Source organism: Marmota monax, unplaced genomic scaffold (genome assembly GCF_021218885.2).
Source record: "Marmota monax isolate L192 unplaced genomic scaffold, Marmota_monax_Labrador192_F-V1.1 WCK01_AAM20220418_F8-fsc00080, whole genome shotgun sequence".
Taxonomy (NCBI): Eukaryota; Metazoa; Chordata; class Mammalia; order Rodentia; family Sciuridae; genus Marmota; species Marmota monax.
In genome coordinates, this window is record NW_026694750.1 from 756,306 (window position 1) to 876,200 (window position 119,895).

Genomic DNA, 119,895 nt, shown 5'->3' on the forward strand with positions numbered 1-119,895 from the left:
TCTGGGTCCGACCTGGCTCTGTTGATGTAGGAGGTGACTCTGGTTCTACACAAAGCCTTCCCCTCCCTAGTAAAATAAGATCATAAAAGAAACTCGACAAATGGCACTCACGTCCCACTCCAGTTTCACTCTGGAAGAAGAAAATGGATTTTGATAAAAGGAGATGGGCAAATTCTGAAATTCTCTTTCCAAAAGCTTGGAGGGGGACTTCTGCTCTCCTGGGGCCACCTGTGAACCTCAGACCTGGCTCAGGAAAGGGGCAGCCTTGTCCCTCTGAGGTCAAGCTACTGCCATAATGCCTTTCTGGAAGACTCTGCCTGCATCAAAGGCCTGTCTCAAAGACCATCTCCAGGAAATGCGCTGTGTGGTACGTGCAGCAAGGAGCCGGTCCCCAGTGTGGCTGTATGCTGAATCCCTTTTGCTATTAATAACCCTGCAGCCGAGTAATTAAGCAGTGAGTACATTCCAGAGACTCATCAGGATGGATTTTTGGCTCAGATCTTCTACTTGCACCAATTTCAGATTTCAAGATGCTCAAACCCTCAAGATGGCTGAAGAGGGTCCCCATTTCCTTCCATCTTAGAATACAATCACCTCAGGCTCCTCTTGTGACCTTTGGCCATTTGCTGCCCTGATTTGCTGTCTTGTGGCTATCTAACAGCTTCTCCATCCGGACAACCAAGGGGTCAGCACAGCTGGGATGGACCTGGCCAGGATATCCTGAGCCTCCCAGCGGTCTAAATCACAGTGGGAGCAGACACAGGTCATGGAGATCAGAAGTGGCCCTTTCCCTGTGATGGTCAGAGAGGGGAGAGCCACCAAGTGCACAGCTACAGCCGCAGGGCAGGGAAAGGTGGGAGCTGCTCATGGCACCAGAGAGGTGTCTCGTTGGGGAGTTCACCCCTAGGGCAGAGAGGCAGCAGTGTGCGCGAAATGGCTTGAGAATGTGAGCAGTGTCACCCCTGGGCTTCCACCCTGGGATTTGTCTCTCTGAAAATGGGACCCTAGCACCCACCTCCTAGGGGTTGAAATGAGATGGTCACATATGGCCGTCAACACAGGGCCTAGCACATCCTGAGTGACCAATAAGGGTGACCATCACGATCACCCCACTGTTCCAGAGCAGCTCCTCTGAGCTCCAACACTGCTCTGAGAGGTGGGTGGGGGTGGCTTTTACATTTTTTTCTACTTCACAGATGAAAAAAAAAATAAGGCCCCAAAGATGTAGGGGACTGGTTTGTTGGAGGCCAAGATACAGGTCTTTCAACCCTTCAAATTCACCTCCCTCTGCCATGCACGCCCTGTTGAGCAGGTCCAGTGTGGTGTTCAGCAACTGGAGGCCACTCTCTGGAGCCTCACTGCCAGTCCTTTCTCCTGTGGGATTCAGGGAATTGAGGCCTCTGTGGCGTAGTCACTTGCCTGGCCTCCGAGAGGAACGGCTTGAAGGGGAACAGCGTAGGCCACTTGCCAACTCGCCCTGGCTGCTCTCCTGGAGTGGTGAAGGCGATCCCCCACTCACTGTCTTGCAGGGTCACAGTGAGAAAAAGTGCTGGCCAAGCCGCTCTCCCACTGTCTTGACAGGGTCACAGTGAGGATGAATGCTGGCAAAGCCACGCTGGTTGGTGGGAAACCGAAACCATGAGACCCTTTTTTTATGTAACTGGGACTTTTCATTTTCATGCTTATGTTCCTGACAGGAGGCATGAGCACGTTAAATGCCAAACAAATTAAATTTCAAATGGCTAGAACATAACAGGTAGTTCATGCCTTGAACGCTGTTCTACTACCCCTCAGCACATCAAGGACAAAGTAGAAGGCTGTTCTTCTATCTCAGTACAATGAGGACAAATCTGATAATGGACAACAATCATCCTCTGAAAGGTCATGAGAATTTTAGGCACCACATTGATTATATCAACTAGAACCCAAGCCCGTATTTCAGGCCTCTTAGAAAACCTAATCATTATGCTTATTTTACAAAGTTCACCCCATGTAGTCTCATTTTTGATTAAGGAAAGTTATATTATACACTTAGGAAAGTTAAAACATATAAAGATATATTCTTATCTTTTTATAAACCCTTTTTTACTTTACATAGGGATATATGATGAGCATAATTAATATTGGTGGAAAGTGGATTGATGTTTAGAACTTACTTTCTATTGATAAAGATTATAAAGATATGAGAACTAGTGCACCTTGACTGAGAATCAAAGAAACTCTTTGAGAAATCAGCTCAACCAGTTTTATGAGAATAAATTTAGGAATTAATTAAAATAGCTTTATAAGACACAGTTTTAGAATAATGTTAGAAATATTATTTTATTTAGATTCTTAAGTTTAGAAATTCTTAAGTTTTTAGTTGTATGGGTTTCTGATATGTTTTAAGAATGATTTATAAACTTTAGGATGTTTTAAGTATAAGATTTAAGGGGAGTTTTTTAGATGGGAATTTTAGATTAGAAATAAAGTACAAGTGTACTTTAAACTTAAAGGTTAATGATTGGTTAGGAGACTTAGAGTCTGGTAGTTTGGCATTAGTTAATAAGAAAATAGCATATCTTGGGGAAAATAGTAAATCTTGGGAAAATCTGAAAAATGTAAATTAGTGACGTATTTTATTAATGATTCTGTACTTCTATTTTTTATTTTTATTTTTTTAAAATATTTTATTTTTTAGTTGTGGTTGGACACAATACTTTATTTTTATGTGGTGGTGAGGATCGAACCCAGGGTCTCACACGTGCTAGGCAAGTGCTCTACCACTGAGCCACATCCCCAGCCCCTGATTCTGTACTTTTAATAATTAAATAACTAAAGGTCATATCCTGGAAAAATGTAAATTAATGTTACATTTTTTTGTACCCCCAATCATGGTTAAGGAAATGTCATGTCTTGGCAAAGTTTTAAATCAATGACGTTTTCTGAATCTATAATGATGAGAAAAATTGTAATAAAAGATGACCCAGACAAAGCTGCATTAGAGCCTCTCTCTCTGGAGATTGCTCCAATGGAACGATCCTGTCCCATCTTTTCGCCGATGCCACTCATCCTTCAGGACTCCCTGGACCCGCTAGGGCAGGACCCCGGCACTGGAGAGGACGGGGCCGCCGCAAGCTCCCAGCAGTCTACAAGCAGCAAGGTGGGGAGATGAAGAGGCGCCTCCTCCAGGCCTGTCCCCTGCACACCTGGGGGGGGCCGGGGGACGTGAAGGAGGAGCAGCTCTGGAGAGGAGTGCGTCCCCCCACTCCTCTGCCAGCGGAATTCTTGGAACCTTCATCGCATTTGTTCCCAGCTGACTCAATACTCTAAAAAATGACTCCCTTTCACCTGACGGCTGAGAAGGACGCCCAGGGGTGAGGGCAGCGGTCTGCAGCCAGAGGTCCGCCCCCAGCCGATGAATCAGGTGTGAAGGCAGCCGAGCGCCCGCCTGCACTTCCTGGGCCCCAGCCCCTGGCCGCCTGCCATCCCCTCCTCTCCCACCCTTATTTGGAGCCCCTGACACTGAGCCACCAGCAGACAGGGGCAGTTGGGCCCCGGGCCAGCGGCCACCCTCTGCTTCCCGCGTGGGTCCCCGTTGCTGAGGAGAAAGAATCCCGGGGCGCGGCGGGGAGATAACCAAGGACTCTTTTTTGCTCTTCTCACACCTTTGAAGTGGGGGCCTCTTGAGGCAAATCAGCAAGAATGTGGCTCGTGCAGCGGAGGATCTGGGGGGCTGCGGGAGCCGCTCGAGGCGCAGGGGCTGTGACAGCGCTGCTGGCTGATAACTTTAAAAGGGCATCTTCGGCGGGCTCCTCACTCTGCCGCTTTATCGCTGCAAGTGACAGAATGGGGAGGTTCTGGCCCTGCTGCATGCTCAGACGGCAGGGGCTATAAAAACGGGAGGCGCTGGGCAGCGGAGACAGTGACGGATGCAGGCCAAGGAAGGGGAGCCAGAGAGGAGGGAGAAGAGGCAGCAAACACCCCACCGTCCCTCGACCGCCGCCGGCATGGGCTCCTTCTCCGCCGTCGCCGTGAGCCTCCTCCTCTTCCTGATGTTCCAGCTTCCAGGCCAAGCAGGAGCCAAGCCCGTGTACAGCGCCGTGTCCAGCGCAGACCTGGCGGATTTCAAGGTAGGGCCAGGAAGGAGGTACAGCCTGGCACCAGGGGGTTTTGCAGTGCTGGGCTGGTTCTTTTCGATTCTCTCCAAGTCAACGAGACCCCTCCCTTCCCCCTGTATTTTCCTTTTGTGAAGAATTTGCTAGACCGTTTGGAGGAGAAGATGCCTTTAGAAAATGAGGTTCCCTCACGAGTCCTAGGCGAGCAGAATGACGAAGCAGGGCCAGCTCTCCCTGATGAGACTTCCTGGACCGGGGAGGTCAGCCCAGACCAGGGAGATGGGGCTGGCCCCGGGCGGGACCCCTGGGACTCTGCTGATCGCTCTGCCCTCTTGAGAAACAAGCCGACGGCCCCTCGGAGCCTGCCGAGATCCAGCTGTTTCGGGGGAAGGATGGACAGGATTGGAGCCCACAGTGGCCTGGGCTGTAACAGCTTCCGGGTAAGAGGATCTGGAGTTGGGAACAGGATGGGAAGAAGATGGGGTCGCATTGCCATAGCAGTACCAGCAGGGGACTCCTACAGGAAGGGGACCAGTGTAGAAGATAACTCCTTCTGAGTTTCTACCCTGACTTGGGGGGTGCCCCACAAGTCTCAGAACAATGTCATCACACTCAGCTGTAGCCTGCTGGAAAAAATGCTTAAAAAAAAAAAGTTACTACCACAGCATTGAACAATTAAAATACAGGGTCAAGTCCCCTTTGCTCTGCTAATTAGCAATTCGTGTTCTTCCCAGAACTGCAAGATCCTGCGGGAGCTAGGTGACATTGACAAGGATTGCTCCTCTGAGCTCAATGGAACTCAGAGATCACTAAGCTGGAGGGGGCACGGGGGCGGGGGAGTAGCTGCCCGAAGGTCAAGTAAAAGGTTTGACACTGTCCTTTGATGCTGACTCTCCAGTAGAGCCAGATCGCCAAGCCGAATGTCTTTCTCTTTGTAGTACGGAAGATAACAGCCTGGCCGGGCAGACTGCAGGAGACCCTCGACCCGGGGTCTCACCAAGTTTGGTCTCATCGCATTGCCACTGAGTCGGGATGAGCACACTGTTGGAGCTTCAACTTCCTGTCAACATTTCTCACATCTGATGCTAAATGTAGATCAAGTGGCTTAGCTGTGGCTCCTCTGCCGCTCCCACCCCATGCGTCACTGTCAACCCCACCTACTACTGAAAGCCTTGCAAAACCAATAAACTTCAGCACCTCGGACAGAAGCCGAGCCCCCGGTGTAGTTTTTTTTTCTTTCCCAGTTTCCAAGGGAGAACAATGGAGCCCAGTAGGCCGTTGTCTGAGAATGCTGTTTCTTTCTTCCTCTTTCACCGCCCCCCTTTATTTTTGGTGGGAGGTGGGGACCTCAAATTGCAGCCTCCAACCTGCTCCACCTCCTCAACAGCCTCAGCCCCAGAACCCGGAAAGGCCCTGAGACTGAAAGGGCACTTCCTTTACTCTTCTCCAGACTTGCTCACATTCAGGGCATTGTTGATTGAAAATAAAACTCACATACCTCTCCATTTCATCTCCTGGTTACAGCTACCGCAGCTGCACTCAACAGACAACACTTGCATCCCTACTGCTTATGGGTTACAGTATTTGTTTTGTTTAGGGCACATTTAGAAAATGAGGCTATTAGCTACGTTTTATCTGATTCATTTAAGAGAGTTCACTGCAGCAGCCAAGCCAATCACACTTCTAGCTTGGTTCAGAGCTGGCTGTGCACTGGGTTCAACGGCTGAGCAAAGTGAAGAAAGGTTTGCTGTGCCGAGGGGCCGCGAGGGGCCACCAGGGCCACCAGGGGCCATGAGGGGCCACCAGGGGCAGTGAGTTCCCCGTGCCTTTTGTGAACTACCTACCAGAGCATAGTCTTTTCTCTTCAGGCCCAAGGGGCCTGGACTTGTGGATGGCACCATGCAAGCTGCTGGGGAGGAGGCAGTGTTGTTGTGTCTACATCTGGAAAGGGTCTTATCCTAAGCAGGAAACTCCACCTTAACCAGGGCGCGATATTCCACCGGCCCCCTACCTGTCGCCCCAGCCACCAGCCCTTCTCTGCAGGTTCTGGTACTCCAGCGAGCCCCTTACCCACACACCCGCCCCTTGAGGCCTTATTTCTGCTGCTCCCTCCAGCCAAGGCCTGTTACCTGGGCCCCCCAAAGACATGCTCCTCACCCCGAGGCTCGTTGAGATGCCACTTCTTCCCTGACACCATGTGCCCAGTAGCCCCAAGTCTTTTTACAGAAAACCTTTTGTGACTATTATGCCGGGGTTTGGCGTGTGACTGTGAGTGCCAGGAGGGGGAACACTCTGCAGTCCTCGAATCTTGGACACTCGTGACTGCTGGCCACGTTGTCTTGGTCTGGTACAAACTGGGAAGAGGAAACCAAGTAAATGTGCCCCTGCCAGAGGGAAGAGGAGGCCCAGAGTGAACGGTGGTAAGAGGCGGGGGTGAGGGAAGAGCTCGAATCATGTCCCAGATGCTCCTTATTTGGCCTTCAACTACAGGAGGGCAGAGAACCAAGCAGCACAGAGTGACTCAGGAGGACAAGCATAGAGCGGCACAGTATCACTCCACGCCTGGCTCTGAGGCCGGGCACCAGGAGTCGGGTTGCTAGGAGGGAAAGGGAGGCAGTCGGGCACCCTCCAGAGGTGTCACCTGGCGAGGGAGCACTGGCTGACTGGAACTGACCCAAAATGGCAAACACACAAGCAGAAAGTCCCTGAACTTGGAGAAGGCAGGGGTGAGGGGTGGGTGCAGGCGCCAGACTGGGCTGTCACTGGTGGCAGGGCGGCTTGGGGCAGGACGTGGAGACAGTTCTTGCAAAACAAAAAGCAAGTGAACCAAGAGTAGTGACAGATGGCAGTGCCAGATGCCACCCGGGGTGGTGACATCCACAGATGCTGAGCTGGCTTGGTTCTTCTGGGCAGAGTTCTGAGGAGTCCTTCTGTGGCAAGTCCCTAAACACAACACTGGCAGGAAAAGATGAGCACCTGGGGTGGACTGGTGTTCCTGTGAGAGAAGGACCAGAGGTGACCTGGTGACGAATGCAGGACCTAGGTGCTTACAGAGGCAGTGGGTGGCCTGATCCAGCTGAGCCCACCATGGGGGTGAAGAGGCGGCCGGGCAGCCACAGGAGCTGAGGCTGAGACACCTCCCAGCACCCGAACACTTGCCTTTCAGAAAGAGAGGGAACAGCTAAAAGCCAGCACCCTCGAAAGAAAGAGAGCGGGAGTCAGGCTACCGGAGACAGGCAGACGTTTTACTCTGACATGTTACAGTTACCATGAGAACTTCCAAGTTCCAAAAATTCAAATAAAAATAGAATTTTACAAATTAAAAAAAATACGATTTATATACACAGTGGAATTAGCTCACGTTACCTTGTAAACAAACAGTGCAAACAGAAAGGAGGCGGCTGCGGAGGAGGGACGCCCAAGGTCAGCAGGGCTGAGGGCGGCACTGCATGTCAATACTGAGGGCCAAGTGGCCTTTCCTGAAGCCTCCTTGTTACCAGGGGCCCAGTCAGCACACAATCCTGCATCAGAACTGTCACGTGGTTGTCTGGGCAAGCAAGATTCCATTCCCATCAGGGCAAACGAGGTCGTGCGTGAGCAGAGATCCCCCAAAGGGCAAAATTCCGCCAGGACTGGAGACCTGTCACCCCACTGCCTCAGCTAGGGAGCCCCAAACACCAGGCCAGAGGTGGAGCAAAGAAGAGCCCCTCTGGTGACCTGATTCCCCCCTGCAGATGCCTTATCCAGGTGCCAGCTCTGGGCGAGGCGGCTGCAGGGCTGTTAACAAGTGAGACTCTGTGGGCGCTGGTTTCTACTGCACAGAAATCCAAGGAGCAAGGCTTCCGATGTCTGGTCACAAGTGGAGAAGTTGTCATCTTTGGGCTTTTCTGAGAGGGGCAGGTGCAGACAGGAGGAGTCCAGGAATCCACACACCTTTAGGGGGCCTGGGCTGGGGGCCTCCTCGGTGGCCAGTGACTGCCTCAGGGCGAGGGAGGCGTCTGCACTCTACTATCTATTTCTGGGTTAAACTTATCAACAGAACAACTCGATGTGCTCAAGGGATGAAGTCCAACAGTGGCATCCAGACAGCCTCAGTGAGGCAGATGGCTGGCGGCTCAGCCCTTGAGGCCTAGGGTCCCCACACTGGGCGGGGCGAGGGGGTGAGGGTCCTCTGACAGGCGGTGACTTGGTTCTCCTGCCTTGGGCAACTGGCTTAATAAAACCAGTTCTCAGTAAAAGGAAAAAACAGGGTCAAGCTCTGAGCAGCACAGTACAAAGCTGAAACCAGATGAACGCACCCCCTGAAAAGTGCTCTGAGCTCCTGAACTAGTCACTGGGAGCGTCACCCCAATGCACAAGCCTGCGTCCAGAGATGCTGCAAACAGAGAAGTCAACATCATTTCGGTCAAAAGGATAAACAAATGGGCGACTGGAGGGCCACAGGCCTTGGTCAGTTGGAAAAGGCCCTGAAGCCCACCTGCACACATAGAATGATTCTCTAGAATGGACGGGGCATGAGGCCGGCCAAGCCGGGAGTGACACCATGCCCAGGCTGCAAGAAGCCAGGCCCAGGGCACCGATGCCATGGGGCAATTTCATGGTTTAAAAAACACTAAATGCAAATGAACGCCATCTCGAGTCCCAAAGAACAGCTGCTAGAGGGACACCTGATGGGACCAAGATGCCAAAAGACATGTAGAAGTTGGAGAAAGATGGGTGCCAACGTCCCACCCAGATCTTCACTCTGGGTCCTGGAAGAGCAGGCAGGGTGCTTCCTCTGGTCACCACTAAAGCCTTCAGGCACCTGCAGGTGGGAAGCACCTCCCCTGCCCCACCCCTGCAGCACAGCAGACCCTGCTGAGCCCCTGTCCCTGAGCCCCTCAGGAGGATGGCGAGGTTGGCAGCAGGAGAGTGAGATGACCGTGAAGGGGAGACACCTCCTCCTGCAAGCAGCCCCTGCTTCCCCCTACAGGAGCCTCTGAGGGACTGCCCTCTCAGGTGGACTTCTTGCCAGCTCCAGGAATAACCTACTCCCCGGGGCTCCAGGAAGAGGGTTAGTCTGGGGGGCTCTGGTTTTGATTAACTTTGAAGGTGAGTCAAGACTGAGATGGGGCCCTCTCATCAGGGAGATGGAGAAAAAAAACTTAGAAAATCTAATAAATGGTGGAGATGAAAGGATAGGTGACTGTTAGGGGACAAATGTGGCCTGGAAGACCTGGAGCAATCTGCAAATGGAGAGACAGGGTGGGGTCAATCTGACCCTGTGACTGGACTCTTCATCTCCAGCTGCAGTGTTCCCAGAGGGCAGGTTCTAAGGAGAGAGCAGAGTACCTGCGCATTCCCGAGGAGCACACAGGTTCCCTTAGATGAACCAGAAGACATCAAGTGAACAGTCCCAAGGGAGGAGGATCGAGTGAAGAGACCCAACAAAGTGGCCCCTGAACACGGGGAATCTTCCGGGTGCCCGATTCCTAAACTTAGTAATGAACCTGATTTTGCAAATGGCATCCCCCGGGGGCGCCTCGACCCACGCTCTTCCCAGAGGACTAAGGCAGCAGCTGGGCTGTCCAGGAAAGCAATGTGGGGCAAGAAACTGCTCCACGCGTCCCCTGGGGATCCAACCTGACTTCCCCCTCCAGTCCTGGATCTCTTGGGGCCGAGGCAGGCCTGTGCCAACATGGGCAGGAACACAGGGAGCAGGAAAAAGGAAGGTACTTGCTGAGGAAGTTGGGAAAGTCCACACTCTGACGGTTCAATGTCATCCCCAGGACCTCTGACCAGCAAAGCGTTCCACGAGACCCGGTTCTGAGCAGGTGGGTGGCCGGGAACCCCGTGCCCTAGAACAGCCCCAGCCGGCTGCAGCAGCCAGAGTGTGAGCGGGGGGCTGGCGGTGGCAGCAAGGCAGGCTATCAGAGGGTCTGGTAGTGCTGCCGCAGGCGGGCCTGCAGGAACTCGGACGTCAGGTTGTGCCGCGTGATGATGCCAACGATCTAGGACAAAGGGAAAAGACCCAGGTCACCTGCAGAAGAAAACCCAGGGCAAGGACAGCTGGCCCAGTGTGTCTGTCACCAGATGTGGAAGGAGACAGAATCGGGGCCTGATCAGTGCAGGGCCAGGCATGAGAGGAACGGAACAGCCATTTCACAGGCTTCCTACGTAAGAGAACTACAGCAGGTAACTAGGGCTCACAGGCTCAGGGGGCAAGAGTAGCTCTTTTTAAAAAGGGTCTCAGTTGGGCAGCCGACACCTGAATTGGCCTGTCTTCATTTCCTGTATTTGTTTCTTTTGGGGTTGGGGTTTAAACCCAGGGCCTCTGCCATCTTTACAATCGAGTGACAGCCCCAGCCCTGGCATGTCCTAAACAGGGCCTGTGCTGTAGCACTGTCCCTTCCCGCCATGCCTGCCTGCTTCACTGGTATGTGCAAGAGCCAGGGACCCAGAGGCTCCTGAGCCCAAGGCCCCTGCTACATCCACCTGTAACCACCACCTTGCAGAGCCACCGACAAGAGCCATTTGTTCACAATTCCTTAGAGTGGTTCCCGATGTCACTGATGGTGGGTGCCCCAAAGTCACACTGCAAACTGTGTTTGAACTGGTTAATGGAGTTAGCAGTTACCTTTCAAGAAACACAGTTCATCCTCTGTAAATAAACTCACATAAGAATGTGCCTCCGGACTGCTCAGAGGATGCTTCCTCTAGCATCATTCTCCAGAGGGCAGCTGGCCACATGTACTGAAAGCCTCCAAAAGGGAGGTCTGCTGTAGGGTGCCTTAACTGAATATCCAGCAGAGAGGACGTGGAATGGGACAGCCATGCTACAGTGCCATCAAGACACCATGGAAGCTGTACTCGCAGTGACCCAGGAGGCTGAGGTGGGAGAATCACAAGTTCAAGGCCAGCCTGGACAATTTAGTGAGACCCTGTCTCAAGCAAAATAAAGAAGGCTGGGGATGTGGCCCAGTGATAGAGTGCTTGCCTAGCATGTGTGGGGCCCTGGATTTGATCCTCAGTTCTGCCAAACAAAGTAACACCATACACAGGTGGATACTAGGTGAAAAATCAGGCTCCTGTACAGAATGAACAGCAATTCTCTTTCACCAAAACTTAACATATGGTCAATCTCTGGTCTTGCAAAAAGACTGAAGGGCGGGATGTTGCCATGGTGATGCTGCAGCAGGGATGAGGGCTTGGTTTTGTTTGATCACCTGTTTTTCTTATTCTTCTAAAAGGAAATAACAATAATTGTGTAACAATAATAATAAACTTGTGGCAATAATTACTAGGTGTGGTAGCTTTAAAACTCTCCAAGTATTCTGCTTGAAAGTCTCTCATTTAATGCTACACAGTGCCATCCCGGGTGGGGACTTGAGGAGCACAAATGGGGTCAGGATTGAAGAGAAACTGGAATGAAGAAGCACCCCCTCCCAAGGGTCTGGCCAGCAGACAGGCTACAGCATGTTGGCGCCACCTGGTGGCCATGCGGGGCCGAGGCTCATCTGCACTAGAGGGAGGGGAAAGGGTTCCCAGGCCACAGGCTTCCGCCAGTCCTCCCCTCTGCCAGCCTTTCCCTCCACTGGAGGCTGAGGCAGGAGGCTGTGGCAAGTTCAAGGCCAGCCTGGACAACCTAGGGAGCCCATGTCTCAAAAATAAAATAAAGAGGGCTGGAAATGTGGCTGAGCAGTAGAGCACTTGCCTAGCACATGTGAGGCTCTAGGTTCAATCCTCAGTTAAAACAAACAAACAAAAAAAAGTACCACACACAGGGGAACGTTTATCTTCCAATGGATTGAACAAAAACCTATGGCTTTCCTTTTGGGTTCTTTGGGGTCCCCGGGAGAGCTGCTGAGGTTTGAGAAACCTCCCTGTGATCAGCCACCAGCCTGCAGGGCCACAGAGGCAGGGCCCCCGGGTCCCCTCACCAGGACTCACCTCTCCCACGGCATTCACCACTGGTAAGTGGCGCAGCCCCATTGTCCTGAACAGGTTGAAGACTTGAGAGACGTGGGTGTTGGGGGACACGGTGAAGGGCGAAGGGTTCATGTATGGAGTGACATCCTGCAGAAGAGAACGCAAAAGTTCACCCACAGCCTGGACAAAGAGTCACCCTACACAGGGCAGGCCCAGAGGGATAGTCCCCTCACCACGATCATCCGGGGGTTCAGCAGTGTCAGGTCCAGGTCATGGATGTCAGGGTACCGCGGGTAGTCCTCGGCCATCTCGGCGTAGGAGAGGCGCGGCTGGCTGGCACTCTGCAATTCCAACCAGGACAGTATCCTTGCACCAGGGTTGGCAGGTCACATTACAGCCCCTCCCCCTTCACATCCACATCGACAGACAGGCCCCCTGCCCAGGGGTGGGTGCAGAGCCCAGGCAGCAGCGGGCACTCTGGAGGGACACGGTCTTATCCAGAGTCAGTTCTCGCTGGCCCTGACTGAGTCACCCTGGGCAAGGCCCCTAACCTCTCTGGATATCCTTTTCTTTAGCTACAAGATACAAATGGGTTATTTTGAAGTTTAATTGAAAAAGGTGCTAATAAGTAGCAGTTGTGGATTAAACTATGGCCCCTCAAAAGATGTGGCCAAGTTCTAAGCCCTAGGTCTATGAAGTAACCTTACTGGAAACAGGGTCTCTGCAGATGTAATCAAGTTAAGGTGAGGTCATTTTGGCCAGGCATGGTAGTGCACACCTGCAATCCCAGCGACTCAGAAGGCTAAGGCAGGAGATTCTAAGTTCAAATCCAGCCTCCGCAATTTAGCGAGACCCTGTCTCAAAATAAACAATAAAAAGACCTGGGGACATGGCTCAGTGGTTAAGCACCCCTGGTTCAATCACTGGTACAAAAAAAAAGACGTCATTCTGTCATTTTGGATTAGGGTGAGCCCTAAATCCAAAAGTTGTCCTCACAAACTGGGGAGAGGACAGACAAAGGATGCCATGTGACTATAGAGGTAGGACCAGAGCAGTATGTTCACAGCCAAGACACACCAAGGATGGCTGGCAGCCATCAGGAGCTGGGAAGGGCAAGGACAGGTCCTCTCCTGGCCTTCAGAGACAGCACGGGCTGACTAGACCTGGATTTTGTACTTCTGGCCTCGTCCTCTGAAAGAATAAACCTGCTATTTTCAGGAACTGGGTTTATGGCAGTTTGACACAACAGCCACAAGATAGTGACACAGGCCATCTGTTCCCTCCGGGCCTTCCCTTAATTCTCAGTCACTGCACAGGGGCCACAAGCCTTGGTCACTGCTCTCCCCAGCTGTGATCCTGCTCCCCTGAACCCTCTCTGAGCAACTGCATCTTGCACAGCTGTCCCCACAGAGCGGTCGGCTGCCCTCTGGGCACCACTGATCCCCTCTGGGCACCTCTGATCCTGCACTTTCTCCAGCTGGGCCAGACCAGGCCCCGCGGGACGCAGTGTGTGCCGCCCCTGCCATCTTCCTTGCCAGGCTGGTCCTCGACTCCACCAGGGCCCTTGCTGCTCTGCCCCACAGGAAAGAGAGCCTCAGTCTGGCCCCTCGTGGCCAAAGCCCACCCAGGAGAGTCACCCTGGAAACCAGGTCTCTCGGCGACTTTCTCGGTCTTCTCCACAAAGAAAGTGTGCGATGGGGTGGCCTCAGGTGGCACAGGGGCCACATCAAACAATACGGCTCCTCCCCAAAATGAAAAGAAAACAGCAGACGAGCAGTGAGAATGGCGTTTCTTCTGATGACACGTGTAAGAGAGTTCCCTCCCGGCTGGGCGTGTGGCGCACACCTGCAATCCCAGCAACTCAGGAGCCTGAGGCAGGAGGATCACAATTTCGAGGCCAGCCTTAGCAACTTCGTGAGGCCCTCAGAAACTAAAGGAAACCCCATCTCAAAATAAAAAATAAAAAGGGCTGGGGATGTGGCCCAGTGGTAGAGCACCCTGGGTTCAGCATTAGCAGCCTCCGCGCTGAGAGGAAGGCGCTGGATAAGCATTTGGCCGGAGGGCAGTGGAGGGCGGAGGGCAGTGGAGGGTGGGTGTCCTGACCCAGGAGGCAGCTGCGGGGGCCTGGGCTCAGCTGCTCAGGGGTGTGAAGGCGGGACTCAGCCCTGCTCTCCCCAGCTCAGGCCCGTGCTCCTCCCCGCCTGCCTCCAAATCCCGGGGCTAAGCCGACACCTACCGACTGACTCTCAGAGTAACACACTCCTCGGACGAGCAAGGTGACGAGCTGGGAGCGCAGGATGAGGCCGTGGAAGGTGAGTGGGCGGAAGCGCTCCTCCATGGTCCAGTCTTCGCTCGGGGACTGGTCAGGGTATAGGTTGGGGTAGGGGGTGTATCTGTTACACAAAAACCAGACGCTGCCTAGCACACCCTCAGCAAGGCCGCTCCTCCCGAGCGCCGCGGCGGGCACGGCGGGCCTCACCTCCGCTCCAGCATCTGCTGCAGGAGGTCCTCTTTCTCGCTGGGCTCCTCGGAGGCCACGTGCTCGTCACACATGTTGCGCAGCTCACTGGACGGGTAGGACTTCATGGACTGGCTGCGCTTGCGCTGCTCGCCGGCCCGGGTGAGGATGCTGGATTTCTGTGGATGGAGAGCAGGGACCATGCAGGCTCACACAGGGAGGCCACCCCTGCACTCAGAGGCCAAGCACCCGGGAACAATGAGGGTCAAGACACATCCTGACGCGGGACCGCAGGGGCCCCGATGGACCACAGGGGACTCGCTGACTTGTGGGCTTGATTCTCGGGCCAGAGTCCCAGGACTGGGCCGTGGACCCCGCAGCAGTCCAGGAGGCTTTTGGTTTTCCTTTGTGGTGCTGGGCACCACACCTGGGCACTGGGCTAGGCGTGCTGGCGAGTGCTCTACCACTGAGCCACAGCCCAGTCCCTGACCCGTGATTTCTGCTGCCCCGACATCCCTACCCTTTGAGTCAGGAAGAACACCTCAGTTTTCCAGAGGGGACCAACGCCCTCCCACGTCCTGTCTTGGTGGGACTGTTAATATCTGTGCTACCCTCCTGAAACCACCAAAGCCAAGGAGGGGCACACAGACCAAGTGAGGCAGTGGGACTTGCCCTCTTCTTGGAGTCTGGGTCGGGAAGAACCCACAGGGAGAGCAGCAGCACCCATTCCTCCTGGGGCATCGTGAGGCTCTGTGCTTCTGTCCCCAGAGCACACGGCTGTTCAGCCCTCCTGTCAGTCCTGATGCTTCCATGAGATTCCCTTCTCTGCTTTAGGTAGGTCAGAGTCCCTTCTGGCTGGGCATGGTGGCACAAGCCTGTAATCTCAGTGATTCAAGAGGCTGAGGCACGTGGACCACAAGTTCAAGGCTAGTCTCAGCAGCCTAGCAAGACCCTAAGTAACTCAGTGAGACCCTGTCTCAATGTAAAAAATAAAAAAGGGCTGGGGATGTGGCTCCGTGATAAAGTGCCCCTGAGCTTAATCCCCAGCACCAAAAAAAAAAGAAGGAAGAATGGATACACACCTGTGGTCTGGTGGGTGCACCTGTGCGGCCCAGCCTCCTCTCTGCCACAGAGTGAAGACCGTCAGGTTGTCCCTCAAGTCCATCCCAGCTAGGAGGTGGCAGCACCACAGTGTGGACACCAAGGACCCTTCTCCTCTTGGCCCTTTCCCTTACCTTGAACTTGATGTTGTTGCTGATGAGCTGGTTGCCCTTCATGAACTCCTTCTCGTTGCCCCTGTTCTCTGTGACCACAGGGAAGGCGTGGTGGACTGTGGTACGCAGGATGCTAACCAGAGACTGGATGCGGGTGTGCGGGTAGACGTAGGTCAGGTTGGGCTCCATGATGTCACTGGCTCGCAACCTGGGGGGGAGGAGCAGTCCAGCCTGATGAGAGCCCATGGGCCCCTGGAGCACGCAGTGACGGGCTGCACTGTTCTCCATGGCTGCCTGCGTCACTCGGAGCCCCTCTCCTGAGCCATCCCCAACAGCTCCTTGAACCCAAACCATTCTGCCCGTTACACACGCTGTTCCCCACGTGTCCCCATGCCTGGAATGAACTCTGGCTTTGTCACACGGGTGAGCCTTTGTTCAACCCTTGCTTCAACACTAATGTCCCCTTAACACAAACCTGCTAGCTCACCCAGGGACTGGCCATCCCTGCCCGGTACTCCACGGCATATTCCACATGTTGCCAGTGAGTTGCTAACTGCTAGTACTGGAACTTGAAAAGCCATCTTTGGGCCAGGCACAATGATTCATGCCTGTGATCCCAGCTACTCGGGAGGCTCAGTGGTAGAACACCCCTGGTCTCCCTAGATTCAATCCTCGGGGATGGGGTGAGGGAGGAGCTACCCTTGATAGCCTTTAGATCAGGGGTGGTCTAAAGGTCAGATCAGCCCACAGCTCAAATCCAATCTTGCTCACTCATTTACATGGTATCTGCAGCTGTTTCCTGCTGTAACAGAAGAGCTGGGGGTTGTGACAGAGATGCATAAAGCTGAAAGTATCTACTACATGGCCTGTTACAGAAATGGCCTGCAGACCCCTGCATTAGCCCATCAGGTCCTTGCCTGTTATTCAGACAGGAGGCCCAAAGTATTTGTGGATCATCAGGTGGGCTTTGGGCTGACTACGCCCAAGACAATGTCTCCTGACCATACATTCTGCTGGGTGCACGCGGAGCCCTGCTGGAGCGAGCTCTACCTTAATGTGAACGTCCAACCACACTGCACACTCCATCCAGAGACCCCACTTCAAATGTAACCAGGTGCTGCAGGAGTCAAACGAGCAGGAATGGCCCTGCCTCCACGACTCCACTGTTCCTGGCCCCTGCCCTGTCCCCTGGGCTCTGCCGCCCCAAGCTGTTCAACATTCCCAAACATGCTGGGAGAACAAATGTGCTCATTCTTCCAACCCAAGAAACCTGTTACTATTTCCCACCCGCAGACCAGCCTTCCCTAGGCCCGGGAGGTGGAAGTTCTGCAGCGAGGCTGGGAGAGGAACCACGGCCTTACTTGTCCATCTCCATCTCTGTCTCCCACTCCAGAAGTGGCACACCTCGCAGGCCCACGTGGATGTCATAAATGCCCTTATTGAAAAAGTCTCCTGTCCATTTGGCCACCTGAAACACAAAGTAGAGACCTGAAAATGGGCCCTTCAGGGTGAACTTGGCCCTGACCTGAAAAGGGCCTGGAAGGGACGTGCTCACCATCAGAGTGACCATAATGGGAAGTCCGTAAGTGATCTCATTGGTGGACTCTATCAGGATGACTGTGAGACTGATGGTCATCCGGACGACCCCACCCAAGAAAGCCGAGGCACCAATCAGGGCAAAGGTCCCTGAATATATGTGGCCCAATCCGATGTAGCTGGTGAAGAAGGAAACCGAGAACATGGCTTAGAATGCCGCCAGTGTGGGAGGGCGGTGCGGGGCCAGCCTCCACACCCTGCACGAGGACCTCCGTGCATGCGCACACTCACACCATACCTTTTCAAGACATTGGCGACTAAACGTCCAAAAGCAGCTCCACACAGCAGGGAAGGCACAAACAGGCCACTTGGCACAGAAATGCCGTAAGTCCAACACGCAAGCAGGAAGTAGAGGACGAAGAACAAGCCCAGGGTGATGGGGCTGAAAGTCCCTGTGATGCAGGAACCATCTGAGTCCTGCAGCCGGGCGCCTGCTGAGGCCCAGCGACAGCCCCGGCTCCTGCCAACCCCTTAGCCCTCACCCCATGCACCTGCCAGCGCTGGAGGCAGAACTCTTACCTGGTTGCCATTTTTTACAAAGGAAAAGCCCTGTCCTTGCTCTGAATGAAGGGCAAGGCTGCAACGCAGGGAAGGGGCAGCGGACACTCACCATCCTGGTGGAAGAGCTGGAGGATGGCAGACTCTTGGGGATTGAAGAAGAGGGTAGCCATGTCATTGTAGGTATCATTGGGACAAAAAAATGTCTTGATACTTGAATTCACATCTTCTGATGTGACCTACAAAGAAGGAACCCAAGAGTCACCACTAGGGCACCACAGGGCACCCCTAATAGGTCAGTCTGGGAACAGTTTTGCCTGCAGGTGAAATAGCAGCAAAACCTGACAGACATCCAAAAGCCACTGACTGCCATGTTGAATCCTCTGGGTTCTGCAAGGGTCAGGATGAGGGCCTTCATCCAACCATACTCCAAACCAGCAACCATGGCTCACCGTGGGCTCAGCCCTGCTTCCTCCCTGGAGCTGATTTTGTAAGTGACAGTGCTAGAAGCCAGGCTGAGAGCCTCAAGGACTGTGGGAAGATGAGGCTGGTGAGAAGCAAGTGGCTGGGAGCTGACGGGTCAGGGGAGTCACCCGACCAAAAGTCCCAACTTTGGTTCCGAATGAAAAAAGCCTTTGTGATGGATTTTCTGCAAAAGAAACCCAGCTTGACACCAGGGCGGAGAGCAGAAACCGTGCTCCTGGCTGCCTCTCCCCTGACCCCACCTGGAGAACAGAACCCAGTGGGAAAAGGGTTGTTTCTCCGCATTCAAGCCTCTTGTGCTCACCTTCATTCTGTGTGGGAAGATGAAATTCTGGCACCACCTGATTTACTGGGGGGGGGGGGGGCGCATCTGTAGAACAATGTTTCTGGTTTTTTAACTGATGACTTCAGGGGATGTGCCTCACCCCATCGCTGTCCACCTGACAGGGCCCTGTCACAAGGATTGATAAGAATATGGGTTCTCCTGGATTCAGTTCTATCAATGAGGCTACCCAGAGGCCCTTGTGCAGAAGTTAACACAATGCTAGGGACAGTCTGTACCATCCCACCAGGTGCAAGCACAGCTGGAGGCAGGCTGCAGGAGGAAGAGCACAGCGCCTACTACTGGCAGAGCCTGGCATAGGAGAAATGCCTGCAGAGCCCACCATGGCAGCAGAGCACAGTACACAGTGGACAAGCCAACAGCTTACAAGTGACACATGCAGGGCTTCCCAAGTTGTGTCTGGAGGAACATGGGTCCTGAAGGCTTTCCGGAGAAAGTTCTGTGATCAACTGCACTGAGAAGCACCACAGCACTTCTTAGAAACCAGCGTGTCTGCTAAGCAAGGTAGACTCCAAACCAGACAGCTCTGAGTAACTCTGCCACTCCAGTGACCTTAGGAAGGTATTTCATTTTGTGAAACTTCACCTTCCTCATCCATAGCAAGGGAATATTAACTACTCTCATGTTACGTGTTACTAGCCAAAGTCAAAACCTCATATGGCCTCAGTTTTCCAGTCCGTGAAATGGGGAGGATATTATCAGCATGGTAGTGGTGAGGATGTGATCAGGCTTGGAAAACGGTGTGGAACATCTGGCACACAGTTACAGTGCTGAGCTTCTACAACACTTGTTAGAATGCCACAGGCCCTAAGAAGTCCTGTATGTCCTATGATGTCCCATCATCTTACACATATGACCTATGAAAACCTGTAGATTTTAATAAGACACCTATACAATTGCTCAGTTTAAGTTTTTATAGGTGCCCTATATATAGGATGATGGGACATAATGGCTTAAAGAAACTTATTTAATTCTGGTTAGCCCATTTGATTACTATGCTCTCTTATTTTTGAATCATATATCAATGTTACAGAACCACATTTTGGAAACCACTGTCGGGAAATGAGGCAGCCCTGGGGTTAACTAGTGACAGGAGCCAGCCAGTGTCTCCCTCCATAAGGTCCAGCGTTTTACACTCTGCAGGTCACATGCAGTCTCCGTGGCACCTTCTTCTTTTCTTACCCTCAACCTGGGCTGCACAGACAAGCAGTTCCAAGGGTCAGTTGTGGCCCAGGGGCCTTGGCTGTTGGCCTTCATGACTGTTCCAGGGGAAACTCCCAGGTACCCCCATCTGAAACCAGGGACCTGAGGGGCTCTCAGAGATCTGAGTGGCTGCTCGGGAGCAGCGAGAAGGTGGACTGAAGAGCAGGCTCACCAGGGTCCAGCACAGAGGCCAGACACGTGGCTGCTCCCAGACCCACTAGAGTGGACCAAAAGCAGGGGAAGAGTAAAGTCCCCGCCCAACTCCTCAGGGAAGGGTTCTGGAAAACACCATCCCTCAAGGAGGGAAAAGAGAAACGCAGGAAGGGACATGCCAGTGAGTGAACCCAACCCTGCAGGACCCGAGGAGCTAGAAGAGCTGGGATAGCACAAGCCTCCAGAGGCTTGAGAGGCTCCAGAGGCTGAGGCAGGAGGATTGCAAGTTCAAAGCCAGCCTCTGCAAAAGTGAAGTGCTAAGCAACTCAGTGAGACCCTGTCTCTAAGTAAAACACAAAATAGGGCTGGGGATGGAGCTCAGTGATTGAGTGCCCCTGAGTTCAATCCATAATACCACCCCCTCAAAAAGAGTTAGGATCAGGGTTCACTCTGACAGACACCCCTCTGTCCCTATGCCAGAAGGACTCACAACCATGAGGGTGAGGCAGTGGGGAGGAGGCCCTGGACGGGGTCCCTGCAGGCAAGGAGAGGAGCAGTGTGGGGGGGGGGCTCTGGAGGCTGCACAGCCAGCCTCCTGCCCTTGTGTCCTAGAGAGCAGCTCCCTCTGTGGCCTCCAGGGTCACTGGCGCAGGTGAGGACAGAGGCGTCTGGTGCACAACCTCTCTCAGGTAAGACGACATTCCCATGTCTCCCAGAGACCTGCCACAGGTGTCGAGCGGCCAGCCTCCACACCATGAGCTCTAAACAGGCATGTTTCTCGGTTCTCCTTTGTGTACACAGGACAAAGGCAGCAGGAGCACTGGTTACCTGGAGCTGGAATGAGCCGTTACCCACTTGACTCGAAGAGGACATCTGTCGGCATTCTCCTAACACCATTGAGGCCACAAACACCACCACGGTGGTTACCAGGGACACCAAGAGGCTCTCCAAGACCCTAGGAGGCAGAGCACTGCTGTCACAATACAGTAAACAGCCTGGCCTGCAGAGCCCACCCTACGCCCACCCACCCTCCCCGCTGTCCCCAGAGGAAATGCACAGCAGCCCCTGGTCCATCCACACATGCGTGCGAGTACACACACACGCGCATGCCAAGTTTATTCCAGACACGCGAGCAAATGGTACATAAAAAGTGGGTGTTCGAGACAGTGGGCTGTCCACCATCCCCTCTCTTTGAAGAACTAAACAGTTTTCCATGCTAAGTCCTGGGGCAAGAGCATCTCGTGACAACCAGCCCCTCAGCAGGGCCACACTGACCCTGTTGACTGGTGTCCTGTGTGCTAGTGATGGGTCAAGAGAGGGTGGAGTCAGTGAGCACCCTGGAAATAACTAAGCCCAGACACAGCCGTTTGGCCTGAGGAGAGGGCAGGTTCACGACCTTGTTCACATTCTCGGTCTTAGATGAAGAACCAAAGCTGGTGCGGGAGCAGGGTGTGGGCATGTGACGTTCCCCTAGGACAGTGCCCGGCCCACAAGAGCTCAGGGAGCCGTGACGGGGAGGCAACTGCAGATACCTGACCAGCTTGGGTTTCGGGTGCACGTTTCGCATGCGGTACTTGGCAAGCCTCTTGTTCAGGCAGTTGAACGTGGCCCCCAGGAGGCCCCCGATGACCCCCATCACGACGAAGAAACCCAGGTCCATAGCTGTCCAGAGATGACATTTTTTATCAGAGTCAGAGCACTGAGAGAAGGGGAGAGGGAGGGAGAGAGAAACCAGAGCAGCCATGAGAACAGGAGGGGAGAGGAGGAGAAGACAGAGCAGAGCCAGCTGGAAGCCTCTGCACGGTGGGCACAAGTGTGCCCAGAGGCTCAGGGGCGAGGTGGCCCCGCTAAAGCCGTACTTCTCTCTGGTCCTTTACTTAAGAGCATGTTTCATGGGTCCAGTAAGAAACCCTGGGAGCAAGGACAAGACCTACCTTAAACTCGCCAAAGTTCAGCAATCCAGGGAGCTGGAAGGAACCCCAACTTCCAAACTGAATCCCAGAACGAAAGAAGTTGAGGGTGAAGGTGGCAGACATGGAACAGAAGAGCTAGGGAACAGGGACAAAAACCAGGAACTCAATGGCGCCAGGTCCTGCTTTCTCCCCGATGGTTCCTCCTGAAACCCAGGGCGCTAACAGGGACCTCAAAACCTGGGCTGCACCCAGGGAGCTGCAAACCACTGTCCACCTCAAGGTGGAACAATCAAAATCGGGTTCTAAGACCTTGTCACTCGGCCAGCCTATTGTGGGAGACCATGTGTTTAGAGCCTCCTGGGAGCAGGTCCTGGGCCAATAGGGAAGGTAGACGCGGGGGACGAACACTCCACCTGCAGCAGGAGATGGGCTCAAGTGACGCCCGAGACCTCCCGCTTCATGTAACCGCCATTTCCCCTGCAGGGTCAGAGGGCTCGTGAGGAGGGTTAGCAGCATCTGACGTGGGCTGTTCGGGGGTGGGAAATACTGACAAGGGAGGTGCAAGAGCCCAGTTTGGAGGTCATGACTGCTGCAACAGAGGACGCTCAGCCCATCCAAAGCACGGTACTGAGGCCCAGCGTGATGGGGCGTGCTTGGGCCTGGGTGGGGATTTCAGGGACAGCCTCCTCACCACTTTCCATGTGAGCCCCTGGTTCCAGAAGGACGAGCCCTCCTCCAGGCTGAACAAGGTGCCCCCAATTGGGGCCCCGAAAGCTGCAGCGACCCCAGCAGCCGCCCCTGCTGACACAAAGTCTCGCTTGTCTCTGAGGAGAGGAGAGAGAGAGAGAGAGACGTTTTATTCAAGAAAGAGCCCACAGGCCCAAAGCACTCTTCCTGCCCATCTGTGAACGCTTCCTCTCATTTCCCTCATGTCCACCTTCCTTGGCCACCACCAGCCAGGACTATGGGAAGGGCAGGTCTCTGGCTGCAGTTCACCTGTGAGACGAGCACTCCCTGCATCAGACTTCCCTCAGGGCAGCGCCCCTCCACCTGGGAACAGGAGCTGCCGACATCTGTGTGTTCCACAAACTCGAGTCACAGCCCAGTTTAGGGAGCAAAGGCTGCCAGCGCTGAGCCACCTTCCCCCCAGAGCTTCATTCCAGAAAACCACAGCACCACAGAACAGCCCAGCCTCATGGGCCACGTGTGGGGGAGCAGGTGGACGATGACTGGATGTACCACGAGGAGAAGGTGGTCCGTGTGCGGAGCGGGGGCTTCTGATTCCAAGGCCCTCCGAGGTGTGCAGGTGGGTGGCACGATCCACAGCAGGACAGTCTCCCCAGAAGGACAGCTTATAACTCAGGAAGGCGGCAGAAGCTTAACTTTACCTCTTCTTTCCTGTGTTGGCTATGCGGGCCTTGAAATCCTGGGCTCAAGCAATCCTCCTGCCTCAGCCCCCTGACAAGCTGGGACTACAGGCATGTGCCATCATGCCTGGTCAGTAAGTCACTGGGAATACGTGACATCTTGAATACATGCCCGCCTGTGCCCTTCCTTGGTTGGGTTTTCAATCATGAACCATCTTCATTGGCTGAGATGCCTCTAGGCCAGGTGGGATGGCAGACCAAACCCACGATGCTAATTCAGTCCTTTTGTTTCTTATTTTCAGAAAAAAATGCAAAGCCCCCTGGTCTATTCTGACAGTTGGGTTTCACGTGCAGCCTGCCTGGCACAAGTAACCGAGCCAGGCTACAGCAGGCGTTGGGTCTGACGGGCAGGTCATTAACATGAACTCCCACGTAGGCCTCCACGTGCCAAGCCCAAGTTCTAGCCCCTGACCCCAACAATTTTGTTTTTTCATAAACAGGACTCCTGGGGCTGGGGCTGGGGCTCACCTAGCATGCACAGTGCCCTGGCTCAACCCCAGGTTGGCGAACAACAAAACAAAACAAATGAATTCCTGCTATCTCCATACCTGTCGCTTCGGAAATAGGGGAAGTTAAACTGGATCTTCCGTAAGGAGATGCTCTGAAACTAAAACAAGAGAAGGTGAGTCAGAGAGGGACCCACGGGCACCGACGCTGCAGGGATCCAGGAGGCCCTTGGCCTGAGCACACCTGGGCAGGTGTGTTGCAAGAAGGAAGTGTCCAAAGAAGGAAGTTACCTCACTTGGGAGCAGCTTAGTTTTCCTGCCTCAAAGTTTCTAGGCCCTTCAGAAAGCCCCCTGTGCAGAGTCAGAAAGTCAGAAACTGAGCAAAAAGACTGGGAGGAACCGAAAGTGCCCCGAGCCTGCGCAGGACGCCAGCAAGGGAAGGCCAAGGGCCCATCCCTAGTCGCTCCACAATCCTCACACCAGCGCCTGCGCCCCCTGGCCTCCTCCTCAGCTCATTTCTGGGGACCTGGCTCTCGAGGCAGGAGCAAGAGAGATGAAAAGATGAGCCTGAGGGAGAATCTTCCTTCTTTTGCCTCAAAGAGTCACCCACAGCGCCCTGAGCTCTCAGAGCAGGGAGGGCGAGGTCCCGGAGGTGCAGCCCCCAGGAATCGAGACTTCTCAGCTGCAGCCCAGGAATGTGGAGCGGCCCTTGAGAATGGCAAGTCTGAGTCCTGAGCTGGCCCCTCAGCCTAAGCCCGGGTTTCCTCTGAGGGCAGGAATAACAAGGAAACACACAGTGGCTGGAGGCACAGGGGGGCTGGTGCACAGGGGTCTAGCACATGCCACACGTCGCTGGCAGCCACCCCTGTGCTGCACTAGTGGACTCCTCAGAGCTGGGCCCGAGGCCACCACGGCCGGCACGCCCAGCCCCTCTTGCGGGGACACAGAGGCAAGCTGCCGGGGCTGCCCTCGAGGAGGCGCTTGGCACTGGCCTGGAGGGGCCAGGTGACTTGCAGTTGCCTCTCCTAGTTTCCCTCCAGGTCCCGGCTCTCTCCTAGGAGGCGGCAGGACATCGTCAAAACTCTGAGGTCTAAGTTACATGCTCTGCTGGGAGACGGGCCACCTCGTTTTCTTAACCCCAAATGGCACCAGGTTCCAGGTCACATTAGGGTGATTCTAATGGCTTTTTCCAAAGCCAACCAGAGGCACAGCACTGAGCCTATCCAGGAAGCCCACCGACCCTTACCTGAGGGAGGCCAGCTCCCACCACGGCCCCGCTGTGGATCATAGGGCCTTCCTTCCCCACAAAGAGCCCTGGGAACGGTGACAAAGAAGATCATTAGTCAGCACAAAGGAGACCTCTGCTACACAACCCTTTCTCTCTCTGACTAGAAAGTGGAAAAGAGCATTCCCACGGGGATCATACCCAGGGCCTTGCACATACTAGGCCAGCACCACCAGAGCCACTCCCCGGGCCCAAAGTCTTGCTCTTTACATTCTAAACATGGGTTCAGCAAACCGTGGCCTGTGGGCCCAGACCTGCTCTCTGCCTCCCTGCACAATTTGAAAGCTGAGAATGGTTTTTATATTCTTTTTTAAAAAATATTTGTTTTAGTTGTGGGTGGACACAATAACTTTTATTTTATTTTTATATGGTGCTGAGGATCGAACCCAGCGTGCCGGGCGAGCGCTCTATCACTGAGCCCCAGCCCCAGCCCCTTTATATTCTTAAATGGAGACATTCTCATCAGTTACACAAGTACTTACACTATATCCTCAATTTTGCCTCACAGCTCACAAAACCTATCTGTACATTTACACAAAAAGCTTACTGATTTTTATAAAAACAACTCCACATACAACTAGATGGTCATTCTAGTTCAAAACAGAATGGTATGTCTGTCAGATAAGGCTGAAAGGTCACAGACCAAACAGTATCCACATTTAACCATACACAGAAAGTGCAGACATCTTGATTAGGGGCAGGGCCTTCAGTCCAAACCAAATGAATTTACGAGTCTAGTCATCTTTGCCAATTACACTTGAAGAGGAAAGCAGAAATGCCCTCCTCACCTCCAGCCACACTGAACAGCACTCCAAAGACTTTACAGAGCAGGGTTCGGAGCCGGACGATTCCTGGCACCTTCACGCCATTCAAGTAGCATTTGATCTCAGGTATCCCAGAACCCGCTGCCACTGGCTGGTGGGGGACAAGAGGCACACCCATAATTTTTTTTTTTTAAAGAGAGAGAGAGAGAGAGAGAGAGAGAGAGAGAGAGAGATTTTTTTTAATATTTTTTTTTTTTTTTTAGTTTTCGGCGGGCACAACATCTTTGTTTGTATGTGGTGCTGAGGATCGAACCCAGGCCGCACGCATGCCAGGCTAGCGCGCTACTGCTTGAGCCACATCCCCAGCCCACACACCCATAAATTTAAAATCCACTGCTTCTTCAGCTAACCAGTAGCAACAGGCTTCTTAACCATCGGTGCTCACCTTGCCTAGATTCCCAACTCCGTAGGTCTTAAGGAGAACAGGAGCATTTGCTTTTTTTTTTGTTACCGGGGATTAAACCCAGGGATTCTTAACCACTAAGCCACACCCCCAGCCCTTTTTATTTTTTATTTTGAGACGGGGTCTTGCTATGTTGCTCAGAGCCTTGCTAAGTTGCCGAGGCTGGCTTTGAACTTGAGATCCTCCTGCCTAAGCCTCCCCAGTCACTGGGATCACAGGCACCCAACTGAGCATCTGCGTTTCTGACAAGTTCCCTTAAGTCCCATGAGTCTGCAGCACCTGGGAGTCTTTCAACAACCAAAGCGGAGCCCACTTCCAGAGGTTCTGATCTATGCATTTTTAAAAAGCTCTCCCATTGATGCCAATGTGCCACCAAGGTTGGAACTGTCATCTTATCTAGATTTTTCCTCTTTTCTCACCAGAGACTTAAGCCCTAACTTCCTGCATAAGTGATCAAGAGGACCCTTGTGCAGGGACCTATCAGCCACGCTGTGTGATGTCCCGATGTGCTGGGAACGGAGATGAAGCAAATAGGCTCAGAAGTGAAAACCTCGAGGACAAAGGGGCCATTTCCAAAGCAGCTCACCTCGATGAGGACAAGGAGGCTCGCCAAGAAGACGAAGGTCAGGTTAAAGCCCAGGAGCTCCAGGAGGGACAGGGCGAGGTAGCCCTTCTGGCTGTACTCCTCCACCGCTGCAGGGGCCGGTCAAGGAGCACGCGTTCTGGCACACACCTTCCTGTCCTCCAGGGGTGACATTTGGGAATACCGCCTGGGTCATTGTGTTAACTTCTGCATGAGGTGACATCCTGTGAACACACTGCTGTCTTCCATGCTCACACCTGGTGACCCCCTTCCTATTGTCGCACAGCAGCAGACCACCCTGGACATGTCCAGGTGCTGGTCTAGGAGAGGAACTTCTGAGGCAGGAGACTGGGCACCTTCCTGTCTATTCCTTGGGCTCACCAGACATCCAGGTTTCCTCCTCTGAGAACTGTCGCTCCTCATTCTCCGCCCAGTTTCTACTGCACCTTGGGGTTTTTCCTAAGCGGCTGGCGGTCTGTCTAGTCTAGAGACTATCTGCCCCTTCAATGCCTAGAAAATGTCTTCCAGGCTTGGATTTTCTTACTGTATTTATAGGGTTTCATTGCTGTTTCTGGGTTTTATGTCTGTCTTTTTATCAAACCCAGGGCCTCACACGTGCTAGGTGAGTGCCTACCGCTGAGCCACAGCCCCCGCCCAGGAATTTTACTCTGATAGGAAAAGATCAGTAAACTTGACCCTAACAGCCTGTGCCTTCTAGAGTTTTAAGAAATTATTCCCTCTTGACATCATCTTGTCTCTTACACAGTTTTGTTTTGCTTATTTACATCTTCAATCCATATGGAATTGAGTTTTATTTACGGTATGAGGAGGAATCTAATTTTATACTTTTCCATAGGGACAGCTAAAGTCCCAGCATCTTTTATTAAATAATCCTTCACTCTCTCACTGATTGCTAAATTAACCGTCATTCATCAGATTTCTCAATGAATGGGCCAGTTCCCGCTCCTCTATTATTTTCCCCATTGGTCTAACTGGGTATTACTGCGTCAATATGACACTGTTTCAATTACTACATCTTAAATTTTCTAAGTCTTGACATCTAGTAGGGCAAACCCACCAGTCTGTTGTTCAAAACCATCTCAATTACTTTTGGCCCTTTACTCCTCTATACAACTTTAGAAAGAGAGTTTTTGAGTTCCATGATAGATTCTGTTGGAATTTTTTAAAGTATCTTTTTAGTTGTTGGTGAACACAATATTTATTCACTGATTTTTTTATGTGGTGCTGAGGATCAAACCCAGTGCCTCACACATGCTAGGCAAGCACTCTACCACTGGAATTTTGATGGAAACACTGAATTTACAGACTGGGGAGAACAGCCATATTTGTGACACTGGTGTTTAACTAACCACAAACATGTAGTATATCTACTGAAGTCTTTTCCCCCTTTGTGTCCCTTGATGACACTTAAAACCTTAGAGCCGAATGGCTGGTAAGGGCCCTTCAAATGTTGTGTTTACTGTTTGGCCCATTTCTAGGTAAGGAGGCAGCTCGGGGACCACTGAAGTCTGGAAGAATCAGGAACCACGTAAAGGATACACGTCTGAACCACTCCAAACTTGAGCTGGGTGAAGAGTCGGACAAAAAAGTCCACAAGGAGACCCACCTGCAGAGAGCAGAGACCCGGTCAGACTCTTCCTGGGGTAGCGCCTTCCCTCGCTGCATGGATGTGGCTGATCAAGTCAGCACCAGCAAGGTACAACTGAACTTGGTCAGTCACTCTGGCTCTGAGGACAGCTCTGCCCCAGCCTGGCCCCACTGCCCCAGCAGAGAATAGAGAAGGGGTGCAGCTAAGTGGAGAGAAGCAGAGCAAAACAAAGTGGAGAAAGGACACAGAAAAAGATGGGAGAGCCAGGAAGACACCCCAAGGTTAATGAGTAGTAACACTGAGCTGCACGGGGACCCCTCAGCTCTTTCCAAAGGCAGTTTCAAAAGAGGAATGGCCAAAATGTCTGGGGCTGCTTGGCTGGGTAGGCAGGCGGCTGAGGATGCTACTTTAAAAGAAAACATTTTCGTGGGCATATAAAGTTTCTCTTTCGTTGGCCATTCTTTTGACTGAGAACTATCCTACAGCCCTGGTTACCTGAGTAGAGGAAACAACCTCGGCTCCACTATTCCACTCGCATTGCTTAAAGGAGACTCAGAAAGCCTGACAGTGTGGAGGCAGGATCAAAGGCTCCGCGCCTCCAACTCTGGCCTTCCCTAAAGTCAGTGCCTGAAAGCTTCTGAATACTGGAGCAGGAAGCAGTGACAGATCAAAGGAGCAGAGCCAGAGCCACAGCGGCTGGGTGCTACTCTATAAGGTCTGCCTTCCCAGCATCTAAGAGTGTGAGGAGAAGCTGCCAGTAGTGACAACTGGAAGTTCAAAGGAGTTTGTATTAAAGGAGCAGAAAGAAGAGAAACTCTATGGCTAATGACTGAGCTTATTACTGGGAGATCTAGACCCAGAAATGCATACAGCAAAACAGATACTTGGACCTCAATAAGACCAATCAACCCGCGTTTCCCCCATGATGGTGTCCAGCAGAATGTTAGCAAAGAGGGTTCTGAATACCATTAGTCTTACCTAGATGTTCCCTGCGAATTTACTACAGTAAAAATCTGATGAGTGTCATGAAAATAGAAACTGTGGTAGTCCTTGGAGCTGTATTCTATTCAATACAGGTTTACGCTTCACAGGTCTATCATGGAGAGTTAGGCACGAGACTTGTGGCCAATTCTAGAGAAAGGAGATAAACAGGCTGCTGCTCAGGCCCAGGCACACCCCTGCTCACACTGCACTCATGAAAAACCAAGATCTGACGTGTGTCTTTTTGGCTGGCTACTGACATTTCCGACTTCTCTTTTCCAGATTTGCCAACGTTAAGTCAGCAGTTCCGGTCCCAGACCTTTGGCTGGTCTGCAGTCTTTGGCAAGGCTTTCCCACCGTCCTTGTATGGTCTGCCTGTGAACATGCGGAGCCCAGGAACCAAGTTCACTGAGGCGCACCTCCACGCACAACTGCCAGCTCTACCCTCCAGACCAGATCATCAACGTGCAGGGAGAAGCGCAGGGCAGCATGACCTCAGCACCCACAGCGTGCTGGCTCCACCTGCTAGGTCACCTACTACCCACCACAGGTATGCCGTCCAGCTTATCAAGTAGATTAGGGGCTAGGCCCTGTAATCGTATCATAAAAGGGATGTTTTGGCCAAACCTTTGAGTGCTTAAAGAGCCCTGAGTTGTGTAAATTTCACTTTCATTTCACAATGCAATAGCAAGCGAAGCAGGAAAACCTGGGCAACATTATTATTAAAAAAAAAAAAAAAAAAAAAAAGCAGGCTTGGTTATCATGACAACCGCTACAGTAACAAATGAAAGAAGTCAGTAGCCAGGCCAGGCCTTTCCTGTGACCCGCCAACCCCTCTGCCCATCATCTGCCCCCGGCCTGCTGCTTACCAGCCCAGTGCAGACTCCAATGGCGAACACCATCATCCACTTCACCGCTTCGTACCTTCGGCCTTTCTGTTTACGTGGAAAAAGAATGATTCCCTGTTACAGGATCACACTGCCGGCGGGAAAGGAACACACCTTGACCAACCAGTTCCAGACTCAACTCCAGGGGTACAGCGAGCATGTGAGGGGAGGCTTGGCGTCTCAGCTGCTTCACGATGCAAGAATGACGACCCCTAGGGGCTGGGCCAGGTGCCCTGGCTGTGAGTGTGCTAGCTGGCACCAGGAAGGTTAGAGAATCAAATGCCAATATCTCATGAAAAAGTCAAAAGACTAGGAGGGGTAAAGACATTTCCTGGAGCATTTGGAAGAAAAGGCAAATTGTCCAAAGACCCACTTGGTCCGAAGAGACCAAGAACCATGGGACTCACCTTATTATCCATCGTCTCCAAAACCTCCAGGTAAGGGTCATTGATGCAACGGTCATAGTCCAAACTCTGGAAGAAGGACATGTGAACAAGAAAGTCACATCCAAGTAGGAAGAATTACCAAGACCTAAAGAGGGATAAAACTTCAGGTTCCCACTATGTGACCCAGGGGTGGGCAGGAGGGCTGTCCTGTGGCAACGCAGGACCTCAGACCCCAGACTTGTGCTCAATCTGTGCTTTCAGGAGCCCTGCAGGCGCAGGAGGATTGGGCAGCGCTGCTCCAGGTTAACGCTTCACGCTCTGGAGGAATCCGGAGGCACGTTCTTCTTCTTTTTTTTTTTTAACTTTTTTTTTTAGTTTTGGTGGACACAGTACCTTTATTTTACTTACTTATTTTTATGTGGTGCTGAGGATCGAACCCAGTGCCTCACACATGTGAGGCAAGCGCTCTGCCACTGAGCCACAATCCCAGCCCTGGAGTCACGTACTTCTAACCTTTCAGTTTCTATGAAATAAGGACCTCAGCACTCATCAGCCCCATTGTCTCCATGTGATGTGAACAAAAGCTTCAATTAACCAGAATCAAGTTACTCCAAAAAGTCAATCCATTTTAATCATATTTTACAAGTAGTTTCTATGAAAATGAGGTTGGTCACAAGACAAATTGACAGGGAGACTATTTTTAGAAGGAAATTCCAGTTTATGTTCAGAAGAGGCACAGATTCAGGCCAGCTACAGCTTCTACATCCAAGGCAGTGTTCCTGAAGCCACGCTCTACAGACACGATTTGCAGGTGAGCCTCAGACATTCCAAGAAACAATTCAGAAGAAATTATTTTGTTTTTATGTCTTATCAAAGTGGCAGCAGTTTGTCAACAAAGAAAAACAGTCTGCCATGTGCTCTCTCCTGCCCATCACCTGTTCCTGCAGCCACATCAGCAAATGAACAAGCTGGACATTGGCCTAGTGGCCACAGTACCAGGCAATACTCTTTTTTTTTTTTTTTTAAACGGATGCAGTACCTTTGTTATTCTTTTTTATATGGTGCTGATGATCAAACCCAGTGCCTCACATGTGCAAGGCAAGCGCTCTGCCACTGAGCCACAACCCCAGCCCTTAATTCTTTATTTTTATTTTTTTACTTGCTGATAGACTTTTATTTTATTTATTTATATGTGATGCTGAGAAACAGTGCCTCACACGTTCTAGGCAAGGGCACTATTGCTGAGCCCCAGCCACAGCCCCCAGGCAATACTCTTGAGTCAGCCAAACGCAGGTATGATGTGTGATGATTTATTCCATGTATATGACTATCTGGAGTAAGTCCAAATTCCTTTTTTATAAGAGCTCTGGAGTAGCAACAGGTGATTGGTTAATTAATTATCATACATCTAAATGTAGAAAACTATATAGCAATTAAATACTTACAGTAACTCCATAAGACAGATATGGGAAATATCCAAAACTTATTAAGCAAATAAAGCAAGTAGCAATAAAAAATAAAAATAAAGCAAGAGGTAGAAGAAAATGTATAATATAATCCCATTTTGATAGACAAAATTAGGATTTATATGTCAGCATGAATAATGGAAAACATCTGTAAGATGACATTTTAAATATTCACATTTCGGTATCATTTGAAATTCTCACATCTCATATGGTGTGCTTTTATATTAAAAAAAAAAACACAACTTTTTCTTCTTCTTTCTACAAATCAACCATGTGACATCGCATTTTAGGAACAAACAGAAAACTTATAATGGGAACATCCTTCCGTGACACTGTCAAGTAAATATGTGGTCTTTGTCCTGTTACTAGCATCCAGGACCTAAAACCCCTGGCATCTCCGAGTGCAAAGTGTCTTTTACATGCTGATGAAAGGGTGGCTGCGGCCCTAGGTGGCTTTAGGACGAGGCTGAGCACTGGAAAGGGTGACCTATGATTAGAAGGTTGGAACTGCGACTCCCCCCACCAGTCTCCAGGAAGCTGAGGGACTGGAGGTTATGCTGGTCACCAGAGCCACTGATGTGGTCAGTCCGCCTGCGTGATGCAGCCTCCACTGGGCCCGGGGAGCTTCCTGACTGCTGCGGCTCACCCAGAGCACGGGAGCCCCACCGCCCTTCCCCCCAGCCTTACGCTGCACATCTTCTCCATCTGCTGTTCATCTGGACCCTTTGTTATATTCTTTATTAATAAGCTGGTGAGCAGTAAATAAACAGTGTTTCTCTGACTTTTGTGAGCAGTTCTGGCAAATTAATCAAACTCAAGGAAGGAGTGGCAAGACTTTCTACTTAACACCAGCATCTGGAGGAGGTACAGTCTTTGGGCGCCTCCAGCCTGTGTCTGGTGCCGTCTCTATCCAGGGAGACAGCGCCAGAACAGAATTAGAGGACACCCTGGAGCAGGTGTCTGCTGGACAATTTTTACTCACTTGGTGTATGGGGAAACAACCCACACGCAGATGGTGTCAGAAATGTGTGCTGAAGTCTAGTACTTACATCCCAGCCAGGCAGGAGTCTGAGACACGAGGATCACAAATTCAAGGCTAGCCTGGGCAACTTAGCAAGGCCCTGTTTCAAATAAAATGAAAAGCGCTGGGGTGATGCCCAGTGATGGAACACTTGCCTAGCATGCCCCAACAGCTGGCTTCAACCCCCAGCACAATAAACAAACAAACAAATGTATGTGTTGAGTTGGGTCTGAGTAAAAGGAAGAGCACTATTTTTTTTATATATCTCATCTTTATACCCAAATTTAGAATTTATCGGTCAATTAATTATTTGCTTAATAGGTTTATCTAACAATGTGTTGGGGCCACTTTGGACTTTGACCGACCGGAGAGCACTTGTGGAGTGGAATGAGCAGCAGTGCTGAAAAGCACCTCCTCTGAACTCTCCCTTAGTTCCCTAAAGGCTAAATTCTCTGGGTGACAGTCAAACACTGTCAATTCCTTCTGGATATCTCACCAGTGGGGGAGACTGCTGAAGTCTCACTCACACAACAGGAAGAATACCAGAGTGGACACTGCACAGAGCCCAGACAAACTCTGTCCCAGGCTACTGCTTCATCTATGGGCTCATACACCTTCCCTAAAAACCACTGACTTTTTCTCTGAAACATCTACACCCCCTCTCCTCTCCCGGACTCACAGGGTAACTGACACTCACTCTCCTGCGATGCCCGGACACTTAATAAATCTGTACACCTGGTCTCCCACTCATTGTCTACCACCAGTATATTTCTCAGACTCAGGATATCAAACCTCCAGCAGGAAAAGAGCAGGATCTTCCGCTCCTACACTAAAACTCCATGAGCATTTACAAGGGCTTTCTTTGTCCAGAACAGGCCAGTCTTTTACGACAGAAAGTGGATTAGTGATTGGAGAGTTGGAAGCAAGGAGAATGGGCCCCAACCAATAAATGGATACAGGGTTTCTTTCTGGAGTGATGAAAACACTCTAAAATAGACTGTGGGGATAGCTGCCCAACTCCGAAAATACTGAGAAAAACCAATTGAATTACACATTTTAAATGGATGTATTGTACTTAGTGCATTATAGCCCAATGGTGCTGCTGAAAACAGCATTTAGAAGCAACGGCAGCCCAGAACACCAGTATCTTTTCTCTTTTAAAAATAAATTAGTTGCGTGTGACACTGTAAGTATGTATCAGTGGAATATATGATCTAGTAAAACCAGATCTTCCTTCTCCTTTGCTACAATTAACATCCTTTTATTTCTGCTATACGTGTTGTTCATTGGTTTGAGAAACTAACAACTTTTATTAATAAAATTTTTGTAGGTGTCCTGTAGGGCTACTGCTTATGGCTATGAGCAAAACAATACCCAACCACAGGAACAAGTGGGGCTGAGATGCAGCCCAAATCCAATCAGGAAGGGCTACTTTCGTCTTATACAAAAGCACCTTCAGCAGGCCTGAGCTAGGGCCGTGGCCATGTCTGAGAGGAGGAGGCATTGACATCCAAACCTGCTCTGAAAAGAGCCTTTTTCTAACTCAGAAGAGCAAGACAGACTCAATGACCTGCATGAAAACAGAAAATAGCACCATTCATGACAGGAAATTATTATCAAACCACCCATGAGAATGGATGTCAAAATGGGATTCTTAACATCTTGTAAGACACCCAATTTACAAACAAAAGAGTCAAGTACACATTACAAGCTCCCCCAAAGCAGAAGGGAAAAGAGTACACTCTAGAAAGACCTTGAACACAAGGTTTCTAGTTGACCCTGAAGTAAAATCTGAGCACTTTCCTGATTAAGTGCCTAAGTGAATTTGCTCTTACACAAAGCAAATGCTCTCAGGAAGCTCATATGCAGAGACAGCTAACTGGGAAACACTAATAATCCACACGAAAGAACATCAACCCATGACATTCGCATGCTGGCACCTCCACTCAGGGCGAGCGCATCACTAATACAAGTGCAGTCTAGTGGAAAGAGAGAGAGAGCCTCAGAAAAGGCAGGGTGGGTGGAGGAGGCTGGCCCAGCTCCCAGATGTGGGAGAAGGCAGTAAGACGTCTTCGATGCTTGAGGGGCTCAGCAAGAGGGCAAGGTGACAGCACAACATGGAGCATCTTCTGATGATTTCTCAAAAATCTCAACTACATACAAGGAACTAAATACTTAAGAAGTATGAGGAAATACACCAATGGATACAGTGCTTTTGGATTTATTAAAAATTGTCCCATCAGAGTTGAGTATTAAACTGTACCATGGTGGCACAACAGGCAAAATCTAGAGGGCAGAAAATTCCAGAGTCCTAATGATATTGTAAAACAAATGACAAGGGGGAAAAAATGTAAAGGAAGAAAGCATAAATGAAAAGAGACTTAAGAGGGCTGGGGATATAGCTCAGAGGTAGAGGGCTTGCCTAGGATGCACAAGGCCCTGGCCTTGATCTCCTGCACGTGTGCCCCTTTCCCAGAAGGACATCATTTCTTACCCACTCACTCCTTAGGACAGAAGGTCAAAGAGCATCTCACACAAAAAAAGAAAAAAAAAAAAGAAGAAAGAAAGGGATTTAAAAGATTTCAAACAAATGTAACGTGAGGACCTTATTTGGAACCTGTTTCAAACAGAAAAATACATATAACTATCATATGAAAACTGGGAAATTCATATACTGGATATTTGATACCATCTTTTAGATGGAATAATTGCATTATGCTTTTTTAAAAAAGTCCTTATCCTCTGGAGATGCACAAATTATTTTCAGGTGATGTGATATGATGTATAGAATTTCCTTCAAAATAATATGGGAAGGGAGAAGTGGAGAAAACAGAGATCAAACAAGGTTAAGCTTGAGCTGACGGCTGTTGAAGCTGTGTGAGAGGACAGGGTCTTCGATACACAGTCCTGGCCATTTTTGTGCATGTTCAAAATTCTCTATAATAAATGTTTACAAAATTCTGTGCCATACTACAAATCCTAATGTTTACACTCTATAGCAAATGTGCAGTATTTAAAGTAGTCAAGTATGTTACTGTCCTCACATATGGGATCTTTAGTCTACATGACATTTAAAAAAGTGCTGAACACACACATGATTAATTCCATTTCTCAGAAGTGATCCCTAGGGAGCAGCTAAGGATGGGCAAGAAAAGACAGACGTTCCCCACCATGCAGTTCATTATAGAGAAGGTGGGAAAATCAAAGATGGATTAAATAAATCACGGCAATAAAAAATTGTTTCCCTATTTAAAAAGATATTATAGAAAAGCACCAGTACAAAAACTGTTATCAAGTTGGGCTGGGGAGAACAGGCTAAGATAGCATATTATTAGAATTAGGATTTTATCTTCTTTTTGTAAATTGTTTAAGGATTTTCTACACAATCATAGTTTGCTTTTTTCATTTCAAAATTCATACGAAAACTCATCATGAACTGATTAAATGATAAAAAGTCAATTTCACTCTAGCAGCATGATCTTACAAAAAACACATACTCATAAGAATCCCATACATGAAACTGGAAACTATAATCAAGAACATTTCAGAGAGAAGCTGCTTGGGCAAGAAACTATCATTTGAAAACTAAGTTCTCTCAGAAGAGAAGCAAGGATTCCTTAACAGGGTATGAACACAAGCCTGTTATGAGTGTACATTGCAAGTAGCTTTGGCTATGGGTCTCTGTAGGTTGTAAAGGCAGTTTAAAGGCAAATGCATACTCTGGGTAAAGGTACTATAGGTCCATAAAAGCACAGACACAAGATATTGGGGGTTAAGGTGAAAAAAGGGATTGTTAAATAGCCTCTTTCCCAGAGGACATCATTTCTTACCCACTCACTCCCTAGGACAGAAGGTCAAAAAGTATCTCAGGTTCGAATCATCACTTTGGTCTGAAGTAAGCAGCCCACTCACTACTTTAGTTACCCAACACAGAATCTAAGAATCTCACCTCATAGTCTTTCCTTGGAAGGATCTCATCCTCCTCTTCCTGTGTCTCTCCAAGGATGGTCTAGAAAAACAGATCCACATTAGGGAGACATTTTTAGTGGTTAAGAGTGGAAGGAAGCAAGCTGGGCACCATGGCGCACCTGTAATCCCAGAGGTTTGGGAGGCTGAAACAGGAGGATTGGGAGTTCAACGCCAGCCTCAGTAACAGCGAGGAGCTAAGCAACTCAGTGGGACCCTGTCTCTAAATAAAATACAAAAAAAGGGCTGGGGATGTGGCTCAGTGGGGGAGTGCCCCTGAGTTCAATCTCTGGTACAAAAAAAAAAAAAAAAAAAACAGAGAGAGAGCGGGGGAGAGAGAGAGAGAGAGAGAGAGAAGAAGGAGGCAGAAATATTTACTGAAATCTGATCAGTTGCTAGTTCTAAATCAGCTGGAGCCACCATTAAAGTGGAACAAGACCTCAAAAAAACCTTTTAGGATGAGGAGTCATGTGGGTAGAGAGCTAGTCATCCAGCTGAGTTCTTCATTTCTATTGATACATTCTCCAAATAACCACTGGCATTTTTAGGACACCTCAAAGATGTCCACTGCCAGCTTAGAGGTGGGGGCGGAGGATTCAGGCTCCATCTGACAATGCACTGAACCTGAAATCAGAAGGACCTCTCCAAGTAGCCAGGATACTACAATTGGGAAAATGTTAGACTAAAGAAGTAACCTGTCAACTCTGGGGACACGACAACTCAAGTTTCACCTGGTTGCTTTGCAGGGGGAATCTGGATGTACTGTGACCCAGAAAGGGTGAGAGAGAATAAAAAAGGGCTGGAGAAACTAAACCGGCTGTATGATGCGCACAAAGTCCTGTGGAAGGGGCTCATTCTGAACAGGCCTGTTTCATTAAAAAATACTTTCAGATGACAATAAAAGAAAATACACATGAGATAATTGGAGTTGGCCTGGATTCTCCTTCAGATTCCAAAGAAGGGTTATGAGAAAAGCTCTGCACATTAAGCAGGGCAGATGCTTCCCGAGCTCAGGCTGCGGTCCCTAGGCCCCACCCGCTGCCACCTGCGGGCCCATTTCGGCTCGGCCCCACCCCCGGCAACGCCTCTCGGCATCCCTTAGCAACCGCCCCCTCCCCAGCCCGGCCCCTCCCGCTTCTTACCAGCTCCTCGGGAGTGCGGGTCTCACGCTCTCCGCAGCAGCAGCACCACCTGCAGCAGCAGCACAGGGACCCCCTGCACCCCGCCATCTTCCTCCTTCGCTGCCACTCCGGACCACTCTGCCAACCCCCCTCCCACCCAGGATCCACGCCTCACGTGACTGGCCCCGGGAGGGTCACGTGGCCTTCTCGAGCTTGGGGACGGAGACTGGGAGTGGCTGCAGACGGGTGGGGCGAGAGCCCGCGTCACATGACGGTAAAGGGACGGCTTCCAGCAAGACCTCTAGGCGCGGCCATCTTGGAGGCGGAGCTTCCGGTCGCTGGCGCCAGCGGTTCCGCCCTCGCGTCCCTCCTCCTTGGCAACCGACGCCCGCGCCCCGCCTCCTCCACGAGCAGCGCCGCGGCTGCCAAGCTACTGCGGGTCGACGTTCCAAGACACCAGAGACCCGCGGGTGAGTGACGGCGCGGCCGGGGTCGCCCGGGAGGGGAGGCCCCGGAGCCCGAGACACCCCCGGGACCTGCGTGGAGGCAAGGAGCGCTGGAGGCCGCCCGTCCCTTCCGCGCGCCCCCTCCGCGGGACTCGTGGGATCCCCGGTGGCTCCCAGCGCAGCGACCCTAGCTCTGAGGCGAAGACTTGCTTTCAGGGGGGACCCTGGGATGGAGGGACCCGGAGCCAGGAGACATCCAGGTTCCTGGGACCGGCCTGGCCCCGCACCCCCGCCAGTGACCCGGTGACTCTATTCCCGTCACTCAGGCCACTCGGCACCTAGGCGGCTTCCAGTCCTGCGGACACCTGCAGAAGCAAGGGACTAGCGCCGCAGTCTGGGGCCCACTGCGTCCTGCTGCGCAGGGACGTCCACCGCCACCCTCTGGAGTAGTGGGTTTCGTATCCTGCTGCTGGGCACAGTCTGAATGCTCAGTAAGTGGCAGAGGGGTGTTTTGAGAATGGAGGGAGGACCTGGTCCGTTGGTGTGGCTTGTGACTACTGTGCGCCAGTCCCTGGGGATGCCATAGGCAAGATACCTGGTCCTGATCTCAGGGAGCTAGGGGTGTGTCAGTGATACCGCCAGTTATCGGTGACGAAGCAGGCCGAGGCAAGCACAGAAGCAGGGTTTATTAAAAAGGGGGTAATATAGGCTTCTCCCGGGAGGGAGAAGGGGGCCAAAGCTGGTATCCCAAGAAGTGAAGTGTTCTGCCCTTTTTATATGTCCTAGGATTCCTTTGTTCTCCTGTCTTTCCCCCCCTTATCTTTCTTCTTCCTGACTATGTGACTAGGCCCAGGAACTGTTCGGTGGGATGGCCAAAAGGTGGGAAATAGGAGGGATGAAGGGGGAAGGGCAGGATGGAGTAGACAACAGCCTTGTAGCTCCCTGTAGGGAGGGGAAACTCCTGGGACAGGTTACTTGGCAACTGGTTGGAGCAGGGGCAGGTTCTTGATAAGATCCCTCAGGGGACAGTCTCCAACTTCCCAGACTCACTCAAAATTGGCCTCCTAGATCTGACCTGACTCGATTTACCTATCTACACTGACTGCCTGTCTAATTCTGGCTTCTTCAGTCAGCTTTTTCACTGTTGTGACCGAAAGACCTGACAAGAACAATTAGAGGAATTTTGGCCTCACAGTTTCAGAGGTCTCAGTCCAAAGTCAGCTGGCTTCATTCCTCCGGGCTCCAGGTGAGGCAGAACAAGGTAGTGGAACAGAACAGAACAGAACAGAAAGGTATGGTGACGAAAAGCCACCCAGGACGTGATCAGGAAGCAGAGACTCCACTCACTGTATATAAAATACATACCACAAATGCAGGCCCCCAGTGGCCCACCTCTTCCCATCACACCCCTACCTGCCTTCCTTACCCTCCAGTTATCCCTATCAGGGGCTTAATGCACTGATTGGGTCAAGGTTCTCATGACCCAATCATTTCGCCTCTAAGCCTACTTGCTTGTCTCACACATGAGCTCTTGGGGGACACCTAGTACTCAAGCATAACAAGGATGAAGGACGGAGACAAACCTGTTACCTAGGTGCTACAGTGGGAGTTGGCTGAAGGAGAGCATCCCATGGCATGTGCCTGGCATATACTAGGAATGCAGTTAGTGTAAAGAGCAGATCGGGGCTGGGGATGTGGCTCAAGCGGTAGCGCGCTCGCCTGGCATGCGTGCGGCCTGGGATCGATCCTCAGCACCACATACAAACAAAGATGTTGTGTCTGCCGAAAACTAAAGAATAAATTTAATAAAAATTAAAAAAAAAAAAGAGCAGATCATTTGCAAATACTCCAGCTTCCTCCCTCCTCTCCAGGTTGGGTTCCAGCAGCAGTAGATAAGGCCCTCCCTCCCGTGACTGCCAGCCGGCTGCTCTGCCATCCCCCCTTCCTCACTCCCCACTGAGAATCTGGAGATTCAGGTCGGAATCAGAATGAGCATGTCGGTGGGGGGACGGGACAACATTCCCTAGAGTGACCTGTGTGTGTGTGTGTGTCCCATGCTCATGTGTCTCAGGAGCAGAGCAGTGATTTCACCAGGTTCTCCAGTCCAGGATCCAAAATGGTTGAGTACACCAGCTTAGGGGTAGGCATTCCTGAAACCTGGTCATTCGTGTCGCTCCATGTCACAACATACCAGTGTCACCATTGGGTGTTTATCCATTGCTATGCAAGAGTAATGTTTTGTTTCATTTTAAAATATTTGTCTCATTTCCCCCATTCACCTGCCATATGGCACGGTGCCCTGTTGGCCTGCCTGTGGTTGCCCTGGCCGTGGCTTTGAATGTGGTGGCTCTGCAGTCACCGATTGCTTGGACTTCAGTAGTGTGCAGGCAGGCATACAGCCTTTGTTCTGAGTTGGAAATAAATTCGTGTCCTTATTGAACCTGGGTCAGGCTCCTTTTAGAATAAAGCCAATGTCAGGTTCTAACCCACAACACAGTTTTGAAGTAACATGAACTCGGGAAATCCAGCTGCCTCAGCCCCGGCTCCTTCCATCTTGCCCACAAACTGAAACTGTAACAGGAGATGTTCCAGGCAGGGCCAGCCCAGCCAGCCAAGCTGTTCCTTCTTTGGAGGGGGATCCCGTGACCCTGAAGGTCTGGGGCCTCAACGCCGCCACCCCCAGCCTTCTCCAGCCTGAGCACTCTCCTTCCGAGGTCCCCCTCCTCCATCCGCCTTCTCACTGGCGCCTCAGCTCTCCCTGGAGCCTGGAAACCTTGCCCCCGCCCCTTGAAGGCCCAGCTTAGCGCAGGGCTCTTCCTTTGTCACAGCTCCGCCCAGCTGGGCATACCCGCTAAGGGAAGGTTCCTCTGTTCCTGTCCCTCCTCACTCTGGGTCTAAGCTGACAGAAATGAAACATTGAAAAGCCAGAGTCCTCCCAGCTCGGCTCCGCTGCCGCTCGCTAGAAATGTGGGCATCAGAGGCTGGCAGCATGAGGTGGTCTGTGCCACCCTCCATCAGGTAGCTGTCACCAAGGGTTTCAGTGTGGGGTGGGGGTTGTCATGCCGGGAGCCAGGCAGGAGCAGAGAGCAGAGCTCTGAGTGGGTCAGCGCAGACAGTGACTGTGGAGCCTGGAGTCACAGGGCAGGGGCAGGGGCAGGAGCAGTGGCAGGGGCAGCCTTACCCGCCTTCCTTCCTCCCTCGCTTGAACCTGCACTCAGGTGCCTGGATGTGCCTGGCGCTTGGCTGCCCGCCTTCTGAGACCCCCTGCCCCACCCTGTGCAGCAGGAGACGGGCCATGGAGACCCGAGGACTTGGTGGCCCCACCCCCCCCTCAGAGGGCAGCAGCAGTGGCAGCGAGAGCTCCAGAGATGGTTCGAGGTGCTCCACCCCCGGCCTGGATCCCGAGCGGCATGAGAGACTCCGGGAGAAGATGAGGCGGAGGATGGAATCTGGTGACAAGTGGTTCTCCCTGGAATTCTTCCCTCCTCGAACAGCCGAGGGAGCTGCCAACCTCATCGCCAGGTGAGCTGCTGGGAGGCTGGGCTGAGCGGGAGCTGTCAGCCCGGCTGTCTGGGCTGCACTTTAACCCGGCAGGAAAAGGCAGCCAGAGGGGGCAGAAGAGAGCAGCGGCCAGAGAGGCTGTTTTGATCTCTGACTTCTCAGCTGTCTGAATGTCCCTCCCCAGCCTCAAATAATTTTAGACACACTCCCCAATGGGTTAAAAAAGTTGATTCTCTCAGACTACATGTTTTGGCAGATTTTGGGGCTGGATCATGAGTGCTTTAGGAAGTCACAAAGCAGCAATTTAGAGAATGTTTTCAGCAAATTGGAAATTGGGATTATGTTTCTCAAGCTAGCAATGCCAACTTAATTATGCTAGCACTTTATGAATTCAGTTCCTTTTGTAAATGTGTGGCTTTTACTGTTTGCACTTCACATGTGTTGCTCCAAGGTTATGAGGTTTAGAGATAGAAAGATGTTTAATTACACTGTCATAGGTTGTGACACGGGTGCCCGTGCAGGCTTCTAGTCTGCTTTGGGCACTCGGCCTTGCTCTCCAGGACTGCTGGCTGCTGTCCTGTGGCCAGAGAGGCAGCACAAAAGCATCTTGTGCCTGCTGACCCTCTTTTTCCTGTTCCTAGAATGAGGCTTTGCTTGCCACTGAGAGCCTCCTTACTCCTGACCATCCAAACGCCTAGAGTCCCCAAGATGGCTAGGGTGGCTGCGTGGCACACAGTGCTGACGCTTGCTGAGGGCTTGCTGTGCACTCCAGGCTCCCACTGAGAGCTATGGAGCTGTTTGCCATGTTTCTCAGGGGGCTGTTATGAGTAGGTAATGTCACCTGCAACATCTAAAAAGTGAGGAAACTGAGGCTCAAAGAGATCATGTCATTTGCCCAGGATCATATGGCTTTAAGTGACTATGGGGGAGGTGAATGCAGGCTGCTCTGACTCCCAACTTGCATGCTGTGCCTCCTCAGCTCCCAGGCCCCATGGGGAGGTGGTAAAGGGTGTGCTCCCCCAGGAACACCTTTTTAGAAAGAAATCCCCTACAGGTTTGACCAGATGGCAGCAGGTGGTCCCCTCTTCATTGATGTGACCTGGCACCCAGCAGGGGACCCTGGATCAGACAAGGAGACCTCCTCCATGATGATTGCCAGTACCGCTGTGAACTACTGTGGCCTGGAAACCATTCTGCACATGACCTGCTGCCGGCAGCGCCGGGAGGAGATCACGGGCCATCTGCACAAAGCCAAGCAGCTGGGCCTGAAGAACATCTTGGCGCTAAGGGGAGGTGTGGAGCCAGCATTCCCCTCCTCTCTGGGTTCTTGCTTTCCCAAAGGCCTCACCTGTCCCTGGAGCAATCCTTTATTTTCCCTGGGGCCCATCCTGAGCATCTCAGGGCTCCTCCTTGCCCACAGCCTCTGGGCATTGTGGGCAGTGAGTTCACATGGGCACTGCACAAACATGGCTGCCTCTTGCATCTCCCAGCTGGTTATAGGAATCCAGGCGGGAGAGCCGCTGGTGCCTGATAACACTCTGTCCTGCTGCACAATTCTGTCAATCGCTGGCTGCACCTGGTCCAGTCACAGAACACAGTCCTGGCATTTGGCCAGGAGCACCTACTGTCATCAGGTCACCCAAGAACAGGAGGAGGGACCCTGATGGTTGGGAGGAATCTTGTGGCCTCATGCTCCCCATCACAGGACCACTTCTCACTTGAGATAGACAGGAAACAGAGCTTCAAGAGAGCAGGAGGCACAGGAGAGGATGCTCATGCACACTGGGCAGCAGGGCCAGGCAAGGGACCACTGTCCTCTGTGCTCAGTGGAGAGCGGCATGCAAAACTCACAGGAAGTCGGCACTTGGCAGACATTGACAGCTGGCTGCTTTCCTCCTCCACCACGCGCCAGGAGCTAGGCACTGCGCAGCCTCTGCCTTTGGGAGCTCACAGCCCTGGGTGTCAGGGTAGTTAGAGGGAGCAAAAGGCTCTTTGGAAGTCAGGCAAGAGCTGCTGACCATGACCTCTACCAACCCTGCAGACCCCATAGGTGACCAGTGGGAAACTGAGGAGGGGGGCTTCAGCTATGCTGCAGACCTCGTGAAGCACATCCGAAGTGAGTTTGGGGACTACTTTGACATCTGTGTGGCAGGTGAGTGGCTGGAGCATCCAGGTGGGTGGGGAAAGAGAGGGAGGCTAGAGAGCCCGGGTTCAGGACAGCACTGGTTGAAGGACGTGCAGAGGTGAATTCCATGGCGTATTTAGCTTATCCTGTTACCTGCTGCCCTCCCAGGCCTGCCACTACCCCTGAGCTTTTGTCCCTCTACTTTGCATGCTCCCAGCCTGCTCCCCAGCCCTCTACTCTACAGTGAAAGAGATTTATTATGAAGACTCCAGGGGGACAAGGACTCCTAGAACCCAAGTTGAGGAAGTGGCGCCAGAATTCACAAGGCACTGGAACCTGGTCAGGAACCAGCTCTTCAGGGGAAGCTGCAGGGCTCCCATCTCTGCTTCCTCCCGTAGATCTGGGGGTTATGCATATGACCTGATTCTGAATGTATGAGGTGTCATTTCCAACCAGTGTCCCAGACTGATTCGCAGGTCTCAGGGTCGATTCCAAAATCCCAGGAGAGGGAGTGGGATTGGTTCAACGGAGGACAAATACCATGGCCCCTCCACCCCTACTTGCTGGAATTGGGCCTTCAGCTTCTCAAACAGGGATCAGGTATGGTGAGGCCATTTTGGCCAGGGACACAAGAGGTCCCTGGATTGATTTGGGATGTCTCAAATTTTTTTTGGAAAATAATGCTTTTTTGGGGGGGGGAGGGGTATATTGAGGATTGAACACAGGGTGCTCTACCACTGAGCTCTATCCCCAGCCCTTTTTATTTTTGGAGACAGGATCTTCCCAAGTTTCTGAGGGTGGCCTTGGACTTTTAATCCTCCTGTCTCAACCTTCCAAATTGCTAGGTTTACAGGCGTGAGCCACCACACCTGGCTAAATCAAACCATACTTATATTATTAACCTAAGCATGGCTGTGCTATGGAGTAACATCTCAAATAATCTGAATTTTTAAAAAATAGGCTATGTGGCTTTAAGAAAATTATTTGTTGCAGGTGACTTGGGCTTTTCTCTGGTCGCCCACATGAGTCCCTAGGGGGTCCCTAGGCAGGCATGACTGGGAAGCCCTGATAAGGAGTTAAGAAGAGAAGAGGCATCTCCAGCTGTTCCTGGTCACCGCTCCCCAGCTCTAATGCTGACAGTGACTGGGCCCGCGCTTGCGCACTGTCGCTCTGTCGTGGGTGCTGGCTGATCATGGTGGAACTACAAAGCCGCAAGTGTACAGCCGCCGAGTGGCTTTGTGCTTTGCTGATCATCAAGCGGGTGACAGGAAGACCACTGGGTCAAACAGCCCCAAGCTGCTCACAGTAGAGAGAGAATGTGGTAAAGTGAGCAAAATCCCAGTGTCCCCAAGTGCTGGGTTTGGTTGGTGATACACTGCTTTATAGCCATGTGGTTTTTAAATTTCCTACTGGAAAAGTAGCTTTGCTATTGAAAGTATCCTCTTGCCCCTTTACTCCTTAAGACAACAACTTTTCTTTGGCTTTTTCCTTTGGTTTTGTGTTTTTCAGTTCTGAGGGTTGAACAGGCATGCTCTGCCCCTGAGCCACTTCCCCGCGCTTCCTATTTTTTATTTTGAGGCAGGGCCTTACTAAGTTGTAGGGGCTGGCTTCAAACTTGTGATCCTCCTGCCTCAGCCTTCCAAGTAGCTGGGATTACAGATGTGCGCCACCGTGCCCAGGTTTTATGTCCATTTTTGATGACTCTGGGTTGCTTCAGAAACAGGACTGCTTATCACAGCAGAGCAGTGTGGCTTCCCAACAGCCCAGGTCCCTGATCTGCTCCCGGCTTGGCTCAGAGTCCTGCCTTCTGGTTGTAGGCTGCTAGCCAGTGCAGTCATGTGGGGAAGGGGTCAGTTCACAGAACTAGTAGGGATCCCAGAGGGCATCTGGTCCCACCTCACAGGCAATTCAGAACCCCACCTTTTGCACACTCAGCATGTGGCCTTCCTGCTGTCCCAATATGTTCAGACCCAGGAGCTAGTTGCAGGGCTGACATGGGTACTGGTTCTGCCATCAGAAGCAATCAGGATGATACAGAGCTCCACTCAGGTGAATCCTTTTCCCCACAATGGACTTTAGACATGTGAAAGTCACTACTGTGTTCTCTCTTCACTTCCTAAAGTGAAACTGGTCTACTTTTTTAAAATTCTTCATTAGGTTTTCGTTGCTGTGACCAAAATACCTGACAATAACAGTTTGGAGAAGGAACAGTTTACTTGGGCTCATGGTTTTAGAGGTTGCTCTGGCTCAAGGTCATGGCAGAACATTATTTAGAGACAGGGTCTCACTGAGTTGCTTAGCGCCTCTCTTTTTGCTGAGGCTGGCATTGAACTTTCGATCCTCCTGCCTCAGCCTCCCAAGCTGCTGGGATTTTAGGCGTTTGCCACCCTGCCTGGCAAAAACAATATTTTTTACAAAAGTCAAGCCCAGAACCCCAGAAGCTGCTCAGCCAGTGCTGAATGTGACACCTGTGCTCCGTGGCCACAGTGCAGGCTGATTTGCTTGGCTGGTTGAGGCATCCGGAGCAATCCACCCCACGCCTTGGACACAGTGACTGCAGGCTGCCTCCCATGAGAGTCATCTCCAGGGTTGGGGGCACATCATTCGTGACCCAGCTGCCCACATCACCTGTCCACACTGTGCTGTTGGAAGGTGCCAGTGCAGAACGAGGCCAGGGACTCTGCTCCCAGGGGCTGTGGTGTCTCCACCATGCACCTTGAGCAGGTACAGGCCAGTCCCTTCCTACACTTGTCCCTTTTGGCAGGTTACCCCAAAGGCCACCCAGACGCAGAGAGTTTTGAGGACGACCTGAAGCACTTGAAAGAGAAATTCTCGGCAGGCGCCGACTTCATCATCACCCAGCTCTTCTTCGAGGCCGACACCTTCTTCCACTTTGTCAAGGCCTGCGCTGCAACGGGCATCACCTGCCCCATCCTCCCCGGGATCTTCCCCATTCAGGTGAGGGTCCAGGGAGCTGTCCCCCGGCACCCACCGTCCCAGCACAGGCCAGGGCTCTGGGGAGGGCGCTGGCTTCATGCTCTAGTTTCTCCGTGCTGCTCCTGGGCTTCCCATCAGACAGCCTGCCTGCCTTGCCCAGGGGTGTCTGGCTGCCTGGTTTTGGTTGCCTCTGACCCCACGCCCCCTGCAACAGTGCCTGTCAAGGGTCCTGCTGTGTTGTGACCTACTGACAAAAGGGATTATAAGTCATAAATTTTGCTAAAGTCCGTGTTCCCCAGAGTCGGCTGTCTTCGGATCCATCGGATAAGCTTTTCCCACAGCCAGGTCCTAGGCCCGCTCAGGAGTTCTGATGTCACAAACTTGGTGTGGGCCTGGGAATCTGCCCTTTATTTCTTGGGAGTGGCTGGGTTCGATGGCCACTGTGTTATCACGTCTTGAGCTCAAGGGCTGGCCAGGCTGGTGGCAGGAATGCTGTGGGCAGCTGCTGAACTCTGCAGAGAGTGGAGGAAGCGGGGCAGGCACACCCTGCCGTCCCTCAGCATGACGCTGCAGTTGTCGGAGGCCTGGTGGGGGCTGGGAAAGGGGAGAGGGGTATCGGAGGGGTGGGCTGGGAACTGACCCCACAGCCCCGTGTGTCTTGGACAGGGCTACTCCTCCCTCCGCCAGCTCATGAAGCTGTCCAAGCTGGAGGTGCCGCAGGAGATCAAGGATGTGATCGAGCCCATCAAAGACAACGATGCTGCCATCCGCAACTACGGTATCGAGCTGGCCGTGAGCCTGTGCCGGGAGCTTCTGGCCAGTGGCCTGGTGCCTGGCCTCCACTTCTACACTCTCAACCGCGAGGTGGCCACCACAGAGGTGCTGAAGCGCCTGGGCCTGTGGACTGAGGACCCCAGGTGAGGGTGGAGGCTTGGGGAGACCCAGGGAGAGTCAGAGCGGTATCAGGGCAGAGCGGCCCGTGGTGGCGCAGAAGCCTTCCTGCACCACGGCTGCCCTGGCTCACACTCCTCAGAGAGCACCCTGTGTAGCTCAAGGTTCATTTTCTTATATTTTTGTGGTACTGGGGACTGAACCAGGGGTGCTCTACTGCTGAGTTAGACCCCCAGCCCTTTTTATTTTTGTTTTGAGACAGGGTCTCACTAAGTTGCCCAGGCTGGCCTGGAACTTGTGATCCTCCTGAGTCAGCCTCCCGAGTAGCTGGGATTACAGGTGTGTACCACCATGCCTGGCCTCACTTTTAGTTTCTAATACAGTAAATATGGATAGATTGAAAAGAGCCACATAACCATAGGCTCTTCAAGTCTTCAAGAATTTTTGAGTACAGGGTGATAACACCACACCAGTTTGGTAACTCTGACACATTGGTTGCATAAATTCAACTACACTCCTCAAAGGGGTTATTTGACACTCCATGCCTGGTACAAATGGTTTTTTTGATTTGAGACCAGGTCTCACTATTGCTGTTGCCCACACTGGCCTCAGAACTCCTGGGCTCAGATGAGCCTCTGCCTCAGCCTCTGAGTGCTGGGACGCCTGCAGCTGCCCTGGCTAGAGGTCTAGAGCCAGGTCTGAGAAGCCAGGTTCAGTGCTGCGCAACCTCCTCCTGCTCCTTACGCCTGTTCCTTGTCCTGTCTGTGTCTATCCTCACCAGGCGTCCCCTGCCCTGGGCTATCAGCGCCCACCCCAAGCGCCGGGAAGAAGATGTGCGTCCCATCTTTTGGGCTTCCAGACCAAAGAGCTACATCTACCGCACCCAGGACTGGGATGAGTTTCCCAATGGCCGCTGGTGAGCCCCTGCAGACGCTCCTGCGGGAGATCCTGTGCCCGGGAGGAGCCGGGCAGGACTCACAGGAGTGTCCTCCTGGGCACGTGGTGGCACCTTCCCTGCCAGGAGCCCGGGGCAGGGGGGTGCCCTGACCTTGGGGCACCTCCCTGCCAGGGGCAACTCCTCCTCGCCAGCCTTCGGGGAGCTGAGGGACTACTACCTCTTCTACCTGAAAAGCAAGTCCCCCCGGGAGGAGCTGCTGAAGATGTGGGGGGAGGAGCTGTGCAGCGAGGAGAGCGTCTTCGAGGTCTTCGCACATTACCTCTCCGGGGAGCCAAACCGGCACGGCCACAAGGTGAGCAGAGGTGGGGGGGGCCCTGTCCCCAGCCGTAGGCCAGATCATGGACTTGGACTGCTCCGACCTATGCCAGCCCCTGTCCACACGGTGGGCACGGAGCCTCAGCAGGGGGAGGAGGGCGAGTTGGGGAGGGGCTGCCAGCCCAGCTCACCCTCCCTGCCAGGTGACCTGCCTGCCCTGGAACGACGAGCCCCTGGCCGCTGAGACCAGCCTGATGAGGGAGGAGCTGCTGCGTGTGAACCAGCGGGGCGTCCTCACCATCAACTCCCAGCCCAACATCAACGGGAGGCCGTCCTCTGACCCCGTCGTGGGCTGGGGCCCCAGCGGGGGCTATGTCTTCCAAAAGGTACAGTGGAGATGCCCAGGCTGCCCCACTCGGCCAGCACCCCCAGGTTCCCTGGAGGTTGGGCACAGCTCTGGTCTTTCTCTCCTGGGCCTTTCGTTTTGAAAGACAGTGGACAGAGTGGCCAGGTGCTGACACTTCCAATCAGCCAGCCCTGGGCAGCCGGACCCCTGGCCTCTCAGCCTTCACTTCTGTCTTCTGTAATGGGATGTATTTCATGTTTTGGGTCAGAACTCGATAAGCATGGAAAGGAAGGAACATGGGAATGGCCACTCACAGGGAGCTGCTGCCCCGAGGCCGGGTGGGCAGCTGCTAGAGTTAAACTGCATTCTGAGCTGCAGCCCGTGGGCCCTGGCCCTGGCCCTGGGCACCAGCTCTGCTGTTCGCTGTCAGTGTAGGCAGCCCAGCCAACTTCCCCAACACTAACTAGCTCCTTGGGGTGAAGTGCCCACCTGACAGTGTTACGAACTTTTTAGCTCAGTGACTGGGAAGGGCGAGATGGATCAGGCCTCTGCCACCCCTTAGCTTGGTAGTGGGTAAACCTCTGTTCATCTCCAGATATGCTTCTCCCCAGTGGCTGGACAGGTGGCAGATGACCCTGGATCTTCCCCAACTGAAGCCTCGTGTGCTAGTCCCCTCCACCTCCAGCTTCACCAGCTCCGCATTTCACACTCAGTTACGGGGCCACCTCCAGCCCTGATGCCCTCAGTGTCTTGTGCACATGTTGTGGGGCCCCTCTCCAGATGGGCAGGGCAGGCTGCAGACACGGAGCATGCCTAGCAGCACCGGCCAAGGGTGCCTGGCGAGAGGGGGTTTGCATGATGGGCGCCCACCTCCCACAGGCCTACCTGGAGTTCTTCACTTCCCGCGAGACCGTGGAGGCCCTTCTGCAGGTGCTGAAGAAGTACGAGCTCCGGGTCCACTACCATATCGTGGACGTGAAGGTAGGCCTGCCCACCTGGAGCAGTGCATATCACTAGCGTGGCCAGGCACCCTGCGCAGGGCAAGACACAGGCAGACCTTGGTGCAGGGCGCCCATCCTGGGAGGGAGACAGACACATGGTGATGACAACTCAGTGCAAGGGAGAGAGTGAAGCTCTGTAGGAGGCTGAGGACAGAGGAGGACGTCAGAGCTAGGAGGCCAAGGAAGGAGTCCGGGAGAGGTCTGTGGCCCAGGTCCTTCAAGACAGAGGACTTGGCCAACAGGGAGTAAGTGTCCAGGGAAAGCGCAGAGGATGTCAGAGGTCAAGCTGCACCATCTTGGGAGATGCTGGGCACAGGGCAAGGGAGGTGCAGCAGAGTCAAGTAATCCCAGGGGTACTGATGGTCCTGCCTGGAATCTGGGGTTCCCTAAAGGCAGGTGGGGGTCTTCCTCCAGTGGTGGAGTGGCTTGGCTGAGCCCCCCGTACCACTTCAGGCAGGTCACGGTGGACAGCTGTGTGGCTAACGGGCAGGAGGCCAGAGCCAGGGGTGCTCACCAAGGCCTCTGTGGTGGTCCCAGGTGGGAAACAGACCGCGTGGCATTCAGAAGTGGCACACAGCGCGAGCGGTCAGGCAGCTGGGCACAGAGGCTGCCTGGAGCAGTGAGGAGAGGAAACTGCCCAGGACAACTCTGGGTTTCGGGTTGGCAGGGACAGCAGTGCCACTCAGCTGCGGGCAGGAGGGGCAGGTGGAGGCGCGGTGGGGTGCTAAGCCCAGAGCAGTCCCAGGAGCTCGAAAGCCTCGTGCAGTAAAGGGCTGCAGATGCCCAGATCTGCCTCCCTGACTCAGTGCCCCTTCAGGGTGAGAATGTCACCAACGCCCCTGAACTTCGGCCCAACGCCGTCACATGGGGCATCTTCCCTGGGCGGGAGATCATCCAGCCTACGGTGGTGGATCCTGTCAGCTTCATGTTCTGGAAGGTAAAGGAGTGGGGGACGGGGGCGGGCCTGCCTTGCCCTCCTTGAGGACCCTGGGCAGGTGGTATTCCCTATCCCAAGTGTGGGGCTGAAGGCCACACCCCCAGGGCCAGCCGACTTGGCCTTCAAGGCCACATGCTCACACATGTTTACTTCTGAGCCAGGCGGGAAGGATGCCCTTGGAGTGCTGCGCAGGGGTCCCTGACCCAAGGGCAGCCCTGTTGACCTTGCCTGTGTGTGCGTGTATGTGTGTGTGTGTGCGCGCGCGCGCACACACCCTCATGTGCATGTGTAGGATGAGGCCTTCGCCCTGTGGATCGAGAGGTGGGGCAAGCTATATGACGAGGAGTCCCCGTCCCGCATGATCATCCAGTACATCCACGACAACTACTTCCTGGTCAACCTGGTGGACAATGAGTTCCCGCTGGACAACTGCCTGTGGCAGGTGGTAGAAGACACATTCGAGCTGCTCAACAGGCCTGCGCAGAGTGAGAGGGAGTCAGAAGCTCTATGACCTTGCGTCCTGACAGCCATGGATTGGCTTGGCCACTGGTATCCAGCCATCCCCCCGCATCCTGGTTCTCCTTTATCCAAAGCCTGGGCCTCTTCACCCCCCTGATGATGGCGACTAGGCTGATGTGAGGCTTCCAGGCTCTGGCTGGATCTGAGGCAGTGGCACAGGGGAGCCTGGTGCTCCCTGGTCTAGCCAGGGTCAGGGTCAGGGTCAGTCTCTGGTGAGAGCACTGCCATCCTGCAGGGGAGCACGGTGGTGCACACCATCTCCCTGAGGAAGCGGGAGACTGGTGGTTGCATCTGAGCCCTCACACCAGGAGAGCCTGTGGATCCAGCTGGGACTCCAGTGAACTTGTACTTGGGCCTGTGTAAGATGGGCAGAGAGACCACGGGTGACAGGTACTGTGGCATTGAGGACACTTGGCTAAGTGAAGGGGCTGCACCCTTGCACCTCTAGATGCTAGCAGCAGCCCCACCTGTGATTATAGGGGAAGACCTCGCACATGGCAGGCCACGCCAGGCCCTGGACAGCCTTGGCCGATCCCTGACGACCAGGCACTGCCGCTCTTGACCTCCTACTGTTTGAAACCCTTGTCTGTGTTCTGAGGGCTTGAGAAACAGTGCCCTTGAAGGGTTCAAGTCTGTCCTAACCCTTGTGCTTTCTGGGCCCGTTGCCTTCTCTCCTGTCCCACTAACTGTCAGAGGCAAAGATGAGACGCCTGAGCAGGCCACGGTCTCCCTGGCTTATTTTTAGGCAAGTGCTTCTCCTGCCAGCTGCCCGCCCTCTGCTCACCCTGGCCCAGAAGCCACACTGGCACTCCTGCCCAGCAGCCAGCCCTGGGGCCACATTCCCTGGGGCAGTGCCTGGCAGGCGCAGATGGGCTGCCCCCTCCATCCTGGGCTTCCAGGCTCAGCAGGGGGATCCCTGCACCCAGGTGCTGGTGTCTGCAGAGCAGCTGAGGGCAGAGGACGGGCTTCCCCTTCCTGCTCAGCCCAGCTGACGGGAATGAGGGGGGACAGCCTTTTAGAAAGGCTGAGCAAGAGAAGCATCGGAGACCGTGGAGGCCTTTATTGTACTTCAGCGCTCCCTGAGCTGTCGACATTCCGGGGGGGGGGGGGGGGGGCACGGCCCCTCCCTGGGAAGGCCAGGCTCTCCTCTGCTTTTTATTCTGTGGGAATGCCTCGCAGCAGGTTGGACCCCTGTTCTGCTCCAAGCCCGCCACACCAGGGAGTGGGCAGCTTCCAGCACGCTCTCAAGGCCCTGGTGCCTGGCCTGTCAGGGGACTCAGGCTGCTGGTGGTGCCCCTCCTTTGGCGTCTGGCCACCAAGCACTGATGCCACTTCTCAAAGGCCTGGAATCAGAGTAGAGGAAGGACTATTTGTCTCAGACTCCTCTGGGGCCTGTGCTATGCCTGCCAGAGTGACACCTGTACTGGCTCTTTCTGTCCCCATCAATGTCCCCTGCATCTGCCTCAGGCAGCCAGCCCATCCTGCCCCAGGCCAAATGCACAGGCTCAGAATAGACTGGACAATGACCTGGAAGCCCTCAGACAGCAGCAAGTGAGGAGGCGGGTGCCCCAGACCCAGACCCGACAGGCTGATAGGAGCAGCCAGAGTGCCACAGGCCAAGCCTCACTGTTCCCAAGTGAATGACCTCAACACAGCTGAGCTTGTGGCCACTAGTCAAATCTCAGGCTCTAGCCTCTGGGCTGTATGTTCTACACTCAACCCCACCCCTCTCCCCTGCAAATGAAGGGGCCCCCGGGCGTGGCAAGCAGGGAAGACCCTCAGCCCAGCCATGACCAGAGCTGGTACTGGTTTGGGGAGGGCTGGTTGGGTGAAGTGAGGTGGCCCTGGCTGGTACCTGGGAGAGGACCCAGCCACCTTCTTGCTGCTGTAGCCTCACAGCTACCTGCAGCTGCAGGACCCGACGCCGCCATATCCTCCAGGCCTGTCCCAGGTGCCACTGCCTGAGCTGTGGGGAGAGGTAACGGGGAAGCCCCGCCCTTCTGCCTCCCGCCAACTCCCATACCCCAGTGAAAGGCATGTGCCAAGGCTGTCATCTTAGGCCTGTTAGTAACTGCAGCTTCCTTGTCCCAAGTCCCATGCTTTCAAACTCTGAGGGTCCAGAGCCCAGCCCTGGGGGGCATTGCTTCTAGGCTTAGCTGAGGGCAGGGTGGGCAGAGAGGTGTGCCCCAGGGCCCAGGAGGAGCCTACAGTGTGAGGTGGGGCCAGGGGAGGGGGGGCCAACCACTCACCAGGGCCTGAGACGGCTGCTGCCCCCTTCGAGCATCTGCCCAGCTCCTCCAAATCACTGCCAGGCGCCTGGCATTCTGGGAAGCTTGGAACCCTCGAAGCCGAGCCTTGAGGCGCCAGCACCGCAGGTACTTCCTCCTTATGACCAGGAGCATCAGCACCTCTCCATGACCATGGAGGAGCGCAGAGCCATGGGACTGGGGCTGCTCTTCCAGGATCCTACAGGAATGAGCACTGGCCAGAGTGCCCAGCTGAGCCGGGGTGCAGGCTGGCCCCTTCTCCCACCCTCGCCCACGTGCACAGCTGTTCATACCCCGGCCTCCTGGGAGGGGCCTTCCCTTGGCTTTGGAGGGCTCTGAGCCCCCCACCTCTCAGTCCCGAAGGCAGCCAGCTAGAAGCCCAGCTGCCTTGTCCAGGCCACTGCAACCAGAACCGGGAGGTGGGGCAGAGGGGATACTCTCTGTCACCTGGAAAAGGAAGTTGGGCAGAGAAGACACTGGCTCAGACTGGTAGGTGCTCCCTCTATGCCACCTGCAAGTGGAGAGTACTGCAGAGGGCCAGGGGGTGCTGAGTGAGCACGGCCCTCCTACCCCATGTCTCCAGGCTCAGGGAAAGAACAGGGGTGAGCCAGGACAAGGGGATTGTTTTCTCAAACTGGCTGAGACATTTGGGAAGAGGAAGTGAGTGGGAAAACACAAAAGGGATTGGCCAAGGAGGTCATTTCCAGGTCCCTGAGGACTGGTGACCACCCAGGGGCAGGGTCTCCTTACTCTGAGCCCAGGTGGTTTCTTTCTGTGTCCTCTCTGCACCGTGGCTGTGCTCCCATGTTGGCCGGGGCAGCACAGGCCCTGTGGCCCATGTCCAGCAGCTGCGGGTCTACAGGAGCAGCCAGAGAGGAAAACCTGAATCCAGGGGGCTTTGAGCTCTTGGGGCAGCTGACCAGGTGGGAGTCCCTGCCCTCAGCATTAGGGCCAGGGCCTCTCGCTTGCATGTTTACAAATGGATCACTCACCTCACGTTCTCTCATAAGCCCCGAGGCCCCTGGAGGAGACAAGTTTCCCAAGAGCAGAGTGGCTGTCAGGACAGGCCGCTGCCTCTCCCTCTGCCCAGCCTCCCACTTGGCCACAGACATCCTAGCAGAGGATGGGCCAGTAATACCTACCTCTTGGTGGGTCCCCATGCCAGGCCCAGCCCCGGGGGTGCCAAGGGGAGCCACTTGTCTGCAGAGGTCCAGCCCGGAGCCCCAGGTGGTACAGCAGACAGACCGGGGGCTCCACAGGACTGCACCACATGAGGTGGCTCACGGCTGCGTGTGTCATGGGGCGAGGGCTGCGCCGGTGTGTACTCCCATGGGGGAGGGGGAGGGGAGGGACTGGGATGGAGCGCCTGGTGCCGAGTCTGCCAGCATTGACTTTGTTCTTTTTTTTTTTTTTTTTTGCTATCAGGGATTGAACCCAGGGGTGCTTAATCACTGATAATCACTGAGCCACATTCCAGCCCTTTATATTCTTTATCTGAGACAGGTTCTCACTAAGTTATTTAGGGCCTCTCTTAGTTGCTGACGCTGGCCTACTTGTGTTCCTCCTGCCTCAGCCTCCTGAAATAATGGGATCACAGGCGTGCGCCACTGCACCTAGCTTCTACTTTGTTCTCTAAGCCCAAGTTTCTCCGTCAGTGATGGGAGGTCTTACCTTGCTGACAGGAAAGCAGTGAAGGTATAAATAATCTGAATAAAAATTTGTCCTGTAACACATCCAGAAATACCCTGAGACGCCAGATCTGCTATTGCTGTAGTCTCATGTGTGCAAACTACCAAAGCCACTCACAATACATTTAAAAATATATATTTTTTGTAGTTATAGATGAACAGAATGCCTTTATTTATTTTTATGCGGTGCTGATAATCGAACCCAGTGCCTCACACATGCTAGGCAAGCGCTCTAGTTGAGCCACAACCCCAGTCCCCTCAATTACATTTTAAAAAGCAAAAAACACGGGTTGGGGTTGTGGCTCAGCGGTAGAGCATTCGCCTAGCACATGCGAGGCCCTGGGTTCGATCCTCAGCACCACATAAAAATAAGTTACTGTGTCCAACTACAACTAAAAAATATTTTTAAAAAGCAAAAAACACTTTAATGTTTTTCTTAGAATCTCTAAAATTGGTCATGTTCTTCCTGGAATTTTGACTCCTGGTGATGGCCAGAGATCTTCAGAAACACCAGTTGACCTACCAGTATATCTGGGCTGTGTCCCTCAAGGACATGTCCCCAGACTGCTATGCAGTGTCACATCTTGTGTTTTGTAGTGGCCCCTGCCCTCCTGCTAGGCCATCAGCCTCTTATCACCATTTGCTGTGTCAGAACTAACAGTTTCTGGTCTGGAGAAAACTGACAGTTCCCTTCGGGTGGTAAAAATTAGGACAGAACTTTTTTTACTGTGTTTTCCAGTTTTTCTGTAATGGGCATATTTATTTTTTCCAATAAAAAAACTTCACAAAAATTACTACTGTCCCCATGTACCTTCTTGATCCTAAGCTGCACATGATACGTAATTTAAGTGTCCGCCTCCCTGACAGACGGAGACCCCAGCAGGTTTAACTCTATAACCAGGTCTGCACTGAGCAGATCCAGAGGTGCTCAGTGAATGTCTGCAGAGGGACCCAGAGTTGCCTGCCATCCTGAGCCTGGAGGGCACCTAGGAACCAGGTAGGAGAGCTGTCCATGAGGGTGTTGGGCCTTTAGAGGAGCATCTAGCCAGCTGTCACCATGGACTGGTGATTCTAAAATCAGTGATCAGAGGGTCACTTCTATACCTCCCACCCTGCCTGCACCCCACCCGACCTGCTTCCAAGGGGCTGGAGTGTCCATCAGCACGAGGCACCCTCTGCTGGCCAGCCTGGGCCAGTGCTCAAGGTCCATCCTCTGGGCCTGGGTCCATGGTTTCAGCCGCACTCTGAGCAGCGCCATCTGCCACTGGGCCCAGTGGGTCCAAAGGAGGCGCCTAAGCCCAGCCTGCTGAAGCTGGGTGATGGCAGCTTGCTGGACGTGGCCCTGGGCCGCTAACTGAGCCCAGGCCTTTAGGACCCTAGAGGAGAAAGAGAGGGGCTATACCAGAGGCCACGGGGCCAGGATTCTAAGGCAGGTGGGGCAGGAGCCCTCCCCAGTGCCCTCTGGGAAGGGCCTCCAGGGAAGGGCCCCAGCCCGTGTCCTCCCCCATGCCTTTTGTGACGAATTGGGTTAAAATGAGTGTGGAGAGGGCCCTGGACAGGGACTAGCTTCCTGTTTATGTGGCAGAGAGGACGGTCCTGTCAGCTCTCCTCTGCTGCATCTGACCCATACTGAGCGCCTGCACTCTGGCCAGGCTGCAGGAACTGTCAGGCACTTCCCCAAGGAAGGTCCCCCTGCTAGAGTGGCAGACCTGTACTTTTGCCCCTGGGCTTGGCCCTGTGGTGGCCAAGATGGCCTCTCCCCATCGTTCTCCTGCACCCCACTCCTGCCCAATATGCCTTGCTGCTGGGAAAAACAAGCCCCCGGCCTGAGCCGGAGTTTGCTGGGGGCTGCCCTCGGGCTGCACCACTCCCAGGCACTCGGCGGGCACTCAGCTTCCAGGCCGTGTGGACCTGTGTACCCACGGGGTCCTGCCCAGAGCCGCCTGGCCTGGGGCCTGGGCCTGTGCTCTCACTTCTATCTGCTGCTGGGCCTCACAGCACCATCCAAGATCACTTGCCATGCCACCAAGGCCTGCTGGGCCTGGGCCCTCTGCTGCCTGTGCCCAGGCTTGCTCCACATGGCTTCTCCAGCAACGGTGCAGGCCTAGGCAACTTGCTGCTCCTGTGCCCAGGCGGCCACTCCGGGCCTCCTGCCAGGTGGCAAATGAGGCCCCACTGCCCTTCTTCTCTGGCTGGACTCTGAGCCCAGGCCACCCCTGCCTCTCACAGGCTCACCCCAGTGCCAGGCCTAGAGGTAACTGCAGAACAGGAGTGGAAAGGGGCCCAGCTGGCTCAGAGTCAAAAGTCACATTTACTTAAAATGACACCTGCTCGTCACCCAAAATGTCACATAGGTTCACATGACTTGGCGTACATAGCCCTGTGCCTTAAAAACATCTTGGCTAACAAACAACAGAGAAAGCACTGCTATCCTTCAGGGACCTCGACGCACATGGACCCCATGTTTGAATCTTGGCCTTGGGGGGCAGATGCCACCCCGGGAGGGGGCTGACCCAGCAGTGTGGGTTCGTGGCCACTGCCAGCTTGCCCTCGCCTGCCCCGGCAGCTGGCAGGAAGGGGAAAGATGATCCCCCACCCAAGGGTCCAAGAGCCAGCCCAGGTTGCTCAGAGGTGAGAGCAGAGACAGCAGTCGCTGAGTGGCCAGCCCACTGGGACCCTGGAGACGACTGCAAATCAGGGCCGAACAGGGGAGGAGACATTGTCCTCGCGGCTTAATTTCAGGGTATCGAGTCCCCCAAAACGTTTCTTTTTACTATTTTTGTGAGGTCTTTTGTTCCATGCCCAGCACCGAAAAGAAAAAAATCATGGTCTCCCTCTCTGGCAATCGTGGGTTTGATCAGGGCTGCGGCTGCCCACCCAGCCCCCCGTATGGTAGACATCTGAGGCATTCATCTTCCATCCAATGGCACCTCTGAAACCTCAGCACCGACCTGGCCCAGTGAACTGCTGGGTGTGTCGGGCCGTGGGGAGCGCAGGGGCTTGCCACACCCCCCAAACACAAAACAAGAGGTTGGTGGTCGCAGCCTCATGTCCGGGGTGCCCTCTTCATTCTCCAGCCTGGGCCACCCGAGCTTCCCAGCCCCCGGCTCGCTCCCTGCTTCCCCTGGGGTAGGATGAGCAGCTTCCCCGCCCCAGGCCCACCCACCTCTGCTTGTGCCTCCTTCGAGCCGCTGCCTGCCACCAGCCCTGGAACATGGTCCTCCGCAGGCCCCGGAGGTGGCCCTGCACCCACCTCTGGTACTTCTCATGCAGGACCTGCTGCCCTGGGACAGAGAGAGGCTGCAGTGCCATTGAGCTCATCCGGCCCCTCCCCGGCCCAGCCCTCTGCCCTCCACCCACATGGGAGCCGAGGCGGCCGCCCAGACTGACTGGGTTAGAGCGCTTCTGCAGCAGCTGACCATCCTCTGGTCACTAGGCCAACCCGACTCAGGGAGCCGTTGAGTGGTTCTGGTCTTAATTCCAGTACTGGGAATGGAACCCGGGGCGGCACCTCACTGAGCACACACTCGGCCACTGAGCTGCACCCCCAGCCCCTGCCTTTCCAAAAAAATTTTTGACAATGTTCAGGCATTGTTAGAATTCAGATTTTAAATCCAGATGTCTAGTTTTTCTTTAAAACCAAGGAGGTCCTGCATCAAACATTGGTCAGCATTCCGGATGGGCAGGAATCGGGCTGGAGAAGCAGCTGTCTCCAGAGACAGATCAGGTGCTTCTCTGCCCATCAGCCTATTCACATAAGTCAGCCCCAAGATCCCTCCTGCTGTCCATGTCCTGTGCAATGCCCCCTCCCACACCTGAAGTGCAGCCTGGACTAACTGACCTGAGGTGCAGGGGTGCTGACCAGGTCATAAATGACCAGCTCCTGGCGGGCACCCTCACTGCCTCTTGGATCACTCACCTGCAGGGTGGGGGCAGCTGCCACTCATGCAGGGACCCTGCTGAGAGGCCCACCTTCAGATGGCACTGCAGCCTCGGTGCCTGGCCAAGCCACCCTGGACCCAGCACATGGACACTGAGATACTAAGTGTCTGTGGCTCATGACTGGTCAACAGGGCGGGGCGCAGCCGGGGTACAGCACTTGCCTGGCACGCCTGAGGCCCTGTGCTCCGTCCCTGCCACTAAACACTTACTAAAAACTAGTTCTGGAGTCATTTGTTACACAGCGGGGATCACAGAGGCTCTAGCAGCCCGATGATGGCTGGGCTCAGACAGGGCACAGGACACAGCCCCTCCCTCCAAGGAGCCAGTCTGTCTTGGGACCACGCCCTTCCTTCCCTGGCCACATCCCGTCCCACCCGCTGCCCTGGCATGTGCAGACAAACCCCCTGCCTCCACTGCTGAGCCACCCACCCACCCCGTTGGGGACCCGCCACCTGGGAGCTCCCACCAGTGACTCTGGGAGGCCAGGCTGGGGTGACAGGAGGAAGATGAAGGTGATCACAGTGTAACTGGGTAGGAACTGGGCTGTGGGCCGAGCTGTGGGGGGGGTCCCTAGGTCCCCACGATCACCCCGTGAGCTGCATGCTGCGTCATACCCCTTTTACAGATGAGTAAGCTGAGGCTCAGAGGCCAAGTGGCTCCGTCAAGGTCCCTCCAGCCAGGGGAGGGAAGGCAGGGCCCCAGCCATGACTCGAGTTCCAACCCCCATCCTGCTCCGCCACCCGGTCTGTCCTGGGTGTGCCCTGCCGCAGGTGTGGAACCCTGGGCCTCACCGATGACCCAAGCCCACGCCCAACTCACTCTGCCAGCGGGAGTGCCAGCAGCGCAGCGCCTCCCGCGCCAGTCCCCGGCCCCGCTCCTGGGCCCGCTGCTCGGCCTCCTGCCACTGCGCCAGCCGCTGCCGCCACAGCCCCAGCGCAGTCCTGCAGCTCCGCTCCCAGGCCCGCTGGGCAGCCAACTCCCTCCGGGCACCTTGGGCTGTGCTCCAGTGGCTCCAGCTGAGGAGGACACTGGGAAGGGGCATGTCCACCCCAGGGACAGTCACTGTTACTGCCACCCTGGGCCAGGAGTCCCCTCTCTCCTCCCTTCAGCAGCAGGGAGGGCTTGGGTGACCCTCCCTGCTTCCATCAAGGGGTGGGTGGGCCGCTGGGGACTGGAGGGGGTCATGCGGCAGGTGATAGCGATAGGAAGGGCCCCACCCTCAGTACCAAGTCCCAAGCTCAGGCAGAATCAAACACAGCTGTGGCCCGAGCGCCCTCCTGTGCCGGGGATGGACACGCCCACTGGAGTGGGCACTGCCACCGCCCCATCTTACGGAGCGTTTCAGCCACTCGCCCAGGTCACGCAGCCCGTGAGGTGCAAGTCTGGGCTATGCCCCGGGCAGACCACTCCTGGGCACTGGGCTATGAATGGATGCATGAATGCGCCTCAGCTGTGACTCCTGAGAGACACGAGGACCCTGCAGAGTGCCCCCCCCCCTCGGGAGGCAGGGCAGGAGGACGGGCGTGGGAGGACCTGAATCAGGGTCCAAGCTGACGGGACATGAGAGAGAGCCCGAGGGAAGGCTGCCGTGAGGCCCAGGACTGCGGGGAGAAGGGCCAGGGAACAGCCAGTCTCCCGGGTGGTGGGCAGCACAGCCCTGACGGGGGAGGGGCCCTACCGCCTCTGCAGGCTGCGCTGGCACCACCTCGCTGCGCCCCGGGACTGCTGGGCCCGTGCCCACCAGAGCAGAAGGCTTTGCCTCTGCCGTCGCCGCCCAGCTGCCCACAGGAAGCTCACCCGGAGAGGCTCCAGGAGGACGGGGGTCCTGGGAGCCTGGGGAGGGACCCAGGCGCTGAGTCCTGGGTGCCTCTCCCCCCACTCCTCCCCCTGCCCATCCCCCACCCTGCCCTCACCTGCTCCAGGGAACCCGGGGGTCACTGCAGCCCAGCCAGGCCTCTCTCGGGCCACTGCCCCATGGCCCCAGGGCCAAAGGGGTCTCGCTGCCGCCTGACAGGGTGCCTTGAGCCCATGCCCTCAAGCGCCACCAGCTCAGGATGTGCCGCAGGGTCCTCTCCCGCAGGCCCTGAGAGAAGGAGCTGCAGAAGAGGTGGCAAGTCAGGGGCCCCGCCTCCTCTCTGGCCAGAGCAGGGTGACGTGCTGCAGGAAGGGGACTCACCGTGGGCAGACACGGGGCTAGAGCCCTGCCCCATCCTCTAACCTGGCCGCACGCTAGGGTCATGAGGGGCTTCAAGAAACAGCAGTGCCCAGTGGGGTGCCCCCCCGACATCCACCTAATGGCCAGGGTTTCCAGACCTTTCCACCTCCCCCCTGGCACTCTGCTTGCATCACCGACTCCCAGGGGAGGGTGGGGATCGTGGCACTGGTCAGGGGTGAGCTAGGCCCCAGGCCCCCCCGCTCCAGAGCCCGCACACGGCCACAGGATGCCTGCCCGCGCCTGGCCACAGAGAGAGGAAAACCAAGGCCGGGGGTCATTTCCCAGCTGCAAGAACAGCAGGCCTGGGACGCACTGCAGGCCACAGGGCAGCACCATGCCGAAGGCCAGACGATGGCCCAATGGATGGCCGTGGGGAGGGAGGTGACATTCTGAGAGTCATGAGGACTGAGTCCCAGGGAGGCACTGAGACAGACTCAGGGAGGCAGGTGCAGCCCAGGAGGAGAGCATGCCCTGCCCGGCTCCGTCCCCAGCACCACACACACCAAAAGTGGATTTTTGAATTGGGGCACTATAATTATACATTTGGGCTTATTTTGACAAAATCATTTGATTTCAATCTCCATCTCCCCTTTCCCCCCCTCCTCCCCCTGCCCCCTTCTCCACTCGGCTAGACTCCCTTTCTATCTTCGGTATACACATAAAAATGGAATTCCCTGTGGTACCTTTTTATATGAATATAACATGATTTTGTCAAATTCATTCCATTTATCTCCTCCCTCCCTCCCTCCCCCACTCCAGTTCCTCTCCCCTGATCTTTTCTGGAGCTTTATGAAACCTGATCCCTCCCCCACCTCTTCCCTTTGTTTTGCTCTAGTTTTTGCAGGAGAGAAAACATTCCACCTTGATTTTGAGTCTGACTTGTTTCACTAGCATGATTTTCCCCATTTCCATTTCATCCCTAGCACCAAAAACAAACAAACAAAAAATCTTAAAAAATTAAATTAAAAAAAGACTGAGGGTCCAAATGGGCCAAGTGTATGGGGGGATGATTGATACCAGGTGTGGCTTTCAAGAACAGATTTTTTTTTTTTTTTGAGATGGAGTCTCTCAAGTTGCCCAGTTCATGATTCTCTTGCCTCAACTTCCTGAATAGTTGGGATCATAGGCAGGTGCCACTGTGCCCAGTTAAACTGGGCATATAGCCCAGGTCCTTGCACAGGCTAGGAGAGAGCTCTTCAGCTGAGCTGCACCCCCAGGCCCGGGAGGGAATTCTTGATCCTGCAGTTCCGGGTTTATCTTCTCTGACATCCCTGTGGGCAGCACGGTCCCTCCTGATCACCTTCCCCTCACTCTCAAATGTCAGTCTGGGACCTGAACCCTGGCACCTGCTGTCCTGGGAAGGCATCTCCACCACCCTGGCAGCTCCCTGCTCAGGGTCACCTGGCCACCTCCCAGGGCCTAGGACCCCCTGTGCCCACCCCTTGATGGGGCCACAGGGAGGAGCCATGTGGCCTGTGGGACACTGCGCTCCTGTGCCCACCCTGTGCTCCCATGCCCACCCTGTGCCCAGGCCAACCTTAGGCCACGCTCCTGGGCACCTACGTAGCCTGCTGGTGCTGACAGAGCCGTGTCCTCCACAGCCGCAGTGCCTGGGTCAGGGTCAGTCTCCGGCAGGCCTCCTGGAGGGAGCCCTGGCCTGGCCCCTGGGGTGGCCCCTGGGCCTGGGCCACTATCTGAAGGCGGCGGGCTGTGGTGGCTCCAGGGCTTGAGCTACCTGAGAGGCAGGGAGCTGGGTGAGCCCCTCCCCGCAGGCCTCCCCCTCTGCCTCAGGGCCCAGGGCCTCTCCCTAGGGGCATGGCCCTCCCACTCCCTTCCAGGGCACCTCCAAGGCCAGGAGCTTCCTGACACCAGGCACCAGTCCCTTCAGGCAGGACGTGGGACAGCCTGGCACTAAGTGAGTTGTGGGAGGAAGTGGGAGAAAGTCCCTCTCACACCAGGTCAGCTCATGTAGGGGACCAGGAATGTGGCCCACGCTGGGGACACCCTCACCCAGAGCACCCCCAGGCCAGCAGGTTGCGCCCCCAGAAGCCCCCACTTCTATCACCTCCCGTCGTAAGAGTTCACACATCCCACTGGGGCCCACAGAGAGGGAGATGGAGTGACAGAGTGGCCAGGGGACCCTTGCTCTTGTCCGTTACTCGCTCACCCGCCTTCTTCAGGCAGAGGGACAGCCGGGTCACCTTGGTGCCCTCTGAGGCTCGGAGTTGCTTCATCTGCACCCACTGTGCCAGGCACACTCTCAGGGTCTCCAGCCTGGGGTCAGCAGGGTGGTTCTGGACCTGGGCTCCTCTTGGTGCCAGCTGTTGCCAGGCCCCTGAGCACCTACAAGAGCCCCTGCCCCACGGAGACACGCCCCTGAGTGTGGGGGGTGGAGGGCCAGCACCTTGGCCCTTCCGAGCTTCCGCTTTCTCATCTATGAAACAGTTCTTGAGTTATCCCAAAAAAAGGGGGGCAGTAGAACACCGTGTCTCTGAATGCCCCTTCCTGTTCCCCAAACACCCAGCCACACTGAGGGAACAGCCAGGGCAGGCCTGGGCTGGGAAGTCCAGACCCAGGGACCAGGCCATCTTGAAGGACGCTGGCTCCTCTGAGGCACCTGGGAGCCAGGCGAGTTCCTTGCTCGTGCACAGGGACAGCTCCCTGGGTGCTGGTCAGACCAGCCAACAGCACGCTCAGGGTGGCCACGTCACTGCCTCTGTGGCCTGAGGTACAAACACCTCCTGGGATAGACGTGGAACTGAAAGGTGTCATTCACTCAGCCACCGCTGGACAGGAGGTGGCCCAGGGAGAGGAGGCGCTGCTCAGGCAAGCAAGGTGGGGCTGGAGGTGCCGTCCCTCGGCCTGTCACCACGGACAGACGGGGCAGCCGCACACCTGCTGTGAGCTCTCCCGGGAACTCGCGGCTCCCGCTATCTCCAGCCCTTTCTTTGGCTCTCTGGCCACCTGCCCATTGTCCCTGACAACTGCTGTGAGGACCGGAGCCTGCCCTGCTCAGCCACGGCACTGTCACCTCTGGGAGCCCAAGTGGCTGCTTCCGCCCGCGCCAGTCAGTCTCTCCCTCCAGTGGCCACTACCTTGCCCTTAGGGTAAAATGTCAATTTCTTCCCGTGGCCGACCTGCCCCACAGGCCTTTCCAACCTCTCCTCCACAACCCCGGGTCCCACCCGCCAAGGCCTTGCGAGACGCTGTTCTTGAGCTTCTGAGCCTCCTGAGCCTCCTGAGCCCCCCGAGCCGCCGCGCCTGGGCGGCTCTGTGCACTCGCTTCCCTTTGCCTGGCCAAGGCCCCACTCTCTCCTTTCCACCTTCACAGCCCTGCTGGACCCTGGTTTAGGTCACTTCCTGTGTTAAAAGTTCTCAGGGAAGTCCCCACGGGGGAATCACAGATTCAAACGACTGCAACAGCGCGACCGTTCCCCAGATCAGAGGCACACAACGTGTGTCGACTTCAAACTGAGCATCGGGAGCCCGGCACCCACCAAGGTTTGTTAGTGATCGGGTCATTGCTCCTGTTTTTACGTGGGGGATGGTATTGCGAGATGCTCCGCAGGCTGGGGGCGGTGGTGGCACCTACAGTCCCAGCTATTCAGGAGGCTGAGGCAGGAGGACTGCTTGAGCCCAGGAGTTCAAGACCAGCCTGGGCAACAGAGCAGATGCTCCCCACCAAAAAGAAACATACAGCTCTGTGATCCTCCTCCTCAACCTGGTGGTGTTCACATACACCTGCGACGGCTCAGTCCCCATCTGCCCACAGCAGCCGGGGTCCTGCTGGGGTGTGGGTGCAGTGGGGCCAGGAGCGCCCTGGCTGGGCTGGCCCATCTCAGGCCTGCTGGTCAGTGGCGGCTGTTTTCATTTTGGAAGCGCTTCCTGTCTCTCAGTGTCAGGAGTTGACTTAGAGGCAAGTGTCCCCACTCCCACCCTCCTCCACGTCCCCTACCTGGGCAGCCAAGCTCTCTGCGGCTGAGAGGTCACTGAGGCACCTGCAGCATTTGGGTGCCAGGCCCGTGGGGGGCTGGCCATCCTCCGAGTCCTCTGTGGGGCCCCAGGTGCCTCCTCCAGGACCGCCCGCTCCTGCCTGGTCCTGTCCTTCAGGTGGTACTGCAGGAGGGAGACTGGGAAGAGGAAGAAGAGAGTGAGCGAGGGAGGATCTGGCCAGGAGGGGCCGCTGACATCCAGACTGCCGCTGTCCGGGCCTTCCCAGCTCTGGGGCCATGAGTAAGTGAGGAACAGCCCTTTGTTCAGGCCTCCAGCCTTGGCCTCCATCAGCATCAGAAACACAAAAAGACAGTTTGTGCCTCACCTGCTGTGTGCCCTCAGACTCATTACTTCACTCTCTGGGCCTCAGTTCTCCAAGAATAAAATGGGCTCAATGAATTCCCCAAGGGAGCTCACAGTGAGGACCAAATGAGACCATCAGAGAAGTTGCCAAAACAAATACTCAGTCAACTCATTTACCCAGGACCCACGGCCTGCAGGCCTGCCTGGTGCACTCTGTCCCCAACACCCCCTTTCCAGGGCCCCCACCTCACCTGCCAGCTGCTGCAAGGCCTGCAGGACCTGGACTCGCCCGTCTCCGTCATCCGCTCTCTGCCCAGGCTGCAGTGGACGAGGCCGGGCTCCCTCCTCCTGCCTCTGCCTCCCTGGACTGAGAAACAGACTGCCCAGTGGAGGGAGGGCACGGGTCCCCACTGTCCCCTCCAGCTGGCGGCAGGGGCTGGGAGCTGGGGGAGCCGAGCACCCGGCCCCAGACAACGCATTTATTCCTGATTACAGAAGCTGTCTGGGAGCGGCGGGTTCTGCTTTTGCTTTCTTCTTCTTTTTAAATATTTTTTAGTTGTTGATGGACCTTTAGTTTATTTATTTATATGCGGTGCCGAGAATTGAACCCAGGCCCTCGCTCATGCTAGGCAAACGCCCCCCCCCTTCCTCTGAGCCCAGCCCAGCCCTTGCTTTATTCTTTCTTTATGGAGAACTTCCCCCTGTGCTGGGCTGGGAGCCAGGGCCTGCCCCGGGCCAGGCAGGCGCTCCACCGGGGCGCTACAGACCCAGCCCTGGGTTCTTTTTAGATCAAGCATGCTTGCTGTCACCACGGGAAATGGCACCAGTAAAGGGACGGAAAGGAGGAAACAGGGAGAAAGAGGGTAAATGTTTTTAAAGTCCTCATGAACAGCACCCGGGGGTCACCCGATCTCGCACCCCGCGGTCCTGCTTCCCAGGCTGCAGGGCCAGAGTGATGCTCCAAGACAGCTTGTGCCCAGGTCTCTGTCCACACCTGCTCCTCCGTCCTCCTCTTGTCGGGAGGAGGAACAGGGGACAGCAAGGCAGGGGCAGGGTGGGGGTGCCAGCCGCCTGGGCCACACGGACCAACCTGGGGGTTCCAGCCGACCTGCACCTCTGGGCAGGGTCCACCACTGCCACTCTTCCCAAGGAAGGGCCGTGACAAGGGGGTCTGGACACATACTGGACATGGGGGTGCCCTTGCTCCTGCCGCAGAGCCAGGCATCTCCACTGGATCAAGAGAGAAGGGACAGGGGGTGTCGGTCATGGCCTTGAACGAACCTCCCCAGGAGACACCAGGACCTCATCACCTCCCCCAGCCCAACTTGGAGACCCCTGACCTCTCGGAAGCTCCGGGCTAGCAGGGCCTTGGTGTGTCGCCCCCAGGCCGCCTCCAGCTGTGCCTCCCGGAGCCACAGGGCCCATCGCAAGGCCCGAAGGCCCTTTCGCAGCAGGCGCCTGCGGCTCAGAGCCACTGCCATGGTCACTGCCCACCGCCTCCAGGCCAAGTGTCTCCAGGCTCTGAAACATCTGGACAGCCGCTGCCAGCTGAGGACAGACCAGGCTGATTGGGGAAGGACCTGGCCCTCCCACCCCCAGGGGCAGCGGCATCTGGGCCCTTCCTGTGTGGCCTTTCCAGCAGTCACAAAGGGGTGGCCCTGGCCACGCAGGACAACCTCCCTCTCGCTGACAGCTGGACAAGAAGTCCCAGCAGGAGAGCTCCGGGGACCAGGGACCAATGACACCCTTTGGCTTCCTGGAAGACATTTCCTCTCCTGTGCCTCTGCCATCACCCAGCCTGCCTCTCCCACCCACCACAGCCATGGCCTCACCGGGCTGCCTGGGGCTCCAGGGTCACACCGTTAAGGGCCTCGCGCTGGGGGAAGCAAGAGGACACAACACTGCGCTCAGGCCGGGGAGCAGGAGGCCCTGCCTGCTGGGAGCCCCACCCTGGCCCAGCCTCCTCCAGCCTCCACCTGCTGGCCGCTCCTCCTCGAAGAGGTGGCATCTGAGGGACAGGAAGCCGTCCTCTCTGCCTCCCTGTCTGCCTGCTCCCGCAGGGGCTGCTCTCCTTCCTGCCCAAGGAGGGCGTCCCCAGCGGCGCTGGAGGAGGCTGAAGAAGTGAGCCTGGCCTCCGAGCTGCCCGTCCCTCCAGTGAGACTGGGGATCCCCATGGCCTCCCAGCCAGGTGGAGGCTCTGGGGGGCACTTGTCTCCTTGTCCTGGGGGCTGCTCGGGAAGGACCTCCTGCTCAGAGTCAAAGAAGTTCCCCGTGAATGTCCCCAGAGCGGTGGTGAACGACTCCGGCTCGCTGAGCGCTCCAGGGTCTATGGGCGCCTGGACCCCCCAAGTCTCTAGGAGGCCGCGGGGGCGTCTCTTCTCATCCTGGGAAGCGTGAACAGGCTGGCTGGGCTGGGGGCGGGCAGGGAACGTCTGGCCACGGCGGGTGCGGGGGCCCCACGGTGCATGGCCAGGGGGCTTCCGGGACACCCTGCACCTGAGGCCAGCGGCCTCTTGCTCCAAGCGCTTCGCGGAGGCCAGCAGCAGGCAGGTGGCAATGGGGGGCGGGGCCCGAGCCTGGCTCCGGGCAGGGACAGCTAAGTCCTCCAGGGTGAGGGGCTCCCCCACCAGCCTGCCAGTCCAGCTCTCCAGGTCACGCCAGGCTCTGGGACCTGGCCGTGGGCATCCATCCAGTGGACTGAAGCCTGTGGCAGGCCTGAAGTTGGGGCAGGGGGCCAGTGTGGCTCCGGGGACCTGCCTCATGCAGAGGGGCAGGTGAGCCCGCGGCCTGTGGCTTTCCCGGAGGGAGCTGCTGCCCGTCCCTCCCACACGCAAGTTCTTCTGCTGAACAGGGGACTCTCGCACCTTCCCTTGGGGCCTCCCAGCCAGTGACCACAAGTTGCTTTGTTGCTGGAAGCCTGAAGTGTCCAGCCAGCAAGTCGTGTCCTTCAAGGGCAGGCCCAGGCGGGGATGAGGACTGGCCAGGTTGCTCTGCACTCGGCAGGGATCCTGGGGCAGTGCCGTCCCTGGAGAGGGTGTGGTAGGTGGCCCTCCCCTTGTGACCTGGCATATGGGCACCGACTGGCCATTTCCATGGCTCAGGCCAATTTCCAGGCCCCTCAGAAATCTTCGTTGCTCTGCAGAGAGGAGAGACAGTCATGGGAGAACTCAGGTGGTCAGTGGTCAGGTGGGCCAGGCCTCAGCTGGGACGGGGCAGGGTCCCAGCTCTGTCTCCTGGGTGGACAGTGGGATCTTAGAGCCAAGAAGTGACGTGGTCTGACATGAAATCTGACTGCATGGAGCATGGACAGGGGAGGGGAGAGAAGGACAGACACACAATAAGGAGGCTGTTGAGAGGTAACGGCGGCAGGGACGGAGGTGGGTACCGGGAAGACTCAGATACACTGGGAGGGTAGCTTAGAAGAGGGGGCAAAGGGAAGAAAATAATGGAGGGTCCCCCCCCTCAATGTTGGGCTCAAGTGGAGACAATGGGTGCCACAGGCTGGGGCCACAGGCAGGGGTCACAGGCTGGGGGAAGGCAGCTGGAGGCCAACTCGGGGGGGATGTGCAGTGGGGTTCGGAGCCCTTCCCCAGTCCCCAAGGGCCCTCTTCAGCGTGCAGAGTGTCCCCACTGTCTCACAGCCCCTGAGCCAGAGCAGGGAGGGCCCCTGCCCACCAACCCTGGCATCTCAGCCAGGGGCACCAGCCAGGCCCACTCCTGGTCCTTCCTGAAATGCCCCTCAGGCCCCAGGCTGGGGAGACTTTGTCAGAGGCCCAGCCGACCCTGGGAAACCCTCCCTCAGGCCTGCTGGGGAAGGGGCTGAGTCTGTCCCTAGAGGGGACCCTGCCCAGGCCCACTGAAGCCTCTTGCCTGGCCTCCTGGGGGTTGCAGGCCCTGGGGGCACATTCTCCTTATAGCTGGTGACAAGTCTTGGCTCCATGGACTGTGGGGACAGCTGTGTCCTCAGTTCACACCACAATGGACGGTCTGGCCTGTTCAATCAGATGGGCTGCGTGGGGGGCTCCGTGGTGGGGCACATGCCTGGCGCGCACAAGGCCCTGGGTTCCCCAGCACCCCAACAAGCACAGACAAATCCCATGAGCTCTGCAGGGACAGGACAAGGTAGCGTGGCCGTGAGTGCCCTGTTCCGCACCTCCACCCTGCAGCAGCTCCCCCTGCCTGGTCATGGCCACTCACTGCTTGAGCCCCGGGTCTCCTCTCCTGCCCTTCAGTCCCCCCCTCTCCCCATAGTTGCCGGGTGTCCTCTGGCCCAGCGCTCCTCACACTGATCACACATCCCCTAGGGACTCTCATTCCAGGCAGCCCCTCAGTGTGACCTGGAGGAGGGACAGCCCCCTCAGCTTCCTGGTGCCTCCTCCAAACCACTCCCCTCCCTCCTCTGAAACCCCCTGGCTCCGAGCTGAGTGGCCAGGGAAGGACGTCAGGGCTCACCCTGAGGCTTAAGAGTTCAGCTCTTGCTCGGTTCATGGTCACCTTCCCAGCACACGCCTGTCAGAATTCTTGGTGAGTCACCATCCACCCAGACTCCCTGACCTTCTCCTCTCCCAACATCCTGTCCTTCACCTGATCTCAGCCACCTGCCCCCAGGTTCCCCGTCCTTTCCCTGTCTTTCCAGCTCACTCCCTCCAGCGTCCCAAGCCCAACAGTCCTTCCTGTCACGAGACCCAACCCTCTGACCCAACCGCCCTGGCCCTCAGACATTCCCTCATCCCTTTGACATCTCTCCCTCCTTCACAGCTAATGATCAAGCATGTGATCCCCCCAGCCCCTCCCTCCTACTGTCCCAGTCTTTTGGCAGAATTAAGAGGCTGGGTAAAGGCGGCCACCTGTGCCCTGGGCTGCACCTGAGCAGGTGAAAGTGGACAAAGCCCTGATGGCCTTGCTCAGAGTCCTGTCCTCTGGCCTCCAGCCTCCAGACCCTGCTGGAGGATCAGACTCCAGTCCTCTCCCTCCAGGACCTGCTCCTCACTCCTCCTTGTCCCCTGCACCTCCTGCAACGACCAGCACGACCGCCACACCTTGCACTCATGGTGTCTTCCCACCACCTCCAGGGGCCTTGCTGTGAGTCGGGAAAAGCACCCGGGGCAACCATAGGCCCCTGGCAGACTCAGCCCAGCAGCTGGGGGGGCTGGGGGGGAATTATATGCTTGATCACTAACTGTGAAGGCTGCAATGTCAGCCCCTACTGCTCAGAAGTCCCCTCCCCGCCCTCTAGCACTGCCCCCTGCCTTACTGAATCATTTCACATGTAGGTGGTTAACTTCTATATTAAAAAAAAAACAAAAACAAAAAAACACTAAAATAGTGCAAGGTCCTGGGTTCAATCCTCAGCACCAAAGAAACAAGTCCAAATAAATAAATAAAACACACACACACACACACACACACACACGAGCGCGCACACACCCACAGGTCCTGGGCCATCTATCTCCTCACCTGGCCATCACACACACCCACACCCCAGTCCGCCCTGCCCACCATGTTGACCTCACTTCCATCTGGCCTGCCCCGGCTCCCGGCCAAGCTGCGCTCCTCCAGGTGAACACCAAGACCTCAGCTCTCAGCCCTTGGGGTTTGGAGGCCTCGGGGGCACAGGGCAGGTGGTCCTTTCTGGAGGCCTCCCTGAGCTGAGCCCAGGATGCCTCCTCTCTGGTCCCCTTCCCCCTCCCTGCAGGCTCTTCCCAGGCTCCTCTGCTGATGCCTCCTTGGTGGCAAGGCCAGGGCTGAGCCCTACCCTGTGGTCTCAGCCTCAGGGTATGCATGGCCTCGCCTAGCCCCAGACCTGTCCACTGGCCAGCAGGCCAACCAGTGAGACCCACACCTCCTCCACACCTCTGCCAGATGTTTAATGGCCATCTCCTCATCAGGAGGTTCAAATCCCAATTCCTGCATACCTCCAAACAAGCTCTCTCCCAGAGCCACCTGGCTTCCCCCGCTCTCTCACGCCCTCAGTCATCCAATTCAGTCCACCTTCCACAAGTATCCAAAACATGAGCCTGGGCATGGCCTCCACCTGCACCTCCCTGGGTAAGCCTCCACCACCTTCTGCCTCCCAACTGGGCCTCCTGCCTCTACTCTGTGCCCTCCCTTGACATCTAACTCCCCACACAGCAGCCTGAGTGATGCTGAAACACTCAGATCAGATCTACCCTGCCTCAACTCAGACATCCCGTGGCGCCTAGCCCTCTCCATGCACTGCCAAGGCCTTCCAGGCCCTGTGGCAGGAGCTGGCACACTGTGACCAGGGCATGACTTGTATTACACATAACAAAGCCATATCCATCTGCTTATGGACGGTCAGCTTTGAGGCTGTAATGATGGAGTTGAACAGTCACCACAGACACCTTCAGGCCAACAAAGCCTTAAAACATTTACTCTCTTAGCTGGCTGCAGCAGTGCACACCTGTAATCCCAGCAGCTAGGAGGCTGAGGCAGGAGGATTCCAAGTTCAAAGCCAGCCTCAGCAACTTAGTGAGGCCTTAAGCAACTCAGGGAGACCTTGTCTCAAAATATAATATAGAAAAGGGCAGGGGCTGTGGCTCAGTGGTTAAGCGCCCTTGGGTTCAATCCCTGGAACCAAAAACCCCAAACAAAATATTTACTGACTGACATTCAGGAGGTGTGCTGGCCTCTGCTGGCTGACTCTGTTACCTTCCTGACCTCAGCCCTGCTCCTCTCCGCCTCGCTCACTCTGCTCCAAACTCATCGGTTTGGCTGTTTCGCCAACATGCCATGCATGCTCCCAGCACAGGGCCTTTGCATTGGTGGTTCCCTCTTTCTGGAACTCTCTTTCCCTCATGCTTTCAAGTCCTTCTCAAAAGTCCAGCAAGCCTTTCCTCCACGGCTCTCTCCCCAACTGCATCACCCTATCGGCTCCTACTCTCTTTACCTGGCATTATCTTCCTCCATGGCAGGTGCCACCACCCACAGTACTGAAGGAATCACTGTTTCTTCCTTTAGTGCACGGAGCCACATGAGAATGGACCACTGTCTTGTCCCCTGCTGTACTGGCAGGACTAATGAGAGCAGGGCGCCCAGAGTAGGGCTTATAAACGTGCCTTCAATGACTGAACCACCTAAGCACTGCACAGCCTTCAGCAGGCCCTGAAGCCCTAAGACTTAGGTTCCGGGTTTTAGAAATGACCATACTTGGCAGGCCTACCTGTCCAGCGCCAGGCTACAGCTAACTGGTCAGCCGCTGCAGAGGGGCCAAACCAGGGCTGACTTCTAACCAGGTCCGCCCCTCCCCCGCCGCCTGCCAAAGTTGACTGGAGACAGCTCAGTCCACGGGATCCCCTCCTACCCGCCCGGCCTGGGTCCATCTACCATCTCTGCTCCCCTCACCGCGTTGCCCCATCCCTCTCCACTCCAGGACACTCAGAGCCTCCTCTTCCCACCAAGAGACAGGAGGCGGTTTCCTGCCCTCACGTGCCGCTAACGACCAAGACAGGTGGTGCGCGAACTCCGTGAGCAAGCCCGCGGGCCCCGCCCGCCACACCCCACCGAGCCACCCCCACCGAGACACACCCCCACCTAGCCACCCCCACCGAGACACCCCCTCCGAGACACACTCACCGAGACACACCCCCACTTAGCCACCCCCCACCTAGCCACCCCCACCGAGACACACCCCCACCTAGCCACCCCCCACAGAGCCACCCCCACCGAGCCACACCCCCACTTAGCCACCCCCACCGAGCCGCTCACTCCCCCACCGAGCCACCGCCACCGAGCCACACCCCACGGTGCCACACCCCACGGAGCCACACCCTCACCGAAGGCCTTTTTTTATAAAAGATACCCGCCCCAGGCCCCACCCACAAGGCCCCGCCCACAGCACCTCGGGAGCCACACCCCCAGCCCTTTTTTTTACATTTTAATAAAGGTACCCGCCCCAGGCCCCACCCACAAGGCCCCGCCCACAGCACCTCGGGAGCCACACCCCCAGCCCTTTTTATTACATTTTATAAAAGGTACCCGCCCCAGGCCCCGCCGCAGGTCCGCGCTCGCGTGGGCCCGGGTTCACTGGGGCACGGCTTCTGCGCAGTGTCTGCACCAGGGGGTACCGGCCCAGGCCCTGTGCGTACCATTGCGAGGCACCTGACCCGGAACAACCTTCTTGCTTCCTGCGTGAGTTCCCTCCAAAACGGACTGGAATCCACCCTGTCCCACCTCCTCTGCGGTGAGTGTGGCGCAGTCACTTGCCTCCAGCTTCCAAACCTTCCTCCTGCATTTTCCACCTTCCAAGCCTTTGCCCACGCTGTTGCCCACTGCACTGTGCCAGGCCTTTCTTCCCTCCGTGCAGATTGGATGCTCTCTCCTTTAAAACACCCGCGGGGAGAGGAAAGAACACCGGGATCCGAGTCTTAAGACTTGTGCTCCAGAGTATTGGGCTGCTGGGTGACTTTAGGCAAGTCCTTAACCTCTCTGAACTGAAGGCTCCTCCTCTGTGAAAGGGTGGTGGTAATGCCTACCTCACCAGCCTTCTTGGTATCATCTGGGAGTCAGTGTTCAACAAATAAGTGCCAAAGAACCTTTATACTCTAAGGCAAGTTTTGAAGGAAGGATAATTACTGCTTTCTTCTTTTAAACTTATTTTTCATTTTTTTCCAGCACTGGGGATTGAAACCAGGGGATTGCACAAGCTTTGAGTCAGATCTCTCTTCCTAAACCTGGTGGGTGGGACCTTTTGTTCCTTAGATTTTTGTCCCTCTTTTACTTCCACCGGTGCTTTTTGTCTGATGTTACTTTAGCCACACCAGCTCTATCTTGATCTTTATTTGCTTGGTATAACTTTTCATACTTGTGGCCATCCTGGCTTCATATATTGTAGATGTGTCAGTTGTAAACACAATATATCTGGAATTGTTTTAAAAATCTGAGCTGACATTACTGTGTTTTAAGCAGAAAGTTTAATTCATATACAAATGTATGATTATGACTTATTAATTTATTTGGTGCTGGGGTTGAACCTAAGGGATGCTTTACCACTGAGTCACATCTCCAGCCCTTTTTATTATTTTAAGCCAGGGCCTAAGTTGCTGAGGTTGACCTTGAACTTGCAACCGCCTACCTCAGCCTCCTGAGTCACTAGGATCACAGGCACGCACCACCCAGGGCAGATTCGACTCTTTTATTTTATTGTGCTTGCCAGTGGTCAAATTTCTTTTTTTTTTTTTTTGGCATTTTTAAGAAGTGATCAAGGTTTTCTTTTTTTCTTCTGTTTCCCCCCCACTACCATTACTGGGCTTGGAAACTGAGTTGAGAGAAAACCTGAATAAACTCTCTAGATGTCACCTGCTCTAAGTTACTTGCTTTGAGTTGACTGCAGATGTGTGGGTCAGGATGGTGACAGTTGATCCCCTCTAGCTGCTTTACCTGTTCTTGATTAACCTCGAGTCACTTTCCCCATGCTTCAGCCCATGAAGATCCCCCGCCCCAGCCTTGGGCAGCCAGAGTGAGATCCCGTCCCCATCTCCACATGCTTGGCTGCCTCCCGACTCTGCTTTTCCATAAAACTCCTGGCTTCAGGGATTGGCATCCTCCGTGGCGGGCAAAGTGAGCCTGGTTTGGCAACAACTGCACCTCCCCCAACCCTGCACCCCACAGCTCCTCCAAAGCCTTCCTCAGGCCCCTTCATCACTGTGTTGGCGTTCGAGCAGGGAAGGAACCGTGTCCTTATGAACAGCGTCCCATGCCGATGGCTGCAAATGGGGGTTTTGTTTTCATTCTCTTTGGAGGTTTTTGGCTCCCTGAATCTTGAGCTTTGCCCTCTCCCCTTTGAAAACGTTCTGTCGTTCTCTCTGAACGCTGCTCCCCTCCCTCAACTCCTCAGGAACCAGCACCGCGTCTCTGTGTCTCTCCCTCCAGCCAGTTTCTTGACCTCTCTTTCATTCATTCCGTCTCTGGGTGGAGTCCTCACATCTTTCAGGCCCCCGATTCTCTCCTCAGGTGTCGTCTATTCTATGAAGGAACCTAGCCATTGAGTTTCTGATTTCGATCGTTTTCCATTTTTAAAGTTCTGTTCCCTTCTTTTAAAATTCCACCGGCTTCCCAAGCTCCATATCACCACCGTCCAGCTCTGGGAGCAAGGCTCCTCTTTCTGGACCTGTCCCCAGTTTCCATGTTGTGGGCCGGGGAGCCACAGGTTCCCTGGCAGCAAGGAGGGTGCTGTCATATTGGCTCTTTTACATTCTGGATAATAGGTATTCTTCTGAAGAAAGTTTGAAATAAAACAGATTTAAAAGAAATTTAAATTATTTTTTAGGTGATAAACTTTATATGTGGTGCTGAGACTCAAACCCAGTGCCTCCCACGTGCTGGGCAAATGCTCCACCACTGAGCCACAACCCCAGCCCTATAAAACATTTTTTAAGTCACTGATCTCAGAGCTCTAAGCTCTCCTCAAGCTCAAACCTGTGATTCTGAGTTTTGATTTGGATGTTTTATGACAACCCATAGATTCTGCAGAGTCTCTGGACTACGGCTGTGCCCACACCACCAAGCACCTGGAGACCTGGACCTCAGAGCTCTGCATTGGCCAGTGAGGATAACCTCTGTTTTGCTTCCTGAAAATATCCCTGTCTTCTGAAAGCTTGTAGAAAACACTCAATAAATGTTTGTAAACTCATAATAAATGAATAGATGTTTGGATAAGCAGACAGACTGGTCACCCCCTTCCTCACTCTGAATAATTGCATGGTCATACAGGCAATGAGATGGACATTTATTAAACATTTATACACCACTTTCAAGCCTCCCTAATCCCTGAGTTATGCATTTTTTTCTATCAGGAAACTAAGGCACAGTGAGGTTCAGAGACTGTCATCTCTTATGTAGCTGGTCCCAGGGTTCATTTGGGATTTAAATCAAGGCTACAAGCTCTAGAGCCAGTTTGGAGACAGGCTGCGAGAGCTGGGACTTCTGAGCCATTCTGGAGACTCTGGAGACAGGCCGGTGGTGAGGCCTGTCCAACAGGGACAGGCAGGGACCTGCTCGGAAGCAGTTTCTCTGGCTTCATCCTGTGGTCGGCTCTACTTTATGAAAACAAGATGATGTCCAAACCGGACAAGTGACTTCAGCTCTCCAGGAGTGCATGTCACCTCTGTGTTGCTGTGACCGACCAAAGTGCTTGGTGGGAGCAACCCAGAGGAGGAAGTCTGTTTTGTGCCCAGGGTCTAGGTCCTTGGTTGGCTGACTCCACTGCTCTGGGCCCAAGGTGAGGCAGAACATCCGGGTCGGGGGAAGGGATGGCAGAGAGAAGCTGCTCAGCTCACCGCAGCTGGGAAGCAGAGGGAGGGGGAGGAGCCAGGGGCAAGACATATCCCCAAGGCATGCCCCAGTGACCCGGCCTGCAGGTACCTCGCAGTGTGCATCCTAACCATTCCTCCATCGCAGGGGTCAAGCTACAGCTCTCATGACCTAACCACCTCGCCCTGACCGTGCCTGCAGCGCAAGCGCTTTCAGGAGACCTCTTAGAGCCAGAAGACCAGCCAGAGGCGAGAGGTGACCAGAGGCTAGAGGAGTTTCCTTCCTGTGGCTGATGCTGCTAGAATGGCGGACACGGGCTGGGGTTGTGGTTCACGAGACAGCCCAGCCTCGTAGGCAGAAAGACCTGGGTTCCACCCCAGCACCTGAACAAACAAAAATTCCAGAGTTGCCCCCACCCCCAGGGCTGCCCTTGGCATGACTGAGAGAGCCCAGCTCCTGGCCCTTACCTCGGCTGGCTTCTGGGGAACCCCTCCTGAGACAGCAGGCCTCCTCGGGCCCTTCCCCCAGAGAGTGGGTCAAACTTGGGGGATGGGGACAAGGAACTGTGGTCTGTCATGTACTGTCCCCTCTGCTGCGCACAGGCTCTGCATGGGCTGCTCCTGCTGCCCAGCCAGGCCGTGCCTCCCTCTCATTCCCATGAAAGCCTGACCCACTCCTGTCAGAGAGCATGGACACTGCAGGCCTTCCTGGTCCAGGGACCCACGAGAGAAGAGGAAAGGACTGGCCTCTGAGTCCCATTCCTCTCGGCCACAGCGCCCTCCCCCAGGCCACTGCAGTCATGAAGCTGACATGTGTCTTCTAGCTCATCTTTTTACCCCTTTCTGCGTGCACACCCAAGAGCGAAACGGGCGTGCCGTGGTGTTTCAGGGGTACACCAGCGCTCTCCTGTTGCACCCGCCTTCTGCAGTCTGTTCACATCTGGGAGCAGCGGTGGCACGTGGTCAGGTTCGTTCACTGTAACTGCCAAGTGGTGTCCCAGGCGGTGAGTGGACTGTGGCCGATCCGCTGTCTCCTGACGCGCTCTTTCCAGGCTTTCATAGCCGTGGCCACCCATTGTCCCCGGGCCCCAAGCAGCCTCCCCCATCTGCCCAGAGGGCTCCTCCTTTCAGGGCTCCTGCCTCAGCCTGGATCCTCCTGATGACTCTAAGCATGCCTTCCCTGGAGAGCAGGCACCAGGGCCCCACTGTGGGCCCAAGCCCTTGCCGGGTAGAGCTGCGCCCCTCCAGAAGCCCAGGAACCTGGGCCCAGGGGACAGAAGAGCAAGCTCTTAATGGCCTCAAGTGAGGTGAGCCCTGGCCCTGGGACCCAAGGAGCTCTTGGACATGAGTTAGTCTGTGGCCAGGACACAGGGGCTGCAGGACAAGGCCACACCTTGCCTCCAGACCCAACAGTACCACTGGCTCAGGGAGCAGCTCACTGTGGACAGCGTGCTGTCACGCAGGCGTCCTGCCTGGGCCGCTCACTTTACCTGAACATCACAGTTGGCTCTGGACAGGCAAGATCAGCCCTTCCTGGGAGACACTGAAGGTACTATGGCAGAGGAGGGTTCGAGCCAACGCCAGGTCCCCTGATCCAGGTCCTGTGCACTGCCCAGCGCCTTCTCAGCTGTGGCCTTGGCCGGGCCGAGCCAAGCCGGGCTCTACCGGGTGTCCAAGGAGAAACCGCCCAGCACAGCCAGGAGATTAAGAGTGGCACAAGATGCAGCCTGGCCACGGACGTCCTCAGATCTCCATGCCTTGCTCTGCAGGCTGTGGTGGCTGCTGGGCGCTGCAGACACCTCCTGCCTCTAGGCCCGAGGCCCCGCATCAAGTGACCTGAGCACAGGACCTCAGTGCCACGCTGGATGAGGTCCGGAGCTGGGAGCGACCTGAAGTGCTCAGCATTCTGCAGAAGGATGACACAGACTTGGGGAGGCCTGGGGAGGTGGCCATCACTGGTCCTGAGAGGCCTGACCCAGCCACACCCAGGAGTGACGTGCCCCAGGGTCTCCGTGGCACAGTGGGAGGCAGAGAAAGCCAGGGTTCCAGCCTAGGGACGAGGGAGACTTGAGGGGAGGGGAGGCCTTGGAGGTTAGGACAGGTGTGTTCATGGGCTGGAAGCCACGGGGGCTCCTGGCCTCTCAGGGCACTTGATTCCAGCAGCCCCTGGGACAGGGACCAGGAGACACATTCCATGTGAGGCCCAAGGAAGGGAGTCCAAGGAAGGGAGGTTGGGGACCAGGATGTCCCGGGCACCAGGAAGGTGCTGCAGCAGGGCTGGCACGGGGGCTGCTTCAGTACCCTCGGGTGGCTTGACCTCTGCCCTCTGGGACTGCAAAGGGGTCCGCAGGTGGCTCTGGGGAGTCAATTGTCTGATAGGCACTATGTTCCTGAGAATGTCCAAGGAAATCTGGGGGCGGGGGGTGGTGGCAGGAAAGAAAAAAACAAGAGTGAGAAACTGGGAGACGTTCTGTTGATCCCAAACCAAGATCCATCCCCCGTCCAAGGCCAGGGCTGGGCATCCTGATGCCAGGGAGAGTGGACAGTGGCAGCACCTATAAGCCTCTAGCATGCCCCGGAGCAGGTGTGTTCACGGCCTCACTTTGCCGAGGAAGCAGTCAAAGACTTGCCTGAAGTCATTCAGCTCTACATCCCCGACGCTGGGCCCTGGGGCCAGCGCTCCGTCTCCAGGGCACACGCTTCCCAGAGCAGCACATGCTCAGGAATCTGAGGGACACCCAGCCTGGACCCATGGACTTCTTTCCAGTTCCTCTCCCAGGCACAGGGACACCACATCCCCGTACCCCGGCGGCTCTGGAACTGGCGCTATTGCCGCACCCAGAAAACCAGAGCTGGAGGCACCAGGCAGGGCAGCAGCCTCCGAGAGCCCCGCACGCCTCACTCCCACCCCCTCTGCACGTCTGTCCTGGGCGTTCAAGCACGTCCTAAAGGCTGGGGGCCTTGGTCTCCTTGTCTATCTCCTGGGGCAGGGCTGGGCGGTGCTGAGGTCAGTGAGGACCATTCCTACACTTGCCCAGCGCTCCCCGGGCCACCTGCACCTCTTCCCAAAGCAAAGATGGAAGCCCCCGCCTCGCCTCCACCCAGAGTGCAAAAGGAGGTGTCAGAGGGAACAGGAAAATGGCTCAGCCCCCATGGAAGAGGGGGGGAAAGGGTTTCTGGGGGTGGGGCTGGGCAGGAGGCGAGATAGCTGCCCACAGGAAGTGACTGCCATTTGGCGCTGGCTTCCCCCAGGTCCCAGCAACCCTAGCTCTCCCCGGACACCTCGAACTATCCATCAGAGAGACCCGCATGTCAGGACAGCAGGGCTGCCGGGCACAGGGGAGGAGCTCTGGAAAGTGGCTCACACCTTGCCTTGCCCGTGCTCTGCACCAAGGGAAGGCCAGCCTGAGGCTGCTGCCCCCGACCCTGTGAAGCCCGACAGCGAGGAGACCACCCCAGACTGTGATGGCCGTGGCCCAGGAGCAGCGACCAGGGAAGTGCACACCCAGCCTGGTGGGGAGCCACACCACACTCCTGCCTGCGCTGGAGCCCCAGGCCCGTGGGCAAGGGCCACAGCAGGGGGAGTTGGGGCGGCTGGAGGCAGGCTCACCGTGGGACAGGAGGTTGCCCCCACGCTCCCGGTACATGTGGTAGACCAGGAAGCAGGAGAAGGGCTTGAGCAGCAGGCTGAGGATGGCCATGCCGGCGCTGAAGCGGCCTGTGTCCGAGGTGGCGACCAGTGGGTAGAAGACACTGATGTGGATGATGTCCAGTAAGATGGTGGCCATCAAGCCCCCCAGGAACTGCAAGACACACAGCCACAGGTTTGGGGGCACTGCCCGGCCCCCTCAGACACGCGGCTCCTCCTCTGCACACACCAGCCCAGAAGCCTGGCTCCTGCCCTCTGCTCCTCGGGCTTTGCTGTAGAGATGTCAGGCCAGCAGGCAGGACCTGGAGGGGAGCAGAGCCGCCCGCCTGCAGCCTGCAGGGCTTCGGAGAGGACACTGGGGAGGCGCCAGCAGTGCCACTCCACCTCCCCAGGCCGCGACGGGGTCAAAGACTTGGTCTAAACCTCCAAGTTGGAAGATCCCTTGGAGCTCCTGGACACATGGCCGCCACAAAGGAACCCTTCTCTACCACTGAGAGGCTGCGGCCCCGCGGGAAGAGCTGGGGGGAAAAAGCTGGGGCGGGGCTGGTGGGGGCTGGGTCAATTCTAACTTCAGTACAGAAGTGGAGCTCCCTCCTGGCCAGGTCTCCCAGCCACCTTCCCTCTCCCCACAAGGCTCCTGCGTGAGGCAATGCAAGGCGGCTTAGAAGTGCCGTGACTGGGTCAGGAGGCCCTCACCCAATCAGGGCGCTAACCCCTAGAGTGGTAACTGGAGGCCCTAGAGTGTGGCAGGAGGGGGTGGGCATTGGGGGCATGGCTCTGGGGTATTTATTTTGTCCCTGGTGAGTGGAGTCCCTCTGCTTCCCTCCACCACACCCTTCTCCATGTCCTGCCTCACCTCCAGCCCCAGAGATGGACTGAGGCCTCTGAAACCGGGAGCCCCCCAATACTTCTCCTCTGATTGTTCTTGTAGGTCTTTCGATCACAGTGATGAAGAAGCTGTCAGAGGTCAGCCCACCTGGGGGAGTGGCCCATCTGGGGCACTGCTGGGCCCCTCCCTGGGTCTGTCTTGGGAAAAGCAATACAGACATGGGCTCCCCAGGGCACCCAGCAGGGAGCTGGCCAGCTGGCAGGCAGGTGGACAGGCAGCCTGGAGGCTGAAAATGGGGGACCAAGGAAGAGAGAGAACCGGGGCAGGTGAGAGGCGGCAGAGCCTAAGCCCAGCCCACGCCCCTCCTGCTCACCATGCTTATGGCGTCCACGGAGTCCCGCTGAGCCACGGCCCACACGCCCAGGGCCAGGATGGTGAAGTTGGCCCAGGCATAGGAGCCCGAGAACCCGATGCAGCCCCTGTGGGAGAGACCTCTGTCCGTCAGGTGGCCACCGCCCTGCGGCTGCCCGCCCTTCCACAGTCACCTCCCCCTTGCTCCAGCGTCCCAGGCCTCCTCAGAGAACAGGCCCCAGTCTGCAAGGCCAGCTGGCTGCACTTCAAGCCTCAGCAAGTCACCTCACCCCTCCTGACTGGGCACGGCCTCCCCCCAGGGTCTCCATGCGGCCACTCCTGGCCCCGCAAACCACTCTCGAAAATGCAGTCGGCGTGTGAATCCGATGGTCACTCCTCTGCTAAAAACACCGTTTTCTCTCCCATTGAAATAAAATAGACCCTTCACCAGGGCCTGCGGGGTTGGGCGAGTGCCCCAGGGGATCTGGCCAGTACCGCCACCTTCACCTCCCTAGCCCAGCCCTGTGCAGCTCCCCGGACACTCAGCCCTGGTGATTTAGTCTCAGCTCAGATGTCAACTCCAAGACCCTGTCCCTTACTGCCCAGCGTTAAGTATGAGTTCCCTAATGCGACATCCGCTCTACCCTACAGTGCACTGCCACTGTCTGACAGGGTGTTTACTGGTTTGCTTGGTAATCCAATGGAAACCTGCTAACCCAGGGCCCTCCGTGGGACCCTGCACGGTTCTGCGCCTTCCACTCTGTCCTGGGGGAGGCATGGTTATTATCCTGGGCTCTCAGAGACTGACCACCCGAGGTCACTCCGCGGCTAAGAGGTGGGGCTGGGATGTGAGCAGCCTGCCTGCAGAGGCCCTGCTCGTCTCGCCTCCCTGGAGCCTCAGTCTGCTTCCCCGGGGCCTCCATGGCCAGCAAGCTGCGGTCGCTTCATAAATTTAAATGATGTTCACGGAGTGTCACATGCAGGAAACCTGTGCAGAGAAGCTGGGGCGCAGGCAGCTGGGCGCCATAAGCGGTTGACTAAATCATCTCGTCTCAGGGTGTCAGGAAAGCAGGTGCCCGGCTTCCGCCCAGGCTCGCCCGCTCAGAGGCTCCAGGAGAGTGACAGGGAAACCTGCACCTGAGCTGTTCTCGCTGTTTATGTCCCTCACAGCCGTCTGCACATGCACTGCACTTGGAAGTTTGCAAAATGCACACGTGAGCTCTAAGGTTTCCCGTCTTGGTTTGGCAGAGACACCCCAGGAAACTCCACAGACACAAAAGAGGTGACAGCAAGTGCCAAGTTGGCCCCATTGGAGCTTTGTGTCTCTGCAGGCCCTGGGGGTGCCCGAGGAGCTGTGTTCTCCCTCCCACTCCTGCGGGGCCCTGTCCTTACCCCACTGCACAGATGGAAAGCAGGCTCCGTGGGGAACTGCGGCTTGCCCTAAGTGGCCTGACCAAAAGACAGCAGACAGACCTGCCCAGGTTGACACGGACCTGGGGACACGCGGACACAGCCCCTAGGAGATGCAAGGGCACACACCCGCAGACACAGCACAGCGGGGAGCCCCTGCATGCAGGCAGACTCCCACAGTCACTCACCAGGTTGTCAGCAGCCAGTGGACCAGGAGAATCACCTGCAGCACAAGAAGGGCAGGGAGCGGGTCTGTGAATGGGGTGTGACCACCACAGGGGAAAGGAAGCTTCCGGAGCCGGAGAACAGGAGCCCCTGCCTGGTACCTACAAGGGCTGGTCATCATCTCAAAGGAACAGCAGCAGCCCGGGTGGAGGAGGGGCATGGTGGACACCCACACCCTCCTGCTTCTAAGGGAACGGGCTTTGGAATCATAAGAGCTTTCGGTGGAAATGGTGGGGATGGGGGGACACGGGGGGGGGGGCAATTTCTGGGGACATGGAGGGCAGAGGGGAAGGTCACCACTGTGATCGGGAGGAAGAGCAAGTGGGGAGGAGGCCTGAGGGCCTCTGGAAGGAGCCTGGATTTCAAGCCCAGGACAGTGAAGGGAGCCCTGGGGACACAAGGCAGGGAGACATCGTGGCATCACTTGTGACAAAGAAAAAAAAAATCCCTCTGGCTTTTTTTGGCTTGATGCGCAGCACCAAGGATTAAACCCAGGGTGCTCTACCACTGAACTACAGCCTGGCCCTTTCTAGTTATTCTTTTTGAGACAGGGGGTTGCTAAGTTGTCCAGGCTGGCCTTGAACTTGCAATCCTCCTGCCCTGGCCTCCCAAGTCACTGGGATTGCAGGCATGCACCCCTGCACCCAGAAATCCCACCCTTTCCTCTACTCCAGGTCATCCAAAAGGCCTTTCCTGGATGGTATGTGAGGAAAGGAGGGGCGGGTGTGATGGGAGGGTGGGGGCCGGCGGCCACAGTGTCCGCAGAGGGCGGCTCCCAGGCCGAGGGCCGAGTGGACAGCAAGCAGGATGGGCCAGGCCCCAGCTGCAGGGAGGGCGTGGCGGTGCTGAGATGGGGTGGGATGGCACAGGACTTTAGGAGGACAGAAGCCCCAGGTTGGGAGCGTCACTGGGGGCACAGGGTCAGGCTGGAGGGGAGGCTGACTGCTGGGGGCAGGGAGCAAGGGGAGGCGCTGCAGGGTCCCTCTTACTGCATACCTCACATGCCTCAGCTGGACAGCCTCGGAACACTACAGTTATCATTCCCACTTCACAGACGGAAAACTGGGCCCAGAGGCAAATTAAGCTGATCAAGATTCCTCAGATACTGAGGCCAAACCAGAATGAAAGTCAAATCTGGCTCCTACTGACCAGTGCTGCTGACCTCCACACTGGAGGCCCAGGCCTTCAGCCAAGAGGGGCTGTCTGGGCCTTTGAGAAATGTGGACGTCCTCTACCCGCAGAGGGCAGGGGGCGCAGATGACATCCAGAGCAGAGGCGTACCACAGAGGGGTGGCTCCAGGGGAATCGTCCCGTCCTCCACCTTCTTTATAACTGAGCACTTCCCTTCTAAGCACGTCTGGAGGGGAGCACCTTGAGCCCGACCATCCTTGAGGCTCTGTCATCCCCGTTTCACAGCTGAGAAAACTGAGGCTCAGAGTCACGCAGCGGCCAGTGCAGAACCAGCATCACACCGGGCCACAAGGCCTCTCCCCGCACCAAGTGGGAAACTGAGGCAGGGGAAGGCTAAGCTCCATGGGTTTCTCTTCCCAGGGGCTTAAGAAGAGTGACCACATGGTGCTGCGTTTCCCCAACATTTACCATTTTACTTGGCGTCACTGGTACCTGGTACCTGCTCTGTGTCTACCTGGGGTGGGAAGGAACGTGGACGTGGATGTCAGCCGAGGACCGACATCCAGCAGAGCACACTCCCTAATCAATAGTGGGCCCTCGGTGTGTGGGGTCCACTGAGACCCCTGCTCTGTGAGGAAAGAAACCTCCCTTGACCACAGTGCGGGGTGCCAGGGAGTGGGGTAGTCACAGGGGGCTTCTCCATGGAAGTGACCTTTAAGCCAAATGAAGGGAGTGACAGGCATGGCTAACCAGGGCAGAGGACAAAGGATGTGTGGACAGGGCAGCTCCTGCAAAGGCTGAGGAGGAGGGAGCATCGAGCTTTCTGAAAACTACATAAGTCCCTGCTGCCGAAGCCAGAGGAGGGCAGGGCAGGAGGCTGGGGGCAGGGAGGATTCCGATCCTTATCTTAAAGCTACCCATAGTCCCTTCAGTCCCATAGGAAACTGACCCAGAGGGAGGGACCCTGCCCAAGGCCACACGGCAGGCCTTATGGTTGGGCTTGAACTGTGAGAAGACACCAAGGGAGGGGACCCCAGTGGCAGCTCACTCCACACTCTCCTCCCAGACGACCACCTGGCCCTTCTCAGCCTGACTTCTGAGAATCGACCTCCGTGTCCACGTCTCTGGCTCCCACACCAGACTGCACACGGGGAGGTCTGGAAAAAGTCCTGAAGGGGACGCAGCACATGGCCTCACCCATGCTAAGCACACACCCTGCCTCGGAGTTCCGCCTGCAGCCGGCCAGCCCTGGCTTACTACGGAGCATGGCAACAGGACCAGAGGCCGAGGCAGGGGCAGCTGAAGGGCTGCAGGGGCCACAGGCAGGTCACTGAATGACCTGTGGGAGACTCTGCCTCCAGCTGAGGGCTGTGGGCAGGAGCGGCCAGCTAAAGCCAAGCCTCTGCAGTGGAGGAAGAAAACAGAACCCCAAAGCCTGCGGACCCTCAGAGGACACACGGCCCCCTGCACGGCATCGCTGTTGTTTCCTTAGTATGGAAGGAACTCAGCGCTGTCACTTCTCTTAAGCCCCCGAGAAGACAAGCCCATGGAGACAGCCTCTGCTGCCTCCGTTTCTTATTGTTGTGCTGGTAGGTCACCCCCCCCCGCCCCCGCCAGAGACCTAACACCCAGGACCGCTCCTGGGAACCCAGCCAAACCAGGCCTGCCCTTCCTGGCACCCTGCAGCAGGAGAGGCCTGTGACTCACTGTGGACATCGGCTGGCTCTAGGGAGGTTTCTGGTAACCAACGTGATCCCGAGGCTTCTGAGAAAGAAGCAGGAAACGTGGGAGGGTTCTGAGCTACATGGAACCAGGACGGGCCCCGAGGTCAGCAGGACCTTCCCTGCAGGACAGGGGAACGCAGGACCTGAGCCCTGGACTCTCACTGCAGTGCTCAGCCAGGGGGCTGTCCCCAGACAGAGGCCAACAGACCACGGCACTGGGGGTCACAGGCTGCTGGGGGGACAGGAGTCAGGGTGTGAGATGGAGGCAGCCCGTGTCTGGTAGGACCCATCTGTCCAACTGCCAGGGAAGCAGCCCTACCCACTTAATACCCACAGGTTCTTGTGCAGCCCAGTGTCCTGTGCAGCAGTGACAGGAGCGATTCCCACTACGGACCTGCACCTGCCTGCTAAGGTGCTCTGTGCCCCTATTGCCCAAACATCTGGCCCAGGTCATCCCAGGAACTAACCCTATGGGCAGAGCTGAGGTGTGAGAGATAGGTAAACTGCCCCAGAGGTAAAGCTCACACTCCTCAGAGCCCAGACGCACATCTCGGAATCAGCGCATCTGGCCTGCGTCAACCTAAGGCTCCCTCCTGGACCCAGGCTCCTCCCTGTTCACCCTGGAAGGCAGGAGCTGTTTTATCCTCTTACGTGAGGAAATGGATACTCGGGTCAAGAAACCCACTCAACTCATACAGCTAATAAGTGGCAAGGCCTGGCCTTGAATGTCTGTCTGTCCACAGGCCCGTGCCCAGCCAATGTGCTGCAATCTCAGGAAGAGCAAGGCAGGGTGGGTCAAGGAGGAGGTCTGACCCAGAGAAGGGAAGGCCAAGAAGAAACCAAGGAGCCAAGTGGGCCAAGACTCAAACCTCTACCACCAGCGGACCCGTGGGAGGAGGCAGGTGGGACTTCCCAGGGAGGCCTCAGATGAGCATGCCACTGGGAACACTGAATGTGTTCCTACCCTGAGGCTAAGGGACCCGTCAGGGCTGTCCTGAGGGAGGTGAGGCCATTGAGTGGCTGACTGCTGGGTTCCTGGAGTTCCATGTGTGGCCGTGATCCTGGTGGGGTGACTTCAGAGGCAATATGGCCTTGGAAAGTCGCCTGACCACCCAAAACTGCTGAGCCTACACCCAAGGAATGAAAGAGGGAGGGACTGAGGGGGCTCAGGCCCAGGGTACAGTCCCCAGCTACCGAGGGATTTCCTACTTAAGTGCCTAAGAGCTGCCCTCCATAGGCTGGCCAGATGTGGCAAACAAAACCACAGAACACCTAGCTAATCCTGAATTTCAGACCACGAATAATTTAGTCTGTCCCCAATACTGCCTAAGACGTACTCATAATAAAAACCTGTTGCTCTGAAACCCAAATTCAACTGGATGTCCTGTCTGTTACCTGGTAACCTGGCCCCTCAGGGTCCCCCCGCACTCACTTGTCTCGGTAGCAGCTGAGACCCCGGGAGACAGGTTCTTGTTGCCCAGTCAAGGGAAGGCCCTGCCAGCAGAGCTCACACCTGTGGATGCTCTTGGCCTGTCAGGCCCATAAAACTGACATAAGCAGTCAAGGCCAAAGTCAGCCTTGACTGAAGTGGTACCCAGGAAATGCCACAGCACTAGGGTCAAATCCTGACTCGGCCACTCAGTCCCTGGGGGACCCTGACACTTTACTTCCTTGATCTGAGTTGAAGTCCACTCCTTAATAAAAAGATGGCAACGTTTCTCAGAAGTGGACTGTGATGAAGGTTACAACCTGCCCTGCTGAAAGGTCTCACAAACTGGAGTGCCCTTCCCTCTCAGTTTCTCCCCAAGGAAACATTCCATTCCCTTGTTCCAGCCCTCTCTCCCCAGGCTGCTGGCTGGAAGCTCCAGGAAAGCTGGCTCAAGCAGCACTGCATGATTAAGAAGGGAAATCTGCCCAGGGCAAGTCCCCACTCAGACCACGTGTAATGCTTCAAATACAGATTACACTGCAGCTGTGTAGCCATCTCTCAGATTCCTTTAGTCCCAGACACCAACGGTGCTAAATGCTTTGTCACTCAAGCACTCAAGAGTAAGGGGCGGATAGAGTCTCGGAGGAAACTGCACCAAGACCCAAAATGGCCGGTTTAGTCCAAGGTCCACACCTTCCTGACCAAAGCTAAGTCGCCAGTCCCTCTGTTGCAAACGAAGTTCAGGCACCAGACGCTGGGGGTGGGCGGCGAGAAAAGGAACAGCGCCAGGCTCAGGAAATGAAGACACCCCAGGAGGCCCCGCAGCGTTGGCCCCAGGGCCCCGGGTTGGGGTTTTCTGCTTTTAAGTAACTTCTGCAGCTTGTGCTTCTTAATTATGCAATAAAGACGCTGCACTGGTAAACTCTGGAAAGCCCAAGGCTTGGGAACGTCGGATTTTCTTAATCTGACTTTGCACACAAAGGCGGCCACCAGGGCTGGACGGGGGCTCGGGAGAAACGTCTGCCCCCCCCCCCCCGGGCCGGAGGGGCGGTGTCTCTCGGCGGCCCCTCCCCCTGCTCCAGGGGCATTCTGGGCGCGAGAGCCGGCGCAGTCCTGGGTACCCGTCGCTGCCAGCCCAAGGATCAGGGGACGGCCCCCTCCCTCGCCGGCCGCCCCGCGCCCCCCGGGTCTTGCCTGCGGGCTCTTGCCGGCCCCTGCCTGCCGCGGCCCGCGCGCACCTCCTCCTCACTGGGGTCTGTGCGGTCCCCTGGTCCCTGCTACTCCTCCTTCCCCGGACTCGGTCCTCCCACCCTCCTTCAAAACCCAGGTGCCAGCACCCTCCCGCACAGGAGGCCCGCTCCGCCCCGCAGCGGCCACCTTCAAGTTCACGACCGGCAGCTCCATCCCGGCCCAGGCGGTGGGCACCGACGCGACGGCCGCGGGGGCTCCTGGGCTCCGAACTTGAAAAACTAACTTGCCCGGTCCCGCCCCACCCGTTGCGCCCGAGCCAATCCCGGCTCGGCTCCTGGTCACGTGAGGCACGCGGGGGCGGGGCATATGACTGCTGCCGGGTTGCCAGGAGACGGCGTCCTGCAGCTCGCGCCTCCCGCTAGGCTGCAGCCCCCACCGGGTTTGTAGCCTAGAAACTGGGTGCAAGCTTCTGACATGGCACCAGTGGGTGTCTCCCCGAGGGCACCCTTTCTCCTCTGTCCTTACCCACGTAAATGGGTTATTTACAGTGCCTACCTCCTTGGAAGGATAAATTAGTTAATTTATGTCGTTAAAGAAAAAAAAATTATTCGAGCACTCGTTAAAGCAGTAAGGAGGCTGTTCAAAATTAGAACTGCAATAGGGAGGGAGTCGGGACTCAACTGCAGACAAGGGTTAGTGGGGATTATTGCTAAAAACCATGAATGAAAAATTGATGAGGAGACACCAAGAGCAGGGCGATTCTTGCTACAGGGAGCAGTATTCTTGCTATAATTGGGTCATGCAGACAGGGCAGGACAGGAAGATAGAAGGCCAAGGTCGGTTCCTAGTCAAAAGCTATGGAGACCCCTACCATTTTGGAGGCTGAGACAGGAGGATTCTCTGCATCCTGGAATTCAAACCAGCCTAGGCAGCCTTGGTGAGACCTTGTCTCAAAGAAACAAACAAAAACAGAGGTGGGCGTGTAGCAAAGAAAGAAAAACAAAACAAAACCCAGGGCTGGGTACAGCCCAGCTAAAGCTTAGTCTAGAAGAGAGTGCCTGGCACTTATTAAATGGGCAACCCACATAAGCCATTGTTGCCTCAGTACCCAGGAGCCAAGTGGTTGGAACCCATTTAAGTCAACATACCAAAAGTTTTAGGAAGCTGTAGCTGGAAAACCAGCAGAAATTCTTCCCTACATAAACCCTCAATTGTGCTGGGAGGAAATGAGGAGAAAGGGATCGTCTCCCTGCCATCTTGGGTGTGGCCACTCTCAGGGCATATCTGAGTTCTTGCTCTGTTTCCAGGAGGGTAAAAACCAGGTGGGAACCCACAAAATTGCCTGGACAGGTCCTCAGATAATATCCAGACCCAAGGTCTCCCCGCATACAAAGAAAGGATTCCCTGCCTAGGTGAAGAGAGTTTTGCGGCTCAGAGACAAAGCCCCTCTGACCTTCCCCTGCCCTCCTGTCTCCTTCCCTTTCCTTTCTCCCTGAAGGGCATCATAGAAACCCTCACTGAAATCCAGACTCCTTTCCCCCAGATGCATCCTGGAAACTAGAATCCCTGTCCCCCAAAGCAAGCCATAAAGCCTAGAAAGTTCTCCCTTTTCCGTTCTCCCTGGAGGACATTCATTCCAGAGGGGGCCCTAAAATGTACCCTATTTTTAAGGGCTAAGGATGTAGCTTAGGGGCTGGGGATGTGGCTCAAGCGGTAGCGTGCTTGCCTGGCATGCATGCGGCCCGGGTTCGATCCTCAGCACCACATACAAAACAAAGATGTTGTATCCGCCGATAACTAAAAAAATAAATTAGTTATAATATATATAAAAAAAAGGATGTAGCTTAGTGATAGAGCATTTGGTCACCATGTCTGAGGCCATGGATTTCATCCCTAGTACAAGGGGGAAGAAGAGTACCTAAGAGTACCTAAGGAGTCCTGCCCCAGACCAGGAGGAGCAATGACACAGAGGCTAAAAAGAATTTGAATGGGGCTGGGGACATAGCTCAGTTGGTAGAGTGCTTGCCTTGCATGCACAAGGCCCTGGGTTAGATCCCCAGCACCACAAAAAGAAAAAGAAAAAAGAGAGAGAGAGAGAGAGAGAATTTAAATGTACAGGCCTTGGGCTGGGGATGTGGCTCAAGCGGTAGCGCGCTTGCCTGGCGTGCGTGCGGCCCGGGTTCGATCCTCAGCACCACATACAAACAAAGGTGTTGTGTCCACCGAAAACTAAAAAATATAAATATTAAAATTCTCTCTCTCTCTCTCTTAAAAAAAATAAAAATAAAAATAAATAAATGTACAGGCCTTGCTGGTCCCACTTGTCTGTCACCCTCAGATCCCATTTCTGCACAGTTCTCTGTTCTTCATCACACTGAAGCATAAAAGCAGCCAGTTTTCCTTAGGATTTGGGTCTTTATTGCTGAAGGCTCCCGTGTCTCATAGAACCTTGATTAAATAAATCTGCTATGATTTTCTCTTGCTAAACTATCTTTTGTGTTGGCTGTGCCCTTTATGGAAGGGGAGGAAAAGAATCCCACCTTCCCCCACCCACGTGTGCAATAAAACCGTGGTCACTTTGTAAGGAGAAGGTTCAGGATTAGTTAGAAGGGACATTAAGTACTTCTTTCGTGGCAGACACAAACAACCCTAGCTAGGATAGGCACAGTTCCTACTCCTGTTCACAAGTTAAGAGAAGTTCCACTGCTTGGCTCAAAGACCCATGTACTCGTTGGCACTGAAGCTGAGTTGTGCGCCTAGAAGTGCGGGCTCCAGGACCCTGACATCTAACCACTGAGCTCCACAGCCTACGGAGCAGGCAATACCGGCCAGGCCGGGATGAAGAGGACAGAGCCAGGCGAGGAGGGCCTGCAGAAGCACAAGGCAGGTCTGTGGAGTGTCCCTGCCACTCACACACTGATGCTGTGTTCCTCCCAGCCAGCTGGCGTAGGAGGGAGGCAGGGGAGAGTGCATGGAGAACTCCAGCTGGCGGGTGGGCCTGGGGGAGGCAGCCAAAGCACAGAGGAACAAAGGAACCCTAAACTGTGTTCTCAGAGGAGCCCGAGTCCTCCTCACCATGACTCATTGTTGGCTCTGGAAGAACAAATGACCTCCACATTCCACAAGGCTTCCGCTCACATCTTTAGTGAGTACCCTTTTGGAATTCAGGTGTAAATGTTTAATGTCCCTCGCCCATCCTGTATGTTTCTGTCTCTTCAACAAAGAAATTGACATGTGGAATGCTGGGATTGAACCCAGGGGCGCTATACCACTGAGCTCCATCACCAGTCCCTTTTTTAAATTTTTAAATCTTGAGAAAGGATCTTGATAAGTTGCTGCTGCTGACCTTGAACTTGAGATCCTCCTGCCTCAGTCTTCTGGGTCTCTGGGATTATAGGTATGTGTCACTGTGCCTGGCTTGCACAACTTCTTGGATAAATACCTAGAAGTGAAATGGCTGATCATATGGCAGTATATGTTTAACTTATTTTTGGGGGAGTTGTACTGGGGATTGAAGTCAGGGGCCACATCCCCAGCCCTATTTTGTATTTTATTTTGAGACAGGGTCTCACTGCGTTGCTTAGCACCTTGCTGTTGCTGAGGCTGGCTTTGAACTCACAGTCCTCCTGCCACAGCCTCCTGAGCTGCTGGGATCACAGGCATGCGCCACTGTGCCCAGCATATGTTTAACTTTTTAAGAAACTGCAACACGGTTCTCGAGACACTTGTACCATCCTATTTTATTGTTTCCATAGCACTTCTCAGTATCTGAAAAGATTACCTGACCTATTTATTTGTACCCACCACTACCTAGACTATAAGCCCTGGGAAGGTCTCGCCTCCTGAGTGCCTTGTCCTGAGCCTGGCACACAGTAGGTGCTCAGGGAGTGAACTGAATCACATGTGTGCCACTTCCTCCTATCACAAGCACCTGCCACCAAACTTGCTGCTTGTCCTCAAGTTGCTTCTGAGTCCAAGCTCTGCCCAGAAACTCTCTCCATCAGCTGGTGGTGAAGCCCGCGGCTGATAAGGGCCAACACAGCCGTTTCTTTCTCATGGTTTCTTGTGTCTTTCAGATAAAGTGTGTTTTGGTCTCCTGCCCGGCCTCCTCTTGTCAGAGTGATCTTGGGCGAGTTATTTAGCCACTTTGAAGCTCACGATGTGGTGGGGATCACATTGAGGAAGGAGACAAGAAGCAAAAGATAGGCAGAAAGGAGATGAAGGGAAAGGAGGCCGTGACTTTAATCCCAAAGATTGAGCCGAGTTTGCCCGCCCCTGCACTGCCTGAGCCGTCATCCCTCCCCAGGCCTGGCCCGCTCCACTTTCTGGAAAATCTACAGATTTTTCATTCACAAACTCACTGCCTATGGAAACCGCCCTGCGCACTGTTAATTAGTCCACGGCTACAGCTCTGTGTGTTTTAGAACAGCCTGAGCAAAGAGCAATTCAAGGGCTGGGGATGTGGCTCAAGCGGTAGCGCGCTCGCCTGGCATACATGCGGCCCGGGTTCGATCCTCAGCACCACATACAAACAAATGTTGTGTCCACCGAAAACTAAAAAAAAAAAAAAGAGCAATTCAAATCCTATCCCACAGGGGACTTGGCCACATTGTCTACTGATCAGACAGTGGAGAAGACGTCAACCTGGGGATACGGAGTCACCGACTACCACATACCATCTGGGATCGTGAGGCTGATGTCATCCCCGCACACCTTCCCATGCTCACCCCCCATAAGGTTTCTTTTAAAAGAAGAGCCCCAGACCCCAAAAGTATCTCTCCTGCTGGAGATGGCCCGCATTCTCCCTTGAATGTGTGCTCCTGGATTTCCTGATAAATCTCTGCTCCGCCTCTACCCGACATTTCTTGAAACCATTTTTTATGACATTTGTCAAGGATGCCATTGTCCTGTGATGAGTCCTCTCTGGGACCTCCTCAGATCCCCTCCAGGGATGATGTGGGGTCATTTATGTAGGGTGCCTGGCACAGCTCCTGGGTGGCACCTGATAAGCAGGGGCTGTCCTGTTGCTACACTAAAAACACGGTGTCTTCAGCATCTCTTGTCTTTCCCTGGCCTGCGGGCACACCGTGAATGGATAGGGTCTGATGGACAGAGATGAGGCGCAGACATTTTCCTGCTGGCCTTCCTGCTGGAGCTGACCTCTGCACACTGTGGGGATTCCTGCTGATTTCCCAGGGTCTTCCCAGCACTCTCCTGTGACCTTGGGTGAGTCACTGACTCTGATTTTTTTTTTTCTGCTTGTAGAATATGAGGCATTGAATAAGAAAAGACTTTGCATGGATTTCCAATTGTCCTTTGATCCACAAGATAGTGGACACCAATTCTGATGCAGATTCCAGCCACTTCCTTTCCAAAGTGGGCAAATAAAACCGGAAGAAACAGCAGAGAAACCCAAAACCTGTCGGACAGTCTCACTCCCTGTGAGCAAGCAGGGCCCATCAGGAGACGCCCAGGGAGGAGGGGCTGGCAGGGAGTCCTGGCCCCTTATGGCTGGGCTTTTTCTGGGGTTCCGTGTGGAACCCTTCCCCGTGATGCTCACAGGCGCGCTCCGTGTCTTGGCCTGGGTCTGGCAGGGCCGGGAGGGCCGGGCTGTCGCTGGGTCAGCGCCGACCTTGGTGTCTGTGCACATGGTCTTCTCACCCTTGCAGCGGCCAGTTGCCGTGAGCAGCAAGACAGTGGGACGGGGACAGGAGAAGGTGAAAGAAGCCCACGGACCATGGAGGCCTTGAGCTGGTGGCTGGGCTCTCCGGGGCTCCCAGGCCTCATCCCTGTCCTGTGTCCGGGTCCCTGGTGAGTCCGCCATCCTGCCATGAGGACTTGCAGTGCCCACACTACGGCTCACGGCCAGGAAGATGTCCTCCTGCCTGGTGGCTCTTCTTGTTTCCTCTTCCAGTGTGTCTGGGGAACCTGACGCTGTGCGGGGGTGTGAGAGCCCCCTGTCCTGGGAGGGGCTCCTGTCTCTGACTATTCAAAAGCAAGGGGAGGGGGCGTGATTCTGAAATATTTGTCCCAAAGGCACAGCTTCTGCGGCTGACTTGTCTTTCTTTCTTTTTTGTGCTGCTGGGGATGGAGCCCAGGGCCTTGGGCAAGCACTCTACCAACCGAGCTGTGTCCCAGCCCACAGCTGGCTTTTAGAGACCGGCCAGGCTCTGCGATGTCCTCCTGGAGCTGTAAAGCACCAGAAATAATTCCTAATGTCCTCTTTGCTTCGCCACCTCATCCGGGTCCTGTAAAATGACCGCTGGGTGAGGCTCGTCCTGGCAAAGCCTCACCACTTAGAAATGTTGCCCTGTCCCTCCAGAGACCTGTGTGCTCCCGTCGGGCCTCAGCGGGCCCATCAGAGTGCCCCGTGGAACCCTTGGTGCTCATAGAAAAGGCAGGAGAAGCAATTGCCTGCGTCCTGCTGGATCTCAGGAAGCCAGCCCAGAGGAAGCAGGTCCGCGGCTCTGCTCACTGGAATTCTCTGCTCTCCGGCATTTCTTTCAAACATTTATCCACGGAGCAATGATCCTCTTTATTTCATTATGTGTGTGCATGTATGAGCACGCGTGAATGTCTATGCATGTGAACACACGCGTGTGTGGACGTGCTCCCACAGACGCTGAGCATCTGGTTCAGAGCTTCTCTGCAGCCCTGGGACCTGGCGCGGCCTGGAGCTGACCTTCCCCAAGTGCACGCTGCTCCCGCCTTCCCACCTGGATGGTGCTGGAGTTTCAGGGGAGGCCTCTGAGGGCTGTGGCTGTGCCCGAGCAGAGGCTCAGAAGCACAAACAAGCCCTGCCGTGGTGGCTGCTGGCCCTGTGGCCTTGGTGCCTGTCCTGCTGTGGCTTATCTGCTGTGGTGTGTCTTTCATGTCCGCCCCTAGGGCAGGCTCTGGGAGGCCTCACTGTCCTTTCAGGAGGTGCCCATGGAGCCCGTGCACCAGGAGATAAGGGAAGAATGAGGACAGGGCAGGGTGGCAGGGGCCTCCACCGGCTCTGCTAGTCAGAAAGCCCCTGGGAGGAATCCCCATCCCCTTCCTCTCTGAGAGGCAGCCTAAAGATGAAGGTGAAGGTCTGGCAGCACCCCTGACTCTGGGGGGCTGGGGAGTGGGGCAGGGGCATCAGTGACCTAGTAGGTGCTCAGTAAACTTGTACCATGGGTCATGGACATATATTCAGGTTTGGGAGTCAGACAGACTTTGGCAGGGCCTCTGGCTCTGCTGCCAACCAGCTTAGCACCACTGGGCAGGTGGCCTCACTTCTCTGTGCCTTCCTTTTCCTCCTCTGCAAAAGTCAGCCTAACAGTTTCCATTTCATAAGAGGATGGGGGCCTCACGCAGTCAACAGAGGCCAGAGCTGGATGTGCCCTCATGTTTCCCCTCTCTGAACATGTGCTGCTCCGTGCTGGCCACTGACCCGAGGTCAAGGTGGAGGGCACAGAGATGGTTCAGGACCACAGTGTACAGAGCTGCACTGACCAGTCACCAGGACGAAGGAGCTGGGTCCCCTACCTCTGGTCTCCTGGACACACACCTGGTTTTTCACCATAGGCCAGAGTGTGGCATCTCCTGGCATATCCTGGGGGTGGGCTGTGAAGAAGGGCAGGGGGAACCTCTATTTAGCCATCTGCCTACTCACTCACTCTCATCCTTCCATCCCACCCTGACCCAGATTGATACTGGGTGGACATTTGCTGGATATTTGACCCAAGATACCAGTAGTTGGTGCTGGTCATGTTGTCACCTAAAGTTCAAGATGACCAATGGAGATTCTGTCCAGAGTTTCATAGCCCACAAAGACCAATCTGCTGTGTGCCTTGGTTCTGTGATCCAGGGTTTAGGGCACTGTGCCCCTGAAGCCTCCGAATGGCCAGTTTTCTGTGTTGAAGGCCTTTAGAACAAAAATGGCGCCTGTAATTCCAGCAGCTCGGGAGGCTGAGGCAGGAGGATCATGAGGTCAAAGCCAGCCTCAGCGACTCTGTGAGGTCCCAAGCAACTCAGTCAGTCCCTGTCTCTAAATAAAATACAACAAAGGGCTGGGGATGTGGCTCAGTGGCTAAACACCCCCGGGTTCAATCCCCAGTACCAAAAAAAAAAAAAAAAAACCCCGAGGACTTGGAAATGAGATCTGGCCTCAAGTCTGCAATATCAACTCTGCCTGAGTCTCTGGCCCGCGAGCTTGCTCTACAGACTACAGACTTGCTAGCCCCTACAATCATGGAGCCAGTTCCTTAAAATAAATCCACCATATATGTGTATATATCACACGTTAACATATTTATATGTATGTGCATATATACATAGTTAATTTAAGATACATAAATATAAATTTCCTATTGGCCTTTTCCTCTGAAGAACCATGACTGATCCACCCCAGTGTAGCCATCTGACCCCCCGAAGGCGGCGGGCAGGCTGCCAGCACAGAGCTGACATCCCTGTGGCCTTGCGTTTGACAGGACTTGACCCTTTATATCTCAGCACTCTCTAACCTGTATTAGCAGAAATGGTTCAAGTTGACAGCCCAGGACAGAAGGGGCTTTCAAAGCCCAGTGTGCCTTTCTGCAGCTGTTGACCCAGGTCAGCAGTATAGGTGAGGGGTCAGCAAATTACAACTGAAGGGCCAAGTCCGGCTGCTGCCCCTCTGTGTAGATAAGGCTTCCTGAGCTGCGCTCCCGCGTTGGCAGTCCTGCATTTGTGTGTTACCTCTGCCCTGAGATGGGGGTCAGGGCAGGAAGGGTGTGATTTGGAAGACCCACAGGAAGGAGAAATTCTGGCCTTGATTCTTCAGAACCATCCTTGGCAGCAGCTTGTTAGGCCACCTGGGGCCTGAGCAGCCACCTGGGGACAGTGAGTTCTCAGGAAGGTCTGGGGTGGCAGTCCTCAGCCTGGAGTTACTCGATAGGCAGAGTCCTGAGCCCATCAGGTCCAGGTGGGGCTCAGAAGCCTGGGTCTGCTCCCCAGAGGACTCTCCTGCTGCCTAGCTAAGGCCCCATCTTTAGGGAACGCTGATTCGAGGAGACCTGCTTTCCCCATCTAGGCTGGGTGCGGAGATCTCTGTAGGTCCCTAGGTGGAGGGTCCCTGTCCAGGGTTAACCAGCCATAGGTGTGTCTGGGGCTTTGGGAGGCAGGGACACGGTGCCACCAGGAGCCGTCACACAGCCTCCTCTGATGAGCTAGGCCTCTGACAGCCTGGTCTGCACAGTGTCCTACCTGGTACTAAGCCAGGGCTCCCTCTGGCCAGTTCACACACTTCCCCCAGATGGCACCTGAGCCCACGCCAGCCTGGCCTTGAGGCTGTGCTCTTCTTCCTCACCCTGCTGACCCTGCACTGGCCACCCTGGCCCAGAACGGAGCCTCTGGAGGCCTTGCCGCTGTGACCAGCCTTGTAAACTGTTTGGGGCCTCAGCAGCCCCAACCCTACGATGGGTACAATGGGTAGGGAGATAAAACACGAGACCTGCCCAGGAGGTCCAGATAAGGGGCCAAGCTGAGGCCCAGGGGAAGGGTCCGCCTTGCTTGCTGCCTGCTCAGAGCCCATGCTGGGTCAAATGTGTGGAGTGAGGGACGGGAAATGGCAGGGGAAACACTGGGCTTCGGGTCCCTTCAAGGGCCCTGGCGATGCTCTGTCATCCCAGACAGACCATCTGCTGGAGGAACAGAAGGAGGCCAGGCAGCTCAGCCACCATCCCTTTATTTACAGCTCGCAGCACACATGCAACATGACGTCCTAGGTCTGCAAGAGTGCAGCCCCCCCACTGCTCCCACACCTTCAGGAGGAGCCACAACCCCTCCCCGGGAAATTCCCTAAGTCAGAAAACCCTATGACTGAGGGTCCTAAGCCCAGGTGCCCCACCCATTTTCCTCTAAACACAGGACCAGTGCCAGCCCCGGAGGCGGGGCCTCAGAGCTGCAAGGCTGAGCAGTATAGCAAGCGGGATCTCTGAGAACACGTTTGAATACCAATGCCCTGAGTCATCCCAACGTCCCCAGCCATCCCACATCTCTGTTTTCCATCCTGCATCGCAGACCTGGGACTCTCAAACTTCATGGTGCACAAGAATGACCTGGAGAACTTGTTAAAAGCCAGGTGGCTGGGTCACCCGGACACACATACCAAGATTCGGGTTCAGTAGGTAGAAGGGGTGGGGCCCGAGGTTCTGTGCTTCCACCAGGCTCCTGGGTGATACAGCAGGCCTAGGCCACATGGTGAGGGGTGAGGACTAGACAGCCTCTCGCAGCCGGAAGTGGCCCCAGGAATCCTGCATCAGATCACCTGTTCCGCCTTAGAATCCAGAAAACGGACTCCCTGAAATAGAAACCCCTGGTTCTGCAACGGCCCACCCCTGCCCGCAGCCTCCCGGGCACATGCACACACTGGCTACTGCATGACTGTGAGCATGACTTGATCTTGGCGGGATGGTGTCCAGCCCGGCCCTGGGAAGTCCTCGGTGGCTTACTTTCTGGGCTGCTCCAGTTGTTTCTAAACGTGTGCCTTGCAGGTGACCTCAATGTCTAGTGTATCCAGCTGCAAAGTTGAACCTCATCGTGAGGCCACGGCCCCACTGTGTCCCTGTCGGTGGGTTCTGGCTTCTTGGAAGGATCCACCTGCTGGCATCTCAGTGGTAGAAGGGGTTGTGGCTTTGGGATTTGACTTGTGACTCAGTCACTTTTCGAGGAGCAAATGAAGCTGTCACTTTCCCAGGAGGATTGTCTCTCATGTCATCAGACCCTCAGCTCACTCCCGGCAGGCACAGAAACCACCCTTGGAGTCACCAGACCAAGCACAGAAAGGCAGCCCCTGGTCGTGGAGGGGATCTTGGTCTCTGGGAATGGTGTCGAGGTTTCGGCTGGAGGATCCGCAGGTGGGCTCAGGTGGTGGTCCCAGAAGCTATCGGCTTCCTCTTGGCCCCTGCTCAGCTCTCCCCACGGAACAATTTTACACTTGGGAAAAGTCACTTGCTCCTCCAGCTCTGCCACAGCTCCTGGAATCGCGCCTGCTGCTCAGGGTTGTGTCTAGAACAATCTTCCACACTTTGATCCTGGAACCCCACCCCTTTTTTCTAACAGAGCATCACACGGCTCAGCATTCTATGAACGCACTTCGAAGTCTGCATGGTGGCAGGAATCACCTCTGAGTATGCGATGAGTCACTGAGACCAGAAGGACTAACAAGAGTCTCCCAGAACTATGATTAGGAACTACGTTCCCCCGCCCTCCCTTCTGCCCCCAGGATTCCCATGCCTGTCAACCTTGAAGAGGGAGAGGAGAACAGGCATATTTGATTTCTTCTAGATCTGCCTGCTTTCCTTGGTGCCTAACCCTTGACCTCAACTGATTTTCCCAAAGTGGTAAACAGCCCTTGGCACCCTAGGGCCATGGTCCAGGCCAGGCAGGGGTTTGAGTGGCCAACAGTGTGGTCATGTGCAACCTGATTTGCCCTGGGCCAGACAGTTGGCCAGGAGTGACATGCCAGGTGGCCCTGTGGGTTTGTCGTGTGTCTGCACGATTCCAAATCCCCCATAAGAATTATGCATTTATTCTTCACAATGGCTCTATGAAGGGAAAGTTATTATCCCTGTTGTATTTTATTTCTATTTTTGTAGTGCCGGGCATTGAACCCAGGGCCTCACACATGCTAGGCAAATGTTCTACCATGGAGCCACACCTGTAGCCCCAGGCCCCATTTTACAGATGAAAAACCAAGGCACAGAAACCTTAAGTAACTTTCCAAAGGTCAGCAGGGTGGTGAGAGGTGGAATAGGCTATATTCATCACATGGACTGTAAGAGATGGGAGCCCAGAGAAGAGGTGCCCCAGAGAACCGGGGGAGCTTTAGAAAAATATGAAGCCCAGACCACGACTCCGACCAAGTAGAGTGGAGCAGTGACCCAGTATATGCATGTCCCTGGGTCTGATCCCTAGCACTGCAAAAAACAAAACAAACAAAAATCCATATCAAAACAGTCTTGTCACCTGGACCCTAGGTCTTTGGAAGTTCCCCAGATTATTCCAATGTTTGCTAAGAAGTGACAGATTGGAGCAAGGACTGACCGAAGATGGACAAGTCTGACCGAAGGCCTGTTTTGGGGTAGTCTGCAAGGGAAGTGTATATATATATATATATATATATATATATATATATATTACATTTTAAGTGGTTTTAGAAAATCTAAAAGAGGAAGAATATTTTGTGACACAGAAAATTACATGACTCTCAAATTTTTTCTGTGAATAGTTCCCCTGGCACATGGCCAAGCGGCTTCATCTGCATGTTGTCCACAGCCGCTTTGAGCTATGGCCGTTCTGTAGTTCGGCAGAGACTGTATGGTCTGCAAAGTCTAAAATATTTATTCGGCCTTTCACGGTAAAAGTTTGCTGAGTTCTGGATTAGAGGAAATTGGCGACTGTACCAGCAAAAGAAAGGTAGACTCAAGGAAGAACTTTCCTGGAAGAGAGGTGGATGAAACACTTGAGGGGCTTTGGGATCCCCAACTTGAGAGTTAAACAGATTCCACCTTCCCACCCTCTCCCCCGCCCAGTGCAAAATGGAGGTATCTAGGGCAAAGACGAGGGCCTGGGATTTCCAGCTGTGGACTGTGGAGGAGGCAGGGATGATTCTGCAGCCTTTCAGCTTTGCCCTGACCGTCTGCGTTTTCCACTGCTGATGTCCTGGGCCTTCCAACCCTGGCTCCAGCCATAGCAATGCTGTCAGAAGCCGCCCCTTGGGATCCTGCCCCACAGAGCCAGCACAATCCAGAATCAGCCTCGCTGTGTGAGGCGCCCAGCGTGGGGCTTGTCGGTCTTGGACACAAAACTGTTGGCAGATTCACTTTCCAACCAGCAGCTTTGATCCCTGTCAGCTCCCCACCCTCCCTTCTGCCCCCAGGATTCCCATGCCTATCAACCTTGAAGAGGGAGAGGAGAACAGGCATATTTGATTTCTTCTAGATCTGCCTGCTTTCCTTGGTGCCTAACCCTTGACCTCAACTGATTTTCTCAAAGTGGTAAACAGCCCTTGGCACCCTAGGGCCATGGTCCAGGCCAGGGAGGGGTTTGAATGGCCAACAGTGTGGTCATGTGCAACCTGATTTGCCCTGGGCCAGACAGTTGGCCAGGAGTGACATGCCAGGTGGGGGGATTTAAATGGATGTCTCCACCCCAGAGGCAGATCTGCTGGTGGGCATCATGGGCCTCGCCTGTTGGGGTCCTTTGGGGAGCACCCCAATCTCAGAGGTACCTTCACCTTCCAATGGGGTCTGCTGCAGAAGTATGGGGTGGGGCCCAGGGATGGTCTCCAGGGTGACCTGGGGATCACTAAACAGTGTGCAGGGTGGGTGTACACAGATGACCGGTGCCCGTGTGTCACCATGCTTGCTTCAGAACTGCTGGGGTAGAGGCTCTCAGGACACCTTGGAAGTGCGTGCCACATGCTGAGGAGTAAGACCACAGGGACTTCAGAGCAACGTGATTGTCCCCATGCACACTTCATGTCTCAGAACATCAACACCAGATATGGGGCCAATTTGCCCAGAGCCATCCTCACACACAGGCCGATGCTTACTGTCCATGTCATCTTGCTTTTAAAGGTAATCCACCTGTGTCCCGGGAAGGTGGAGAACAGACAAGTTGTTCCAGCCACAGAGAAAGGAATTCCCAGGGAGCGCATCTCTCTTGCAGAAAGCCGGGGAGAACCTGGACTAAGTTCTAGGTTGTGAAGGGGCAAGAACTTGGGCCTTGGAGCTTGATAGCTCAGGCCCAGTTCAGAGCCTTCCCTCCCAACGCCATCTACTGAACTGGAATGTGCTTTTCAACTAGACCCCGGCGGCTCTTACCTACGTTAAGGCTTGAGGATCATTGATCTGAGACCCTGGACAAGCCAAGTAAATCAAGCGAGCCTCCGTGTCCTCACCTACAGGATGCTGACCGTGCAGGCTTCACAAGGTCATTGTGATAATTCCAAGAGATAACGCATACGGAGCCCTTAGCACCGTGCCTGGTACGGAAGAGAGTTCCAGCTTCATCTCCTGCCTGGGGAGTCCTAGGTCTGTTTCACTCTCCAAAACCTCGGTGTGAACTCGAGGCGCCTGCAGTGCTGCTGACGGACAGTAGAGGGCACTCTCGACGTGGCCATCGCGGAGAGCCGGATGCGTGGGCTGAGCGGCCGCGTGGGTGGGCTGGGCAGGTGCAGGTCGCGTGGGTGGGCTGGGCAGGTGCAGATGGCCCGCGGTTTGTCACCTGGGAGGGGGCAGCTAGGGGGCCCAGCGATCCCCTCTGGGGCTGAGTGTCCTGAGCCTGCAACTGCAGCCTTCGCCATCTGGTCCCCCACTTGATGTCGCACTGCTAGTTACAAATTGCCCGGCTTCTCCAAACCTCCGGACTCCGTCCCCTGGCCACTGGGGAGGCGCCTCCCCCAGGCCGCTAGACATTGATGAAGGATCCCTGGTCGCCGTTGGCGGTCTCGGGCTCCACGCAGCGCCCCTTCCTCCGTGTGACCTTGCGGTTCCGGTGGAATTTGGCGTAGCAGCGCAGCCCTGGGCGAAGGGAGGCAAAGGTCAGGCCTCGGACCCACCTGTCCCCTCCCCTGCTTGGCCCTGCACCCCTGATCTCTCCTTCCTTCTTCTTCGGCCTTGCAGCCCATCCGCACTGCGCCTGCATGAGCTTCAAAGAGAGACTTGGGAGCAGGGCACGGTGGCTCACCACCTGTAATCCCAGCAGCTCAGGAGGCTGAGGCAGGAGGATGGCGAGTTCAAGGCCAGCCTCAGCAAACGCGAGGCACAGAGCAACTCAGCGAGACCCTGTCTCTAAATAAAAAATACAGAATAGGGCTGGAGATGTGGCCCAGTGGTCAAATGCCCTGAGTTCAGTCCCTGGTACACCCCCCCACCCCCCAGGGCTGGAGGTGTAGATCAGTGACAGAGCACTGCTGCCCCTGGGTTCCCTCCCCAGCACGGCAGAAAACAGAACAGAACAAAACAAAAGAGGGAGATCCAGCTTCAGGGGGGTGGGAGTGTGGGTGGGGGATTAACAGATGATGGAGCACAGGGGATGATTAAGGCGGTGAACATATTCCCCCCACACCATAATGGTGGATACATGTCATGCGTTGGGCAAAGCCCACAGATTGTACCATACAATGGCCCTCAAGTAAACTGTGGGCTCTAATAATAACCTAAGCGTCCTGGTTTATCCATTGTAAGAAATGTACCACGCCACACAAAATGCTGTTAGGGAAAATTGCATGCAGGGGAGAAAAGGGTTTAGGAGAACTCTTACACACCCTGCGATTTTTCTGTAAACCTACAACTGCTCTAAAAATAAAGGTGACAATTTAAAAATTGGGAGAAAAATTTTATTTAAAAATATATACTTAAAAAAATCTATACACACACACACACAGAGTCTAGGGATCGAACCCAGGGCCTCTCACATGCTAAGTCTGCACTGTACTTGCCTATAAATTCTCCCGTGGCTTCCACTGTACCTAAAATGAAATCTAGGCTTCATATGTTGGCTTATAAGGTCCTCCAGGACCCGGACCCTGCCCACCTGTGGGATGCCTTCACCTCCCACCCTCCTGGCCCAGGTGTGGTTACCTACACCTGTAATCCCAGTGGCTTAGAAGGCTGAAGCAGAGAATTGCAAGTTCAGCAACAGCCTCAATAATGTAGCAAGGCTCTAAGCAAACCAGTAAGACCATTTCTAAATAAAAAATAACAAGGGCTGGGGATGTGGCTCAGTGGTTAAGTGCCCCTGGGTTCAATCCCCAGTAAAAAACAACAACAACAAACCCACCGCCCACCCAGCACTCAATGCCTCCAGGCCGGACCCTAAGGCATCATTGTCCTTGGTCGCTGGTCTAGCCCAGCCCTGGTGAGGGGCCCTGAGTGCTCACATTGGTCTCAATCTCAGAGGTCAGACCAGCATACACCCCGAGCTAAAACCTGCCCATAACTTCCAAATTACAAACAAAACAAGATCCAAACAAGGTCAAGGTCCTGGGTGATCCTTCTGGAAGCTTCTCTCCCCTCCCTTTGCCACCTTCGCCAGGGTCACCATGTGACACACCAAGCCGTTCCTTTCCTTACGCTCTATCCCTTGCCTGGAACCGTCCTCCCGCTCCCCCACTTTTGGGCAGCTGGCTGCACTACCTGGCGCTGCTCCAGGACTGAGCGCACGGGGCTCTGGGAACCCCTTCTCTGGGCCCTTTTCTCCACAGCCTCTGACTTTCCAAAGATGTCTTATCTGTGGATTGGCTTTCTGTCTGCGAGCTAATCCATGGGCACAGACTCTGCGGTTCTTTCCCTGCCAGATCTGCAGGGTCCAGCATCCGACACCCAGGAGGTGCTCAAATCGACTTCTCACCTGACCACATGAATGGTCAGAACCCAATAGCTTTATCGCTTCCCCAGCAGATAATTTTTTTAAGATAACGTGAGCAAAATTGGGCTCAGGTATCTCAGGTTCATAGAGGGACTGAGTCCAAATTCTCTCACATAAGAGGGGGCAATGCAGATTGGATATTAAATGGTATTGGGAAATTATTGTTCAATTGTGGTATTTTGGTTTTAAGAGGGTATTTATCTCCTGCCCCTGCCCTCTGGTACTGGGAATTGAACCACTGAGTTACATCCCCATCCATCCATTTATTTATTTATTTACTTACTTACTTTTGAGACAGGGTCTCCCTAAGTTGCTTAGAGCCTCATTAAGTTGCTGAGGCTCGCCTCAAAATTGTAATCCTCCTGCCTCAGCCTCCCAAATGGCAGGAATTACAGGTGTGCACACAGCACTGGGCATGAGGGTTCTTATCCTTTTGGGATATGTACCAAAATATTTCTGAAATATCTGTATGCTTTCATGAGTTGCTTCAAAATCATATTGGACCAGGGAAGTAGGTTGGGGAGAGACAGCACAGATCGCTGTAAGTTAGTAATTATTGAAGCCCAGAGAAGGGAAATGGGGGTTCATGCTAAGATTCTGGCTACTTTAGTATATATTTGAAAAATTTCAGAATAACAAATTGGAAGTACTGTTTTTTCCTTCTTTTTACTTTCAGCTGTGCTGGAGATGGAAGCCAGGGCTTTGCACATGCTGGGCAAATGCTCTAGCTGGGCTGCCTCCCCAGCCCTCCCCTACTCTTCGAAATGTGTAAGTTTGGAGAAGGGCTTTTTTTGTGAAGTGGGGAACGTGACAGCTGCTCCCCTCTGGGGCTGGTTGTGAGGATCTCTGGAGAGAAAGCACAGAACCTGGACTCCTGGGTGTGTGTGCACGGGAGAGGTGGGAGCCTGGAGGGATGAACCCGGCATCCTTCCCTGGACAGGTGTGGGGCAACCCACCCAACCTGGATATCTATGGGGAGGCCTCCCCGGGAAAGGACTGTTGGGTCTCCTCCTCCTCCGGCCCCTGATGTGGACAGCAGCCAGCCATTTCAGGAGGTGAGGAAGCAGACCTGGGAACCCCCACCCCCACCCCCCGGGGAACCCAGACTCAGCGAGTTCGTAGACGGGCGGCTCACGTGCGCAGCTCACGTCTGTTCTCGCTCCTGCCCACCGTGGCCAGGACATCTTGCCTGCTCACTGCAGACCAGCCTTGGGAAGGAGGCCTGTGGCGAGGACGGGACTCACCTTCCACACACATGCAGTCGTCAAAGCATTTGTTGTTGAGGCCGCGGTTGTGGGGGGTGCAGAGATGCTCCCGCAGGTCACAGCAGGTCCCTGCCACACAGCAAGAGCACGCGGTCAGCCGGGCAGAGCAGCCCCTCCCGGCTGCCCAGCTCACAGTCCCCCTGGACGGGACATCCATCATCACGGTGGCAGACCGTGCCGCGGCAGTGTGGGCCATCTGGTGCACAGGGCTGCCCGGCTGGAACCACCGATGGACGTCAAGGCTGAGGTCCCTGGAGGTGGAGGGCAGAGACCCCAGCTGCCCCCATGGGCGCCTGATTGATTATGGGAAGCGGGAAGGTGGTGTGGGGTCACCTCCCCAGGAGAGCGGGGGGAACAGCTGGGGGCTGCCGGTGTGGAGTCAGCTCTGAGCAGTGAGGGGCCTCGGGGACCAGTGACAACCAGACTGGGAGACCGAAGCCCCAGGTGTCTGGAGGATCGCCCCAGACAGGCCAAGACCTGGTCTGCAGCCAGCTGCCCAGGATTGCCCGGGGGACAGGCACAAGCTGGGGCCTGTCTTTGTGCCCAAGAGCAAACAGTGGCTTGGGGAGGAAGCGGGCTGTGAGGGCGTGGTGGCCTGGCACCATGCCCAGCGGCTGGTTTGGTCGCTGTTTTGCAGAATACCCTGGCCACTGGTGGAACTGTCCCGAGGTGCGCCCCTCCAGGCTCTCCCCAGGCAACTGGGTTCAGTGGCAATGACTGATGGCCTCCACCTGTGTGACCTTAGGCCAGACACAGCCTCTCTGAGGCCCAGCTGCCTCGCCGGAAATCTGAGGAGGACAGTGACCCTCTCTCTGGGTTGCAGTGAGTAAAGGGTTAGATGAATTGACTTATGATAGAGACTCTTCAGACGGACATTGGTGGCTTTCGTTGACATTATTTATCGTCTGCCAAGGGACAGGGAGCCTCTGACCTTGCTCATGTGCCTGGGAACCCCTGGACCACCTGGTTTCCTCCCAGCCCAGAGCCTGGACCCCGGGGTACCTGGCAGGCAGTCCTGGTGATGGTCACAGGGCTGCCCTTGGGCTGGCGATGTTCCGTTGCTGTCTCTGGACAGACCCCAGTGCTTCTCTGGGAACACAGAGGCAGGGTGTCAGAAGCCGAGGCCCCAAAAGAGCAGAAAGGGCAGGAGTCACTGTGCTGTGCCGCTGCCCCTGCGGGGTGGCTTGGACAAGAGCCATCCTCTCTGTGCCTCAGTGTTTCTTCTCTAAACTGGGCCAACAGTAGTTCGGACCCCACGGGTCACCCTCCCCTCCCGCTGACACCCGGGCAGCGTTTGGCATGTAGGGACACTTACCGGAATTCTCCATCTCGGTCAGCTAAGGCTTAGGCGGATCCACCCACCACCCACCACCCACGTTGCACATCAGCAGATCAGACGGGGCTCACTGACCCAGCAGGTGGCGGTGGAGGGGAGCCCGGGCCTGGCGCAGGGTGCGGAAGGCGACCATACCTTTCTTCTTGGTAGAGGGCCAGACTTCAGGTTTTAAGTCTTCATAATCCGTCCAGTCGAACAAGGCCATGTCCAGCGTGGGCATCACCTCCCCGTCAGACCTGGGCTGTGACTACAGAAGACGGATGGAGGGGACCCTAAAGCTCCCCACAGATAGGGCAGGAATGTGGGGTCTCGAGGCCAGAGGACAAAGGAGAGGCTACGCAGAGGCCACTTCTGCTGGGCAGCTGGGCAGCCCGACTCCTAGCCGAGGACACCAGGGCAGCTGTCCGAGGCTCCTGCTCAGCAGCTGGGTGAGCTGCCCACGGGGCCCTTTGAGCAGGGCGCTGACCCCGGCTGGGCTGAAGGAGCTCCTGCTTGCTCAGGGGTCTTTCTTTCTCTTTCTTTTGGGGGTGCCAGGGATTGAACTCAGGGGCACTCGACCACTGAGCCCCATCCCCAGCCCTGTTTTGTATTTTATTTAGAGACAGGGTCTCACTGAGTTGCTTAGCACCTCGCTTTTGCTGAGGCTGGCTTTGAACTTGCGATCCTCCTGCCTCCTGAGCCGCTGGGATTACAGGCGTGTGCCCCTGTGCCCGGCGTGAAGAAGTCCAGCCACTCCCTTCTCTGTCCTTTCCTCTCCTCAGCTCCCTGAGGCACTGTGGTGGCCAGGGACGAGGACTCTGTCCCACTCAAAGCTCCCATTACTGTCCTCAAAACTACTGAAGACCAGAGACTATGACTGACTCTGCACAGGGTCACTGCACACAGTAGGACTCAGGCAATAACTGTATTTCCAGAGTTGGGTTCTCAACTGGTGGTCTTCAAGGGACCTCCAATGACATAGCTAACCATGGACTCCCTAGCTTTCTTCAGAATATCAGAAGGTACAGGACCCAAAAGAGGACAAGAAAAATCTAAGTCCCTCTTTGATCATAGCAGACCCATTCCAAGGCCACCCTGGTAATGCTGAAGCCTGTACAGAGCTCTTCCTGTGCCTACCCGCCAGTGGTGGACTGTGATTTGTAGACTGGGCACAGGTGGACATCAACGACAACTAGTAATGAAACAATCATAGCGATATACTATACTGAAATTATATGGCTTTTCTTTCTCTCTCAAAATATCTTACTGCACGGCACACTCTTCCTTTGTGTGACAGGCGAGAGGATACTGAAAGAAGTGCCTTACAGCTTGTATTCATCATCTCTGAATTGCCAGCAGCCCGGTTCTTGTGCTTTGGGGCCATTATTAAGTAAACTAAGAGTAACTCGAACACAGGGACTGCTGTACCACTACGATCAATCTGATGCTAACTAGTAGACAGCTGTAAAGAGACTAACGGGGAGGTAGCATATACAGCATGGACACGGTGTATCTGATAAGGGAACGATTCACGTCTTGGAGGAGACTAAGTGAGATTTCATCTTGCTACTCCAGACAGCAAAACCTATGAATTGAGTTGGGCACAGTGGTGCACACCTGTAATCCCAGAGACTCAGAGGGTAAGGCAGGAGGATCACAAGTTCAAGGCCAGCCTTAGCAATTTAGCAAGATCCTTAGCAATTAGGGAGACCCTATCTAAAAATAAATAAATAAATAAATAAAGTCTGGGGATGTAGTTCAGAGGTAAAGCACCCCTGGGTTCAATCCCCAGGCCCCCCCCCAAAAAACCCTATGAATTATTTATTTCTGGAATTTTCTATTAATGTTCTTGGACTATGATGGATTGAAATTGTAGAAAGTAGACTACAATAAGGGGGAATGACTGTACTGACAAAATATCTACTTTTATTCACTATTTCTTATACAATATATAAAATAAATTACGTATATTATGGATCCTTTCAAATAGTTTTATCTAAAAAAAAAAAAAACTCAAAGCTACCATAGAGGACAAGAGTGGCTGGGTTCACTCCTACATGCCCTCCTGGTATTGCCACTGGGTGGCACTTTTACTGTGTTTTCTGGTTTGGTTTCCTGTCTTTCTCAAGAATCAGAAAGAGCTGGGCGCGGTGGTGCACACCTATAATCCCAGCAGCTCAGGAGGCTGAGGCTGGAGGATTGCGAATTCAAAGCCAGCCTCAGCAACCGTGAGGCACTAAGCAACTCAGTGAGACCCTGTCTCTAAATAAAATATAAAATAGGGCTGGGAATGGGGCTCTGTGGTCGAGTGCCCCTGAGTTCTATCCCTGGTACCAAACCAAACCAAACCAAACCAAACAAAAACCCAGCCAAACAAACAACAATAACAACAAAAAACACAAAGAGTCGGGAAGAGGTGGGTGGAACTGCGGCCTTGCTAGTTGATACCGGTCAGAGGACATGGTGTTCACAGCTATTGTGACTGTTCTCTGTCCTCTTCTGGACTCTAAAGCTCTTTCCTAAGGGCCTGGCCGCTCTGTGCACAGAGGCTAGTGTGCTAGGCTGCACTGCTTCCTCCCCCAGATGGCCCCAAGCCCACCTGGCAGGCGTGCCCTTCCCCAGGATGGAGGGGCGGCTGGGCCGGGGCTGGACTGCACTGGCATCTGGAGACCAGGTGTCCACCTGGGCCTGGGGCCCCCCAGCACCCTCCTGCCAGGCCTCGGTGCCCCTTCATGTACTGAGAGGGGTTCCCGTGACAAGATCTGAAGTTCCAGCTCCAGGGTCTTGGGCACCTTACCTGGGACCTCAGCGAGGTGACAGGCAGGATGAGGGACTCTTCGGTGGCAGGTGCTGCCTCCAGGGTGGTTAGGAAGAGCATGGTGGGCGCCAGGCTGGTGGAGGACTCCTCAGGGGCAGCAGCCAGGGAGGGGTCTTCAGAGAGATCCGCCCTCCTCCTCAGGGAGCTGGGGCCTTGGACCAAGGCGCGGCCTGGGACCCAGGGCAGAGGCAGAGGGCTTTACCTGCCGCCACCTGGGTCAGCAGACGGTACAACCTACCTCTTCTGCTGCAAACCAGGGGCAGCAGGGACCAAGGGACAGCCCTGGTTCAGCCACCATCGGGTAGCATGCCCCCAGGGGAGCTCAGTGGGGCAGGGGTGAGGGCGGGGCGGGGGCACTGGTGGGATTCACCATGGAGTGAGCACCGCAGGCTGCCACACACTTGGTGCTTCCTATGTGCTGAAATTAGTCACCACCCTATTTATTGAGCACCTACTCTCCTGGATCCCAGAGGAGCCACTTCAGAAGTACTAGTTCATAGTTCATCTAACCATTGCAGCAGCTCTGGGATGTGGGCGCTCCTACAGCCCTATTTATAGAGGTGGAAACTGAAGCACAGAGATGTTAGGTAACTTGCCTAAGGACTCACAGCTCATTAGTAGCCTTGAACCCAGGATCATCTGAGTGCAAGGTCAATGCATTTAACACTGATATCACCTGCCAAGCCCCACGGATGTGGGGTGGTTTGAGTGGGAGGGCGAGAGTGCAGGGCCACAGGGGGCTCATCGATGGTGGGACCTGGAGAGAGGCTGGAGGGCCGGGCTTTGTCCTTGCCTCTTTTGCTGAGGCAAGACCTGGCGGTGAGTTCAGCTGGGTCCATTGGGGTCCCCCCCACCCTGAAGAAATGAATCTCGGGAGTAGATGGGGTCTTGGGAACCATTCACTTTTGCAGCCTCACGCAAGTGACCACTGGGGAAGGAGGCGGAAAGTCAGGCTGGGGTACTTGTTTGGGTTCTGTGTCCTGGGGGGCTCAGGAGGCCTGGCAGGGGGGCTCCCCGCCTTCCTCCCTAAGACCTCCCACCCCTTCCCGTCTGTGGCACGCAGAGGCAGTGTCCCCTAGAGACAGTCTGTCACTTAGAGACCTGGAAGCTGAGCGGGCCTGTGGGGGCCCAGGGCTGGGGAGAGGGGGGCCTCCTGGTCTGTCAGCCAGGTTTGTCCAGAGACGGATGTACCCAGCGGGGAAGCTGGGCCCAGGGCTCCAGGCTGAAGCTCCTGTGTGTAGGGAACGTGGGGAAGTCAAGGAAGGTGGGGGAGGAGGCCCTGCCACACTCAGGACAGGCGCAGGAGGGACAGGGATGGGCCATCCCCCTGCGTCAGCGTCCTGAGTAGCTGGGGTCCCAGGGGCACACCTCGGTGCCGCTAAACCTTCTGCCTACATCTTTTCACAGTGCCAGGAAGCTACTTGTGTCCAGGTCGGAGGACACAGGTTAAGGGACCTGAAGGTTGACTAGCAGTGACTGCTGGTGGCTCCCAACACCTGCGTTCTAGGCACTCTTAGAGCAGAGCTCTGAATCCACCTGGGGGGTGAAGGGGCCGCCCTCCTCACTGTGCAGAGAGGAAACTGAGGCACAGACCAGGAACTCGGCCAGGGCCACAGACTAGTGAGGATGGAGCCAGGACCTGATCTCGGACAGACCTGGGGTCAGAGCCTGCGCTCTCGGCCCTCACTCTATTCCAGAGTGGTTTAAAGGTGTGCTTGGAGTAATAGATTTAGGACTTGGAGTAATAGATTTAGGTCAAATAAAAGGTAGAACTTCCTGACTTAAGAAGATGATCTATGGGGGAGACTGATCCTCTATTGCTACCTATCCACCTCGGTGTCCCCCCACCTCCTCTCCCTTCCTCCTCTTCTTACTGGACCCTGACTTTAGTGGGCCTCTCTCCTCTCTCCTGGGTGCCACTGCCTGCCCGCTTTGGGGCTTCTGGCTCATCTCTCAGGGACTCCTGCAGTGTCGCCCCTCTGGCCTCCCTCTCCTGGCCTGGCCTGGGCCTTCGGATCTGAGCCCTGGCCCTGCCCCTCCCGCGGGTCCCCAGGCCCCCTCCCCGCGCAGGTCTCGGCTACCTCGGTGCGGCTCCGGCCTGTCCCGGCGTCTCTTGTGCTTCCTGCTGCGTTTCTTCACCCTCTCCCACCCTGGGGACCTGGGCTCCTTGTCCGAGGAGGGCACGGCCAGCCTCGGGACCAGGTCCTTGTCCAGCAGCAGCCCCCCAGCCCCTGGCAGCCTAGAGGCCTGCCTGGAGGTGGTGCCCCCCGCCCCCTCCTGGGCCCGGCCAGGCGTGCCCGGGCCCCGCTCCTTCTTGCCCGGGCCCCGGCGGCGGTGGTGGCTGGCCTGCGGTGTCCACGGGGCAGGGAAGTCCAGGAGGTTCTCAGGCAGGCTCCGGGCAGGCGTTCCGGGTGCAAGGGACTCTGCCACGCTGGGCTGCAGGAGCACGGGGAGGACCAGGAACAGCAGGGCGGCGCTGCGGAGGGCGGGCCCCGCCATGGCTCCTCCCTGCAAGAAGAGCAGCGCTCTCTGGGTGGCTCCTCCTGGGGCCCTTCCCAGGTCCCCGCAACCTGCACCCGGCTTCCCAGGCCAGCCCAGCTCCCGGGGGACGTTTGTCCAAGCCTGGAGACGCTTTTAGTTGTCAAAGCTGGGGATGCTCATGGCGCCCGGGGTGGGCCAGGGATGCTCTAAACTGCCTCCAGTGCATGAGGTGGCACAGATTTGATCACTGAAGCCGTGTCCAGGTTCTAGACTGGACCAGATGCCTTTCTCCGCCCTTTGCCGAATCTCCTGGAGCAGCGCCAGCCCCTCGGGGCTCAGAAGCACACCTCTGGTCCCTGGGACTTGACTCGGAGCCTACATACATCCAAAGGGACAGACAGAGAGCGCAGGGGCCCGCGGAGTTGCCCTGGGGCTCTGTGTGGACCAGTGTGGCCCCGTCCTCTCAGCTGCTCTCTGAAATGGCTCCTGTTATTTCCCCCATTTTTCTGAAGCAGCAATTAAGGCACAGAGAGAGTAGGGGACCCTTCGTAAGTGGCCTTTCTCCTGTGCTCCTGAGCCTCTGTGGCTGTCCCGGGTCAGCTCAGCTCTGCCCTGGCCCCTGTTCTTTGCCTTCCACCTTGAGCTCTGAGGTCCCTGGGGGTTCTGACCCTGAGGGGATTTGGGATGGCTTCGTAGACTTGGCTCTGACCCCTGCAGTACGGAGTGACTGACCCCACCTGTGCGCCCGCCTCCTCCCCCCAGAAGCAGAGCCGCCTGGGGTCTCAGGACCCTCCCTCCATGCTGAGGAGGAGCTGACCCTGGGGGGTCCCAGGACATCCCTGCTAAGGCGAGAAGGCCTGCAGCTGGGGGGCCGTGGGGTGTCTGTGGGCTCCGGAGACGCCCCACCTCCCCCCCCATCCGGCGGGGCTCTGCAGATCAGTAGCTGATGGGATTTTTCCGGCCGCCCCCGTATTCCATCAGGCTCCCACAGGTGCTGACACTGCGGCTTCTTTGTGATTTGTAGCCACATAACGGCCCAGGGCTGAGGGAAGGCTGGTGGCCTGTAATGATCCTGTCCCCAGAATCCCTCCTCCAGCGGGCTCAGCGCCTGTGGCCCCCAACCCCACCCCAGCCAGCTCCCGCCCACCTGAGGGAGGGCAGCCCGCGCCCCTGAAGCCCTGACCAGGCTGCCCACCCCCTGGCTGGCACCTCCTCCCAGACTCACGCTCTGTGCTCTCTGCCATCCCTGCCCAACGAGTCCTGGTCCCTAGGGAGACTAGGAACCCGGCCCCCACTGCCCGAGGGTCTGCTGTTCCAGAGCCATGAGCTGAACACAGAGTGGTCCCATCAATTTCCGTCTTGTCCCCTACCCTGGCTGGAGGGGGGCTTCTACCCAGGGCCAGGTTATGTCAAGATCTCTCATCACATGTCACTCTGTGCCTGAGGTCACACACCACAGAGCTCACCGCTGTCCTGGCCACCACGCAGGCAGCCAGTGCCCTTGCCCCACCTCCCACCCTTCCCTAATGAGAGCCCCGAGGCCAGCCTCCTGAAGCCCCAGGCAGCAGGACAAGGCTGCTCTAAGGCCTGTCAGTCAAGCGCTGCTGGGCTCAGGGGACTCTCAGCCCTGCCTCAGGGCCCCGGCGGATCCAGGGCTAGGTCCAGGCGGCCCCTGAGCCTGACAGAGCCAGGCCTGGCGCTCTGCTCTCCCTGTGATGGGAGGCTTGGAGTCTGTGTTGGATCCATGCAGGTCCAAGAGCCTGGCCTGCCCTTCAGTCCTGCGGGGACACGGAGAGCCTGGGCGAAGCCTGCAGGACACCCCCCGCCCCCCCGCCCACAGGGAGCCTGAGGGGTGTTTTCCAATGAATGGACTCACCACCCTCCCCATCCCGAGGGGGGCAGGAAACCCAGAAATCGCAGGAAGGAGGCAAGAGGAGGCTTGGCGGAGGGGAGGGCAGTCCCGGGGCGCTTAGAGCAGTTTGCTGTCCCTGTGGACACACATGACGCCAGGCAACGGATCTCTGGGCATGGTGACCAGCCTGGGCGTTGGTCTTGGGGGTCAGCTCCTCCCCAGGAGATAAAGCCATCCCTGCCCCAGCGTCAGCACCTCAAACCTGCCATCCTTCCTGTTCCCCCCAATTCCCTTGCCCAGCCCCTGTCTGGCTGAGGGCTCTCTCATGGTACCAGGAGTCCCCACCTCAGCGCCATCTTTGTTCCCAACTGTCCTTTATACCCCGCGAGTCACACAGAGTCTGGGCACAAGCGGGATTTCAGGGCAGGGGCCTGGCCTCTCCCAGACCTCCTCAGCACATGCTGCTCTGGCTCCCCCCCATTGCCGTCCCACTCAAGGGCTCTGTCACTGAAGACCTTGTAGAACGTGGCCCTAAACTCGTCTGCAGCCCTGGTTTCCACTTCCTCCCCTTCACGGCCCACAACGACTGCTTCCTGGGCCCCAAACGCACCGCCCGGCTCCCGTCTCTCGGGTCTCGTACCCTCTGCCAGGACCACCTGTCGCCTCCACCCCCAGCTGTCTCTGCCCAGCCCTGCCCATCCTTTGGGACCCATTCCAGATGTCCCTTCCTCCAGGAAGCCTGTCCAGGCCCCTCCTCAACGTGCTCCCCAGTGCTCCCGTGGCTCTGCCCAGCTCCCACCCCCATGCCTTCTGGGCTGGGATTATGGCGCCTCTCGAAGCCCCCAACTATACTGGCAGCTCCATGGTGCACGGGGACCCTCCAGGTCCAGGCGCCCATGAGCGGGGACCGGGGTGGAAGTGGATTCCCCAGGATGTGTGCAGGCCCCGGGCCAAGGGTGTGGGGAGCCTGGCGGCCCCTCTCCTCAGCTCACGGGACTCGTATAAAGATCTTGGCACAGCCCAGCCGCCGCGATGCCAGCCTGGCAGAGAGCCACCCAGGAGCCGTGCCAAGGATCCCCAGTGACGGTGGTGCCAATCCATTTCTGTCACTCTGGAAGCCAGCTGGAGGCTCTGCCACAAGCACCAAGCACCCAGGCGAGGAGGGGAGGCAGGTGCTCCCCCATCCCCGCCCCGCACCCCCCATGGTTCTGCTGCTACTGGCTCACAAAGCGCCACGTGGGCCTGGGTCTGATCTTCCCCTGACTGGGGACAGTCAACAGCCAGGATGCGCCCTGAAAGAGAGCCTTCAGGATGTCAGGACCGTCCCCAACCCAGAGGTGGCTCTGATAGTGAATCATTAAAAAACAAAATGGAACAAGTCACCCGGTTACTGGGGGAGGCCCCAGGCTCTACGAGCTTCACCGGCCTCCCAACTGCCCTGTCTCAGTTCGTTTCCCACATTTTTTTTTGTACCAGGAATTGAACCAGGGACACTCGACCCCTGAGCCCCATCCCAGCCCTTTTAATACTCTATTTAGAGACCGAGTCTCACTGACTGGCTTAGTGCCTTGATTTGCTGAGGCTGGCTTTGAACTCGGGATCCTCCTACTTCAGCCTCCCGAGAGGCTGGGATGACAGGGGTGCACCCCTGCACCAGGCTAGTTTTCCACGGTTTTAAAATGGGGGAAACTGAGGCTCCAGGAGGGCACATCACAAATCCAAGATGACACCACTGAGGCCTGGGTGGGCGCACAGGGAACCTGGTCCTTGCACCCATGGCTGTGCCCAGAGCTCCACCAGGGCCACGTGCCTCTCCCTCTCGGTGCCTGTCATCCTGTCATTGCTGTGACAGCATGTTTATGGCTGAATGCTGGCAAGACCCTGGCAGCGGGAAGGAGAGGGGTTTCTGTCCCGGCCCGGCCTGCCCCCTCCCTGCTGTGGGGTGGGGAGTGTTCTCAGTCCTAGAGGCTCCAGGGAGACTGCCATATGCAAATGAAGGTGATTAATCAAGCTTTGAGCCCAGTTTGATTTCTGAGCCCCTCCCTCCCCTCAGTCTTTCCTTTGGGGGCCACCTGCCTGGAAGACAACTGTGGAGCTTGGCCAGCATTCCCGCCCTGCTCCTCTGCCCACTGGTTGGCGGTGGGCTGCGGTGGGGACACGGGCGGAGGGGTTCCTGTGGGAATGCTGGGTCAGGGACATCAGAGATGCTCCGCTGGATCCCAGGGATGGTGCCTGTCCACGCTCCCAGCAGGACAGGCCCTGACCAGAACTTGCACCCACCCACCTCCTCCCTGAGCCCAATCTCCTCCTCATGGGGAAAGCGGTACGTTGGAGCCTCCTTATTTGGCACAGATGTTTCGGGGGTTCTGAAGCATGAGTCTAATTCATTTTAAAATATATATATTTTAGGGGCTGGGGAGGTATAACTCAGTGCTTGCCTCGCGTGCGTCAGGTCCTGGATTCAATCCCAGAACCACACACACAAAAAGAAAATTAAAAATACATGTATTTTAAAACTATTTTGAAGCTTAGCAAAAATAAGCACTCTGATAACAAACACTCTCAAATGTCTACTCTACCCATTTTTTTTTTTTTTTGAAACAGGGTCTTGCTAGATTGCTCAGCCTGGCCTTGAACTTACAATCCCCTGCCTTAACCTCCCGGGGACCTGGGGTTACAGGAGTGCACACCACGCCCAGCTTCTTTACCCAACTTTTGCAAAGGCCCAGCCCTATCATAACCCGGACTTCTTCTATTCCCTGAGGAGAATCCAGGGATGGAAGGTGACTTGTTGAAGAGGAAAACCTGCTGCAGCGCGGTGGCCCACGCCTGTCATCCCAGTGGCTCGGGAGGCTGAGGCAGGAGGATCTCAAAGCCAGCCTCAGCCAAAGCGAGGCCCTAAGCACCTCAGTGAGACCCTGTATCTAAATAAAATACAAAATAGGGCTGGGGATGGGGCTCTGTGGTTAAGCGCCCCTGGGTTCAATCCCCAGTACCAAAAAAGAAAACAAGAAAAAGGAGAAAACTGTTGCCACGTCAAACTGCTTCAGGGCCTGCTCCAGGATTTCTGGACATGAACCACCAAAGGGAGTTGGGTGTGACCCACATGGATGGCATTGTTTTATATTCCTGAGGAAAACTCCCCTTCCCCCCCTCTTTATGGATTTATTTTAAATAAGCAAATATTATAAAGTGGGGGCATAATTTAGAGAAGATTTTAATTCGGGGAGAGGAATTCTTGGTGTGGGTGCTACACTGCTCATACAAGACTGCTTTTATTGGTTTCCTGGATAGTATGGGGATCGTGGATTAGATTTAACTTGGGAAACATTTATATTGCTTAATATGTGTTTTTGGTGGGGAGCAGGGGAGTGGGGTTAGACAATCCCAATGGCCCTGTTTGTAAGGGAGCCTGGGAATTTATCATCTGTCCTGACAAGTCTCCTCCATCTGTCTGTCCAACTGCCAGCCCACCGTGGGGAGGGGTGACAGATCATTTGCCCCAGGACCTCAATGAGCCTCCAGGGACTAAGGACATGTACTGAGCCAGCGTGTGTTCAGAGGACACATTTATGAATGTTAAAAGACAGAGCACAACACGGGAATCAGGAGACACTCCCAGGCCAGCCTCGGGGAGCACGCCTAGCTCACACCCCCCTCACTGTGGCTGACCCTGGGCACAGCAGAGACCCTTAGCGGTTTGGCTGCTGGGCTGGGCACGCTGAGACCAGCACAGGGCCTCTTTTTAATGGGTGCTGCTATCTTTCGGGGGCTCTTTGGAAAGGAATACAAGTTGGGGAGCAGAGGGCTGAAATGGGTGGGTTACGAAATCTGGCTGCAGCTCCAGGGCCGAAGCGCCCCCTCCCCATGGGAAAGTTCAAACCCCTCTCTGCTCCCGGGAAACTTGAGCAGGGAGGGACCTCGACCCCTCAGAGGCCAAGAAAAGTCTCCCAGCCAGGGGAGGACATGCAGAACTCACC

General features: G+C 55.4%; 7 protein-coding genes across 17 annotated transcripts; 3 read left to right on the forward strand and 4 right to left on the reverse strand.

The window, feature by feature from the left end:
• The first annotated feature begins 3,810 nt into the window (after positions 1 to 3,810).
• On the forward strand, positions 3,811 to 5,305 carry Nppa (natriuretic peptide A). Its single transcript, XM_046424740.2, has 3 exons — positions 3,811 to 4,112; positions 4,235 to 4,537; positions 5,036 to 5,305. The coding sequence occupies exons 1-3, from the start codon at positions 3,912 to 3,914 to the stop codon at positions 5,045 to 5,047; spliced, it is 516 nt and encodes a 171-aa protein (XP_046280696.1). The 5' UTR covers positions 3,811 to 3,911; the 3' UTR covers positions 5,048 to 5,305.
• Positions 5,306 to 7,321: 2,016 nt separating this feature from the next.
• Positions 7,322 to 38,423, reverse strand: Clcn6 (chloride voltage-gated channel 6). Of its 3 annotated transcripts, XM_046424370.2 has the most exons (24): positions 38,293 to 38,366; positions 37,134 to 37,193; positions 33,213 to 33,284; positions 30,719 to 30,784; positions 30,294 to 30,359; positions 28,395 to 28,461; positions 26,838 to 26,944; positions 25,813 to 25,939; positions 24,986 to 25,053; positions 23,842 to 23,900; positions 22,558 to 22,690; positions 21,888 to 22,001; positions 21,486 to 21,652; positions 20,782 to 20,908; positions 17,884 to 18,010; positions 17,512 to 17,665; positions 17,233 to 17,392; positions 17,039 to 17,145; positions 15,699 to 15,885; positions 14,485 to 14,642; positions 14,242 to 14,398; positions 12,239 to 12,346; positions 12,027 to 12,152; positions 7,322 to 10,087 (listed from the first exon to the last, which is right to left on the reverse strand). In XM_046424370.2, the coding sequence occupies exons 4-24, from the start codon at positions 30,728 to 30,730 to the stop codon at positions 10,007 to 10,009; spliced, it is 2,412 nt and encodes an 803-aa protein (XP_046280326.1). In that variant the 5' UTR covers positions 30,731 to 30,784; positions 33,213 to 33,284; positions 37,134 to 37,193; positions 38,293 to 38,366; the 3' UTR covers positions 7,322 to 10,006. The 3 variants fall into 3 exon arrangements, with proteins under 3 accessions (XP_046280326.1, XP_046280325.1, XP_046280327.1); XM_046424369.2 differs by lacking the exon at positions 33,213 to 33,284 and having other exon boundaries at positions 38,293 to 38,423; XM_046424371.2 differs by lacking the exons at positions 7,322 to 10,087; positions 33,213 to 33,284 and having other exon boundaries at positions 14,242 to 14,364; positions 38,293 to 38,423.
• Positions 38,409 to 52,906, forward strand: Mthfr (methylenetetrahydrofolate reductase). Of its 9 annotated transcripts, XM_058572654.1 has the most exons (15): positions 38,626 to 38,741; positions 39,044 to 39,208; positions 39,847 to 39,963; positions 40,589 to 40,693; positions 42,000 to 42,239; positions 43,273 to 43,511; positions 44,260 to 44,370; positions 47,108 to 47,301; positions 47,947 to 48,197; positions 48,953 to 49,087; positions 49,241 to 49,421; positions 49,588 to 49,770; positions 50,610 to 50,711; positions 51,549 to 51,668; positions 51,961 to 52,906. In XM_058572654.1, the coding sequence occupies exons 5-15, from the start codon at positions 42,013 to 42,015 to the stop codon at positions 52,177 to 52,179; spliced, it is 1,962 nt and encodes a 653-aa protein (XP_058428637.1). In that variant the 5' UTR covers positions 38,626 to 38,741; positions 39,044 to 39,208; positions 39,847 to 39,963; positions 40,589 to 40,693; positions 42,000 to 42,012; the 3' UTR covers positions 52,180 to 52,906. The 9 variants fall into 9 exon arrangements, with proteins under 9 accessions (XP_046280333.1, XP_058428637.1, XP_046280332.1 ...); XM_046424376.2 differs by lacking the exon at positions 39,847 to 39,963; XM_046424375.2 differs by lacking the exons at positions 39,847 to 39,963; positions 40,589 to 40,693.
• A 952-nt stretch (positions 52,907 to 53,858) lies between these two features.
• CUNH1orf167 (chromosome unknown C1orf167 homolog) lies at positions 53,859 to 70,699 on the reverse strand. The gene is given in 19 exon segments (XM_058572643.1): positions 53,859 to 54,153; positions 54,437 to 54,608; positions 54,611 to 54,668; positions 54,748 to 54,901; positions 55,205 to 55,310; positions 57,275 to 57,518; positions 59,309 to 59,426; positions 60,904 to 61,112; positions 61,763 to 61,909; positions 61,998 to 62,241; positions 62,406 to 62,539; positions 63,863 to 64,034; positions 64,467 to 64,654; positions 66,255 to 66,429; positions 66,847 to 66,962; positions 67,686 to 67,825; positions 67,936 to 68,459; positions 68,529 to 69,731; positions 70,466 to 70,699. Coding segments are annotated over 19 exon segments (4,362 nt in total). The 5' UTR covers positions 70,536 to 70,699; the 3' UTR covers positions 53,859 to 53,965.
• Positions 70,700 to 71,474: 775 nt separating this feature from the next.
• Positions 71,475 to 77,275, forward strand: LOC124079253 (actin nucleation-promoting factor WASL-like). Its single transcript, XM_058572657.1, has 4 exons — positions 71,475 to 71,677; positions 73,989 to 74,069; positions 74,590 to 74,798; positions 77,078 to 77,275. Exons 1-4 carry the CDS (start codon positions 71,490 to 71,492, stop codon positions 77,161 to 77,163), a joined length of 564 nt encoding a protein of 187 aa, XP_058428640.1. The 5' UTR covers positions 71,475 to 71,489; the 3' UTR covers positions 77,164 to 77,275.
• A 46-nt stretch (positions 77,276 to 77,321) lies between these two features.
• On the reverse strand, positions 77,322 to 90,103 carry Agtrap (angiotensin II receptor associated protein). The gene is made up of 5 exons (XM_046424693.2): positions 89,991 to 90,103; positions 84,293 to 84,327; positions 82,717 to 82,822; positions 81,476 to 81,668; positions 77,322 to 80,275 (listed from the first exon to the last, which is right to left on the reverse strand). Exons 1-5 carry the CDS (start codon positions 90,015 to 90,017, stop codon positions 80,160 to 80,162), a joined length of 477 nt encoding a protein of 158 aa, XP_046280649.1. The 5' UTR covers positions 90,018 to 90,103; the 3' UTR covers positions 77,322 to 80,159.
• Positions 90,104 to 99,350: 9,247 nt separating this feature from the next.
• Positions 99,351 to 114,087, reverse strand: Draxin (dorsal inhibitory axon guidance protein). Its single transcript, XM_046424791.2, has 6 exons — positions 113,664 to 114,087; positions 111,562 to 111,752; positions 108,921 to 109,032; positions 108,452 to 108,538; positions 107,429 to 107,518; positions 99,351 to 104,335 (listed from the first exon to the last, which is right to left on the reverse strand). The coding sequence occupies exons 1-6, from the start codon at positions 114,079 to 114,081 to the stop codon at positions 104,223 to 104,225; spliced, it is 1,011 nt and encodes a 336-aa protein (XP_046280747.1). The 5' UTR covers positions 114,082 to 114,087; the 3' UTR covers positions 99,351 to 104,222.
• Between the last annotated feature and the right edge of the window lie 5,808 nt (positions 114,088 to 119,895).

Excerpts from the sequence above, each read along its gene's own strand:
- Nppa (XM_046424740.2), top strand. The coding sequence starts at position 3,912 with ATGCAGGCCAAGGAAGGGGAGCCAGAGAGGAGGGAGAAGAGGCAGCAA. Across the intron at positions 4,113-4,234 it reads CAGACCTGGCGGATTTCAAG|AATTTGCTAGACCGTTTGGA; the intron begins GTAGGGCCAGGA and ends CCTTTTGTGAAG.
- Clcn6 (XM_046424369.2), bottom strand. The coding sequence starts at position 38,379 with ATGGCGGGGTGCAGGGGGTCCCTGTGCTGCTGCTGCAGGTGGTGCTGC. Across the intron at positions 37,194-38,292 it reads CCCGCACTCCCGAGGAGCTG|ACCATCCTTGGAGAGACACA; the intron begins GTAAGAAGCGGG and ends CTGTTTTTCTAG. Across the intron at positions 25,940-26,837 it reads GCCTCCTTGTCCTCATCGAG|CCAGTGGCAGCGGGTTCTGG; the intron begins GTGAGCTGCTTT and ends GTCCCCCACCAG.
- Mthfr (XM_046424372.1), top strand. The coding sequence starts at position 41,944 with ATGTGCCTGGCGCTTGGCTGCCCGCCTTCTGAGACCCCCTGCCCCACC. Across the intron at positions 49,422-49,587 it reads CAAACCGGCACGGCCACAAG|GTGACCTGCCTGCCCTGGAA; the intron begins GTGAGCAGAGGT and ends CCTCCCTGCCAG. Across the intron at positions 51,669-51,960 it reads TCAGCTTCATGTTCTGGAAG|GATGAGGCCTTCGCCCTGTG; the intron begins GTAAAGGAGTGG and ends GTGCATGTGTAG.
- LOC124079253 (XM_058572657.1), top strand. The coding sequence starts at position 71,490 with ATGGCCTTGCTCAGAGTCCTGTCCTCTGGCCTCCAGCCTCCAGACCCT. Across the intron at positions 71,678-73,988 it reads CCACCTCCAGGGGCCTTGCT|GACACTCAGAGCCTCCTCTT; the intron begins GTGAGTCGGGAA and ends TCTCCACTCCAG. Across the intron at positions 74,799-77,077 it reads CCTGTCCCACCTCCTCTGCG|ATTCTGCAGAGTCTCTGGAC; the intron begins GTGAGTGTGGCG and ends GACAACCCATAG.
- Agtrap (XM_046424693.2), bottom strand. The coding sequence starts at position 90,017 with ATGGAGCTGCCGGTCGTGAACTTGAAG. Across the intron at positions 84,328-89,990 it reads TGCCGGTCGTGAACTTGAAG|GTGATTCTCCTGGTCCACTG; the intron begins GTGGCCGCTGCG and ends CTTGTGCTGCAG. Across the intron at positions 80,276-81,475 it reads GGGCAACCTCCTGTCCCACG|ATTTCCTTGGACATTCTCAG; the intron begins GTGAGCCTGCCT and ends CCCCGCCCCCAG.
- Draxin (XM_046424791.2), bottom strand. The coding sequence starts at position 114,081 with ATGGCGGGGCCCGCCCTCCGCAGCGCCGCCCTGCTGTTCCTGGTCCTC. Across the intron at positions 109,033-111,561 it reads TCACCTCGCTGAGGTCCCAG|TCACAGCCCAGGTCTGACGG; the intron begins GTAAGGTGCCCA and ends CGTCTTCTGTAG. Across the intron at positions 107,519-108,451 it reads TCACCAGGACTGCCTGCCAG|GGACCTGCTGTGACCTGCGG; the intron begins GTACCCCGGGGT and ends GCTGTGTGGCAG.